This window comes from Gallinula chloropus, assembly GCF_964237585.1.
Source record: "Gallinula chloropus genome assembly, chromosome: 4".
Taxonomy (NCBI): domain Eukaryota; kingdom Metazoa; phylum Chordata; class Aves; order Gruiformes; family Rallidae; genus Gallinula; species Gallinula chloropus.
In genome coordinates, this window is record NC_140088.1 from 5,548,759 (window position 1) to 5,689,052 (window position 140,294).

The 140,294-nt window shown below is 53.1% G+C and overlaps 5 protein-coding genes across 5 annotated transcripts; 2 read left to right on the forward strand and 3 right to left on the reverse strand.

The window, feature by feature from the left end:
* Window positions 1-28,048: 28,048 nt before the first annotated feature.
* SYNDIG1L (synapse differentiation inducing 1 like) lies at window positions 28,049-31,624 on the forward strand (the record flags this gene model as incomplete). The annotated part of the gene is made up of 3 exons (XM_084263833.1): window positions 28,049-28,477; window positions 29,688-29,825; window positions 31,466-31,624. The coding sequence occupies 3 exons, from the start codon at window positions 28,049-28,051 to the stop codon at window positions 31,622-31,624; spliced, it is 726 nt and encodes a 241-aa protein (XP_084119959.1).
* Window positions 31,625-41,812: 10,188 nt separating this feature from the next.
* Window positions 41,813-43,846, reverse strand: VRTN (vertebrae development associated; the record flags this gene model as incomplete). Its single annotated transcript, XM_084262873.1, has 1 exon — window positions 41,813-43,846. The coding sequence occupies one exon, from the start codon at window positions 43,844-43,846 to the stop codon at window positions 41,813-41,815; it is 2,034 nt and encodes a 677-aa protein (XP_084118999.1).
* Window positions 43,847-56,654: 12,808 nt separating this feature from the next.
* Window positions 56,655-71,712, forward strand: ABCD4 (ATP binding cassette subfamily D member 4). Its single transcript, XM_084263773.1, has 19 exons — window positions 56,655-56,689; window positions 56,910-57,034; window positions 57,153-57,280; window positions 57,478-57,617; window positions 60,562-60,678; window positions 60,972-61,097; window positions 61,935-61,985; window positions 64,962-65,056; window positions 65,985-66,106; window positions 66,916-67,007; window positions 67,164-67,253; window positions 67,523-67,728; window positions 68,020-68,111; window positions 68,322-68,358; window positions 69,395-69,444; window positions 69,711-69,763; window positions 70,080-70,156; window positions 71,314-71,429; window positions 71,583-71,712. The coding sequence occupies exons 1-19, from the start codon at window positions 56,673-56,675 to the stop codon at window positions 71,676-71,678; spliced, it is 1,830 nt and encodes a 609-aa protein (XP_084119899.1). The 5' UTR covers window positions 56,655-56,672; the 3' UTR covers window positions 71,679-71,712.
* Window positions 71,713-72,719: 1,007 nt separating this feature from the next.
* On the reverse strand, window positions 72,720-84,075 carry LOC311191558 (acetyl-coenzyme A synthetase 2-like, mitochondrial). Its single transcript, XM_084263772.1, has 14 exons — window positions 83,748-84,075; window positions 82,470-82,566; window positions 81,041-81,240; window positions 80,421-80,596; window positions 79,389-79,541; window positions 77,238-77,385; window positions 76,155-76,292; window positions 75,891-75,983; window positions 75,386-75,498; window positions 74,801-74,927; window positions 74,008-74,135; window positions 73,420-73,483; window positions 72,984-73,105; window positions 72,720-72,897 (listed from the first exon to the last, which is right to left on the reverse strand). The coding sequence occupies exons 1-14, from the start codon at window positions 84,058-84,060 to the stop codon at window positions 72,721-72,723; spliced, it is 2,049 nt and encodes a 682-aa protein (XP_084119898.1). The 5' UTR covers window positions 84,061-84,075; the 3' UTR covers window position 72,720.
* Window positions 84,076-87,140: 3,065 nt separating this feature from the next.
* On the reverse strand, window positions 87,141-109,602 carry VSX2 (visual system homeobox 2; the record flags this gene model as incomplete). The annotated part of the gene is made up of 5 exons (XM_084264010.1): window positions 87,141-87,472; window positions 88,504-88,684; window positions 104,752-104,875; window positions 107,796-107,880; window positions 109,155-109,602. 5 exons carry the CDS (start codon window positions 109,600-109,602, stop codon window positions 87,141-87,143), a joined length of 1,170 nt encoding a protein of 389 aa, XP_084120136.1.
* Window positions 109,603-140,294: the final 30,692 nt, after the last annotated feature.

Here is a 140,294-nt window from a genome sequence, read left to right on the forward strand (position 1 = left end):
TGGTGGGCCTCACAAATGTATCGTGTCATCCATGAGTTTCTGGGCTGGGGAAGTGAGGTGGCAAAAAGCAGAGAGGAAATAACAAACATCAATGTCTGCTGATGGGAGCTTAGAGGAGGGAACTGCTGCTTCAGTCGCCATGATGGTTGGTGAAGAAGCACTGAGTTTGGTGCAAACCATGTGTTGGAAAGCAGGTCCAGGCAGTGCTTCTGCATGCCCCAAGGAACTGGTCTCAGGAGTGGATGGCTCCTGCACTGGGGGTAGAGGCAGAAGCAGAAAAGCTGGTGAAGAAAGCAGGTGAAGGAGCAGTGCAGTGAAGAGCGGCCTGGTCATACATTTCACAGCACAGGGGCCTTCCCAAGAACTCGAGGTAATTCCGCTTTTGAAAAGGCCATGGCTTTGATCAGAAACGGCTTTCAGAGCAGACTGTGTCCTCCTCGATGAACCCCTTTCTCTATCAAGGCTGTTTCACTGGTGCACAAGGGAAATCAGTGAGTGAGAAGATGCCTGTGGACACAGAACTTCAGTTTGTGAAAATGGCTGAGGGTCCATTTTCAGGCCTGAGAGATGATTAGTCCACCCAGCTCTGGAGCTCCACCACCAATCCCAATCGGGTCATCTGTTGCCACTGCAGAGTCCAAATACTAAAAAAAACCCCTCTCTGGGCTAACGTGCCCTGCTTTAACCTGTCCCCAGCTTCAGACACCCTTCTTTCTACCACCTTGGTCCACCTCAGGCTGGCAAGAGTTAAATAAATTGCTTTATATGACAGATGTGTCCTTTTCTACTTGCCAAGGCATGTTTCAGAGGCAGTCCAGAGATCTCACAGCCTCTGATGGTCTATACAGACTTTGAATCTTATGGGCTCTGATCTATAATAAGGGCTCCGAGTCGGAGAGCTGTTCCTGCTGTGTATGTAGGCTATTTCTGCTCTTTATAATTGTTTCCTGTGCCCCATGATGTCCACCACTGAGTTCACATCCGAATTCGTTTTGATAGGCAGGAGACAACCAGGAAGAAATCCAGCATCCAGGAAGAGAAGCGGGGCTGAATAAGTAAAGCTTTGGGTGTGCAGCCTCGGAGGAGAAGAATGGGTTGTGTTACAGCTTCACACAGTGAAGGAGCAGTGTGCACTCTGTGTGCTTGCACAAAGAAGAAGAAAAAAAGAGAGAAGGTGTAAGAGCTGTAGAGATTTCGGAGAGGCTGTATAATCCAGGAGAATAACCTATTTCTTATATATTGGTGCTCTCTACTTCTCTGCAAGTGGCCAGGATTTCAGCAGCACAGAGCTGTGCTAAGCCCAGGAACCAGAGCCCAGGGAGCCAGCATGGGTCCATGTTCTGGTGGTGCCATTCTTGATGTATAAAGCTTTGAACAAGAGGCTGGACAAGAGCAAATGTGTTAATAAGCTGCTAGAGGCTGCCAGATACAAAATAAGGGTCCTGAGAGCCTGGGAGCAGCCAGACCCCATGCGAAGAGCTGTAGCTTTTGAAATCACAAGCACAAGTATCTATTTATCAACATTTTATAGAGAATTTTATTGGTATGAACGAAGTCACTGAGCCTCAAAATTCCAATGTTTGCCTCCCATTCCAGAAATGCAAGTAATTTTGGAATACACTCTTCCCCCCCCCACCCCCCTTCCCCCAGGAACTCCTGAAAAACAAACAAACAAACAAAAAAGTCTTGGAAATTTTCAACTATTTCATTCCTCCCTGTGAAGATCAGGACAAGGTTAACAAACTATACCCCATGGTAGAGCCAGCACTGACCTGCTTTTTTGAGTTGTCCCTCTTAAGACACTGAATTGCTCATTTCATTACTGGAGGTGGCCGAAGATGTTCCAAGTGTCCGTCCTTGATAGGGTCTCCACACCCTTGAGCCACTGCCATGAAGATGACCCACCGTATGCATGTCATGCCACATCCTTGCAGACAGCTCCATGTGCTTTCCAGAGAGGAAAGAAAACCGACCTACATGCTCCTCAGAGCCAGTAAGACAGCGACCACTGGCTTTGTGGGTCTCACACATAGTGGCTGGACGCCCAGAGGCATCACAGGAGGGGTGGTGGGGAGGCATTGAAATGAGGAGTGTGTGGTAGCTTCCTGGGCTGGCTCAAGAAGTTTTCTTTCCTTCCACTGAAGGCACTTTCTGGGACGTGCATCTGACTCTGCCACAACAGCCCGTGGGTGACAGAGGATCTCAGTTCACAGCACCCAACTCGGAAACTGTTATGAAGACAAATGGTGTGTGTCACATCAAATCAGCACCTTAGCAGCTAGCTTAGCAGAAAGATTTGTTCAAACGCTGAAGCGAGCCCTGTGTTCTTCAGAAGGTAGAGCATCTGTTTCTGAACACTTGACTAATTTCTCATTATCTTCCTGAAACAGCTTATACCACTGGAAAAGCATCTCCAGCACGGCTAATGTTCACCCAACAGTTGGCTACCTGTTTTGATTTACTGAGATCATCAAGAATGACACGTGTGAGGTAGGAACGGGCACGAGGATTTCAAGAGGAGAGACAGGTAAAAACCATCTCAAGAAGAGACACAAGTACAGCTCGCTCCTTGCAAATGAGGCCAAACAGAATGAGCAGAAGAGCTGGTGGCTCTGTGGGGGTCTGACCTGTAGCTATGGTCAGGGTGAGTTGCTGGGCTGGGTTTGCCCAGGGGCTGCTTGGATTGACTTCCAATAAACATACCTGCTCCCTGGGGGCTGGGTGAGGTGAAGGTGGGAAGTGATGTCTGGGGCTGTCTGGGCTATGTCTGTCTCTCATGGCCTTTGCCATGCCACAATCGTATCTGTCTCTGTCTCCATCTGTGGGCATTTGCAGCTACATGCCTTTGGCTTTCCTGTTGAAGGGCTGTTCCCCTTGCCCACCCCCCAGCATGCTATGTGCTGTGGCCGAGCTCCAGCCTCTGCATACAGTGAGAGTCGGTCCCCTGCCACCTCCACAGCAGGCTGGAGGCAGAGGAGTGTCAAACTTTGGGCTGAATTTTACCTCATAGGCTCCGGATCGGCGGCGAAAAGGTTTGTTACTGCTCCCACCAGGAGAGTCAAGCGTGAGTGTGGCTGGTCCCTGGGGCCAGTCCCCTTCCACGATCTTTTCCTTCAAAGCACAAAGCAGGGGGAGACTCTGCTTGTGTCCCTCTCACTCATTACAGAGCCCAGCGATTTGTTTCAGCTTCTCCATCTGTGTCACAGAGATAAAGCGATTTGCCTATCACTGCAGAGCACTTGGCGATGGCTGGGCAGGAAGCGCTCCGAGAGCCAGCCCTCACCTTGCTCCAGCTGTACCATCACAGCTCCCCGAAGGAGCTTAGCTGGGTGAGTCGGCCCTTTCTGCCATCCTTCATCACTTTTGCATCTGCTGGCACGTCGTGGGTGCTCCCTGGGCACGCTGGAGCTCGGCTGCTCTGGCTTGCAGGAGAGCAGGAGAAATGAAACATGCCTGGGGTGTGAGGGGAGGAGGGAAGGGGCAGGGAGGGAACCGGCGCCTGCTAGTTCCACATCTCAGATCTTTCATCATCATTAGGGTTGTAAATGACAGCGTGCAATTTACTGGGAGATAGAAATGAGGAGGAAGCAGAGGGAAGAGGCTGGAGGAAGAAGGTGAGAAGAGGTAGAGAGAAAGAAGTAAGACAAATATGGGGCCAGTTTAGGCAAATAAAACAACAAGCACAAGGAACAACAGCGCCAGACTTTGGAAACAACAGGGGAGGGGATGGAGACAAACAGGATCTGGCAGGGCAACAGGGGAGATGGTTCTTGGGGAATTAGCTGGAAGAGGCGGAAGCTGGCTGCTTCCCTGGTGCTCAGGAGTAATGATGGATTATTGATTGAGGGAACCTAACGTATTTCATCCAGCGATATTTCACAGCTGGGAAAGGCAGCTGATGTCTGGGAGAAGAGGGAAGAGGGGGCTGTTGGCAGCCTGCCTTCTGGCTGCAGGCGACAGCAGCACTCAGAGGGTTAAATCTGGATTGCAGAATGCAGAGAGAGAGAGAGAGAGAGAGAGGACAGGGGTTTAGGAGCCATTCAGCCCAATGGGATGTCTTTTAGAAATAAAAATAAAGGAATTAACAGATGCAGAGAAACACAAGGGACAGACAAAAATCGTTTGTCTAACAGATCTGGCAGAGCAGGGCTTCTTGCAAAGGTTGAGCAACCACCTAAAGCTCCAGCCTGTGAAAAATGCACTGATACTTATTTGATAAAGAACTGGTTTTTATTTGTATAAGCCTCATGAAAATGGGTACAAAGTCTCAGCATCCACAAATGCAGGTGCAGAATCTCAAGGTGCTCATGCTGAAATTGAAGTGACCTAGAGGACAGACCCAAGGCGCTTTGCTTTACATTTGGGGATCAGAAAGCACTGTGGTAACTGGGGTACAGCTCCCTGATTGGGGCGATTTGTTAGCTTTTTGGCCAAAAAGCTCCAATCCCATGAATCGACCCCAGCCCTCAGCCTGTCTTTCCTGCTGTGATGTGACATGGTCCTCGCAGAGTTCACCTGGCCAGCTGCTTCATTTCATTTCTGTCTCTTCCAGCCTGAGCCATCATCCACTTTCAGCAACCTGCAGGTTTTTTTTACCCCAGCTGCTAACATCTGGGCTGTGAGCACTGACTCTCCCTGCCAGCTGCCAGCTCAGTGCCTGAAGGGGCTGCATCTCTGGGCAGGAGATGCCTGGGCAACACTTGGGCAACTTCTCAGGGTGTTCTCTCAATGGCTCACTGAGTGTGGGTTTTGAAGCCCAAAGTACCATCAGATGCCAACAATAAGTCACAAGCAGCTGCCTTGGTTGCCCTCCTGCCACATGAACAGAGGCCAACGTGCCACAAAGGGAATGTAATTGTACATGGCTGCTTAGTACACTGGTCTAAAGCCAGGCAATGTGCTGGAGGAGAGGGGGCAGCAGCTATCCAGCATGGCTCCCACATTCACCTGCTGCCCTTATCCTCCTTTCAGGCAGCAAGGTTTGGAGGCAGCCTGTGAGCTGGGTCCAGGGACCGAGATGCCTCCAGCCTGCACAAGTCTTAGGAAAACCCAAGCACCAGCCCCACTCCCCAGGCAGATGACCAAGGACCATGACGTGGCTGTGGGCTGAGCTGCTTGGGCTGGCAAGTGGGGGAAGATGCAGAAGTGAAGCCATGGGGAGCTGGAGGGGACCGTGCACCCAAAAGGCTCCTCTGCCAGGTTGTCCCACTCCTCAGACCTGGCCTTAAATTCGTGGCATACCTCAGCCTCTGTGATGAGCCACTTTTTCTACAACAGCTAATGAATTTCAGGGTTTGCCCCTTGTAGACCCTGGATTAAACAGAATTTTAATGAGTATTAAAAGTAATACCTTTAATTGAAAGATAGTCCTCATCTGAGGTGAAATCTTGTCTCTGCAGGAGTCAGTGAGAAGCTTGCCAATAACTCTCTTGAGCCAGGATTGTACCCATTAGTGTTCAGGGCAATTCTGGGGCTCTAGTTTTTTCACGGGTTTAAAGACAATACGCCGCAATTTGTTGTAATAACCCAGCTCCCTTTAATGAGCAAATTAAAGAAAGTTGGTGCAGAGCAGGGGGGAAAAATGGGATGGTGAGGAGAATGCTAAAATCCTACTGAACCTACTGTGCGAGCTGGGTGATGTTCCTCTTCCTGTGACCAAAGCTTGAAGCTGGTGTGGGCACCTTCACACAGCCCCCATCCCTCACCCTGAACACCCAGCACATGTCCAAGACTTACCAGTCCGTTGTGCCTGGCTTCCCTAGGGTCTGACTTGTTCCACTGCATGGACAACCCTAGCTCTAGCCTGGGTGCTGGTCAAAGCCATGTCTGGACAGTCCCTGCTCTGCAGCCCCCAGATATATTCCTTTGTCTCTGCCTCCTTCAACCCACACACCTGATTCTGTCACCATGAGGTGGCATCAATGGCTTTCTCTCCATTGGCTGCTTCTTGAATTGGGCTTCAACCTCTCATCTTCACATCCCCAAATTCATCCTTCCTCTCTTGCCTGTCTCTAGCTTCTGATTGCCCTTCCTGATCTCCTGACCACTTTAGCTCTGAGCTCTCCTGCAGGACTTCTCCCATGGCTGGCTTTGTGTCATTATGTCATCCCAGATGTGAACCCACCTGTCCCTCTGTTGCATCCATGCGATCTGGCTGCCACCAGATTGCCTGCCACTGGCATCAATATGTGTTTGAAAATGGTATTTACTAAGTCCACATTGCAGCCAGGTGAGAAACAAGACTGGAAAACAGGACTTTAGGACTTCACCAATAGCCATTAGAGAAACCTTTAGGGACTGGTGAGGCCAAGTCTGTCAATCTGCTGCTTTAAAGGCAGCAGAAGTGAAGATGCTACGATCAATGTGGCTGCAGCCAGCATGCTGCTGCTTCCAGAACAACCTGTGAGGCAGGATGGAGAAGCCCTGTGGAGAGGGAATTACAATAATTGAACCCAACGTTTACTGCTCTCAGAAGGTCATCAGGGGGTGCAGTAAAGCCTGGGCAAATTGTGCAGCTACAGGGAAAAAACAACAGAATACCCTTTGGTACCCTGACTCCACAGTTTTTGGGCTGGCAGAACTGCTGCAGCACCCCCTGGTTCAAAAGCATGTGGTGTGGCATGCAATGCCCAGCTGTGAAGGCCCTGGTCAGAGCAACTTCACATTGTTGGCACATAGGTCTGGTGCAGGGTGTTGCTTTTGAAAATACAGGACATCCGGACAGCTGTGTGATGCTGAGGTTGGGAATGATGTCTGGCTGCATGTTCTAGACGTGCTGCTGTGAGGTGACCCTGGCTGAGACAGCTCGATCCAGAAGCTACGTGGTCATTTTGGTCTTCAGACCTTGCCTGCTCGGTCCCAGAGCTGAGTTTCTGTGGTCTAACAGGTTGCAGATGAGGGTAACACGCTCAGTGTTGGCACACCATGGACCAGGTGGTGCCTCCTGCACCCCAAACTGTGCAGAGACCCAGGCACTTCCCTCCGCAGTCCTTCTCTGCCCTGCTCCAGAAGTCTCCACAGGCACCACATAAAGCCTGCCTCCTCCACATCCCGAAATCTCCCTGCTGCCCTGCAGACAGGGCTGTGTGAGCAGGTCCCTCCCAGCTGGCAGAGGAGAAGGGCAGGCAGGCAGGTCCCTTCAGGACAGCCGTGATGCTGCCTGTGCTGCTGGCTTTGGCGTGCTGCATTAGAAACGCATCGACGGCTTTCGCAGAGCTAAACTGTCTGGCAAAGCATCTTCCTTTTGCATCCTCACCTGTTAGAATTGGGCTTTGGAGTTTGCACCTTTAAATGTCTCACAGACAACAGTATCCTCAGTCAACTGCTCGTGGCACAGTCCCTCCAAACTATTATCATTTATGCCATGGCCTCGCACGCTCAGCATCTGAAACGCTTCCCCCTTTATAAACAACCTCAGGTCTGAGGTTGAGGCAGTTATTGGTTCAGCTAAATCTATAACCCTGAGAAGGCACCCAAATAAAAGCCAAGCAGCTGCACAGACTTCGTGCACAGTTGGCTGTTACAGCTGAGCATCCACAAACAAACCCCACAGATCCCTCGGCTACTTCTTAGATGAAAGCTCCCCACTGCTGCCTGCCTGCCCATGAAAGTACCTCGGAGCTAGTCTGAGTCAGCATGGTGCCCAAATGGTTGCAGATGCTGTCCTTGTCACAGGTCCAGCTCAGGGGTTTGTCCTGGGGTTGAAGAGGCAAAGCTGAATGGGCAATTTATACAACTGCTGCTTCCCTCTGAACCCCACTGCTATTGTATTTTTGTCTCTATCTCCAGGCAATCTCCCCTCCCAAGGTTTGCAAGGCTCTTCCTCCTGTTAATCTAGCCCCTGCAAGGTGTTTCAGCAGCTGATGTCAGTGATTATTGGCCTGCCATGGATTTCAGATGGTGTGCATCAGTGCCACCCATGATACCGCTCGCTCTTCAGCAGGGAGAGCGCTGTCCTTGTCCTCCTGCAATGATCAAGAAGGAGCTTCAATTATACACTCTTATTTTTGGTCTTGTGTCATTTTCTGCACAAACATTACCCTTTGAGATGCATTTTCTCTTGCTTCCTTCAGCCCATAGGTGGTATATTTTGTAAAGTTTGATAAAAATCTGTTTGGCTGGTTGTTATCATTCGGACAGGAGGGGGGTAAAGTGGTTTTAGCATCACAGATCTCTTCCAGATTGGGTTTTTTTTCTCTTCCTGCAGTTTGATATGGTAACTCCAGCACATCTCTCAGCTTCTCTGCTTGCACCCAGGTCCAATGCTGTCATTATGCTAGAGGACAATTTTGTTGTGAAGAGCTGTTTTAAGCTGATGGCACAAGATTTATCAGGTCCCAAACCCTGGAGGAGCCGTTGCCCTGAGAACATGAGATTCCACGGATGCTCATAGGAAGTCACTCTTGCTACAAGCCTATTTGCTGGTGCTCTGCAGCAGGGCTTCCCACCCATCTCATGGACTGAGCTCTCCAGAGCCTTGTCACAATGCTGGTCTGAGCCAGAGGGGTTGTTGCCCAGCCATGCAGGGGTGTTTGCACAACCTCTTGTGGTACCCAGCCTGTGACCTTCTGCAGGCTCCAGCACTTTCTGTAGCAAGCCAGCTCACCTACCACCCACTTTAGGGACAGCTCATTGCAATCCCCCAGGGAGAGCTCCAGGCCTGAATGGGTGCAGTAGCTCCACCAGTACTGAAACAAGGCAACTGTGGCCAATAAGTGACATTGGTTGGACCTCAAAGCCTTTCTGAGAAGTGGAGTTATGCTACCACAAACCATAGGTGTGGCATAGAAGCTTGAAACCATCCCCCTAGTAGATCAGAGCGTCCTCTGCTCATATCCCCTCATATCTCTCCCATTTTTCCCTGTGACAGGTTGTTCCCAGGCATCTCCTCACCTTCATCTCCCATTTCCTGGTGATTTCCTCCCGTTTCTCATCGATTTTCCATATAATCTGAACATGTTGTCATTAGAGAAGAGGCAATAGTCCATGAGCACTGCCTTGGGTGGGCTTGTGGCACTTCAGCCCCCACCCAGCAGACTGAATCCAACCCCCAAAATAGCCTGACCAAGCTCACAGGGCAGAAGCAAAGTTTAGATGCTGGAGAAGATTCTGCCCCAGCCACAGAAGATGGCAAAGCTCTGGGATGAGGCACAGTGCAATGGTCTGAACCCACAAGAGCTGCAACTGCTGCCCTCAAGAAATTGAGGTTGTCCTCAATTAATTGCCATTAATTTGTTTCCCAGCTCCTCCTGCCTTTCTCCCATCCATCCTTTTGTTGCATCTCTTGCCCCCTACTTCCCCTCCACCTCCTGTTACACCAGACTCCTCTGGGCTCCTGTTTTGCAGGGCAAAGGGTCAGTGCTAGCTTTGGTCCCTGGTAAGTACAAGCACACTGAGAGGGTTGGTGGGACATGAGCTGGTCTGGGTGATGCTCACCAAGCAGCGTGGGCTGCAGGAGCTGATGTCCGCGGCTCACTAGCAGGGATTTACAGAGATCAGAAGATTTGTTGGGAGGATGCTGAGGGGGGCATAAGGTTATTGAAAAGGAATTAGAGGTCTTTCTGTGGAGAGACAAAAATGGAAATTTTGACCTTGTCTGAAGATCAGAAATGGGCTGCAGAGCTGGGTTTGACATTAATGAGCTGAGAGCAGAAGAAGGGCTTCTCTGGAGGTGCCTGCCCTCAATTTATCCATTTTCTCCCTATTAAAACCATGGCAATCCCTGGGGATGGCAGCTCCAAAGCCCGTCTCATTCTGTCATTTGAATGAAGTGTTTGATCTGAGAATTATTATTATTATTATTTAATATCTGACAGCTGATAATGCCTTTGGCACTCAGCCAGAGCGTATGGGCGAGACAAGTCCCCGGCCCAAGGCTTTAGGACCATGATTCCACCTTCCACTTAGTCACAGGACACCAGAATGCTGCTCTTAATGAAAAATGATGTGACGCATATGTGGTATGAGTCATTATAATGTTAACTACTGTTACTTCAAGCCCAGACATCACCAGGATCGCTTTCCTCCCTGAAGATGATTCATGTGCCTCATGCGTGACAGTTCAGCCATTTTTTTTTTTGCTTATTCAAGTGAATTTCAATATTTTTCAAGTGATTGGGGGGCAAAGCCCTTCTGTTCCTGTTTGCAGAGCTGCATTTCCTTAAAATGTTCACAACCGGCTTCCCTGGAGGCTTGATACCAACAGGGAGGGGTGGGGAAAGAAGCCCAAGGTCTGCTGGTCCACATGAACAGGGGGTTGGAGTAGGAGACTCTCCTGGTGCAAGGTCGACTCCTCACTCCAGCCAGGAAGTGGAGGTTGCCCCATGCGCCCAGCTGCCCACAAGCCAAGCACAACCCCTCAGGAGAGGGCAGGGAGATGCTGGAGGGTCTGCAGGATCCCCCAGACAGGAACTCAGCCCACTGCTGCCCCTCCCCTGAGCCAGCAAGGGGGATAAATGGGGAAGGTACCTGTGGTGCTCATGGAGCCGCTCCTTGATATCTTCCACCTAGCCCTGCTGCCTGCCTTTCATCTTGGTCTTTGGCAGCGTTGTACAGCTTCGTGCCTTTTGCCAATAGCTGAGTGAGGAGCTCCCCAGGGCTCAGTCTGCCAGCTTCTAACAACGCTTTCTTCAGCAATTAGTGGGGAACCTGCTTTCAAGCAGATGACTGCCGCCGCGTGTAGTCGCTGTCTTTGCTGGGGTTGGACTTATACCCTCTGCAGCCACAGCGTGGCAGGGAGGAAGCCTGAGAGCCCCCAGCCACTGTAGCTGCCCATATCCCCACGTGCACAGGCTGGGACATTTCCTTGCTCAGCAGTCCTTTAGGGTAGAGCAGGACAACTCTGACAAACGAGAGGGAACAGAAAAAAAGAAGCAGATGAACCTTTGAGGAAGTGAAGCGCTGCGCATCAGGCCCTTGTGGGATTGCAGGGTTGAACCCTGTTGGCTCAAAGCCATCTCTGGGACATGGGGAGGTGGTGGGGGAGTGATCTCTTGTCATATCTTCTCAAAACACATCTCAATCCTGCTACTTTTTTCTCCTTTGCCCTCCAAGCCCCCTGGGACCAGTGGCTGCAGTCAGTCCCAGCGGCAGCAGAACCAGCCCTGGCAACAGGAAGGCTGAATCATGTCCGTCAGCCATTGACCTCACTTCCCTCCTGATCTGAGCTGGGCAAGGTTTGCCAGGCAAGCACATGTCATGGACTTCTATTCTTGGGAAGAATTATGTCAGAGTGAAGTTTTCAGTTTATGCCCTAAATTCAACATGATGTGATGCAGACAGGTCTCAAACACCCTTAACGCTACCCTGGCCCAAACACGCCTACATTTTTTACAGCTGAAGCTCACTGAGCTTTTTTGGTACAGGCTGCATGGGAGTACAGGTCTGCAGTCGTGTTTACTTAAGGTTCAGTGGCTTTTTCCCCTTGAACTGTCTTCATAACTCAGAATTTCGCCTTCAACAGCAATCTCAGCTCTGCCATTCAGTGACACCATCCAAACACTACACGGTCACAGAATCACAGCGTATCTGGCTGGAAGGACTGTGCCGAGGTCATCCATGGCAGACAGATAGTCTCACCAGCTCAGCTTTGTTTTTTTAAGAAACTATTATCTTTCATGGCCAGATTTACCACAAGGCTCTGGCTGCAGGCGAAAGCAGCCAGAGCATATGGACCAGCTATTCTGGGTTTAGAGCTGCTTTGCTTTGCCAGAGCGATGCAAAGCAGCTAGACAGCACACAGGGTTCCCTTCCCCATCCTGCTCATCCTCCAGATGTCTGCTATTTGCCTGAACACATCCCCTACACGACGTGCATGCACCCATACACACCACCTCCTTCTCCCTCCTTGCCCCTCTTCGCATGCTGGTACATCCCGCGCTGCTCTCCCGCTCTCCCAGCCTACACACCGGCTGGCTGCCATCCAGGAGCATCATCTCTGAAGGGGACATTTGGAATTCACAGGGGTGTCGTGCCCTCATCAGGACCTGCCTTTTTCCATAGTGACCTCTACATCCTGTTGTCCTGAGTGGGATGGGCATCCAAGCAACTGTCCAGGAGGATGGGTGTTTCCTTCCCCCCCCCCTCCCCGTGAGGAGCTGGAGATGCTGTGACACATCACAGGCATCCATCCAGGAAGGCTCCCCAGCTGAACTGAGGGGGAAGCCCCACTGAACAGCAAATCACCGCAGCGTGTTGACTGAGAGTTTAATTCCCACTAAATTCAGGTGCTCCAAACAGCTTTCTGAAGGCCCCTGTCTTCCCCCAGCCATCGTCTGCCAAAGAAAAGACCCTGACACCGGGCAGCCTGAATATGGCTCCAGCAACCCTGACAAGGGCCAAGAAGAGAGCCCTGCTTTGACAAGGCCACATGAGACACCGTTGGGGCAAGGCTGGGGTGGTTAACAAGGGACTTCCCCATGGATTTTTTTCCTGTGCTGAAGTGTTTTAGTCTTCAGCCTCCTCAGGAGCCGCCGTTTACTGAGAGGGAGGAAAAATGACACTAATCCCAGAAGGATGCTATTCAAATATATCTCAGACACAGCTTCTCAGGAGCTTTAACTGCATGGGAAGTTGGAGGCATCTGTGTTATCAGGTGCTAATCATATCAGAGGCGTGACAAAATCTGCTGCTGGGTGTTGTGTTTCGTAAGGGACCTCCAGCTTGTGCCTTCCTCACTGTTGCCTCCTAAACTGCCAGATTTCCCTGTAAATGCTTAAAAACTTCATTCTGCACTCCAGAGCTTGGTGCTTCACTTTTGAAGGAGGCTTTAATTATTTATATTTTTTTTAAAAAAACTGTATTTTTTCATGAGAAATGATCTGAATCTGTTTTCTAATTGAAAAACCCTCAACTTATCCATAACAACTGAGTCATTAGCAGCACGGTACTGTAATATTTTTGTTATTCTCTGTACCCCCTCTATGAAAGCAAGCTGACAGCATGTTGGGGTTTTTTTTTTTTCTTTGCCACTGTACACTAACCAGATGGTTTCCACTCTATTGTCCACAGATACACCCACATCTTTTTTTCCCTTCATGCTCCCAGTTAATTTAGAAATTACTAGTGATTATGAAGAGTCGAAATCGTTCCTTCCAATATGCTTTACCTTCTCCTTGACCACGCTTAATTTCTTCTCCCGTCATGCTGCCCAATTAATTAGCTTTGGCTGATCCCTCTGAAGCTCCTCTCTCGTCTCCAGATCTCACTAATCTGATCATTTTTTAATAGTTGCAAATATAACTTTAATCTGTTCAGTGCTCCCCCCAGTCATCACAAATAGGTACTTCAAATCCCCCTACTTATTTTGCCGGCACAAGGGGCAGTGAGTGCCCTCATTGAGCTGGTCCTGCCTCATGTCCTCTGGGTCCCCCGATGCAGCAACCCAAGGGACACCATCCAGTCACCCCCAATGTGATTTGTTCCCATTCCGCCGCCTCTTCGCTCTCTGCTTCTCCCTCTTAGAGGATGCTCTGCAGCTGAGCCCTCACCTTCACGGAGGCCTCCCAATTATTGAGGGGGTTTCGTAGTTCCTGTCCCTTTTCTGGCATGAAATCTTTCATCTCAAGCTCTCTGCTTGCAACTGTTTGGCAGGAGTTCAGCCTTTCAGCCTCGAGTGATCTGGGGATTTTGGGGTTTTTTGGCCGTCAATAAAGTAATGTTACCAAATTTGCTGTCGCATATTTATCTGTTGCTATGTCTGTGTAGTTAGATGAAGCATGTGAAGCTCAGGACATGTTGGCAGGGAGGTTTGCAATGTTTGAGGGAGCATAATAAAAAACAAAACCCCACCTTCCCGCACGAGGCAGCCCTGAAACACAAGCACAGCTTTCTCCTTGCGTATTTTATGTCTGTGGCAACATTTTTTCTAATTATTTTTTGAAGAGGGGCATCGTTTAACTGGTATAACAAGTCCAGCATGATGGCACATCAGCTAATATTTAGTGTAATGAGATCTCGTTTCCTTCTGCTAGATGGGCTCTTGCCAGAGATCTCCCTTGCAGCTGAGAGCAAAGGGCTGTTTGATACCCGCTTTCCTTTCATTGATCCCAGTGGATGCATAAATAATAGGACAAGAAGTTTCAGTGGAGCAGGAGGCTCTGTCCATTTTGCTGTATTCCTTTGGGAGTCTGTCCCTTTTCCTTCTCTGGGCAGGAAAGTTTCCAACCCACAGATCATCCTCAGTGCCCGGGAGGTGGTTGATCTCTGATCAACTCTTCTAGGTCACAAAGTCCTTTTGCCTTATGTCACCCTCCAGGGACACTGCCCTTCTCGAGTAGCTGTGGTTACACCACCTAGGCTGGTTTTCACCCTATCCATGTATATATCTCTGCATGCCTGCATTTCTGTCAGAGCTGCCCGAGGTCGGAAAGACTTTGGTTTGGGATGCTAATGTATCCTTATCATTGTCAAAGCAGGAGAAATAACAGGGCTGCAGCTCTGCTGCTAAGCAGGGTGTCTGTAAAAGTTGGTGAGGGCTAATCCTCTGCCCCACGGTGCCTGTGTGTTAATCCAGCACTGTGCGTGGCCCTGGTGAAGGACGGAGCAGCTGCCCTGGGCTGAGGAAAGCAGCTGCTGGGGGCTGTGCAGGGGCTGCTGTGCTGGAGGTGACCATGCAGACTGGTGTGGCAGCACTGCCTCTGTCAGCCATCCTCCCTGCTTGCCTGCTGCTGGCTGCCTTGGCATGGCATCAAGCCAACCTTGGCACATCATGGGTGGAGATGCTTCATCCAGCAAGCCAGCTTTTTTTTTCATGCTCCTCCATGGCATGAAGAGATGAGGTCTGGAGACCATGTCTCACTTCTCAACTCCACAGGTTCTCCAGCCTTGCCAAAAGGCTGTCCGTGTGTGAAGAGACCCTCTTTGTCTGCCTTTGACTGGCTGGATGGGGCTGTGTGGGCTCTGATAATTGAGTCAAACAAGAGGACCAGGAAAGCGGGCAGCCAGCAGCAGGCTGCACCCCAGAAGACTCCATCCCCATGGGCTTCCAGGGATACAGGCAGGACCCTTATGGGAACTCTCATCCAAGGAAGATGATTGCCACCAAACCTCCTTGTTTCCAGCCGTGCAATGGCAAGTCTCACTGCCTCCCCTGCTTTCTTATAGGGCTGCAGCTCACACCACACCAATGCAGGGCTGGGGACCTAGCATCTGCTTGCAAACACACCAGCATCCTGGGGCATGCACAGCTGGGGCTTTGTTTCACACTCACCAGGAGTTTGGCTGAGTTGGAGTCACTGGAGCTGGAGGGCCCACTACAAGTTGTCTGCTCCATCCTTTTTCCTCAAGGCAGAGTGCTATGTGTCAAGGCCATTTCCAAAGGAATGCTTCTGACCTGGTCTGACAGACCACAGATGATGCAGATGCCAACCTCCTTTGCTGCCCACAGCAGGACATTCGGATCACCCCCAAGGAGGGAAAGCTGGCCTCCTGCCACTGGTCCTTCAGTGAGTGCAGGCACTTTGTTCCTGCTTTAGCCCACAGAACCCAGCTAGCCCCTTTGGTTTTGCTAAAGGATCTCTCTGCTGCTACTGGAAAGGCGTGCACCTCTGGGAGCTGGGGCACAGGGGAGGTTGCCCTGCCATCTCCTTCCCAACCCAGAGCCACAGACCTGCTGGGAATGGGACCCACCTGTCACAGCATCCAACAGATCAGCACCTGGAAGGAGCTGAGATGTGTTAGAGACAGGCCAGCACCCCAAGAAATGCACATTGTGCTGAGAGGCCACAGTGTGGTTCTGAGGGGGCCCCAGTGTGGGCTGCAAGGGGTGACAGCTGTGTGGTGTGGGTGGTGGGCATGCCTGGGTCTGTCTGGCACGGTCGGCTCCTGGCAGAGCAGCACCAGGAATGGGTGAGGGCAGACAGGTCTCTGCTCACGCTCAAGCAGGTCCACCTGGCTGGACCAAGCTTCAGCTGCATGTGCATCATCTACTAGCAGTTGTCCCGATGCTGGGTGCTCCAGAGCTTGGGGAACTGCTGGAGGGGGATACATGGGGAGGTCAGGAGCAAGCAGGGAGACAGTGCAGGGTTTGGGGAGCACCCCAAGCATGGGGGAGTAGCACAGGCTCCCTGGGGTGCAGGTAGGACAGGCTGCAGGGCTTGTGGTGCCAACTCCCACTGTGCTGGTGCAAATCTGGATTAACTCCACTAACCAGAGCGCTGCCAGGGAGCGTGTGAGGCAAATCAACATCCCACCCAGAGCAGGAGAGAAAAATGCCTGGCTACGCCAGCAAACGAGCTGCCTGCCCTTGGGATGCAGCCCCCAGGCTGGGCTGCCTGCCCCCCCCCCCCCCCTCAGCGAGAAATCTCATTGATCCTTTCCATCTAAACTCTGCTTGCTGGCACCGGGTCCTTCCCTTGCCGGGGTGGGGGGGGGAGCGGGAAGGGCTGTGCCCTGCAAAACGCAGCCAGCAGCAGAGAGAGTTTCTGCCTTGTTACCTAAACGAGCAGCAGGAGAAACCGCGTCGGGAGAAGGGGAGCGCTGGCGATGCAAAAGCTCTCTCATTCGCGAGTTGGTGATACCACAGCCAGCCAGCGAGCCTGGGGTCTCCGGACCCGAACCTGAAGTACGGTGCTGCTGCAGCTAGAGGGCTTTCGGAGCTGCTGCTGCTGCTGCTGTTGCTGCTGCTGTTGCTGCTGCTGTTGCTGCCGCCGCCGCTGCTGCACAGCCCCGCGCGGTGTCTGCCGCACACCCCGGCCCCCGGCTGGGGCTCCGCCGCGCCGCTCCCCGCCGGCCCACGGCCGGGCCCGCCCGCAGGGCCGCCTGGACCTCCCCACCCGGGGAGACGGGCCGCGGCGTCCACGCCAGCCCAGGCGCTGCCGGCCGCCGTCATGCCCGGTGCCGCCGCCGCTCCACTTCTGCCGCCGCCGCTCCAACTTAGCCGCTGAGCCCTTCCTCGGCAAGCAGGTACGGACCCGGCGCTCCGCTCTCGGGTGGGGAGGGGGGTGGCATCCCCGCCGGCAGAAGGGCGGGCGGCTTTCCTGGAGGGTCCCCGGAGCTCGTCCCCCGGGGCGCCCCCGGGTTGCTGCCGGGCGGTGGCAGCGGGTCCCCGGGGAAAGCCAGCCCGGCGCCGAGGTCTCTTGGCCCCAGAGGGTTCAGAAAAGGTGGCGGGGGCTGTAAAGGTGCAAGGCTGCGAGCTTGGAGAAACAAGGACGAAATTGCCTGCTCAGAGGCTCCGGGGTGGGCGAAATGCGAGGGTTTCGGCAAAAGTTTTGGAGGCCGAATTATGTCAGAGCAACTGCAATGGCCCCTTGGAGCCAGCCAGCTCTCGGGGCTCCCTCCCCAAGGAGGCAGCTCGGCTGCTGGCTGAAGTTTAGGGGTTTGTTTTCCTTCTGCCGAGCAGGAGTCACTCTACCGCCAACCAGCCCGGCTGCGCATCCCGGGGATGCACCCGGGCAGGGGAACGGTCCAGGGACCTCAGTCGAGAGGGCTATTGCCCGTGCCAAGGAAGCCTGAACAGCACCGGCTCCCTTCAGCCCTGCGGACGCCCTCCCAAGCTTGTGCCTGAGGGCAGAGCTGTAGGTTTAGGAGTTTCGAAGGGAAGTGCTTTCCATCTCTGCCCAGCACCTGTTTATAATTCCTTCTCCGAAGCTGCTGCGGGTGTCACAACAGCCGTGCCGCTCTCCCCAAACCCACTTCCCCGGGGCTGCCTGCTTTGCTTCTGAAAAAGATAAGATTCATTTCTCATGAGCTCGGGATCTGCCACCAGTGGAAACCTCTTTCCCTGGAGGAAGGTAGAGCTATGTAAATACCAGGGATAACCTGGGGTCTGAGCCTGCCTGCGACGCAGAAGGGGAAACAAAAAACCCACCCAGCCTGGGTCTCTGGGGGATAATAGCTGGTTACTTTGTAGGCTGTCAGGAGAAGGAATTACCCAAGCCAAAATGTAGTGACTGCATTTCTCTGGCAAAAGTTTTTTTGTGTCATGAAAATGGCTGGCAGAGCTAAAGCTTTGGGGAGCTGAATCTGCTTCACTTCGGCTCCCTGAACCACCATCAGAGGCAGGTAATAAACACCATTATTAAAGAATGAGTAATTTGCTGGAGCTCCAGCACAGCGAATTTGTACAGCAGATCCCTGCTTTTCCATGGTACCCAGTCCCTCCCCGCTCTCAGCCCAGCCTGCAGACGTCACCGTCGCTTGCGGAGTGGTGACCAAGCCCTCGCCAAAAACTTGCCCATTAAAATCCCCTTCTGCCACCTGCAAGCTTGGTGGAGCAAGGCCCAAAGGGGCCAGCCCAGCCCGACCTGCAGGCTGCTGGGGATGCTCCCCCTGCGCAGCCATGGGCACTTCAGGCCCTTGTGATTGGGCTGCTCTCTTCACAGATGCTCTGTGCAGCTTCCCAGGAGCATCCTCAGCCTCGACGGACAGCCTGAAGTTCTGCCCTTCCTGCACCCCCTCTCCTCACTGGGTGCCTCTGGTACCAGCCTGTTCCCATCAGTGTTGGACCCTAGACACTGATACCCTGTGCCCCTTCTCCAAGTCTCTCTTACCCCTTCATCGCCCTCCCTCCCATTCAATAGCCATGCTCAGACTTGTTTTCCAGCTGCCTCGCAAGCACAGTCTTCTCAATCAGCCAGATTTTGGCTCTTTTCTGCCTATTTTCTAAAGCTGTGCCCAGGACTGCCACAGGACATGACTCTACTGCTGCTTCCAGGGGGTAATTCCAGGCAAGGTCCTCAGCCAGTATTTATCTGTAGAGTTAGAAATGGGCAAATGATTGACTCTTCTGGCTGAAGGGCCAAGCCACAGCATTTGAGAGGGGGGAAAAATGTCCTTTATAGATTTCCTGGAAATTGTCTTTCTGTTGCTGCTTCTCTCCCAAGTGAAAAAGGCAGCAAACCAGCCCAAGTGCTTTGCTCAGGCCTGGAAGGGAAGACACCCCAGCACTTTTTGAGGGCATCACTTAAACCAGCTTACTTTTTGGAGTGAAACACTTCAGGTATCTTTTGAAAACCAGAGTCAGTCCCAGGATTTGTCCCCAAGCTTTATGTCTGGAAACTGAACTTGTTGGCATGACAAAGTGCCCCAGGGCACGTGTGTGATGGCTCAGAGCTGCGATGCTTCGTGCAGTGGCCACACTGGTGCTGCTCCTGAGCTGGGTGGAGATTTCTCTGCAAATCCACCTGTCTCCCTGGGCCCTCCACGGTGGCAGGGCAGGGAGAGATGGAGGGTTCTGGGGCTCATCCCCACACAGCAGGGACACCATGGGAGGGAAGCACCACGCGTGGGATGTCCTGCCTCAGCCTGCGTGGGACCACCAGTGCTGCTCACCACCTCTGGTGACACACTACAACTCTGGATGGGTGCAAGCAGCACCCTGAGCCCTGTTCTGGGGAGGGCTAACTGAAAAGCCCAGCAGTGATGTGAGCAGGGAAGAGGAATGGGCCAGGAAGAGAGGGAAAGCATCCATACAACAGAGACAGGGGCAGCCCCTCAGCAAGGCATGTTTGGGACTTGACAGGATCATGGAAAGGAAACCATGACACTGTTTTGTAGCAAGTCATTCCATACCATCTGGCAGGTAATTTAGCATCATCTTCTGCACAGTCCTGGCCCATAGGACCAGACAGACGAGAACCATGGGATGGCTGGGGGTGGCTGCTGCCATTCCTCTCTCCATATTCCTGAACACAAGTTAAATCCCTCCTATAGCCCTCACCAGCATGAACTGTCCCTCCTTGAACACAAAGAGCACCTCTGCACCCGAGGATTCCATTTCTTTGGCAGTAACAACTATGAAAGAAAGGTTCAACATTTGCTTTGTGTTGTACCTATTGACCTGGGGAGTAACTTAACACCTTGAAGTTTGTCCGAGTCCACAGAGGTTGGCCAGATGGGGGAAGGGGTGATCCACTTGTTTGCTGGACCAGGAGGAGATCAGCTTACTCCTGATAAATACGGGCTGTGTTTGGAAACTGGATGTTTGCAAGAGTAAGCTGGAAAGGTGTCATTTCCACAGCATAAGATCATTTTTTAAAAGACAGACGATCATCGGCAAATTAATTAAACATCTGAACTCCAGTGGAGCCCTGTGAAGCCACAGGAGAATCGGGCCACAGTAAGCAAAGTGGAAATGGCCCTGAGCTGGAGGCAGGCAGGCAGTGGATAAAATCAACAGGACAGTGGGGAAAGGAGGGTGCTGGTATGTGCTAGCCTTCAGGGTGCTTATGAATCATTTGAGTACGGCTATGTTTTAAACAGAGACAAATGAGCAGTCCTTAACAGTCGCTTTGCATTGCCAGCTTCGATTGATAGGAGAGGGATTTGCAGAGAGCTGCAAGGATGGAGTTCAGTGCTGCAGCTAAGCTGCTCTATCTGCAAGCTGCAGCTGCCACAGGGGGCAGCTCCGTGCCCCCCGTGCTGCCAACTTGCCCATCCCCATCTTCATCCCATCTTGTGTGGGTCTCTCATGTGGAAGAAAGCCAGGTCCTGTCCCCCAGATCACTTCCGTGCTGGGTGACAGGCTGTGGCAGGGAGAGCATCCCTGGGGTGTTGAGCCCATGCACAGCGCTGGGGCAGGCTGGGCTGGAGGGCTGAGGGGTGCAGGGCTGGTCCTGGAGGGGAGCATGAGGCACAGGGCTGCTCCAGCACAGGGGGTCACAGCTCCCTGAGGGCGATGCTCACCCAGTGCCACAGGGACAGACAGCCCAGAGCGGTCTGTAGGGAGGGAGCAGCGGGGAGGATGGGATGCAGGGTCCTGGGGCAGCAGCAGCAATGACCTGTGGGACAGGAGAAAAGCCTTCAAGTGGAGATGATGGGACTGGAGCAAAGGGTATGGGTGAAATAGGGCAAGCTGGGAGAAGAGCACAGAGCCATCTAGGATACCCACCATGTTCCCTTCAATACTGGGTATAAATAGGAATGGAGAAAACCTGCTGTGAAACTGAGGACCATTAGCATAGGAGAATCGGCCATGAGCAAAATTACAATACACAAGCACAAGCACAGCCTCTGTGCATCTTCCAACAGCAGCCAGAACGTCCTGGTAATAAACACATCTTGGGCAACCTGTGTGAGGTCTCCTGTGGGATGCTTGGTATTCCTCTGGACACCCTGGGCAAGGAGCCTGGTCCCAGTGAGGGACAGGTCTGCTTCTATGCTGGAAGCATTTGTGCTTCCCTGAGCCCAAGGATCAGTGAATTTAGGTCCTGGTAGCTCCACAGGCATTGACATTTCTAAGCAGGCTTTCTACCTTGAGGGTGCCAATGCCCCACTCTCCAGACATCAGCCTTAGGGTATTTCCTTAGGGTGCTCCTGTGCTGAGGAAGTTGAAGCCTGGACCCAGTCTGAGCTCACATTTCTCCAGGCCAGTGATTTGGATGCTGCAGCAGGCAAGGGAATTCATTCTCCACTGACCCTGGGCTGGTATTTTGTGGCTGAGATGAGCAGTCAGAGCCTGACAGCCTCCAAAGCTGTCCTTGCTGGGAGGACAAAGGGCTGGAGATGCTGAGCGACAGCCCCAGCAGCCTCCCCACGTGGGAGTCCTCACCCTGACCTCCACTGCCTCTGAGTAACCCTGCTGGGTCCCAGACAGCAGTGTGAAGAAACCTCCAGTGAGAGCTGTGAGAGCTACCATTCAGCTTTGGTTGGCATCATGTGCCCCTTTAAAGCCCCTTGTTGAGGGCACCACAGGGCTGAAGGTTGTTTGGATGCAAATCCAGCAAGAGCACTCTGAGACTGAGGGGATTGCCCGAGTGGGGCTGTTGGCACCTCCAGAACTTGTCCATCCCTGTTCCAATCCTGCCTGACTTCCCTGACACCCACCCTCTCCTCCCCAGCTGGCCATCCCATGGCCACCCCACAGCCCTCCAGCACCCCCCCCAGGAGCAGCCCCCCTGTCTTGCTCCCTCTCCTCCCTGATCCCACTCTCCCAGTAGATCCACAGCCTGCGGAAACTCCTGACAGCCACCTTATTTACTTGTTTGTGTCTCGGGCTAAAAAAAGGATGCGGAGAGAGTCCAAACCTGCTAATTATACACCTAGCCACCCACACAACCATGTGTTTTATTACCATCACTCCCCATGCTTCCTCCTTCCCCTCTTGCCAGCTCGGTGAGCCCTCATGCATGAAGGGCAAGGAGGGAGATGGGGAGGTTGCGGGGGGGGGGGGGGGTGTTGTTAGGGGGGCACGTCCCGTGGCTGGTGAGGTCCGGCTGCGGGCGGGCACTGTGCTGGCACCAGCGAGGCCAACATCAGCCACGGGATGTTCAGGCAGCGGAGCTGTGCCCAACGGTTCGGACGTTGAGCCCCGAATTTGCATGCAGGCACCGTCCGGCCCCGCGGTGCTGCGGGATGCTCGGCGGGGAGTGGCGGGCGGGGGCCGGGGGGGAGCGGCCGGCTCGTCCCGCGGCCCCGGGGCGGTGCGGCGGTGGCTGCGTGGAGTGCCTGGGACATCTAGCGGCCACCCGGGGGGTGGGCACCGGGCTTGGGGGTACCCGGGGCCGGAGAAGGCGGTGGCAGCGGGGTGACCCTCGCAGCCCCAGCGGGCGGGGCGCAGCCCGTTTGCGGGCGCTCCCGGGTTGAGGTTGAGTGTTACGGCCACGTCTTCCCGGTGTTTGGAAGCGATGGAGCTCGTACTGCTCCCCTGCTGATGCTCGTGGGAGGTGTGTCCGGCTTGCTGGCACCGGGGATGGGGCAGGGGTGGACCCCACCGCCCTGCAGAGCCCCCGGCACGGCTCCTCCAGAAGCCACCCGGCTCTTCCCTGGCAGCCCCGGGGATGGTTTTGCTATTTCTTACCATTAGGAGCGATGCCTTAGCTCTGAGCACAGCTGGGTGGAAACACTGCTGCAGAGAAACATTTTTATCAGGGAGAATAAAGACTCGATTTCCACCTGGAAATTGCCCAATTTGACTTGCGAACCTTGAAAAGCAGCCCATCGCATCCCAATTCTCAGAGCAATTTAGTCTCTGTTGGAGCCAGGAGCCCATTGCTGAGGCACTAGCTCTCTACCTGTCAGGAGAACAGAACAAGCCCTTTATTCTCTCCTTTCCAGCTCTATCAAACCAGCTGCATCGAAGTTGTGAATTAGATGCTCTACATCATGAACACCTCGGCTATCCTCCTTCTAATCCACATCCACAGGCTCTGCATCACCTTCCCCCTTCCCTCCTGGTCCTCACCAGCCATTTCCCCTCCAGCAGCACCGCAGTTCCTTCTTCTCCACCCTGGTGGCCAGGGCCCAGCTCTCTGCCTGGCTCAGACACTTTGCCCTAGGCATCTTGCCCACCATTTCCTTTCCCACTGCTGCCCCTACCCTGCTCCTTTCCTTCTCTGGCTACCACCTTTGCCATTGCCTGCTCTCAGTCCTCACTACCCATCCCCTCCTGCCCCAGGCCGAGAGCTGCCTTCCCCACTCCCCTGCCCCTTCCACCTCCCAGCCACAGCAACCTTTCCCAGGACCATCAAAGGCTTCGTTGCACCCCGAGGATTAACATCCCCCAACTCTGCATGCTGCACCCGAGGTAGAAGCAGCAGTGTGGAGACTCACAGGAAGGCTTGTGTGTTGGCTGGAGCACAATCACATTCCATAGCCATGTCTGTGGGTCTGATGGAAGTGCTTCCTTCTCTCTTTGAGTTGTACTTCACCCTGCAGGGCTCAGGGCTGGGACATGGCAGGTATCCACCCTGCTGTGCAGGTTCCTAGGGCTCAGAGAGGGCTTGGTCCATCCCTGCCAAACACATTGTCCACAAGCCCTCACAGCCTTTCCTTCATCCCTATATTCCTTCTCCAAAATACCAACATCCCTTGCTGCGATGCTCTGCCTTTGCTTCCCAGCACCTTTTTTGAGCTGGTTTCCTCTTGAGCAAAATTGCAAGCTTGGATGTTCAGAGGCAGAGGACTGGGGCTGCCTCTGCCTAGAAACCCTAAAGCACCACCTGAGAGCTTCCAGGAGAGCCTGGGCTATGGGAACGGTGCTAGCCACATCTCCTGGGCTTTCCTGCTCCATCAGGAGTGTGCCCACCTCTGTCCTGAGACTATGGCAGCTATACCTGGTCGTGATGCTGCTTTCCATCAGCTGGGTCTGTAATAGGCATTCACACTGTCCCCTGCTGTCAGACTGGCCCAGGCACAGCAGCACCGTGGGGCATCACTCCCCAAGGGCACTGGCCCTCCCTAGGTGCTGTCCTCAAGGAGAAAACCTTCTGCTGGGGTGGGTTAACCTTCTCACTCAGGAGTCTGGGGACTGCAATACCGTTGCAACCTGCTAATGAGCCTGGGAAGCAAGGCAGAGTGTTTGCTTGACAGGGCAATTAAATGATGATTGATTCCTGGAACAGCTACTTAATTCATCATTAAATGGGCTTATCAGAGCCGACATCTGCACCGAGGGTCCCTCTGAAGGCTGCGCTGCTGATGGCCAGGCAGCCAGCCACCTGAGGACCTCTTGTGTGGGGGGCAAACACCCAGGATGGTCCTGAGGGGACCTGGACTGCCCTGGGGGACATGGTGCTGAGGTGAGATCCATGAAGCACAAAGCCTCTTTATTTTCATGCCTTTTTTGGGGTCCTTTTATCCAGTCCTTGCCTTGAGAAGCTGAGAGCACGCAATGCAGCTGTGCATTTCCCTCTCCACTGGGGAACATTGCAACCCCTGGAGCATGGGGGACTCTGTCCTGCTGAATGGCTATGGAGGCAGCTGTGCAGGGGGCAGGAGGTAGTTCTTTAGGGACCCAGGAGTTTTTCTTCTCAGAGGCAGGGCTGCAGCCATAGTCTTGCTCAACCAGGGCCTTGGAGTCTGCCTCCTCCCAGCTGTGCCCTCCCTGGGCTGTGCTGATCACATGTGTGCATCCTCCCTGTGCACCTAACAGCGTCTCACCGCCCTCACCTGCTGCCAGCATTGCCCAGGCTAGCCCCATGGGGCTGGTGGCTGTGCACACTATCCAGTTGTAGTGAGGTAATGAGGACAGAGAATGGCCATTCTTCGACAAGTCCATCTGCAGGTTTCATTCCTCTTCCCCCAAGCCTGCTTATTACCAGGCTTGCTTTATTACCAGGCTCACTTTGGTAAGTCCCTGTGTGGATAAATGGGGTTTGGGGATAAGGGCAGGGCTGGCTGGGCTCTGTCCTTCCCTGCACATGTGCAAGCAGGGCTGCTCCTCACCCTCCCTGCCATTCCCACCCTCACATCATCACTCACAGTTGGGTGGCCCTTGTCTCCCCCTGCAAACCCAAACCAGCCAGCCAACACAAGCATGTGTGCTTGCACACACAGGTGCAGTCTCCATGCCATGCAGAGATCTTGGTGACTATGGAGAGGGAAGCATCTCTAACCCCTCCAGCACTGGGACTCTTCACATCAGCTATTAGGGCGGGAGGTTTCAGCCTGGCTGCTTTCTGGTGGGGCTGAGCATGCTGCCCTAGGCATGCTGTGATGCTGGTCCTTGGCATCACCTCCCCACTGACAATAAATGCTGGGACTGGGTGCTGGGGGCTTTACTTACTTGGTGGGCCCTCCACGTGTTTACAAGAAGCACAGCAAAATCTCCTTCTGCGTTTTCCCCCTTGTCCCTGCAGCCCTGTTATCACCCCATCCTGCTGTCAGGGAGAGCACTGTCCCCAGCTCCCCAGAGTGGCAAGCAAGCAACAAGGGAAAGAGAGTTTAGGACAGGTAAGTCTTTTATAGTCTCAGGGTGTACAAGAGCCACAGACTTGAGCACGGACTGAAATTGCCTGCCCTGTCCTCAAAGCAGACCCTGCTCTGGGCCTGTGGGGAATGCAGCAGCCTCTGAGATGCTGGCCCTGCCCCAGGGCTGTCTCCCGAGCAGTCTGAGGGACCAGAGAGCCTTGGGTTGTCTCTGGTGCTGGGGGAAGCCTTTAGCCCTGCCCAGCTCACATTCAGGGAGCAGTATTTTCCTCCTGTTTCTTTTGCCACTTGTGCTGTTACTCTCCCTCTCCTCTAACCTGCCGCTGAAGACCCAACGTGAGCAGAGCAGCAGCCTCCACACAGGCAGCATCCACTGCCCGGTGGCCGGCAGCCTGCCTGCAGCCTGTCTGCTGGCATTTCTCAGCTCGTTTGGAGCCAGTTCCCTCCAGCAGCTCCCAGCCCTCCCTACCCTAGCTCCATGCCAGAAACATTTCTTGAGATGAGGCATGGATGCCCTACCACAACCTGTCAACTTTCTCTTGGCAAGGCTGGGCTTCTGCTCCTGCTTGGGCTGCTGCTCTCAATGATACTCAGTCTCTCCTCACTGCTGTGTTAAAAAGGGAGATGTTTTATTGGGAAGCTAATCTGCATGTTGAGGTAAGCAAAGAACAGGTTCATGCTTTCCTTGCCTGAAAGCAGGATGAAGCTTTGTGCTTCTCTGGGTCTGTGCAGGAAATCAAACCGTCTGTGCTACAAATACGCATCTCCCTTAAATATTTTGAAAATACTTAGAGGCCATCTGCCATACAAAGCATTACAGGCTTTATTAGTAAGGTGGGAAACTGCAGAGAGCAGAGGGTGGCTTTTGGGGAGGCAGAAGTGGAGGGGATTCACCAAAATGTGCAGAATTTCAGGAGTGGGGTTGAACCGCTCCCTTTTCCCCAGCAGTTTTCCCACTGCCAGAACACAGCCCACTGACAGGGCCATTTAAAACCCCATGGCAGGATGGCAGAGCTCAGCCAAGAGGACGGGATAACTTGGGCTTTTCGTTCTCTGAAGCCTTCAGCTTCTCCATTTCCCTTTTCTTCTTTAGGACAGATTGAAAACCAAGGTGCTGTGCCTTCTATCAGAAAGCCTAGTGCACCTCGGGGAACCCTGTAGCAGGTGGGAGCGTGTCTCTGCCACACAGCATCCTGCAGAGGAGGCAGCCAGGGAGGTCTCTAAGGGGGACAGGAACATTTGGGGTTGCAAGGCAATAAGGTGGCACGGTCCAGGAGCTGAGAATGTGCTAGAGAGCGGCTGTAAAACACAGGGCTGGGGTTCTGAAGAGCGCAAAGTAATTGTCTCTCTCTCTCTCCTGGGGAATGCTGATATTTCACTACACATTCTCTTTGTGCCAAGGTGGGTTGGGAAGCCAAAATAGCAAACGCTCCTCTGAAGAAAAGGGGTTGAAATATTTCAGCTCAGAAATATTCATGAAAAGAGAGAGAGAGAGAGGGGAAAAAAAAAGCAGCTCAAGGTTTCAGCGTTCTGAAATGGAGGAAAGGAGAGGGGGGAGAAATTTCCTGAGGAAAAAAAAAAATCCCATGTTGACATTTGTAGCTGAGGATCCCGTTTGGGCTCAGCATTTTCTGAAGCTGGTGGCCCAGAGCCAGGGCTGTGCGACTGCCAGCTGTGCCCAGAGGTGGAGCTGGTTTAAAAACCGGGCTGATGGGATGAATCATTTACTTAAATTGCCCCGAGGGGTCTCCCCTTTCACCTCTGCATCCCTCCATTCCTCCACACCGCCAGCTGAGCATCCAACACCCCCCCACCCCAGCCTAATCACCACGTCCATGTCCTCACAGCAGCCTCCTGGCCTCTCTCCATGGCTAGCTACTCTCACTCCAGTCCCAGCTCAGCCTTGGGAGGGCCATAGAAAACCTCCCTGGCACCTGAAAGCTGTTTGGTGCATGTGTAATGCCCAAAAAGCTGGAATTTGCTGTGTGAGCCTCTGCTCTGGGAAGTCAGAGAGGCCCCTCAAGTGGCTCTCAGCATCTTATACCTACTTCTGTGCTGTCTGTTATGTTTTGTCGCAGCTCACATTATGGCCCAGTAGAAAAGATGCAATAGGTCCTTTCCTGTCAGGCTGCACGTGGCCATCTCAAGATGTGTTACAGATATGGCAAATCCTCATCTTAATCCAGGCTGAATCAGATCATCTTGTTGCATCTTTATCTTACTACCAGATGGGGAGAGATGAAGAGATGCTCAGTTCGCCGAGGTAGCGTTCTAGCTGCAGAGAGGTGGGGAGGGCTCTTGTTTTCTCCAGCATTGCCAAATCTTTCTGTTCCCAGTAGCCTCATCTTGACATCAACTCCACATGAGGGAGAGGTTTTTCTGCTCCCTTGCCTTGCTGAAATAACAGCCTCCTCCCTCCCACTCTCTCTTCTTCTGCAGGATCGCTCCCCCCATCGCCGGCAGCATGGAGAGCGTGCGTGAGCTCCAAAACCCACTCTTGGCCAAGGCCAACGGGCACCTTCACAGCAGCTATTCTTACCACCAGCATCACACCCAGGACTACCCCAGTCATCGCTGCCAAGGGAAACTGTATTCCTACATCTTCCAAAACACGGGTGGTGCCAGGACTCACCAGCTGCTGGATGCCAGTTCCCTGCAGCTGGCTGTTGAAGCCTTGTATGGCCCCAATTTCATCCTTGTGAAGGATGAGACCACTCTCAAGGCCAAGGACAGCAAGACAGAAAGCTGTGAGACCACTTTTATGGAAAGCAAAGAGGCTCCATCCGAAGGGCCTGATGGGCATGAGGCACAAGGGTCCTGTCTGGTAGAGAGCGACATCCGCATCCAAACTGTGTCCTATGAGGTGGAGGAAGAGGAGCTCCAGGAGTACGAGGTGAGCTTTGCCAGCTGGGATGACACCAGACTCCTCCTCTGGTAACTCTGGCCATGGGCTCAAATTCTTGATCATTTAATCTCCCTTCTTTCCCTGGAGCTTCCCCCCCCAGACTCTACCATCTCCTGCCTCACCAGTGTCTCCCTGTGCACCCAGTATTTCTGCTTCTTTCTTATAACCCCCTTTTCCTCATGGCAGACCACAGAAGGAGGTCAGCTTCCCTGAAGGCAGCCTAGCTGCGTTCCTGCTGGGAAGGTGGGGCAGGTAGGGCCGTTTCCACAGGACCCTTGGGATATGGGGACCCTTTGGCGAGGGCACATACTTGAGTTAACAGCAAAATTCCCATGCCTGGTGGCAGCAGCCAAGAGAAAGCTTTGTATCTAAAGGCAGGATGAATAATCTTGCAAAGGAAGCATGAGAGCTGACAAAGCAGCCTCATGCTGCACTCTATGCCTCACCACAGCTCAGGCAGCAGTACAGAGGCTGGAAACATCATCCGGGACCTGGAGAGGTAGGATTGAGTCTCCAGAGCCTCCTAGAGCTGACGTCTGATGACCCAGCACAGCTCTGCTGCTTTCAGTGCCAGTGCTGGGGGCAAAGGGGATGTCCCCCCTCCCTCTGTTTGCCTTCCCCACAGAGATACATTCAATTCCAGGCTGGTCCACAGCTGGTGGGCTGCAGCTGCTCCGAGGGATGCGCTCACTGAGGGGACAGGACACATCACCCCTGTGATGAAGGTGATGAAGGCTCCAATTCGAACGCTTTCCCTCACTGGCTAAATTAGTTGAGCAGCATATCGATCGCCTGGTCCCTAATGGGGAAAAGGCACTTTGTTTAAGTTTGTTTAAGCTGACAAACAGCCTGCTCTGCCAAAGCTTGAGATATTTCAGTTTAAGACTATCTATCTCCCAGGGAAATCCCAGACCCCCAGCAAGCGAGCTCAGCGTTTGCTCTGGCAGGGAGCCGAGAATCCACTCTGCTCCTGAATTTGCTGAGCTGCATTTCTTTGTTTTTTTTCCTCATCAAACTGGGCTGAGGAGGCTCAAAGATTTTTTTTTGAAACTCACTCCTTGAATCTGCAGGTGGGAAACGGGTGAGAATATGTGACGAGGCCATGAGAGAGCAGGAGCTGGGAGGAGAGGGGCTGAGATGCAGCCTGCGGGGCGGCGTGGGGAGGTGGGCGTGTGCTGAACCCCTTTTGGTTTTGCAGAGCGACTCCTCCAGTGACAGCGAAAGTGAGGACCATTTCCTGATGCTTCCTCCCCGGGACCACCTGGGCTTGGCCCTTTTCTCCATGCTGTGCTGCTTCTGGCCTCTGGGGATTGCTGCCTTCTACTTCTCCCAAGGGGTAAGGGATCCCTTTGCTTTGCCTGCATGCACAGAGTGACAGAGTAAGGTCCCTGCAAGCCACAGCTGCCCTCAGAGGGGACTGGGCACTTTTCTAGCTCTAAGGCTCATCTCTGCACCATTCCCAGAGCCCTGAGGGCCAAGGCAAAGGGTGATCCTGAATGTCTCCACATTCAGTGGAAGTTTACAAGCATTGTAGGGTTACAAGCTACAATGACCATTCTAGGGTCACACTGTAGGGTTATAAACCCTCCAGCACTTGTGTGGCTCACTGGAAGTCAGGCTTTTTCCTTGAGTCTTTCCAGTGCTGTTTAGGGAACTGAGCTCCCCTTGGCCCCTTGCCTACGTTCCCACCCTCCAGATGGGCTTAGGAATAAGCCATTTTCCCACCTGCCCTCCCAGAAGTGCAGAAGTGCTATACCATGAGCCAGTCCAAGGCAGCTCACTCCTCAGAGACTGGACGTGAACACTACAGTTCCTCCAGTGCACTTGTTTCTGACACACGTGTGAGCAAACACCAGGCTGGCAGAGCCTGGAGAGGGTGGTGGCCCTCTGTCTGCAGCAGCTCAAAGGAGCTGCTGTCTTCTTCAAGGCTTAGCCCACAGCCTGGGCTCTCCTGCATTAAAGTTGACCCAGAATAATTCGCACAGAGCCAGAGGATTTACTCTATGTTTGCACAGATGCTGCTGCACCAAGAATAGATGGGGGGGGAGGTGGGGGGGGGAGGTTAGGCATTAAGTTAAATCAAGAGGATAGAAACAGAAATGGGAAAGTATATAATGTGAGTACCTGGCACAGAGGTGGTGGGAGGCAGGGGGAGCTTTAGCTGATGAGGACCCTGACAAATGGCTGATCTCACATTTCCCCACGTGGTGCGGGGTAGCGCAGCGCACTCTCCACGTGATGATGTACTTCAGGCAATTTATATTTAGCTCCATTTGCTGTAACTACCACTCTCCTTCACTCGCTGAGGCAAGGACCATCTCCTCATTCGGTGTCTGTGCACAGTGGGTGCCCTGGTCTCCACCTGGCAACTCCACCACAAATAGTGGGCAGTGCTAAGAGTAAAGCTGAATGTGCCCTGAGCACCCAGCAAAGCTGCAAGTGGCCAGCCCAGGAAGCCAACACCTGTATTTGCCTCCATCACCAGCTCCATCAGCCCTTCTGTGGCAAATAGGCTTCAACAGAAAACCCCATGCAGGCAAAATTGAGTGGCAGCACAGCCAGCCCAGCGGGCAGTGCTGTCTGGAGTCAGCTCCCTGAGGCTAGGTGGCACCCACTGTATAGATGTATAGGGTATATATGCATCTAGTCAGTACCCCACGCAGCCATCACCCTGCATGCTGACTGTTTGTCTGGGTTTAGGAGGCTCTGGGCTCACAACTCTGGCTGGGGCTTGCAGACAGATGGGCAAGGGGCTCGCTTCCCTTGGAGGCAAAATCCACAGAGAAATGTGTGCAGGTGGCTTTGCCCTGCTGAGACCTCCAGGACTGACAGATGCCTCACTTTCTGTTCCCAGCCTTCGTGGGATGCAATGGCCAGGGATGGGGGGTGGGCTGACTCAGTAGTGATACTTTGCACACAGGCTTGAAAGGCCAGGTTGGTATGGCTGTGAGCAACGAGCGTTTCTTCTCCTTCCAGACCAGCAAGGCTGTCTCCAAAGGAGATTTCCACCTGGCCAGCTCAGCTTCCCGACGAGCTCTCTTCCTCGCTGCGCTCTCCATAACCATTGGCACGGGAGTGTACGTCGGGGTGGTGGTAGCCCTGATTGCTTATCTCTCCAAAGGGGGCCACGTATAGCTGCTGCCCTCATGTCAGCACTGTTCCCCAGCCACTGGCCCTCCTGGGATTGAGCTTCCCTGCGGAGCACAGGGCACCAGTGCCTGCAAAGGCTGCTCGTGAAGCAGGACCCTGGCGTGGATGCCCCGCGCTGGCTCTTTCCCCTTTGAGACAATCAGTAGACTCCTGTTATCCCCAAGGCTGTGGGGAGCCACCATCTGACATCAGGGAACTGGGCACCAGCCTGGCTGCTGGGACCAGGAGAAGGAGCATGTTTGCCTGGTGGAAGATGTGCAGGAGAGATACTGCGTGCTGCTGCTGGGTTGGTGCCACCTCTGCTTCTCGTCCCAGCCCTGCAGCTGGGAGGTCCACTACTGATGCCCAGCCTTGGCCCATGAAGGGGTGCTCAAGGAGAGAGAACACGGTGCCAGCAAATGACCCTGGGACACTGGGTCACAACAGGGTCTCAAGACTCACATGATGGGGACAACATTCCTATTTCAGTGCCACAGAGCACGCTTGGCCCCTCAGCTGTGCCAAAGTAGAACAACACAGCATGGACATGACCGAAGGGCATGCTCTCTGCCTCCCTCTGCAGACAGACTCCTGATCCACTGGAGAACATCCCACTGGCTGGCCCATCCCAGACCAGAAACAAGGAGGAAGCTGGCAAAGGCAGTGAGGCTTCCTCCACGTTAATAGTGACTGTCATGCTAACTGCAAGCAGGAGGCTCTGTAAGGTTGGTGCTCCACAGTGCTGGGCCCTGGAAAGACTTGTGAGGGCAATTGCTACCCAAGAAGCGACAAGGGGTGGGTGCCTGAGAGACTCCACTCTCAGCACCAGGTCAGGGCCCTGCTCACAAAGAGGGATGGAAAGGATAGGCTGACATGGCAGCCAGAGCCTGGGGTGGGAGTGATGTTTGAGAGGGGGAAGACTTGGGCAGACCCTGAGACACGGGGTAACCTTCTTCCCACGCCTTGGAGAGGGGGTATCTCCAAAAGCCTCTGCTAACAAGGAAATCCCACACAGCACTGCTTACATCTTACTTTTGCTAACTTGTATATTGTCAGTGACACGTTAAGTGCTTCAGAGGTGGGTGTGAAGGCAATGACTGCCCCAAAGGGCTGATCTTTAAAGGCCCTGCCTCACCTTCCTGCCCAGCATCCACCTTGACCCTCCCTCGCACTGGCCATGGCTCCCCTGCCACCTCCTTCCCCCATGTGCAGGGGGCTGCAGGCATAACTCTGGGCACCCATTGCCCCCTTCCCAGGGTTTCTGGGCAGGCTGCAGCTGGCTCCACAAGAGGTGCAGCATGTTCCTCCAGCTGGGTGCCACTCAAATGTACATTTCATCCCAAAGAAGCATGTTAATGTCTGCGATTGCTGTTGTATTTGAGCCGTAAAAGAGAGAGAGGCACATCAGGGACCTGTTCAGAAGCTGGTCTGAAAGTTCCCATTACGTTTTATAATATGGAAGAGCTAATAAAAAAAACCAAAAGCAGGATGAAAGACTCTGTTTATAAGGATGGGGAGCTGGCTAGCAAAGAGGTGAGCTTTGCAGGAGTGCTGAGCTCGCTTAAACCTGGAGGTGTTTATGCAGCTCCTGAAGGAAGTGATAATCCAGCTGGTGTCTGGGCAACTCAGAGGGAGACGTACTGCAATGTAGATCACAGCTTGTGCTGGGAGCAGGATGGTAATTGAGGCTTTTAGCCACGTGTGGATGGACAAGAATTAGGGAGAGTGAGAGCCTGGAGCATTGTGTGTGTTCAGGCTGCTCTGGGTACAATGAGCTGGGCTTGAAGAAGGGCAGAAGATGATACAAGTAGCAGGAGAGGATAAGCAGGTTTTGCTTCTGATGGTGGACACAGAGAGATGGAATTAGTAGAGGAGGACTGGGTGTCCAGAAGAGATGAGGTGGCTTAGAGGGGAAAGAAGAGGTTCATCCTCACCCAGCAGCCAAGGGATGGTTTTTCATTCCCCACTCCTCTGCATGCTCAGCCTTCCTGGGCATCTGCCCCTCCAAATAACTGAGCAATATTTCAGGAGAAGGGACATCAGTGGGTGCCTGTGCAGCAGGAGGGACTGGACCCACTGCCTTCCCAGCTCAAGCCTTCCCCACCTCTCCATCGAGCACCCCCTGATGGGGGGTGACTGGCTGTCAGCGTCAGGGGTGTGGGGAGTCCCTGGCAATTCTGGTCCAGGCAAAACTGCCAGGGCTGCTGGAGCAGAATCATCAATGAGAAACTGCATTTGCCATGAATTTGTAGTCCTGCCAGCTGGTTTCCTCCAGGGGTTTGCTGGGAAAGGGGGGGGGAAGCAGCCCTACTCTCCGTGGGCACCCTGCCCCCTTGCACCCCAACCCACATCTTCACCTTTTTTTAGCTGGAGACACCCAGGGAAGGACCAGGCTAAAGGGCCAACAGAATTAAAGTGTTTTCCACTAATAGCCTGAATCTCTGATGATCTTGTCAAGGAGCGGGGGGGGGAAGAAGGGGGGGAGGGAAGGGGAAAGAAGGGGCTGTGCCAGAGCATCCCTAAGGGGGGCATTATGCAAATGGGGAAATTAGTTGGAAACAGCCTGAAGGGAAACATGTGGAAATTGAAATCTGAGGACCAGCATGGAGACTGCTGCTGAATAACTTATTCTAGGCTCACAGCGTTTGCTGCTACCAGCCGAGCAGAAGGGAAGGAAGCAAAAAGGCAACGAGGCACAGCAGTTGGGCAAGACACAAGCTCTGGAAATCTGATTGAGCTAAAAAACCCAATATAAATGTTAAACTAAACCCTATCAGTGGGTGTGGGAAAGGTCACTCTTCACACCTTCCCTCCTGTCCATCCAGGGGAGGAGGAGTCCCTCTCCCTCTTGGAACCCCCTGCTCCATGGCAGAGCTCCATAACGGTCCTGATGGATTCCTGGTGGCTGGTGAAGGAGAATTTGGGGTTCTCTGAGCTGGGGGGCTGGTTAAATAGTGATGCCCTACGGGGGTGTACACTGCAACCTGCACTCCATATCCTTCTAAAAAATAATCACAAGAGATGCTGAAAACTCCTGTGATGTATCAGAACAAGCTCCCCCCCTCTCCATTCATGAGTAATTCATTATCCATAATTAGGACATCTATTTGCAACTGAGTTCCCCACCAGCCAGCTGCAGGTGCATGTGCCTCTGAATTCAGGTGCTGTTTGGCACCCCCAGGACAGGCACAGCCCTTCAACCCCTTGGCCCCAGCAACCTCATCTCATCACCCTCATGCCCATCTCAGCCCATCTCATCCCCCTGCTCTGGCCCCATTGCCCCACCAGCACCCCCAGCCCTCACCCTAAGCCCATGATGCCAAGAGACAAACACAGAAAGTCACCAGAAAGCCCATCCCCTGCCACTCTCCCCACACCCATGCCCAAATGCCCCTCTCTCATCTCACATGCTGGGTGGCTTCTGAGTTGTGAGAAGTGCCACCAGATGCCCTCCCTACTGTGAGAACAAGACCTTGGGGACCAAACCAGCACCCCTCCCTGTGGCTGGCTCAACATCCCCTCCACCTCTTCCCTGCCCTAGAGATGCTCCTTGCTGAGCCTGGAGCTCAGAGAAGTGCTCTGAGCCATGCTCAGCTTTGGTTTCTTTTCCCAGCAGTGGAAAACATGTTTTCTTCCAGCTTGGGCCCCTTTCATAACCTCTGCAATGTCAAGGTGAGTTCTTCCCAGTGGGCCTTTTTCTTCAGAAGCAGCAAAGGATGAGGTGGATGGAGCCTGTGCCAAGGGTGGGGGTGGCCTTTGAATCCTTCCTCCTTCTGGGATGCAGCCAGGAAGAAAGCTGCTGAAGAAAAAAAAAAAGCACCAGCACCTCAACACAGATCTGAACAACCAACACATCTGAGCCACCACCTGCTTCCCCCAGCTCACCCCTCAGCAAGCACTGTGGCGTGCTGGAATGGGGCTGCTGGCTATGGATGCGGGCTGGGAAGCAGTGACAAGGGATGGTGGGATGGGCCTGTAGTGGATCTCACTCCTCTTCCTGCAGGGATGAGGTGTGAGGATGTAGGAGAAGGGGGGAAAAAGAAGCTGGTGCAGTTTGGGTGGGGCACAAGACTTCTGTGGGACTGCAGATGAAGGGATCCACTGGGGTAACTGGTCCTCCTGCACCCTCCCAAACAACATGCCCCTCCTCAGGGTCAGCACTGAGGTGGGTGATGTAGAAACTGTGGGGGCAGGATGTGGGGTGTCCCTGCTACTCTCCTGGCACTTTCACCTACCTGGAAAGACAAAGACCCCTGCAGAGGTAAAGCCTCTGCAGGGGTCTTTGCCTTCCTGGGTAGATGAAATGTGGGGTGGGATTGCAACCAGTGCTGCCAGGGTAGAAATACCTGAATTCTTCCCCCATTTATCCTCTGGAGGCTGGTGAAAAAAAAAAGAGAGACAAGGAAATAAAAGCAGAGCAAACCCTTCGCCCCACTTAATGGCACAGTCAGTGTTTTCCCTTCACAGCAACCCAGTAAGGAAATAGCTAATTATCTGAGACAGGGCAAATTTCATATTCCTGTCAAAAAAAAAAAAAAAAAGAAAAAAATTAAAAAGCATTTAGCAGTGCAGCTCTTCACCTAGCTCATCCTTTCCCCTTTTCTCCCCCAAAACCAGCCTGCAGCAGCGAGAGCGCGGGGAGGCACAGCCTGTGGCAATGCCATCTCTCCTGGGGCTGGCGGGAGAGGATTTTTGCAGAGAGAAGCCAATTAAGAGCCATCACTCAGGCATCAGCTGCTGTGAAATCAGGAGGCTCATTACCTCTCCTCTCCCCGCAGACGAAGGCACCAGCTCCCTCTTCCACAGCCTCCGGTAGCCACACGTGCGGGAAGGCGCTGGTAGGGCTGACCCTACACACTGTCCCTATGGGGCAGGAGGACAAACGGTGCCAAGAGGGGCCAGAGCACTAGGTGGGGACACCTGGCTGTCCCCATGGCCCGCAGTGAGCCTTAGGCTTTGCTGGTTAGTGAAGGTGACACACCAGAGGGTGTTAGCATCACGCTGCACTGCTCCTCTGCCTCCCCTGCAGCCCCTTCCCCACTGTCCCCCTCCATAGCCCCCACGGTGCCCAGGCACAGGGATGGTTGGAGACCACGTCTGCAGGAGTGCTGCTCCTCTGAGCTGAGCTGTTTTGCTGTAGTTGGTGCCCAGGCTGTGTTGCAGAGGCCAGAGAACTGCAGCTGCAGTTCAGAAGGCATCTCTTAAGAATGCAATTGAAATGTCATTGCAAGACATACGTGAGGGGCTTTGGAGACTCCAGGCTAGCAAGTGCCAGAAGCACCTGACTTGGAGCTCCTAGGCAAGACTGGACCTGTGTACCCCCACCCCAGATGGGCCAGAGCTCACCTCAGGCCAAGCTGTCCTGAGAAGAGGAGCTGGTGCTGCCTCCCCAGCTGTACCAGAGGGTGGGACAGTATCAGGACATACACTCACTGGTGGAAAGGCTTCTCTTCTCCTCCCAGCCCACAGCATGGCCAGGATTTTTCCATCTCCTTTTCTCAGCAAGTAAAAGCATCACCCACCCAGGCCTGTGGGAACCAGTGCATGGTTCTGCATCTGCTGATGCTTAAAATGCACTGCTTGGGTCCCACGTGCACAGGGCTCCCTTCTGCTGCCAGCCCTTGGCCCTGGTGCCAGGGTCTGCCCAGCTCACTTTGCCTCACATCACTATTTCAGCTGCTGTGAAGGGGCTGAGCTGCTGGGCTCTCTCCCTGTAGGACACATCTTCCCCATCGCTCCTCCTCTGTCAACCTCCTGCCCCTACTTCTGCTCAGGAGCTTTCCTGGCTGCAGGGCAGTGCTCAGCTTGCTTCCAGCCTCTGGAGCCTTTCAGAGGCTTCCCAGGGAGAACCCCCCCTGCTCTGCAAGCACTCCCTCTTTCCTTTTGGAGACAGGGCACCTAAGTATCCCTTAGTAATCCCTTCAGTGTTTTCTAGCTTCGTTTTTAAATCAATCTTGTTCCTTAATCAAAATGTCAGGCAGGGACAAACCCAGCGACCTGCAGAAGTCAGAGTGCTGCCTTCTCCTGGCAGGGAGAGCTGAGGGAAAGCCCCATGGCAAGGGCTCCTTCCCACTCCCTGCCTGCCCCTGCCCAGACTCACACAGCTACACAAGTACTAGGAACATAAACTTTATTCTCCAGAGTCTGGGTTTGGTGGGAGGTGTCCATCCCACCACAGGTCTCCTACCTTCCCCCAGAGCTGCAATTTCTGAGGTGATGGAGGAGGGATGAGGAGAAGGGCAAAGGAAGAAGGCAGGGAAGGAGAAATGAAATGCAAATAAATACAGCACCTGCCAAAATGCCATCCTCAAAGTAATATATCAAAGTCTAGGCATAGGCAGTAAACTCTTGACAGTATTAGGCTAGAAAGATGGAAGGTTTTCTTTCCTGAAGTGCTTTCATTTGTGACTCTTCTCCAAAACTCCAGCCTTTTCCAGATGTTGACTGTCCTAAACTGGCATCACACATCAGCTCACTTGTTTTCTAGAAGAGGAAAGGCAAGGACTGCTGCATCTGGGCCTTGGCCAAACCATGGGAATGGTGCCACACTGACAGATGTCAGCTGTGCAATGAAGCCAAGATGGGTATTAATGGGCTCTCAGTATTTGAGATCTGTTGGGCTGGAGGGTGAAATCCAGGAGTACCCAGACAAGGACTGATCTTCCATGTTTTCACTAGCAAGCCAGTACAGGAAGGAGGGGTGCCTTGGGGCCATTTACTGATGAGAACATCAGGAGGGTTTGAAAATACAGAAGAGTAAAGGAACCTGGCAACCTTGAAGGCAGGAGGGATGGAGATAGGCTGGAATGCAGGGAAATCCCACCAGGAATCGCTGCAGTGGACAGGGAGCCAGCAGGACCAGGGACAAGCCCAAGCCATTGCTCCAGTGGGGAAAAAAAGGGGGATCTGATGTGAAGGGGAAAGTGTTTCAGCAAAAACATTCATGAAGGGCAGCAGCAGGGGGCCACAGCTGGACTCCAGGAGACACCTTCAGCCACAGCACATGAAATACAGGTTTAAAAGATTCAGGCTCCTTCTCTGGAGATAGTCAAGACCCATTTGGATGCCTACCTGTGCAACCTGCTCTGGGGAACCTGCTCTGGCAGGGGGGGCTGGACTGGATCTCTGGAGGTCCCTTCCAACCCCTAAAATTCTCTGAAAAGGGAAGGAGGCAAATGGCTGTAGGAGAATAGAGACCTGGGCATGGCTGCTGTAACCTGCCAGAGGCAGATGGTTCCTCACCAATGCCCTGGGACACCAGAAGGAAAAGGACTCTTATCTCAACAGATGGATTGTAGCCTGGAGCCATGGGCTGACTTATTCAGGGGACTGATCCTGAAGATAACAAGCACCCACTACATAAGCAGTCCCAACTGGCAGAGACCCATCATGATGCTGCCATCATCAAGGCTTGGACAGGGAGAAACAGAAAGGCACTTGCCAAAACCCTCAGAGGGATGAGTTATTTTCCCACCATGTTTCATCCAGGCATCCAGCTAAGGGCAAAAAAACCTCATCACACCTTCACCAGGGCTTCTCAAAAATTTCTTGCAAGGTGGTGGTGGAGGATGTGGGAAGAGAGCCCAAGACCAGCACCCAGGAGAGATTAAACCTGCATCCACACACCAGTGTGAGGCATGCAACACTCCAGTTTGGGGAGAGTCCAGTGATGAGGAGCAGAAGCCATCCCTCTGTCTCACAGAGCACCAGGGTATCCTGATGCCCACCTGCTGGTGACCACCCCCTGTGCTGTGCCAACAGATGTCCCATGCCTGTCTCTGCTACAGGCCCTAGTCTGCACCCATGGGCAGAAATCCCCACAACCCTGCTGCTCCTTTCCTCAGCTCAGCCAAAGGAGGGCATGCTCAGGCCCTGGGGGGACACCACAGGGACAGGGGGTGTCTCCCATCAGCTTTCACATCTGCTGCAGCCCCTGCAAGCAGCTATCTCCAGCCTCCAGCAGTTTTGAGACCTGGGTAATCATTCTGGAGTAATTACCAGCTTACTCCCTTGGAGTTCACTGGTGAGAAGTCACTGGCAGCTAATTACTCCAATTACTTCCTGACACACAGAGCTCTCTGCAGCAGCACCAAGCCCTGCAGCTCCTGGCTCCCCACACACATCCCTTCCCAGGAAACCCACTGCCCTAGATCCACCTCAGTGTCCCCTGCTCTATCCCAGAGGAGGGGATGGGTGGTGGTGAAATCCCACAGGCACCAAGGAGCTAAGTAGTTTAAGAGATGCCCATCTGGCTCAGCACTGTTCTTCCAGGGCTGCCCCACCACAGAGCTCAGGTCCAAGGATGCCACAGGACAACCCCGAGCATCCTTCCTTCTGCAGTAAAGCTCAGCAGGGCTGCCTAGCATCAGTCCCCCTCTGCCCAGGAAGATGGTGATGACCAAAGGCATCTGCAGTGGGACAGGGCTGCAGCTGGCAGCAAGAGTTCCCAGGCCTACTGAAGAAAGCCAAGTTATTTGGAGCAAGGTGTAAGGAAGGAATCACTACTGCATCTCAACTCCTAAGAAGATCACTGAAGTTCCTAATCTCCCTGCAAAGGCCTGAGGGTAAGACTGACAAGACTCACCTTTGCTGTTAGACCAAGGCTCAGGGGGCTGATCTTCTAGCTGTAGAGCTCCAGAGGCTCTCTCCCCAGTTGGAGAGTGCTCCAACTCCCAGCACCTTCATGGTAAATAAGAGTGGGTACTGCAGTTCTCACACCCCCTCCTCAGTGGTGGCTGCCAGCTCCAGATGCCCTACAACCCAGTCTCTTTTTATGAGCCCCAGCAGAGCTTGGGCCAGCAAGGACCCCACAGCCCTGCACCCCAGCGTGCTGGCAGGGCAGAGGTGCAAACAGCTGGTTTCAGCCTCCCAGGACAGCACTATGACTTCAGGAGGTCAGTACCACCAGCTGGTATCTCAGCCATTGCCACCATAGCCCTGCCACCACACAGAGCTATGCTCACACTGTCCCCAGCCTCACATCTGACCTGGGAGGCAAGTCCTGGCCTCTCACCAGGGTGAGCACAGCCCCTGCCAGGCTTCCAGAGCACAACCTAGCAGATGGTCCCCACCAGGTCCCAGGAAGCAGAAGAGAACTTCCACAGCAGCAAGGATAGAGGGGAGCACAGGCTCTTCCCACCCACACATCAGTTTTAGACAGCAGATAGGGATGGGGAAGCCTTGCCCAGATACCACACAAGCAAGAGTGAGAAAACCACACAGGACTAGGAGTGGAAAAGTCTTTATTGCTTTGGTTTCTTACAAGTGAGATCTATGCATCTAGGCTTGCTGCAAGGAGACACCCACGTTGCGTTCAGCTTGCAGCACAGCACAGGGGATGCAGGGCCACTGGGCACACAGGTTTGGTCTCCCTGCCTTCTCCCAGGCACCAGGGGAGACCTTAGGAAAGTGAGGCAGCTGCCAGCAGTGAGAGAGTAAAGGATTGTACAAAAGTTTATTGCTACAAGACCAGAAAGGTCAGGGACCACTTGACTGGGACCTGCAAAGGACCCCAGCTCCTAGCTTAGCGTTCCCAGCAGACAGACTACAGTAGAGACACCAACAAGTCCCCTCCTCTACCAACCCCTGCTCCCTCTAGGTATGCTCAGAGGAGTCAGAGGCAGGTATTAAGAGCCAGAAAGCCAAGGTGGTATTGGCACTGGCCCCAATTGAAGCTTTTATTCTCCTTTGTTGGGAAAAGCCCAGATCAAAGCTCCCATAAAGCTGAGCACTCCCCAAGCTCCTGCTCCCCCACAGCTGAACCAACACTGCTCTGCTCTCTGAGGGGATGCTGGGCACCTCCATGCTCGTCCTGCACATCCACACTACTCATTCAAGCAAGTGCCCGAGAGACCTTCACATCCACTGTCTCAAGAAACCCATCAGCATCCAATGACACCGTCTCCCTTGCTCACCCTCCAGGCACACAGAGAGGACAAATGCCTTGGCCTCTCTCCTTTGGGGCAGCTCAGACAGAGCAATGCCTTCTCCTTCCACTCCTCCCGTCTCTGGGAATGGGCACTGCACACAGACGCTCCTATACCTGATTGAGCCACACAGAAAAGAAAGCCAGAGACTAGGAACAAAACAAAACCAAACAAAAGTTAGATGGGGGGCCCAGCCCGGGCATCCCGCTGGAGAGCCAAAGGGCACGTCAGCAGAGGAGCTGCGGCCTAGCCAGCTGGCAACCGACGCTCAGGCATCCACGAGCGTCAGCCCGTCGTGCAAGGCACGTTTCCACATGTAATAGGTGGAACGGGCCGTGAGCGGGAAGCGGGCACTGAACTCCTTGTAGGTGGGGAAGGTCTTCGCCTCAAAGCGTTGCTGCAGGAACAGCTTGGCCTGGGCCTTGAACTGGGCAGTGGCAATCACATCCATCACAAACATCCGGTTGTTCGCTCTCTCCGACATGGCGTAGCCAGAAATGGTGGCATTGTACGGCGTGGTTGACACTGGCTTATCTAGGTGCTTGGTGGTGGCAGCCTCCGCGTGGCACTGGGGCTTGAGGCCTGGCTCTCCTCTCGGAGGTGCCAGGGAAGCCACCCGGTTCAATGGCCGGCCAGAGCTGGTCCAGGGCAGATGATGTTGCCCAAGGGCCCGACCACTGCCCTTCCAAAACCAGTAGGCTGTGGAGGAGAGAGATGGGTAACGCAGGCGGTACTTACAGAACGGCAGCCGCCATTGCTGGACCTGCCTCCTGGCCACATCTCGCAGCTGCTTCCTCCAACACAGAGAGGGCTTGAGCTGCAAGAGGCTCCTGGGTGCTGGCTGCTCTCCATTCAGCCTCTTCTTAACAGGCACACTGCTTGGCTTCAACGGCAGGAACGGCTTTCCTATTGCTAGAGGTTTCTGGTTATCCAAGGGAGACTGAAGGGGGTTGAAGTTGGGGTTTTCCTTGATTGCTTTTCTTCGCCAGTTGTAGTAAGTGGACCTGGAGATGCCAGGGAAGCTGTGCTTGAAGCACCTGTAAGGCACCAGAGTGTTCATGGAAATGCATTTCTCCAGGTAGGATTTGGCTCCTTGCATAAAGATTCCTGCTTGGATGGGGTCGAGGGAAGGACTCGGGGATCTTAAGCTTCGGCCTGAATTTGCTGGCTCATCTACATCAGCCTTTTTTGCAACAACATCCCTGTGAAGCTCCTGCACCCCGTGGGCCTCGGCGGGAGCAGAAGCATCCCCGTTGACCATGCTCTGCATCTCGTGCTTCCAGGCGTAGTACGTGGACCGGGAGATTTCTGGAAACATTTGTCGGAAGTGCTGGAGGGGGATTATGCTGCCCTCCTGAAAGCAGGACTGGAGGAAGTGTTTGGCTGCAAACCTGGCAGCCGCTTTCTGCCGGTACTCACGAGACTGGCGCTTCCAACGGTAGAAGGTGCTCTTGGTAATGCTGTACCGGTCACGCAGGTTGGAGTAGGTCAGCTGGGGGTCACTGTTCAGCAGCTCAAGGGTCTTCATGGGCTGGACAGGAGGCTCTGGCAAAGGCATTGTGGGTTCTAGCTCTTCCAGGCCAACCACAGCCACAAAGTACTGTGCTTTGAAGACCTGCTGGGAGAGCTGCTGCCCTGACCACATTATGTGGAGGGTGGAGGTTCGCAGGCCACACTTCCTGGGCCGGATGAGCCGATTGAAATAGGGACGGATCTTCAAGTTCCTCATGGGGTAGATGGAGTAGATGTTACACTGCAGAACTGAGGCAAGAGCATAGACATGCCACATGTTGGCAAAGGTGCCAGGAAAACAGGTAGCTTTGATGTCAGCGTCAAAGATAGCCTCCAGGATAGCCATGGGGAGGCTGGTCATCTCCGGGGTCTCCTCAGTGCAGAGGGAGTAGCGGGCAGCCTGCAGCATCACCTTGGAGTCGATCATGCCATTCAAGTAGTACTGCTTGTGCAGCAGCATCTCCACCACCGTACGCACCTGGAGCTCCAGGCTGAAGCTGGGGTTGCCCCAAAGCAGCACGCTGGCAGCCTCAAAGAGGCGGTTCCCTTCACCTTTGCAAACCAGAGGTAGCATGTTACTTGGGGCATCCTCAGGATAGAGGCTCCTGGCTACTCGGTCAACCTCCAGCTCCTCTTCAAACTGCCTCCCGCAATAGCCAGGTAGGGAGAACGATGACAGGGTCCTCTCTGCCTCCAGCGCAGCACTGGTGAGGCCCTCCAGACCAAAGCACTCAGTGGCTTCCTGCAGCTCCTGCAGCACAGACTGCACCAGCTGGTGTCGCTGGATCATCCTGAAGGATGGCAAAAAAGAAAGAAGTCACTGGATATGAAGGCAGCACCCGTTCCAGACTGCCAGAGACCTGGCCTCCAGGTCCAGCTCTTCCCCAAAGGGCCAAAGAGGGGAAGAGGCCACTGCTTTCCTCTCCACCCACACTCCCAAGGACAAAGGAAGAGGCATGGGTCCCCACAGGCAGGTCTGGAACAGGGACACGGGCTCAGCTTGCTCTCCAGTGACCTCCTGTGGGCAGCACACATGGCACACAGCCTCCAGACACTTGCCCCAATGAAATTAGAGTGACTGCACCCATTGGGGTGAGAAGCAAGGTCACCTCCTAGCCTTACATGCCTGGCTTTGCCCTCAGCTTCACACCTACACCCATCTCTCCTACCAGGAGCTCCATCCCTCTCATTTTACCACCCCATTACCAGTGCCCAGAGAGAAGACAATATCAAAGAGGAAATATTTGTCACCTCTGCAGGTTCAAGGCCAACAGAAGGGGCAAGGAACTTGCCCCCTTCCCTCAGAGTGGGGCACTACAGCTGTATTCATTGCGAGCACCAAACAACAGTGCCAGAGAACCCGGGATAGGAAGAAGAGCTCAAGCCACAGCTACTGCTGCCTGAGCTGACACTAGATGTCACTTGCTGCTCAGCAGACACATACCATCAGCCAAGGAGAAGCCACAAAGGCAGGGCTTCTCCCCGAGGAGCTAGTAGGCTAGGGGCAACCCAGAAGTACAGAGAGGGAGCACTAGGTGGATAGTTCAGAGGCTGTGCAGAGCATTCCTCCCTGCCTCAGCCCATCCTTATCCTGTCCTTCTTCCCTCCACATGCCAGTTCCCACTCAAGACAATCCAAAAGGTGAAACCTGCATCCCCCTCCCATCAGCTTTGACACCTATGTGCCTCTGCCACCCCAGGAGCTTTCATGACAACTGTGCAGTCCTTACTTGGTAATGCAGCTCCATCAGTGCAACTCTATTCAGCACCTTTTCACCACCACCCAGCTCAGACCCCTCACCACAGCCAGCCCAGCCTTTCCCTCTCAAGAGGATTTTCTCCCAGGGATCACAACACTTCACACCACTAAGAAACCCCATCTCCTCCTAAGGCTCAGCCACAATGTCACCCCCCAACACATAGGGCATCACTCCACAGTCTACTCAACTCACATTCCAGCCAGAGCCCACCTTCTCACAAGACTTCACAGGCACCACTACACACTGCTGCAGTTTTGCCAGGCTGTGCTGCTGAGATGGTTTCTGTAAGCAGCAGTTACAGTTTTCCCTGTCCCCCTGTACTGCGAGCAGGGGGAAGAAGGGAGCAAAATTCTGACTAAAGTCTGCTAAGAAGGGAGTGGTGGGGGGAAAGTGTTTTAAGCTCTGGTCACGCTCCTGACTCTGGTTTCACTGTGCTTTGTAGTGTAGTGTAATAAATTAGATCGTTTTCTCTTCTTCACTCTGTGTTGAGTCTGTTTTGCCCATGTCATTGCTGACAGAATGATCTCTCCCTGTCCTTATGTTGACTCCTGAGCCTCTTAATATATATTTTCTCCCCTGTCCAACTAATAAGGGGAGTGATAGATTGACTTTGGTGGGAATCTGGCCTCCAGCCAGGGCTAAACCACCACACACACTCACAGCTCCGTGGGGAGATGGGGAAAGAGCCAGGCAGGACTCAGCAGTAGCCCGGCAGTAAAGCAGATGTCCTGCCTGACCACTCCCAGTTCTCAGCCCTGCTCCCTCCTGCAGATAAGGTTACTACTGCCGCAGCACCTACAGCCCCTGGCCATGACCAAGCAGCAAAGGAAAGGAGGTGCCACAGAATCACACAGCACACAGACCACATCCCAGCTACTTCACCACAGGGAGCCTCCATGCTGCTGCTGCTGCCCCTCACCTTTAGTCAGGCCACAGCTAGGCACCAAATCAACACCCTTCCCCTGCTTCAAGCACCTCTACAGCCTCCTGTGTGTCCGGGGCCAGGGCCCTCTTACAGCTGCTCCCACAGCTGTGGGGCATCAAGTATCAGAGCCGATGCAGGGGAACACACACAGCTGTGATGCAAAGGACAGAAACTCCTTCTAAAACTCTGGTCTGAGCAAACAGGGGGCTGTCCCTTTGGGTCAGGTCTGTATTGCTGTTCTCCTGGAAGTTTGTAGAAATTCATTGAAGTTCAGAGAAGTTTTGACTGAGCCCGTAGTGAACACGTGCTCAAGGAGCTGAGGCAAAGGCAACCCTCAGAGCCCAAGTCCTCCATTATCATGGCCTGCTAAACCCTTTCGGGGCCAGCTCCTTGCCTCTGCAGCAGCCTCCCTTTTCAGCCCCATCACCCCGCTGAGCCCTCCCATGCCGGCAGAGCCCGGGAAAGGCCCAACAAGCTTTTTCCCCGGAGGGGGTGAGGAGCTGACACATCATCAACATGATGATGAGGAGCATCAGCAACAACCCTGGTCTTTATGGGCTAGTGGGTGCCTCCCCGCCCCCTTACAGCTTGGGGGGAAGAGGGAGGGCTGGAGGCACAGGGACTTAATCCTTTTCCTAAACGCTAACCCCACAACCTCAAAGTCACTGCCAGCTCCTGCTGCCTGCAGCAAGAGGACCTTGAAAGCAATCCGAAGGCAAAACCCACAGCTGAACCAGCATAGATGAGCTCCTGGGGCAGGGCAGAAAGGGGCCCAGGTAAACCAGAAGCCAGCTAAACTAGGGGCTTGGGTTCCTCACCAGCAGCTCTCAGCACAGAGAACTTGCTGCAAAGGAAGTGTTTTTCCACCACCACCACCCCCCAAGCAAAGCCAGCTGAACACGACAGACAAGTGCTCCTGAAACTGCCTCAGCACCAAGAGGTAACCAAGAGCTTTTCTGTGCTGATAAAGGAGGTTTTAACTAACCTGGCCACTTTTGCATTGTAATAGATAAGCAAACACTTGCAGATCGCATTCCCTCACCTAAACTGATGAGCTGGTGGCATCCAGTAGTGCAAGTTCCCCCAGCCAGCCCCAAAAAACACTCAAGCCAGCAGGAATCCGGGACACTCCAGCCCCTGCTGCCCCGGCTGCCTGCAGGAACAGGGGTGTCCACGCACCCCAGCTGGGTTAGGTGGCTTGCTTCCCAGCCCCAGCTGCAGACTCAGGCCACCCCAATGTTAAAGGCTCTCACTTACGAGAGCCCCCTCCTCACCAAGAGGAGGAGGAGGTGGTTTGAGCCACCACAACCACACACCAGGAGCACAGAGGCAGCAGTCTCCAGGAGCGGTCTAGGCTAGAAATACCCCCAGGCTAGAAGCCACAGGGGGGGGTTCTGGTGTGCGAGCAGCCCAAGACAGCGAGGCAAGCCTGCTCCATCTCCCAACACCCCCCACCCAAGCCCAGAGACAGGGCAGCGCTCGCCTTGCGAGAGAGAAAAGAGCCACGGAGCCGCCTCCACCTAGGCCAAAGCACCGCAGCCAAGCCCGGCTCCAGCCGCCCCTCGGGCAGGGCACTGACCGCTCGAGTGCGAGCGGCGCCTGACAGCAGCCTCCGGCCCCGGCCACCCGCGAAGCGCGCACACCCGCCGCGGCCGCTCACGCCTCTCCCGAACGCGGCGGAGGCGGCCCCGTGCGCCGCCCCGGTACGGGGCCAGCCCTGCGCCCCGGGTGGGAGTACGGGCGGCCGCTCCCCCTCGCCCCGCAGACAAAGGGACGCACAGCCCCGGGGCGGAGGGAGCGGCCGCCGAGCAAGGACCGAGGGCAAGGGAGGGACGGGGCGCCCGCCCGGAGAAGGTGCCCTCCGCAGCGGGGTAGCTCCCGGGGTCAGGATCAGAGAGAGCCGGCGGAGAGCCGCAGCCCCGACGGCGCCCAGCCCCGACTCCGCACTCACCTGACTCCACAGGTCGCACCCCACCCGCGCCCTGGGCCGCCCCCGCACCTTTAAGGGCGGCGGCAGGAAACGGCGCGGACCCGCCGCCGCCGCCCCGGTGCCAGCCCCGCAGTGACCCTCGGGAGCTGGAGGCAGCGTGCTGCGCCGGGCCGGGCCGAGCCGGGCCGGGCCGCCCCTCCCCGCCTGCCCCCTCCCTCCCCGCCCCCGCCAGGAAGCGGGCCATCCCCGCGGCCCCGGCCCAGATGAAAGCGGAGCGGGCCGGGGGTCACTTCCAAAGCTAAAGTGATAATGGCCATTGTCCCGCCGCCGCCGCGCTTAAAGGGCCCGCCGCCTGCCGCCTCCCTGCCCCGCTGCTCCCCGGTACTCTGCCTCCCTCCCCACAGCATCCTCCCGCCCCGTACCCCACCCGGGTGTGTAGCTCCGTGGGAGGCGGCGAAGCCCACTGGGGCTGTGGGATGGGAGGTGGGTGCCTGCGTGGGGCATCCATCGTGTCCCACTGGGAGCAGGCAGGTCCCGAGTGGGTGTCACTACAGCCCCTGTGTGAGTGTCTTGCCCTCTCTCCCTGCACACTCCTTCCCAGTCCACAGCCTTTCCTCTGAGATGTTGGCTGGAAGATGGTTACTCTTTCTGCCCCCCTCCCTGAGTAGCGCTTGCCCTTCCCAAAGCAATGCAAGGCTGGCAGGACCCCCAAGCTCAGGGCTGACAAAGCTCAGCTGTGCTGCCCTTCAAAACCTTCTCGTTTGTCTGTGGAAGGCACCAAATGACAGCAAGCCTTTCTCCTGCCCTCAAGCTCAGGCAGTCTCCTGCACAAGCTCGTGTCCGCCTGGGCCCTCCATGGAGCAGCCTTCCTCCCCACTATCTCTGCCCTGCTGCCTCCCCAGCCTAATCTCAGGGCTGAGGTCCCCCTCCTTAATTCCCGCTCTCACAATGGGTTCATCCCGTCCCTCGGGCATCACGTGAGGCTGTGCAAACAGTGTGCACACCAAGCACCTCGCTCCAGCATCGCTAAGCTGCCAGCACCAGCTCCACCCCGCATCCCCTTCACAATTCCAGAACCCCTACAAGCTATCACCAGGCCCTGCCTCACCCCAAGCTATGCCACTCCAAAACGGACCTCCGAGGAGCCCATGTGCTCTTGGGCATGAAGGCTGGGTGTGTTTTAATGACATGGGACTCAGGTTAGTTAACAGGGAAGAGTTGGGCTCTTGTCCCCTGCATCGTACAGCTCCAGCTGTAGGCAGCATCTCTGCAGCCTGCCCTTGGGGACCAGCCTGAGACCTGCCACACACACCCCTACTGCCAATGGCAGAGATGGCAGGGGCTTCCTTCCCACCCACTCATCCCTGCTGCAGTGTTTGGCAATGAGTGGACGTCTTGTGGAGACATCACATATGGTATTTCTGTGCAATTTGGGAAGAAAACAAAACAGGGACCTTTCAAACAGAGAAAATGTGCCCAGCTCCCTTTTTATCTGCCCTCCCACATCAGTTTGAGAGTGAGCATCACAAGGCACACACCTTCCCTGCCCTGTCTCCTACCTTCCCCAGAAGCACACACCCCAGAGCATTTCTTCCCCACTTCTCCTGTCTCACATCTGATCCCAGGAGCATGGGGGAGAGACCGGTGAGGAGGGTTTGGCAGGAGGAATGGGGTCCCTGGAAGCTGTGGACTGTTTGTTTTTGCAAGTCCTCCCAGCCTCAGCTAGGAGCCACCACCCCAGCTGATGCTGAACCCCAGCTTTCAGTGCTCAGAGGGGTCACTCTCACAGGACACAGAAAAGCTACAGTGTGAGTAAGAGACATAAACTATCCCCAAGTGAGGTTTATTCCCATATCTCCAAAGACATCTCCACTCTTGCTATCAACCTGGCCAGTCCTGGATCTTTTTTCCCCCAGCAGGCTGGTGTTCATGCCCACAGCTGCTGCGCTCCCCTTCTCATCCTTCATCCTTTTAACTTCTTTGGTTGCAAATGCAAAGTGGTGCTCACAGGGCAGTGAGACACTGGTAAATGCCGGAGTCAGCAGGGTCAGTGATTAACATAGGAGCTGGAAAACACACAAAGAGACAGCCTGGGCAGTTCTGTTATGCAGATGACTGCACACACCGGCTTCCAGCATATAAACAAGTAGTTAGCATTTTTCTGTTCCTTGGAGGAGTTCAGTGGGGGATCAGAGTTGTCTCTGATTTGGTGCAGGATGCTTCAACATGACAGTAGGCTGTGGACACCTTTGCAGTTTAGCTCTGGGAGTCAGAAGCTTTTCTGTCTGTTGTGTTGTCTTTTCTGTGCCTGCAGCAGCCTGTCCTCTCTCAGACAAGGCACAGTGCAAAGCTGCAGAGATGTCCAGCTGTGTGCGTGGATCTCAGGGCACCATGTTTCCAGCCACGCTGGAAAGGAGGTTTTACTCCTCCAAGTTTGGTCAGAGTCTTCTCTCAGGTCAAGAGCAACCTCCATGTTCAGCAGATAAAATTCTCATTGGTTTGAACCTCATAGTGAAGGATGTCCCAAGGACTTGGTGTATAAGCCTACTTGTAGAAGAGGTTTTCCTCCAGCCGTCACTGGAATGTGACAATCCCAATGGTGCCACGTGTAGGGACAACATTCAAACATTCAGTTGTCATCTCCAGGAGAAAAGGTCCCTCAACCCATCCGTTGCAGTTTTGCCAGGTTGTGCTGCTGAGACGGTTTCTGTGAGCAGCAGTTACAGCTTTCTGCCAGCCTCAAAGTGCAAACTTCAGGCAATTCAAGGCTGAGAGACGGTCACAGCACCTCTGGGAATCACATATAGGAGAAAACAACCCAGAAGCAGCTGCATTTTGCCACCGGAGAAGGGAGAAGATGTAAGGAGCTGTGCAGACACCAAGGCTGGGAAAGGGCAGGGGGGGAGGCGGCCCAGGTGCCGGAGAGAAAGATGCCCCTGCAGCCCCTGGAGAAACCCATGGAAAAGGCCCAGACCCCACCTGCAGCCTGTGGAGGGGCTCCATGCTGGATGGAGCACGTGGAGACATAGAGGAGATGCTGTGACCCTACGTTGGAACAAGCCCCTGCCAGCACTTGCAGCCATGAGGAGAAACAGAGACACAGGGATGAGGGAGAAATATTTGCGTCGGAACAGGTTTGCTGGGGGGAGGCTTGGAACCCTGTGGACTGGGACTGAGAGACACTGTGATGGAGAGATTAAAGCCCTGTGGGAAAGGACTCACGTTGGAGAAGTTGGTGGAGGACTGTCTGCTGTGGGTGAGACCCCATGGGGCAGCAGGGAGAGGGTGTGGAATGAATGTCACCTCCCCCCAGCCGAGAAGGAAACCACCTTGGAAGGGACTGACCAAAGCCCCATCTCCCAGTCCCTGCCCCCCTGTGCTGCGAGCAGGGGGAAGAAGGGAGTGAAATCATGACTAGAGTGAAGTCTGCTAAGAAGGGAGCTGGGGGGGGGGGGGAGGTTAGGGGTGTTTTAAGATCTGGAAAAGGAAAACAGCTCATGAAGAAGTAACTGAGAACCCCATTTTTCCCAGTCCCTGCCCCCCTGTACTGTGAGCAGGGGGAAGAAGGGAGCAAAATCTTGACTAAAGTCTGCTGAGAAGGGGGAGGGAGTGTTTTAAGATCTGGATGCATTTGTTTTAAGCTCTGGTCACGCTCCTGACTCTGGTTTCACTGGTCTTTGTAGTGTAGTGCAATAGATTAGGTAGTTTCTCTCCTCTTCACTCTGTGTTGAGTCTGTTTTGCCCATGTCATTGCTGACAGAATGATCTCTCTCTGTCCTTATGTTGACTCCTGAGCCTCTTAATATATATTTTCTCCCCTGTCCAATTAAGAAGGGGAGTAATAGACTGACTTTGGTGGGCATCTGGCCTCCAGCCAGGGCTAAACCACCACACCATCTCCACTCCCACCTAGAGGACCTCCAAGATAGGAGGGAACCCTATCCACTGTAGTGCTGTCTGTCCATGGGTGGACCTGAGGAAACCATTCAGATAGGATTGGATATTGGCTGAAACACCTGGGACAACCAAATGCCATTTGGGGCACGTCAGACTGTGAACCAAAACCACCTCTGGGATGGTGGTTGACCCAAACAATTCTGTGATCTATAAATGGGCTAAACTGACATGTTCATCCCCTTAAAGCCATTGGTAGTGCCCTGGCTTCTGTTTTCCCATCTTTCTCCCTCCAGAGCACTGCAAAATCCCCCTCTGGGGAGTCAGGGGAGCTGGAACTGCTGAGGGGATGGAAGGACTGGAGAGAATGGGGACTTCTAGGAGGATCCTAAGTGTCTGTTGTCTTGGTTGGGTGCTTCTCCTGCACCCAGCATTGCTCCACAGGGAAAGAGCCATGAGCAGAGCTTGCAGCCTTAGTTGGCATTAGAAAGAGGGCTGCCACAGCTGCATCTGCCCAACTGTCTTAGGGAGAAGGAAGGCCAAGGGGTTCTGGTATTACTATGCTCAACAGAGACCTGGGAAATACAGAGTCCACCCTCATTTTTGTAGTAACTTGTTCAAGCTGAATGACAGAAGTCCTGTACTGGGGGTCACATTGTTTGGTACTTCTCATTCCCAACCTTGAAACTGTCTCTGAAACCACTGCTTCATGCCTGCATGGGAGCCCATAAAGGGATGCTCAGATGGACAGACTGCTGGGCTCTGCAGAGAGGTCCTGGGAGGTGCTCTCCTGGCTGTGGACAGATGCTCGGCACCAGCAGACAGATAATGTTGTTCAGTTCTGCTCACATCACACTGAGGAGAGTGACAAACTACAGGGAGTTTACAGCCAGGAGCATCAGAGCTGAGGTGATTGAATTATAGGAGATGATGCAAGGAGCAAAATCTATTTAGTGGTGCTGAAGAGAGAACCAGCAGACGGGGACACTCAAGTGCATCAACCTCAGCAAATGAGAGCAGTTAACGGGTGACTTCAGCTGCATAACTGAGGACAGAGAGCAGAAGAATGTGACCTGAACTTTAGGACAGCTTGGCAGCAAGGCCCAGCCAGAAGTTTCATCTCCCAAGGGAAGTGGGGAGCTAGCCTGGGCATGAGGTCCCACCTTAGACGAGAGATGGGGTGTCCCTAAGGCTCTCGCACACCCTGTCACCCTCTTCCTCTGCAGTAATTCAGGGCTTGAGGTTGTTCTGCTTCCTCCAGCACTCCTCAGTGCCACATCCTTCCTTTCCATCACTCAGAGAACACTGTGACCCCCATTGCTACTCTCTCTGACTTAAGATCCCTCTGTGTGGCACCAGGGGACCTCAGTGTTGTCCCCTGAGGGTCACCCAGAGCACCCTGTCACTCTCCTAATGGTGACTGCCTCCCAGTTAACCTTCTGGGGGATGTTCAGGACTGACCAGTCTAACACACTGTGAGTGTACAGGAGGGTTAAGGTCTGCCTGTCCCCTGCCCTGGGGTAGCAGAGCCCAGACAGCAATTCCCACCTCTAAATCTCTGCTCCGCTCAGGGCTCTTTTCCCTTCTGGCTTCTGTCCAGATGGGCTCACCCTTTCTACCTGCTCTCTGAGATGGGAGGGAAGGTTTGAACTTGGTGCCAGCCCTGTAACCTTGCTTCCCAAGGCTACCTGAAGCTCCCAGCCACACAGGAGGGAATTAAACGTGAAACATCACCACAGTACCATGGTGCTGGGTGAGGACTGGGAGTCTTGGCCACATCCTGGGGACCTGTCCGTAGGTGGGAGGGGTGGGGGGAGAGCTGGGAACTGCAGGAGATTCAAAGTCAAGATCAAAGCGTTTCTCTCTGAAGCCCTAACACTCTCCTTCCCTCCCACTTGCACATAAAAGCACTCTGCCCTCAGCAGGCTCTCTGTTGGGGAGGGTGGGTGGAGGAGGGGGCTGCTTTCCCCCTTGCTTTTCCTGTGTTACTAATAACTCTTCCCAGAGGTGAAATGGTGAAAATCCTTTCACCCCTCCTCCCTCATGCCTGCTTCTTGCCCAGATCCAAAGGGCCCAGAGCCATTTCAATGCCTGTGAGTTGATGGCAGACCTGGCCTGCTTTGGGGTGTTACTGGCTGATGCCAGCACAGGGGCAAGATGCAGGGAGCAAAGCCTTTGAAGTGTACAGTGGAAAGACACTGTTAGAGGCAAAGCACAAGGAAGGGGGATTGAAAAGCAGTTTGGCCCACAGGAGGGGAAAGGCTAATTAAGGCACAGTGCAGAGGCAGAATCGTTAAGGTATCCCAGCAGGAGCTGGTGGTGCAGCCCTGTGGAGACTTAAGCTGCCTGGGTTGCTTGCTCCCCCTGGGTTCTCCATTCCCACTCTCTGTTTTGGGGTGGCCTAGGAGTGTGTGAGAGTCAGGCAGTTCAGGTCACTGATCCAGCTGCAAAGGAGGTGGTTTAGTTCACGTCCTAATACAGACAGAGCTCAAACTCAGGGTGGGGGTTCCCATTACTCCTTCCTTACTAACAACCAGAGAAAGGGCTAAAGCTTGCAGGTGACCCCAAACTGAAGGAGAAGCTGAAGGCTCCAGTGAGGATGGGCACGTATGAAGAGGCTGGAGCCTGAGAGCATGGGGGGAAAACAGCAGATTCGATGCTGGAAAGCTTGGGAAGGCAAGACTCTTTCAGCAGTGCTTCATTATGCAGCATCGCTCAAACCCAGCAGCACTCACAAAGCCCGGGGACAGGGAACCGAGGGCAAGAGAGCTGAAGAGTCAAGGCTGTGTCGCTTTCGGTAGTGGCAGCAGCAAACGGCCCGTTTCAGAGAGCACCCAGGGCCACTTACCCACCCCCAAAGGCACTGAAAGGTGGCTCTGTCGGGCTGCTCCCTACCTACATCCCAGCAGCGGGCAGAGGGACCGGAGGGAAGAGACAGCACACGGCAGACGGGGGCCGGGGCTGCAGGAGGGATGGGCACAGGGGGCTTCTTCCCCCACCGGTCCCGGGCAGGGGGAAAATGCATGCGACCGCAGGCAAGGGGAGGACGGGGGATGGGGCGTTTCACACCTAGCAAGCAGGACCAGATGGAGCTCGAGTTAAACACCGCAAGGAATTCACTTGCCCTGCCACAAGGATCCCGGGATTTAGCAAGCGGTGCCCGGCTCTCCCTTCCCTGGATCCACGGCAGAGCGTTTAGTGACGGGGTTAGCGATGCGGAGGGGGCTTCTCTTGGGTCTGTAGCTACTCAGGGAGCCAAGATATGGCCCTGCAGTGTAAACAGAGCCATACAACCCGGTCCACGTTGTGATTCCCCAATCCTTTCCCGAGCCCTGCCCCCAGGCAGGCTGAAACAGCCGTGCTGTTTGCTGGGGGAGAAACGTGAGAAGTAGAGCCGGAGTGCTGTAAAAGATGTAAATGTTTCGGTCCTGAGAGCAGCTCTGAGTGTCTAGGGCACAGCCTCAGCGGGGGGATGGAGCGACACCGAGAAAGCACTTCTCTATTGTTCGTGATCTTGGCTGCCTTAGGAGGGGTCCCAGGAAAAATCCTGGAGCTGATTCACTAAAGGGAGCTCACAGCATGGTCTTTATCAGGTGGTGGTCATGGGGTGACAGGGACAGGACAAAGGGCAGGGAGGAGGAGGTAGGAGGAAGGATATGGGATGGGCAGTTGTGGGCATCTCATCTCTGTGTCAGATCCCCTGGCTCGGTGCTGTTTCATCAGCAGGGGAAAGGAAGGGGAGGGATATCCCCTTCGCCATAAGGTGTGCGAGGGAGCAAAGGAGTCGGTTCAGTCCCGGTAACCGCTGACAAGGTGACACACGCAATTGCAGTTGCACCCTGAGAGGATGTGACTGCTTAGGAGCGACCATCACCCAGGTCTGATGCAACGGCCGAGGAAAAAACACCGATCCTGTTAACATAAAAATTAGTCATCGCTGAGGTCAGGTTTTCAGAGGGCTGATCTCTGCCCTCTGGAGCTTAACCTTTAGGTAGGACTGATAGCACTGTGAATTCCAGCAGGAAAAGAGCTGAGAGGTGAGGGCAAGGAGAAAGGGAGACCTCTTAGGGACAGGGCCATTTGCTGAGGAAACAGGCTGATGATGTGCCTTCCTTCATCCCTGAGCGCCCACACTTAGTTTTGTGGTTGGAAGTGCCCGGAACTGTGAGCAGGTAGCAGCAGAGCAAAGACGAGGGAGAAGAAAGAGGGGGCTGGGTGGCGGGGAACTAGGAGGAGAGTGAAACTGCTCTGTGTATGGGAAGAGGGGCCGATGGGGTGTGCAGGGGAGCCCAAAGACTCTGCGGAAGCAGCAGCACGAACACGATGGTAGGTGTGAGAAGTGCTTGAGCAAGGAAGGGGCTTGTGGGATCCCCCCCACCTCTTATCGTCAGGCTTGTCTGGGAATTTACTTGTGAAATAGCTCATAAGTTGGTTTCTGTATGAAAGCTGAGATCGCTGAGAAGCCAAAGAGGGTCAGCTCACCGGCACAGCCCACCCCGGCTCTTTGAGTCCCTCTGTGCCCCCTGCCCGGGGTTCTGCCCTGCCCCACTCCCCCCCGTGCCATCCACCATCGCGCTGGGCATCGCTGCCTTGTCCCGCGGCCCTGGCCTGACACATCGCCCGCCGACAGCTGCCAGCGCAAACCGCGTGTCCTTTCAAAGCAACACGAAACTTCGCTGCCCCCCCCCCCCCCCCCAAAATATCCCAGAAGGGCAGGAACCAGCCCTGCTCCTCCCGTCCCGCGGCCCCTGTGACAAGCGGCCAACGCCGGCTGCCCGCCGTGACCGCGCCTCAGCCCCGGCTGCCCCCAGGGGCAGCTCCTCGTCCTGCTGCAGCTCCTTTCCCGGGGCAGGAGGCAGCGCCCGCTCTCTCCCGCCTGGCGGGGGCCGGGACGCAGCCCGACCGGAGCGGCCGCGGCCGCGGGTGCGGGAGGAAGCGGCGGGGCCGCCAGGGGGCGCGGTGTCCCGCGGGGTGCTCCCGCTCGGTGTGGGGGGCGGGGAGAGGAGGAGGCGGCGGCAGCGGGCGGGGTCTCCACGCTGACGCTGCACCCGGAAGCGCCGGGCAGCGCGGTGGCGGCCGCCCCTGCCCGGGAGGGCGGCGCGGGGCTGATGCCGGCCGAGGAGAGGTGATGGTTCTCTATGCGGTAGCGCTCGGCAGGGCGGGGCTTCGTCCGGGCGGGGCTGGCTGCGCGTTGATGGCGAGAGGCAGCGCTGGGGTGGGGGGCGGCGGCCGGTGAGGAGGGGTCGGGCTGGGTACCGGTGGGGAGGGAGGGAGGGAGGGAGGAAGGCGGGCGGGCAGCCCCGAGAGCTCACCGCCGGCCCCCGTGTCTTCTTCCCCTGTTGCAGGCCTGGCCCCCGGCTGGACGGGCTGTTCCTGCGGCGCTTCCTGCGGCTGCAGGCTGTCCTCTTCCCCGGGTGGCCCTCCCCGAGCGCCCTGATGTTCCTCACGCTGCTCTGCGTCGCCTTGCTGGGTGAGCCGGGGATGGCGGGCTGGGGGGCTGCACCCCGGGCTCCCCCGGGCTCCCCCCTCCTTGCCGTGCCAGCGTCTCTCTCCTTCATTTCCTTCCCGTGCTTGCTTCTTTCCTCCAGAGCAGCTGGTTATTTACCAGGTCGGCGTCATCCCCAGCCAGTACTACGCGGTCCTTGGGAACAAGGACTTCTCCGGGTTCAAAAGGCTGACTGCCGTTGCCCTGACTCTGATCGTAGTGAACTCCACGGTAAGACAGGCCAGAGCCTCCCGTGTCTCAAAGAAAAGGGATGGGGAGGCGGCTCCCGAGGCGATCCTGGGGACAACAGATCTGGGGCTGCCCCTGCCCGGTGAGGTCTCTGTGGGGCAGGTCACTGCTGTGAACTGTTCCTTGTCATTTCGCTTTGGGAAGTGCTGGTTTCTTCTTACCTGTCCGTCTGTTTCCAGCTCAAAAGCTTCGACCAGTTTATTTGCAACCTGATGTACGTGAGCTGGAGGAAGTCCCTCACCGAATACCTCCACAGCTGCTACTTCCAGGGGCAGGTCTACTACAGCCTCCACGTGCTGCGTGAGGACATCGATAACCCGTAGGCTGCCTGTGACTTCTCTCAGCCTCTTGCTTGGCTTCTTGTGGGCTGCTCCGCGCCTTTTTCTGACTTCTCTGTGTCTCTGGGTAGGGGCTTGAGGCTTAGAAGCTTTTGCTAGGCACAAATACCCTCATCTGCCCTGGGTGGGAGGTGGTACCTGTTGGCAGGAGCTCCTGTGACTGCTGGTCATGATGGGTTTAGGGGTAGGAATGAGAGGGATGCAGAGCTGCTGTAAAACACGCTGTCTGCAAACTCAACCCTTGGCACTCAGCGTGACAGTGCAAAGGGCCTGGCTGGAGTCAGAGTGCTGCCTCTCCTTGCCTTCACACAGCCAGTGTGCTACAGCCAGGAAAGGCTTTGTTTTGCCCTGTATGAGGGTGACATTTCTGCTTTCATGTTCCTAGGAAGGAAATGACGGGGGTGACTCGAAACAGGAGAGAAGAAGCATTCAGTCCCTCCTTGCTTATCCCAGAGATCCCCTTCCAGTTTGCTTCATGCACTTGTCCTGCTTACAGCAGAGCTGCTCATTTACCTGCACAGCAAAGGTTGAATGCCTCCCTTCCTCACAACTGCCTTCCAGCCTGTCCTTGCACACAGGACTCTGCTGTCGTAGTTATGCACTTTGAAGCTAAAGATCTCACATGAGACATCATGTGAGAAGTAGAGGCTTTTTTTTTTTTCCTTTCTCCAGAGTTTAAAGAAGTTGTTATTTTAATATGCTTGCTGAAAAACTAGAAACCAGGGGATAGCTATTCCAAATCGTGTGGCATTATACAGCTTTTTTGAGGCACCAGGGTTTCCTTCCCTGGAGGGGGCACCCCTGGTCTGGTCGCTGCACTGGTGCCATTTTCCACATTGATGGCACCAGAGGAGACCAAGCCTGAGTTGTGTGTGAGAAATTCCTGTCCTGCAGGGACCCCTAACTGAAGCAGGCTATCTGCTTCTGCTGCCCAGTACTCCTGGCTGCCTGTCCTGCACAGCCTGGTGCTCTGTGGGCTTGCACAGTGAAATCGTGCTGGGTGCCTCTGGTGATTTGGTCTTTTCCTGTATCATTTTTCATCCAGGCCTATTCCCTGGCTGCTTCTGCTGGCCTGGTGCTAGGAGAGAGCCTCAGTAAGAGCAACCAGCTGCTCACAGGGGGAGCAGCAAGCAAGGAGAGGGCTTAGCTTGGGTCAAGCAGCCCTGCTGCCAGACATGAAATCCCAGCTTTATGATGCTGATGCACTTTCCAGCCACTGTCAAGGTTACTCCCACCTTCAATAAATGTTCATTTTTGGTAGTGTTTTGTGCTGGTATGCAGTTGCAAGGAGAGGTCACAAAGCCATGCCTGTCGCCCAGGCACGCAGCGCTTCCCAGGCAGGGCAGTATATTGCCCATAGCCAGAAGCTCCTGCACGCCTGGGGTGTTTTTTTTCCATTGCAGGGTGGGAAGGGGAGGACAGAGGCCCCTCTCCACATGGCTGTCCCACTCAGGTTTATTTTTAACCAGGGAATGTGTTCACATTGTGCAGTGAAATGCATGAGATAACTGGGTCGCTCTGCTCTGCAGCATGAAGCCAGCTCTCCCTGACCTTAGCAGACTGAGTGTGTGGGATTTTCATTACCACCTTGCCTCTGCTCAAACACCTGATGCTATTGTTTACTGTCTGTTTTTTTTTTTCTTGGTACCACAACCAAAAATAGCCTCTTTATCCTTAAATTCCTTGATGAGAATTTGTTTCCCTGCACTGGGTACTTAGAGAATCAGCTGAAGTGACCAAGTGGCCACCTGTTATGCAGTGCAAACCAAACTGAGTGCTAGATGCATGGTGTCATCCATCTGGAACGAATGAAGAGTGGGTTCTGAGTGGCATGCAAACACTTGCAGCTCCTAGTAGGGCATTTGAGTTGATGTTTATGTGTTATCATTGCATGTTGCTTAATAGCTCGTAAAAAGCAATATCCAGCCAGGAGTCTATAGCATGACTTACATGATAATTTTATGGGAAGAGTTACAGTCTGGGGAAAAGGAAAAATGATGGCTGTAAGGTCAGTCAGGGTGAGAGCTGCCCCAAAATGAAATCCCTTGCTGTCCCAGGACTGCAAAAGCATTGAGATGAATGACCTTGTGGTTGTATCTGCACTGGTGGGCAAGCAGGAGTCCAGCCTTGCTCTTCACTCTGGACTCCAGCATCCACAAGTCATGGCCCTTCCACCTCCACTTAGTGCATCAGACTGAAAGCCCTCATCCACGTGGTCTGGTCAGATGAGGAGCCAAGGGAGAAATCCTTCCCAGTTACCCCAACTGCAACTCCTGCTCAGCAGTGGGATGGTTGGGACTTGAGGGTCTATCACCCACATGCCTGCTGCTGATGAGGGGAAGAGGTTTGGTACACTGCTGCCTCCTCTTCTAGGATGGGGGTGGATGGCAGCACTTTTTTCTTTGCAGCAGAGGGGTCAAAAGCCACAACATGCAGAGCGAAAGGACCAGCTGGTGTGGAAGGGTGGCTTTGATGGAAGTGTTTGTGGATATCCAAAAGCTGGAGAAGGCTTGTCCTGTGCTCTAGCCAGTCCTAGTAGCTCTGGTGCCTGAGATGCAGCACCAGTACTGAAGGTTTGGAGGAGTTTTTGGTAGCCCAGGAGAGTAACAAAGCACAAGGATGCAGAGACCTTGGCACAAAGTTGGACAATGTTCTTGGAAGTGGAACAAGAGGTTAAAACAGGGTGAAAGTCATGGCAGAAGCTGTTCTTCCTGAGTGCCAGGAAGGCCCTTGGGTGGGTCTTGCTGAGCCATGGAAATTGCCTCCTGTGGGGATTGGGAGTCACAGTTGCAGGTCTCCCCCAGGCAGGGTTGTCCACCTGCTCCCTGTCCTAAGTTCAGGCAGTGCCTCGTGCCCTGTTACAGGGTTGGTGCTGGCTCTTGTTCCTGGGCTTTAACAGCATTAATGGCTCTTTGTGTTGAGTAGGGACCAGCGCATCAGCCAGGATGTGGAGAGGTTCTGCAGGCAGCTCAGCTCCATGGCCAGCAAGCTCATCATATCACCCTTCACACTGGCCTACTACACATACCAGTGCTTCCACAGGTAAGGACCCACCCAAGCCCTGCTTTCACACCTCTCCCCTATGCTCTCATCTTTGGAGTGTGGCACCCATGTTACAGTTCCCCAGACAGGCACTTGTACATGTGGGTGAGTGGTCTCTGTGCTCCAAAGGGAATTCTGCCTTGGGAATGCTGGGGTGTACAGAGCTGGCTCCCAAACCTCTGCGAAAGCCAAGAGGAGTGATGGTTGGGGGCTCTGACTGCTTGAGCCCAAGGGTGCTGGGATGTCTTTTTGCTTGGATTAGTAGCCAACCTCTCTTTCTGCTCCTTTTTCAGCACAGGCTGGCTGGGCCCAGTGAGCATCTTTGGGTATTTCATCATTGGGACGATCGTCAACAAAGTCTTGATGAGCCCGATCGTGTCTAAACTTGTGCAGCAGGAAAAGCTGGAGGGGGATTTCAGGTGAGTCCCAGCAGAGCAGCTCCTGTGAAAGGTGTGGTTTAGTCCCTGTTCAGTGCTCTGTACGCAGGTACTTCTCCTGTCCATGACTTTCCCCATGCTCAGGGAATCCAGCCTGCACAACGCTGCCCTGAAGCCCGTGTGCTGAGCTCTCACCATGCCTGGCACTGCCCTGTGTCCTGGCAGGCAGTGTCCTTGCTTCAGTGTCCTCACTCAGTCTCCAGGCTGCTTGCCTGGTCATTGCTGTTGCTGGTGCCTCTGCTGGGACGTTGGATGTGTCAAAGGAAACTGCATGTGGAGCTTCCTTGGGTGCAGATGCAAGTTCAGTGAACTGCATCTACTGACAGAAATCAGGTTTCTGCTTCACCACTGGCTTCGTGAAGTGCCCAAAATAGAACAGTCTTCCCATATGCTCTGTAATTCATCTCTTCCTCTGCAGAATTGGCTGGCTGTGTGGGTGTGTGGCAGGGGGTTTGCAGCTTTCCCTGGGGCTCAGGGCATCCAGGGACAGCAGCAGAAGCTGGTGCAGTGCAGGGGGTCCAGATCAGGGCAGTTGGTTCTGGTGATTCTCTAAGGTGGAGATGCTGGGCTAGCAAATGGGAGACCCAAGGGCTGTGAGAAGATGTGCTCAGAGAGTGGTACCCAGCTGGTGCAGAATGATGTCACCTTGTGCTAAGCCTTGCACTGCTGTGCCTCTTTGAGACTAGTGAGTACTTCTGTCAAGAGATGCCTCAGATCAGTGCTCTGACAGATGTCAGACAGGTTTCTTCTAACAAGGCTACATAATTCACTGGGCTTTTGTGCACAATCCTGATGATGGGTTTTTTTGGGGTTGTCCAGGTTCAAGCACATGCAGATTCGGGTCAACGCAGAACCAGCTGCTTTCTACAGGTCAGTACCTACCTTTCATTCCTTTATGTCCTCAGAAGGATCCTCCCAGCATATGGCATCCTCCTTCTATTCATATAGAATCAGAATCATGTAGCTTAGAGGCGTCCAGGTCTTCTTGTTGCAGCTGAACCTTTCTGTCCTCTCTGTCCTGCTGCAACATCCTACTGCCCTGACACTGTCCTCCTTTGCATTCTGCCCATCATCCACAGAAATGCTCCACAGCAGCAGCAGACAGCTATTTTTTCCCTGCCTCCGTTCTGACATCCCCAGAGGCCCCTTAGAGATTCAGTGCTGGCTTTAGAGACCGTTGCTGATGTTTTGCCAGGTCCTTACCTGGAAGACCGCTCCAGGTCTCATTGCATCTTGTCAGGATGTTCCCTTGGGGGGCTTGTTGCAGGTTGCTTCTGGCCCCATCCTGCTGCCACTAACCTGTGTGCCTTCTGTGGGCGTGCTAGCTGTTGCCTGGCTTTCCTTATCTCTGCTTGTTCCTCTGGGTCAGCCTGTGCCCTGACCCTCCCAGCACTGTACTGCTGCTCTCTAAATTTGCTCAGTGCCTTTTACCCCAGAGCTGAGTATGCAGCTGGGAGCCTGGTGGCATCTCCCAGCTTGGCGACACCCTGAAGTCTGTTGAGCTGCTGTTGGAGCATTTAAGATGTTTCACAGAAATGGCTAGCACCCAGGAAAAGGGCCATGATTTTACTGTAGCTTGTGCTGGGGTGCCTGGTTGGTGGCAGGAGGTCATTGCTCATCTCTTGTCACATGTCTGCCTTTGCCCTGTGCCTTGTAAAATCACACTTCTTCCAGGAATTTAGGCAAGCAGCAGCTATCCTGTCTCTGCCCTTCCCTGCCTGTGATCTGTGTTTGGCTCCTTTGTGCTGTAAGGACTGAGAATTTCAAGTGGTGTGGTGCTGTCCCCAAAGTGGTTTGATTAAAAGCACCGATTCCATAAAGATTTATATTGACAGGCATGAAACTTTGATTTAAAATAACTGAAATCAATCTTGGTTTCCATTGGCAAGTTTGAGTGGTTTCTTTGGGGACTGGTTGTCTGCTGTTGGTTGATGATGATTTCTCTTAATGGAGAAGATGCTCTAATTACATGCCCTTATTTAAGCTGCAGTATTTTCCCTCACAATTTGGAAGTTTTTCATTCTATTTCTAAGTAGAAAATGGAAAGTGGTTTCTTATGCTGGAAAACGGACTGTCTGTCTTCAATACAGCTCATCAGTAGGAAAGTTTCACTTGGTGGGAAACTGGAATTTGATTGCATTGCACAAAGCCAGGCATCTTCATAGTGGGAATCTTAATTAAAAACAAAGGATTTTTTTTAAAAGGGGGAGTGGTGGGGTGGTCCTGCAGAAGGAGGCATATGAGGCAAGTGGCTGTGTTTGATTGCCAGACTTCTCTAGCTTGTAGGAGCTGTCAGATCTTGTCCTCTTGCACTCACCTAACCACTGTTTTGGTAAAGGAAGAAACAAAACCTGAGCACTGTTGTTTTTTACCATTTTTTTTGTTTTCTAAGCCTTTGGCAAACTTGTTTTAAAAGTGAACTGAAAAGGAGGGGAAGCCAAAACCAATACGGCAATCTCTCCTCATCTGCAAAAGAAATAATAGCTCTGGTCCCCAGAACCTTCCTCACTCCAACTCCTTGTGTCCCAAGGCTTTGTCCTTTCTGAATGCTCAGCAAGCAAACACTGCAGCTCCCTACTCACCCGAGATGGGCTGTAGGGCAGCGATGCCAAACTGAGCTCTCACCAGATCTGTTTCTAGAGAGAGAGAAACATATTTTTCTAAGGAAGAGATTCTTTAGAACTGAGACTCTCCAGGAATCTCAAGCTGTGTTTATTCGTGCAGCCCCTGGCCCAGTCTGCTCGGGCCCTGGGGACTCCCCCGTTGTGTGCAGCGGGGTGGGAGTGCGGGTGTGTGCTGGGCACGGGGGGTGTGTTGGGTGGCAGGGGCAATGTCAGCCGCGGCAGGTTGGGAGCCTGGAGCGAGGCGTGCGGCTCTCTCTGCGTTTTGCCACCTGAGGGCAGCCCTGCCCTTGCAAAGGAGCAGAAGGAGCTGCCATGCTTGCTGAAAGTGGTGTGTGGGAGCTAAGATGTGCCTCCTTGCTGCTGGCTCAGCCTGTTTGTGGGAGCATCACTGCCGGCTTTGGGGAGTGGGAGCATCACTGCTAGCTTGGGGAGTGGGAGCATCACTGCTAGCTTGGGGAGTGGGAGCATCACTGCCGGCTTTGGGCAGTGGGAGCATCACTGCCAGCTTTGGGGAGTGGGAGCATCACTGCCGGCTTTGGGCAGTGGGAGCATCACTGCCGGCTTTGGGCAGTGGGAGCATCACTGCCGGCTTTGGGGAGTGGGAGCATCACTACCGGCTTTGGGGAGTGGGAGCATCACTGCCGGCTTTGGGGAGTGGGAGCATCACTGCCAGCTTTGGGCAGTGGGAGCATCACTGCCGGCTTTGGGCAGTGGGAGCATCACTGCCGGCTTTGGGCAGGGGGAGCACCACTGCCGACTTTGGGCAGGGGGAGCATCACTGCCGGCTTTGGGCAGGGGGAGCATCACTGCCGGCTTTGGGGAGTGGGAGCATCACTGCCAGCTTTGGGCAGTGGGAGCATCACTGCCGGCTTTGGGCAGTGGGAGCATCACTGCCGGCTTTGGGCAGGGGGAGCACCACTGCCGACTTTGGGCAGGGGGAGCACTACTGCCGGCTTTGGGCAGGGGGAGCACCACTGCCGGCTTTGGGCAGTGGGCAACCCTCTGGTGCCCTCAGAGATACCCCTGGGAAAGGGGGGCTCTGGGTTTGGGCTCACCTGCGCTGTTGGCAGCAAAGCTTTCCTGGCGAAGCTCTTCAGGAAGGCACCCTTGGCTGTTTGGCTCCTGCTTGGAGGCGAAGGTGCCAGGCCCTTTCCAAGCCTCAATCCAGAGGCTGGTGCTTGCTCCTGGCATGCCTGTGGCACGTTGCAATTCTCTGTTGCAGGGCTGGGCGAGTGGAGCACATGCGCACGGACCGGAGGCTCCAAAGCCTGCTGCAGACCCAGAGGGAGCTGATAGGCAAGGAGCTGTGGCTATACAGTGAGTGGGGAGTTTTTTGTGGGGTGGAGGGGGGTGAAGTGGGGTGTGTGGTAGCCCCAGTGGGGTTGCCCACAGGCTTGGGAACCCTACTGCTAGAATAGTGGTGCTGGGCTTTTGTACTGGCACCCTTAAGGTGAGCAGAGGGTGCCTCCTGCAGCCCTCAGTGGGAATCCTGCTGTGCAAAAGCCTCACTGTGAGAAAAGCTGTGAAGCACCCAGCTAGGTCACAGAATGCAAGCCCCAAAATGGGAATCTGCAGGATTCTGTGCTTTTTGTGGGGCAGGTGTTCAGTGGCCAGGGAGAGAGGAAAGGGCTTAAGCTTTGTAGAAGAAGACTGTGTATTGCTGGGAGCTGTGGAAACATCTTTCCCATAGAGGAGTCTGTCCCTTGAGCATAGTTGTTCCCTGAAAACCTCCCTTCTGCCATTGTCACTGGGTTTGGGCACTGAATGACCACTATGAAGACAACCCTTTCTTACCTCACCAGCACAGCAAACTTCTGAGAAATGTAAGGGAGGGAGAGCCCTGGCTGCAGATGTCTCTGTGAGAGTTAGGAGACAGGTCTTTTTGCCTGTGCTGTGGTCCAAGACAGACTGTACAGCCAACCATCTCAGCCCAGAGCTTTGTTTTTGCCTTCCCTCCTGTTGTGGGTCAGCCAGGCCCCTGAAGAGTAGAAACAACCTGGCAAAGTGGCTTTGGCTCTGTGATGGTTTCTGAGCTGTGTGCCTGGATGATGTTTCATTGCTAAGGGACCTGCCCAAAAGTCCTCTTTGCACTCTGGTACTTGTTCAAAATGGGTGTTTCTGCTCCAGTGTATCATGAAGGACCAGGGGTCTTCCTCTGACTGGGTTCATGGGCTGCACTTGAGCCTGGCTGGAAGAGAGGTTCCCACCCTAACTCACTGTCTTCTCTCCCTGTGCTTCTGCCCAGTTGGGATCAACACCTTTGACTACCTGGGCAGCATCCTGAGCTACGTGGTCATTGCCATTCCCATCTTTTCTGGGGTCTACGGTGACCTGAGTCCAACAGAGCTCAGTGCCCTTGTCAGCAAGGTGAGCTAAGGGTGATCTCCCAGACCCCACTGTGGAGGGTAAGTGGGCACTGAGGATGGAGGTTTTGTATAGGCTGGTGGCATTGGGCTGCAGCAACTGACCTTCAGGTTAGACTGCCCCTGCATGTGGTGGCATGGAAATAGGAGTTTGGAGCCAGCTGGTATATGATTAACCTGGGGGTGAGAGCTGTCAAGGACACATCTGTGTGTGTGTTTCCTAGCTCAGATCTCTGCATCTAATAAAAAAATAAAAAGGGAGGTCAGAAAGCCTCTGGCTTTCAGCAGTGTGGGTGGGGATTGGGTCTGCACAGTGCTGTGGGTCTGGGTAATGCCCTGGGCTGCTGCTTGCAGTGATCCTGGCCACCTGCAAGGTGAGCTGGCTTGCATTTGCCTTCCTGACCTGACTTGTTCCCAGACACTCAAAACTGGCTTGTGGTAGAGAATGCAGCTAAGTGGGCACTGCAAGCTGAGACACCCTGCTCTGAGCCATGTACAGTGCCAGGGCAGGGCTGGTGGTGTAGATCTGCATGACTGAGATGGGGCCACTCTGCAAACACCATCCCTGGGTGGCAGGAGATGTGTCCACGTGGGAAAAACTGCTGTACTGAGCAGGGAAGCCCTGCTCCACTCAAATACAGGCAACTTCTCCTTCACTCCCACCACCCTGGGTGACTTCTCCACCCCTTTTTTCATCTTGCTGGGACTACAGAAGTGGCCAAGTGTCCTTGGTTGCCTCCTTGCAGCCATGGAGGGAGGGGCAGCATCCCAGCTCAGTGCTGACCCTTGCTCTGGCGTGTCATTTCTCCCTAGAATGCTTTTGTTTCCATCTACCTCATCGGCTGCTTCAGCCAGCTCATAGATCTCTCCAGCACTGTGACTGATGTAGCTGGCTACACACACAGGTGAGCTTCTCTGCAGGTGGGCAGTACAGGACAAGGCTCTGCCCAGGTCTGTACTAAATAAATGAGTTGCTTGTGAGCAAGCACAGACAGGTTTGAGTATTGTAAGGTGGCAGCTGGAGTTGTCCCTGGCGTTCATGCAAGCTCTTGTTTGTCTAGGATTGGTGAACTGCAGGAGACCTTGCTAAGCCTTGGCAGAAAAAAGCCTGATAACTACTTGGAAACCAAAGCCAGCTGGGATTTGGATGGGTGAGTCTCCCCTCAGCAACTGGCTGGCTTGCAGCTCCTGTGTCAGTGAGAGGGTTGTTGTGGGATGGACGTGAGCTTTGGTGTCACAGCGTGTTGAATGCAGGTGGTTGGAAAAGGCAGGTTTTGCTGGGATTTGCCATTCCTGGGATGCATGGGGCTGGGCTGCTGTCAAAGAGACACAGGAGGTCTGAGGTGCTGATCCTTGCCAGTCTGGGTGTGATTGCTTACCCCCAGGTCTCTCCCCCTTTGTCTCACTGGTGGCCCAGCAGCCATTCTGGGGATGACCCAGTGCCAAGGGACACAGCTTTCCTCCTGGAGCGAGTAACACTTTCAGTACCATCCTCTGGCAAGCTGCTCATCAAGGACCTGAGTCTCAGGATCTCACAAGGAAATAGTGTGGTGATTGTGGGGAACACTGGCACAGGGAAGACATCTCTCCTGAGGCTCCTGGCAGGACTCTGGGAGAGCACACGGGGTAAGGACGGCTGCTCACCACAGCCTTCTCTTTCTCTACTAGGCCCTCCCTGAGCCTGGAAGGTGGCAGTGTGGTGTTGTGAGGCCAGTGCCATGTTGTGATGGTGTACATCACTGATGCACTGGTGCCACCTCTCTCCATCTCATACTCTGCCTCTCATTGCTTTGCCCTGTGTCGCAAACATACCTTCTCTGGGATTTGTTGGCTACTTTGTGGGGGAGGACTGAAAAAGGGGTGGTGGGGAGTGGCTGGCTGGCACTGCAGGCTTGGCAGGAGTGTGTCTCTGTGCAGGGAGCATCAAGATGTTGACCTGCTTCGGCCCCCGGGGAGTGGTGTTCCTGCCGCAGCGGCCCTTCTTCACCGATGGAAGCCTGCGGGAGCAGGTGAGCCCAGGGGCTGCCTCTGCTCTGGCCCCAGCTGTGCTCCCAGATGTGGCTGTGCCCTGCGAAGCTGAGTGCTGCAGAAAGACCTGCAAGAGGGGGGATGCCTGTGTCTGCCCTTCCCTTGTGCTTGAGTTCATGCCACGGCTGTTGTGTCTCTGATGGACTGTGTGCTGGTCCCTCTGACCTGGCTTCCTTTGCTCTGTTAAACAGGTGATCTATCCCCTGAAGGAGATCTATCCAGCTTCAGGTATGTGGCAATTCATTAGAGCAATTAGCCAACCCTGGTGTCAGCTCCCTGCCTTGTACCCCTACCATGCCCCATCAGGAATCCATTTTGCTTTTGTTGCTCTCTGCTTTTCCCTGGGAAGATTTGCCTTGGTGTGGGTTAAGGTCAGCTCTGTGTTCCCTCACTTTTGGGAGGGGGCATGTCCTCTTGATAAGAGCATATTCTCTTGATGTGATGAGAACAAGCTGGCTCTGCTCTGGATGTTGTGCTGGACAGGTGATTTCTGTTGAGGCCCCTTGCTGTTGGCACACAGCTGATCCATCAGGTGCAGCCTGCCATGTTTGCCTTGATCTCATTTTCCATCCACCCCCATCTTACACTGTTCCTCTCTTTCATACAGTGTCCCAGGGCATTGTGTGCTGTTGAGGTCAGACTAGATGGATCCCTTCCCCTGTCCTCTTCCCAAGCCAGACCAGATGTGGTCTGCTGCAGCTACTGCTATCCAAGCTTAAGTTTCTGAGTGACTGCAGCCATCAGCTACTGTTGTGGCTCTTCAGCAGCTTCAGAGAGGTCCATGGCAGATACACAGCCCTTCTGATCAGATTCTGGCTACTGACTGTACCAACTCCAGTGTGTGCTGGTTCCCCCTGAGGTTTTTCCCATCCCACAGAGGAACCTTTTGCTTGCTGCTACCTGAGCTCCCATGACTCCACCACCTGCAGCGTTCAGAGGGCAGTAAGCCATAAGAGAGCAGCTGTGAGCAGGCCCTTGGCAACTGAAACCTGGATCCCTGTGTGCTGGCTGTGTCCATCTGTGACTGTGGCCTGAGCCAGGTCTCACCCACGGTGCCAGGCATGCTTAGCCTTTTCAAGGAAGGTCTGTCTTTGGGAGCTCTCTGTGCCAAAGCTCAGAACCTGAGACGGTTAAGTGTTCAAGCTGGCTACACTAGACCTCAGAACATCCTCCAGTGCTCTCCTCCTGCCCCACAAGCTTGTCCTTGCAGCTGTGGCCTCAGCACAGGTTGTCTCTGCTTATGCTTCACTGCTTTCTGCCCTAGGGTCTACAGATGATGAGAGAATTGTGCGATTCCTTGAGCTGGCTGGCCTGGTGAGTCCCCAGTAGTGCTGCTGCCTGCTTTCCTGGTGCTCTGCCAGCAAGGGAAGAGGGGACGTGGTGTTGTGGCAGCACAGTGTGACCGTGTGCTGGACACGTGGGGACACTGTCTGCAGCTGGGACAGGCAGAGGAGGAGGGATATGGAGCGACTGTGGCTCAGGCAGGAAAAGAGGGAGCAGCAGGAAGGGGGTGGGTAAGCTGCAGTGGGTAAGCCCCCAAGTTGGGGGCTGTGTTCACAAGCCTGTTGTGCTCTCTGCAGACTGACTTGCTGGCCAGGGCTGGAGGACTGGACGAGCAGGTGGACTGGAACTGGTAAGGGAGCTTGCCATCTGTGGGACTTGGGGTGATCCCTCTGGGTGGTGAGCGCTTCTCAGTGGATGCACATTGCTGCTGGGCTTGGAAACATCAGTGTCCTGCAAGCCTCCACACCCCAAGCATCAATGCCAGCAGTCCCCAGCCATGCTGCCAGCTGACTGTGCACAGGGGCACAGAGACAATCCCAGTGTGGAGGGGAGCACGGGGGCACACAGGGGCAGTGGCTGCTGGAGTGTCCTGTATCAGCAAGCATAAGCTCTTCAGCACATGAGCTCTTTGTTGAGGGAGATTTTGATCCTCAACCCTGCTGCAGGTATGACATCCTGTCCCCAGGGGAGATGCAGAGGCTCTCGTTTGCACGGCTCTTCTACCTCCAGCCAAAATATGCAGGTGAGTGAGTGACTGGGAAAGAAAGGCAGGGGGGTGGGAGGGGAAGCAAAAAGCACAACCTTTGGTATAAAGAAAAACTGGTACAGAGACAACTCATGGAATGCTTTGTCTTGGCCATTGTTTTAGCAGCGTGGCACACAGAGGATTCAGGTGTGAAAACATTTCATTATGGAAGTGGAGGGTGGTAAATCAAGGAGCTGTGTGTGTATAAGGCATTCTCTTAGAGAACTAAGGATTGGTGTTCATGGTCCAGTTCCAGTGGCACCTGAAGAAGCCCCCTCTCAGCACATTCATCAGGTGCCATGTAAGAGGGCGTGCATGGCAACAGCTTCTGTATCTGAAGCTTGTGAACATCTGTAGGGTTGTGGAAGCATTGTGGGAAACTTAATTGTAACTCAGCAAAAGAAGACTGGGAGCAGTGGGAGAAACTGTCCAAATACATCACAGGAGCAGCTCCCATTAGCAGATGGGGCTAATTCCTTTGCACACCTAGATTGCTAGTGGCTGAGGAGGGGGCTGTTGGAGGACTTGTCACAAGGTCCAGGCTGGGTGGGGGTGACCAGAGCCAGGGTTGGTAGCAAGTAGCCACATGTAAGCACTTCTCTTTCCCTGAACCCTGCTGCACAGCTTGGTGCTGTCTGGGCAGAAGGAGCCTGTGGTTTGCAAACTGAAACCTGTAGCGATCACGTAAAGTAAATTGAATTTATCTGTCCTAGAACTGTACTATTTCCCCTTAACTGACAGGAAGGTGCCTCTGGATGCTCCAGGTGGGGGTCTGGACCAGAGGGGTGTACTGGCTGCTGCTCAGCCTGGTGCCCTGACACACAACCTGCCTTGAGAAGGTTGTCTCTTGGCTTTAACAGCAGTGGGGACAAGGCAGTGGCTAGCAACTATTGAGTGAAAGGAAAGAGATGGATGGTGCAGTTTGGGTGGATTTGAGGGCTTTTTGGGGAAGGGCAGCAATCCCAGTTGACTGAAGCCAGCTGTGCCAGAGGGAAATCAGAGTCTTTGAGCTTCTCCTCACTTGCTTTTTGCAGATGCTCTTGGTGAACTCTGGTTAATAAGTGAAATGTACTCAGCAGATGCTGCTCTTTTGCCTGGGTGGGGGGATGACTGGTTGGGAGAGGATTTGTGGGGCTTACAACTTTTCTCTTTAGTGCTAGATGAAGCCACCAGTGCCCTGACTGAAGAGGTGGAGCAAGAGCTGTACCGTGTTTGCCTTCAGCTGGGTATGACACTGATCAGCGTAGGACACAGGGCCAGCCTGGAAAAGGTGAGATGGGGAGACAGTGCTCCAGGGCTCCTGGGTGGTGGCAAGACAGGGTCCCTGGCAAGCAGAGGGTGGTGACTGAGGCTGGAGACCCTCACTGTGGGAAGACATGCCCTCGCAGAGGCATCCCTCAGTGGCTGTGTTATTGAATTGCAGTTCCACAGCTGGATTTTGAAACTTCATGGAGAGGGAAGATGGGAGCTCACGCGATGCGAGAAGACGAAGCGGCCCCCAGCTGGGGAAGGATGCTGAAAAACGTGCCTGCCCTTGTCTGGCCAGCTGCAGAACCTGTGCACACGTGGGAGAGTTCTGAATAGCAGCCATGGAGCTGCCAAGACAGCAGCTGCCAAGAAAGGGATTCATCCAGTGAAAGACCAGATCTGGGTTTCACTGGTGCACACAAAGCCAAGCCTGAACTCACGGTGTAGGGTTCTACCAGGAGCCACGTCTGTGCCATCCTTCTCCCAGCCCCCTTTCTCCTCCCTCTCATGGGGAAGGAGCCTGAGCTGTTAGGCTCCCCAAAGGGAAGATGCTGCTCCATGAGGCCTGTAGAATCAACAGTCCAGGATGCAATGGTGTGAGGCTAGGATGCTGTGTCCTGTTCTGCCCTCTGTGCTTGCTGGGACCTCTGTCTCCTTGATGCACAGCTCTGCAGAACAGACCTCTCTACCTGTGGCTCTGTTGAGGGTTGTGCTCCTCAGCAGGAATCCAGGGATGCACTGTAAGGGGAGGGGAATGCTGGCACAGAGGATGGGTATGTCTCTGCTTTCCTGGTGACGCGGGGTTACAGATCAAAGAAACATTTTTGTATTAAAATCTGGGGCCTGTTTTCCAATAACATTTACACAGAAGAGTCAGAGTTTGTTAACCAAAAATAGTGCATTTTTTGCTTCTGGGGTTTCCTTTGGAGGAGATGTGTGTATATTGGTAATGGTTCTGGGCTAAGCTGTTGCTGAAGAGAGGAGCAGGGAGAGGAATAACATACTTATCCTGCCTTGCTGCTACCTCCACAGCTACTGCAAGGCACAAGGGCTTTTGGCCCTCTGCTTTTAGAAGGGGGGAAATAGAGCTCATCTTCCCTTGCTGTCCTGCCCATAGTCAGTCATGTTCTACCTCCTGCCACCCACAGGCATACGCAGACAGGCTTTTGAGGGTCTCTGTGTTGCAGAGAGGTCACTCTGAGACTGCAGTGGAGACATGGTGTCTTGAGCACTTCCTGGGCACCAGCTGCTTGGTGAGAACTCTTAGAGGTTCTGCAGTGGAGGAGAGGGAGGTGGCTGCTGGCAGAGCCAAGCTAGCAGCTCCTCTGCCCCTCCAGCAGGCGCTTGCGTCCCTCTATGATCTGCTGCACGGCTTCGTGGTCGTCCAGGGTTGTCAGGTCCCCAAGCTCACTGGCCTTGTCCTCGACAATCTTCCTCAGCACCCGACGCATAATCTTCCCCGAGCGCGTCTTGGGCAGCCGGTGTGTGACCTGTGGCAGGGAGAACACCTTGAGACTGAGAGAAAAGGGCCGGCCAGGCTGCTGGGGTGGGTGTCAGACCAGCCTGCACCCGTTACCTGCACGTGCTCTGGAGCTGCATACTTAGCAATCTTCCTTGAGATCAGCTCCCGTAGCTCAGCAGCCAGATGCTCCTGGGTGAAGCCACTGTCCTTCTTCAGTACAACAAAGGCGTAGACTCCTGGCAGAAGGACCCCCAGGTTACTCAGCACCATCCTGAGGGTCTGCCTGGACCTAGTGCCAGGAGAGGTCCCTCTCTGCTGGTAGCCTCAGGAGCCTGAGCTGTGAGTGTTTTTTGGATGTGGTGCTACCGCTGCTGCCTTACGCAAAGCCCAGCTGGGTGCAGGTGTAGGTTGTGATGGTTGTGCTGAGATCCCCACTACCACGCTGCGTGGCATTGGCACAGTTGCTACCAGGGGTTGGTGTGACAGTGCCACTTCCCACTGCAGTGCATAGACCCAGGAGAGCCATTTCAGGGGCAGGAAAGCATCTTACCTTCCCCTTTTATCTCATGCGGGTAGCCGATGACAGCAGACTCCGCCACTGCCATGTGGTGATTCTGGAAGAGAACAGGGCTGGGGGTTGGCTCAGTGCTTTTGGCAGGCTGGCTGCCACTTGGGAGCTGCCCTGACCCTGCCTGGCTGCTGCAGCCTGTGGTAATACAGAGAGATAAGGAAGGGCTGTTGATGGCCTCTGCCCTCTTTGCTTCTTGCCTCAGCAGGTCAGTCTGCAAACACAAGTCTTCGCCCCCGCCCCTGGCTGCTTGAAGCTTGTACTTCCTAGACCCTCTTCTGTGCCTCCAGGTTGCTCCTCCAGGTCCCACGGTCTTTCCTGGCTCCCTAATGTGCCTGGCTGCTGCTTTGGGATTCACCCACTTACAGCACCATCCTTAACAGTCTTTGTCCCTCCCTTGAGGCAGAGCCTGAATGGGAGAGGGTGGGAAGCTGTTCCCACAGACAGGCTGTGGGTCCAACACTCCTCCCTGCTGCTACAGCAGCAGCATGTTTCTGTTTGGATATTTCAGAGACCAGTGTGTCTTTGCTGTCCCCTTGGATGGCTTCACCTCCCACCCACACCTCTTACCACAACGTCCTCCACCTCCGCAGTGCCCAGCCGGTGCCCGCTGATGTTAATGACGTCATCCAGCCGTCCTGTCAGCTGGTAGTAGCCCTCACTGGTACGGTACACACCATCCCCGGTGAAGAAGAACCCTGCAGTGGCCAGAGCCATGCCATGGTTACTTGCTGCAGTGAGCATGTGAGCTGCTTGCCAGCTGTGCTCTCCTCTCACCCCCTTCTCTCTGTTGGCATCAGAGCTCGTGTACTCTGCTCCTTCCTCAACTATTCAGGGGGAAGGTCCCTGTTTCCCTTGTTTGCCTTCTGCCTCTGGTGGTACCTGCTCTCTCAGCATCTGCAGTGTGCTGGCTGATGCCCAGCCTGCCTCATCACCACAAGCTGGGAGAACTTTGCTCCAGTGCAGGGGCCTGTGGTCCTGCTGCTTCTCCCCTTTGCTGTATGTGGAGACACACACGCTCTTGGGCTTGCTCAGTGCCTCTGGATGAGTGACAGAATCCAACAGGCTTTGCAAGAGATGCACCAGGAGGTGCACCTGTGGTGGAGGGGACTGAGGGCAGGAGGACAAATCCACTGCCCTAAAACTGCATGTAATCCCCAGGGAAAAGCAGGTGAGAGAGATCCATTCCCAGGGCAGTGCTGAGGTATTGGGCATGGGGACGTGAAGGGCTTCAGCACTCTGAAGGGTCTGTGGAAGAATGAAGCAGCGGTGCCAGCTCTCCTGAGTCCTGCCCCCATGCAGAAAGCCAGCAGGCAGACCCAACCAAACACCTCTGCAGTGACCTGCCACACGTTTCCCTTACCTGGATAGGGAGTCAGATAGGTTTCCAGAAATCTCTTGTGGTCATTGTAAATGGTTCGTGCCATACCTGGCCAGGCTTGTGAGATGCAGAGGGCTCCAGAGATGTTGTTTTCCAGAAGGACCTTTCCCTGTAACATAGTACCTGTGAGTAACCATGGCTGAGGGTACTTGGGATGTTTAACAGCCCTGTGATGGAAATGCCAGGGAAGGCAGTGAGGAGAGTCCTCTGCCCCCAGCTCCAACGAGACAGGCTCAGTCTCTCCCAGCAGCTGTCTGCGACCAGCTGCCTATCGTGGTGGGAGCCAGGGCCCCTCCAGGGAGGCTGGCCTGGCTGTCCCTGACCAAGGGACACTTTGGAAGGACGTGTGCCAGGGACCCTGAGCACAGCCTGTCTTGTCCACTCAACCTCTGTGCTAACTGGAAGATCAGCTTTGCTGTTGGTTCCTTCCCAGTGAAGCTGTGCCTAGCAGAGGCGAGCAGGAAAGACATGCTTACAGCTCTCCAGTCCCACCAGCAAGTACACACTTGCAGGCACCTGGAGGAAAACAGGCCAAGCCAGTACTTGGGGTGCAGTCTATGAATGTACCTTGTCATCCAGGAGGGAGGGGCTGATCCCAAAAAAGGGTCTCATAGCCATGCCTGGAAGGATTTCAGCTCCGGGATTAGAAGGACGGGGTGAAATACAGATGCCTCCTGTTTCTGAAGCAAAAGAAACTGTAATGCTCATCAAAGTCAGGGACAGGACAGCCAGGTAGCACTGCTTGGCCAACAGCCTTTCTCTTCGCCCTCACTGCACCCTGCTGGGGCTGGGCTGGGTTTGCCAGAGAGCTGGGGAAGGCTCTTTGCAGAAGGATGATCCCACTCATTTAGTTCAGCAGAGATCTGTGCCCTGCCACCCCCTCTCTCGTGTTCCTCTGGATTAGCTTTAAAGGCCATTTCTCTCTTGTCCTGTTTTGGTGCCTGTGGCCACTTATGGCGATGGTCATACAAGAATATCAGTATCACCTGTTCCCACTGGGCTGGCAAAGCAGCAGGTCACTCCCAAAGCCTAGGAAAGCAGAAGCTGGGGCAAGGGGTTGTACACATCTCACCAGTTTGCCACCACGTGTCCACCACTGGGCACCGTGTCTCTCCGACCACATGGAAGTACCACTCCCACGCCTCCTTGTTGATGGGTTCCCCCACTGCAAGGGGAAAGACAAGGGGAAGAGCTGAAAGGTCGGGTCAAAGACATGACCTGCTGGCAGAGCCACTCTCAAACACCAGGGTCTCACCACAATACTGGTTATTTGTGGGAAGAGGCACAACCTGATGCCCAGGGATTTGTTGCTCCAGCCCCTGCCCTTAGCAGCTACCTGAGCCGAGGACTTTGAGGGAAGAGCGGTCATACTTCTTCACCCATTCGTCACCGTATCTCAGGAGCAGGCGGATGGCAGTGGGTGCCCCATAGAACTGGTTAATTTTTAACCTCTCCACTGTTTCCCAGTAGCGGCCTGGAATGGAAAGAAGGGCCAGTAACCAACACAGCTCCTCCCAGCCTGGGACCAAGGCAGAGGGAGAAGAGCTGAGAGCAAGGGCTCCCTAGCAGTGCCTGGACTCTCAGCCAAGCTAATCCTGCGCTAAAGCAGGTCAGGAGCAGTAGTGGCCCCTTTTCCTCTACATCACATAGGTCTACTTCTCCCCCCTGTACTCGGTGTTGGTGAGGCCACACCTCGAGTGCTGGGTCCAGTTCTGGGCTCCTCACCATAAAAAGGACATTGAGGTCCTGGAGCGAGTGCAGAGAAGGGCAGCCAGGCTGGGGAAGGGGCTGGAGGGCAAATCCTATGAGGAGCAGCTGAGGGAGCTGGGGGTGTTCAGCCTGGAGAAGAGGAGGCTGAGGGGAGACCTTATCACCACCTACAACTACCTGAAGGGAGGTTGTAGAGAGGTGGGCGATGGTCTCTTCAGCCAGGTGACAGGACATAGGACAAGGGGCAATGGCATGAAGCTGCCCCAGGGCAGGGACAGATTGGATATTAGAAAAACTTTTTTCACTGAAAGAGTTGTCAGGGCCTGGAACAGGCTGCCCAGGGAGGGGCGGAGTCACCTTCCCTGGATGTGTTCAGGAAAAGGGTTGATGAGGTACTTAGGGATATGGTTTAGCTTGGGATGGGAGTGGTTGGACTTGATGATCTTCAAAGGTCTCTTCCAACCTTGTGATTCTGTGAGGCACATTGCGAAACAGCTTCACCTCAGGAGAAGGAGCAGCAGCTTCCTAACCAGAGGACAAGACTCTTCCCTTCACAGCTCTGCACTGGGCACAGCCCAGGCTCTGCTCCTGCAGCAGCAGAACCATCGCTGCCTGCGTCCTGCCCCAGGCTGCCAGCTCACTGCCTGCTCAGGGTCTCGCAGGGTGGCTGTGGCATGTCCCAGCTCCCCTGAGAAACCTTCTCACTCACCGGGGTTAGGATGAACGGGAGTGCTCTCAAAGAGAACTGTGGTGCCACCATTGCAGAGGGGGCCGTAGACCGCATAGGTGTGCCCCGTGATCCAGCCGATGTCGGCCACACAGCCAAAGATGTCCCTGTCCTGGTAGTCGAACACGTACTGTGCAAGAGAGGAGAGGCAGTGAGGGGTACAGCCTGGGCCTGCCCTCCTGACAAGGGGGACGACCAGGAGCCCAGTACCCTCTCTCTTAACGTTACTGCATCCTTCTGTCTTCTACCACCCTTGGAGGGACAGCTTCTTCCTGAGGGAAGTTTTTAAAACATCATCAGGAAAATAGTTTTTAAGATGTCAGGTGCTTTATGAAGGTGCAGGAGGAGACAGGCACAAACCACCCCAAACCAAACCAAACCCACAGCCAAATTTACTCTTCCAGAGGAGAGAGACCTACAGCCTGCCTTCCTTCTGCTGATGCCTAGGCAAGGCTGATCCAAGTATCTTGTAACATCAAACCAGCAGAACTTTCAGGGTGACGACGGTCCCCCTGCACCTACCTTACCGTGCAGGAGGAGAGGAGTTGTAGGCAAGGTGACAGAGAGCACTGCTGGGCTCTTAAACACCCAGTAAACACCAGGGAAAACTGTCAGGTCAGCAAGGAGCCCGGTGTGGGAGCACAGAGGCAGCAAGCAGAAGGACTGTGAGATGCCTTGGCCCAGAGCCACCCCAGCTCACCCACAGGACTTAGCACCTCTCTGCTTCAGCTGGGTGTGTGCAGCCCTCTGCCCCCTGCGAAAGCACAAGCAGTCCTCCGCCTGCTGCCCTGTTTATTCCTCAGGAGAGCCTTGCCTGGAAGGAGTATGAGGGAACGATGCCCACTCTGGAAAGAACTGAGTGCTATCAGCCTGGCAGCAACACTTCCAGCTTCCTCAACCCTTCTTCATTTCCTTTACTCAGGAAAGCTCCCCAGGGCCTGGGCGCCCACTTAGCCCTTCACTTGCCTTCTGCTCTGGCAACTGCTGTTCTGGATCTTTCCATCTCTTCCTGCAGCTCCCTGCTGGGGACTCTGGGGCCTCAAGTGCTCCAGGGTGCTTGTAATGGAAACTTTTCCCTGCCCATTCCATCTCCCTTTAACCGAGTGATGAGTTATGGTAGCGTCAGCCTGCCCCACGCGCCTGAGATCCGAGCCTGCCAGCCCCATGTCGCGGTTTCCAGCGGTCCCGAGCGCTAATGCGGGCACACGCCGCTCGCTCCCCGTGTTGCCATTCTGGGATGGCAGCCCTGGCTCCCACAAAGCAGCGCTCATGGTCTCAGGAGGGTCATGTATCATGCTGGGCACAGCCTTACAGGCAGCCCCCTGCACACACCCCAGGAGGTCCGGCCTCCAGCAGTGACGGCTGATGGAGAAGACCCAGCCTGCCCTGAGCCTGCTGTCTCAGGTGCGTGGTCTCAGGTGCTACCAGAACTTCAGTCAGACAAAGGGAGAGGCAGATCCAAACCTGAGGGGCTGTTCAGAGCCAAACTCTGTCTTCCAGAGGTCTCCATACAACATCTTAGCAGACATCCTTCACAACTCAAACATCCTGCAGCTCCATGCTGTGCTCGGTGCCCTTTTATCCAGCTCTGTTAGTTTTCTCTGGGCATGCTGGGGATTAAAGGCTTTCCTCTTCCCAAAGGTGACCCACACTCTTCAGGTGTAGGCCCTCTGTCTTGAGTGCACTCAACAGCTAACAGATACCCTCAAATGTGCCCCTCCCAGAGGCTCAATCTCCCACCTGAGCTAAGGTAGTTACATTTGGAGAAAGCAAGGCAGAGGTTTTATGTACAAATTGGCTTCTTCCTGCTCACCCAATAATAGGAAATTGCCCTTATGAGGCTGAGCATCCCACCCAATGATTCAATACAGGACAGGGCAGCTAAAGAAAGAAGAAACCAAGATGGTGGCTCATAGGAGCATGTGTTTGGGAGGCCCTGCTCTGAGGTGCATGTTACTCCTCCTCACTGTCTGTAGGCAGACGTGCTCTGCTGGACTGAATGCCATAGGACGGCTTCTCAGAGATTTGACTCTGGATAAAGATGAGCTTATGGTGCAACAAGGCAGCACACCCCTTCCCTGGGCTGCCTGGGAACTGCCAGCTCCCGAGTGCTCTGTGGCTGGGATCCATTACCTTGTGTGTGAGAGCAGCAAACAGCAAGTAACCAGCTTGGGAATGAACCAAACCCTTGGGTTTGCCCGTACTGCCTGATGTGTAGAGAAGGAACAACATATCCTCACTGTCCATGGCAGCAGGCTCACAGCATGCATCCTCCTTCATCATTTCCTGCAGCAGAGAGCACAGCAGTTCTCTGTTGGGGTCTCACAGGCTTCTCTGTGTCATCCCTACACCTGCTCGTGTGCCTCTTCCCCAAGCCTCTTCCCTCCACACACCTGTGCCCCCCTGCTCCCCCCACTGCACCTCCGCTCCCCTTGCTCGCCAGCCTGAGCTCTCTTCTGCCTTGCTGGGCTGGTAAACACTCTCCTCAGCCAGAGCAGACCTGCTGAGTAAGAGGCAGCTATTTTTACACTGTTACTGCTCTGGCTGGCACAGAAGTCTTCCAGGAAGCCTTTCTAGCACTGTTTGCTTGCAGATGGGATGAGCAGAAGTGGGGAGACCCCTGTGCAGCTTCAGGGAGCTAACAGAGATGCACCTCAGGGGCTCCCCTCTTCAGAAACTGCTCCAGGCTGGCAGCCTGACTGTCCTGCATGCTGTGAGCAACAGGCACACAAGCAACATCACTGCCTGCTTCCTCAGACACCAGCTGCCAGCAGCACTCGCAGAGGGTGCCAGGTCCAACAGCAGAGTGGTGTGTGGCAGTGCAGTGGCAACCCAAGGCTGTGGTCACTTTGTGTCAGCCCATGGATGGGATGTGTCTGGTCCCTGGTCCATCCTGCCACCAGCCCTGGTTTGCACTGCCTGCCCCTGACAGCGCAGGGCTGGTGCTGTGGGAAGACCCACCAGTTAGTTACCTCTCTGATGGTTTCTGGGAGTCTCCTAAACTTGTGTGCAGCTCCAGCTGCTATTGCTGCTGCAGAACAATGTCTTCACAATGACAGAAAAACTGTCCTGGCCAGCCTGTACCCTCTCTCCACCCTCCATCCCTGCTCCCAGCATGGACACATTACCCAGAGAAAGCAGCAGTAGGACCAGACGGCCTCTCACCTCCTCCAGTGGCACGTCCAGGGCTGTCATGGGAACCTTGCTGTCAGTCCTCATGGAAACTAGGACCCTTTTCACTCCAGGGCACTGCTTCACAGCCTGTTCCACCGTCTTTTTCAGCTCAATAACCTTGCCACCTCTCAGCCCTTGGTTCACTGTGATCACTGTCTCCGACTGGGCTGCAGAAGGCAAAAGCAGTGCATGAGCAGCTCTGTCCATCTCTATCAGTCTCACCACAGTCTGGATCTGTCATGGCCCTGGACCTGTCATGGCCCTGGACCTCTCCCTCTGCATCTTTTTCCCCCCCATTCATTCCTGCTTGTGTTAGATCCCCTCAAAGGAGACTCTAGCCCAGCCCTTCATCTCCTTCATCTTGGATGAAGGAGAGAACCAATCCATCCCACGGGCTGAAGGATCATCCCACGCCGCTTCCTGAGATGCTAATCCCTGCTTTGTGCCCACACATCATGACAAGAACTGCTCCCCCTGCCCCAACCCCGGGTTAGCTCAGGGTGCCTGACTCAGAAAAGCTTTGCCTTGCACCCCCAAGCTGCTGAACAAACAAGCTCAGCCCTGTCCCCAAAGGGAAAGTCCTGCCCCGGTGACCCCCCCCTGGTCCTTACCATCCCGTATCCTGTCTGCCAGGGACTCTGCACTGAAGCCAGCGAACACCACAGCGTGCACAGCCCCGATGCGGGCACAGGCCAGCATGCTGGCCACTGCCAGCGGGCAGGGGGGCATGTAGATTGTCACCCTGTCACCCCGCTTCACCCCTTGCCGTTTCAAGGTGTTTCCCAGGCGGCAGGTCAGCTCCAGCAGTTCCCTGCTCAAAGAAAGAAGGGCAGAGTTAAGAGACTGTCTCCCAGGTCTTACCTGCACGCGTGGAGATGGGGGAACCTCGGTGTCACAGGTGTGCAGCTTACAGGCAAACCCACCTGCCTCCCCTCCCTCCCCCCCTTCTGCTGGGAGGCCATGGGGGATCTGTAAAATCTCAGTGGGAAGGAAAGGAGAAGACAGTTGCTAATGTGGGACAATATTTATGGCAAAGAAAGAAATCAGAATGGTGCTCTGAGTAGAACCTGATACCTCTCACCAGCCAGCATGAGGAGCACAACACTCATGGGGCTAGCAATAGCCACTGGCTATTCCTGTGGCCCAGCAAGCCCACACCACCTCAGCTCACTTTCCAATGACATCCTGCACATTTCTCATGAGCAAGTGACTTCACCCTGCAATGCTGGAGGCTATATGTGAGAAGGAAGGTATGTTCCTCCATGAAAACAGGGCTTCATGCTCTACTAAATCTAGGAAGGTCAAGTCTTTCAGAGCTTGTGCCCACCAGCAAGAACAGCTCTAGGAAAGCAGTGAGCAAAATGAGGTGTCTCCTGAGAAGCATCCTTCCCCAAAGGATGGCTTGGCTGCCAGTGACTCATTGCATGGAAGGGCTCTCTATGCAGGAAGATTGTCAGGGAGAGGATGGTCATGTTTGTCATATGGAACCAGAGAAGACAGAGGGACTGTCTCTTTGTGCAGAGGGATTTAAGTGGATTCTCCAGCAGAGACCCAACGAGCAGGTAAATTGGGCTGGGAAGTGAGGGTCCCCAGATCAACCAAGTGGGTCTGGATAGGCAGTGCCCCCAGCAGTGTTGGTGACAAGCAGATGAGCATGGGACTTCTGAAGCCAGCTTCCCACACGGCTGTGAATCTGGCCTCTCTTGCAGAGCATTTACCTGCAAGTTTAGACCCTAGGAACCCTGCTGGGAAGGCACACATGTGACATTCCCATGGGATCTTACCTACAAACTTTGCAGCACTGTCATTAGGAGCTTACATCTGCCTTCTCATCTGGATAGGGACCCTGTGGAGCCTAGAGGGTTCATCAGGAGGTAGGCTGAAGTCACAGGTTACCACAGGCAAGCCAGGAGCCACCATACTGTTGAACCATCTGTCCAAAGGGATGCTACATCCCCTCACATGATGCACATCAGCCATGTGCAGTGTGCATGCATGCTGCAGTACAGCTCCCACATATGCTCAGAGGTAATTACTGACCTGTATGTGACCCGCACCTCCTTCCCTGGTTCATCCTTCTCCCAGATCAAAGCCACTTTGTCTGGGGCTACATGGACATGTCGGTCCAGACAATTCACTGGAAAAGACAACCCAGTCTCATTGCCAGAACAACTCTTAGAACCTCTTTACTCCCAGAAAGACAGCACTGGGAGGGCTGTGTGTGAGCCTCAGAGCTAGCCTGGTGCTGGAACAGCCTTTGTGGATACAGATGGCAGACCAATGCCACCATCCCAAGCCCATTACACTCCTCATGACTCCAATATCTACTGATCCCCACTATCAGCTTCCCCCTTAATTGCAATCTAACACAGTCCAGAGCAGAACTGCCCCAAGTCCCTTTGAAGGTCACATCCCCAGTGCTCTCTGTGGGTCTGGCAAACATTAACTCAGCCATCACTCCAACCAGCACTGCTGTGCTGCTGCTGCTGCCTCTGGGGTGTACAGGGAGGGAGGCTGCAGGGTATGTTTGTCCAAGATGGAAGCGAGCCAGGGCCTGGAGTGCACAGCCCCTGGCTTTCCAGGGACGTAGCAGGCTGAGGCTTGGGCTGTAATTCTTCCAAGGAAAGCTTTCTGCATGGCTGGCAGCTGCAACTTCCTCAGAAACCTTGTTCCACTCTGCGTTCTCCTTAAACCTACAACTGAGGTCATGGGATGCTGCAGCAGCCCCAGTTAACATACCAAAATGCCTTTTTTCTTCTGCCCATTTGTACTTTTCCTGGACAAAAACGAGACAAAGGCAAGTAGCTCCTCAACTCCTGCCCAAATGGACTACATAAGACCTGATTTCTGAGACATCTGTTTTGTATTCTGAGCTCAACTGGGACCACCAGTGCTGCAAGCAGGACACAGCCTCACTAGCCCCTCTGCCTTCCCCTGGAAGTAGGCACAGCCTGCAAAAGAAGAGCCTCTCAAAGGGGGACTTCCAGTACCACTCATTCCTCCCGGACTTTGCTTTCCTCAGATACAAACCCCCTTCCCCAGGCAGGGATAACTGAGTGCCACGCTGCCTGCTGAACACAGGCAGAGGCTGAGGGAGGGCAGCCCAGCTCCCAACACACCCTGATCCAGCTGCAGCCCCTCCAGTTGCTCCCTTAGGACCAACCGTGTCCTTACAGTACAGCCAGCTGGACCTTTCAGGGACCCCTCACTCCAACCCTTTAACTCTCTTCTCCTCCAATCTGCTCCCAAGACCCCAGCCCTTCACAGACAGGCCCCCACAGGCACTTGGAGGACTCCCATGCCAGTCTCCCTCCTTACCTGCCACATTCAGCTGCCCACCCAGGAACCAGGAAATCCTGCCCTGGCGCAGGTCACAGTCCTGGACAGAGTGGAAGGGGGTGATCCAGGTGAGCCGGCTCCTTCCTAGTGCTCCCCAGAAGGTGTCCCCCTGCTCCACCGACACCTTGTACAAGCCCTGGTGGTCCTTGGGTCCGGGGAAGGCGATGGCTTCAGGCATGTAGGCACTGAAGGGTCCATGGCTCCAGGCTCGAGCAGCGACTGACTCCGGGAGACATCTGGGAGCCTGAGGAAGAGCTTTTGGGCAGCAAGCCCTGGCCAGCAACCTGGCCATCCCTACAGGGTGCCTGCCTCTCACTGAGGATGTGTGCCTGGAGCCCGTGCAGCTGCTCAGGACACTCAGTCTGGGCAAGACTGGCCCCTGTGGGAGCTGGGACTACATTGCCCTGGGCTGACTGGACACAAAGCAGCTCTGTCCGCATAGGGAGCCCAGGAGCTCCCTCTCCCTCCCTCCCTTGTTCTGCTCCTCCTCTCTTCCAGAGCACTACATGGAGAAAGAAATTCAATCCCTCTAAGGGAGGGGAAAGGGGTGGGCTGTAGAAATAGTTGACTGAAAATAACCTTCACACTAATCTGAGTCCTGACGCTGCTCTTGAATGGCAGCCAGGTTCAGTGGGTGCCTGGGCTCTCCACAGGGGCAAAGGTGTCTGGGACAGGCTCTGCCAGCCCACTCCGACTAACCCAGAGCTGTCTGGTGTCCCTCACCCCCTCTGCTTCATCCCCACTTGCTTCCCTCCCACCTCCCTCTACTGATGCCCATCCCCTCGCTCCCCACAGCCCCCACCCACTGCAGCTCTGGCAAGCTGGACTGGGCTGCAGCCTGTCTGTACCCAGGGGCTGGGAGCACTCAACAAGGAGCAAGGTGTGATGGTTTAGCATGAAACACTGGAGCCCACATCCTCATTCCAAGATCTCCCACCACCCACTGTAGCAGAGCTAAGCTGCCTCCCAGCCTCCAAACAGCTGTGTTTTTTGTTTGGGGTTGTTTTTCTGTCTTGCTTTCCTTCAGGCCATAGATGGGTAGTGGTTTTTAAGGCAGAACTTGGATGTTTCCTTAATTTCATTGACCAGGTTCCACTCTCTTCCTAGGGGGCACAAGAGAAGAGCAGGAAGAGGCTCTCCCTGCAAGCAGGGCTGTTCTCAGCCAAGGCCCACCCATGGGGTCAACAGCAGAGATGAAAGGATTAGTAAAGCTCTTTACTCTTCATAGTGTGACACTGCTCACACTGCTCACGGTCTGCAGGGCTGATAGGTTTGGTGAACAGACTAGACACCAGTATGGGAGACAGGCACTATTGGACTGCAGGTGCACTCATCCAAGACCACACTCCTGGTTTGTCTCAGAGCTGCCCCTAGAGCTAGGTGAGGACTAGAAATGCAGTCCTGTGGGCTTACAGCCCCTCCACAAAGCCAAGCCCAAGGAGCCTTGCTGTTCCACAAGCAAAGCTTCTCATTTCCTATGCCTGTGTGCTCTGTGTCAGCCTTTTTCCCCTGTAAGACATCAGGTTTTTCCATCAGGCCATCTCCAGGTGCCTCAGCATGGTGGGCAAACCTCAGCTCCTTCTCTGATAGCTCAGCACACTCTCCAACTGGAGCTTGCCTTGCTGGAAATCCCTGCCAGTGCCCTTCCCTCTCAACTGCTGCCACCTTGGCACCTCAGGCTGTCTGGGCCCTACAACCTGCTCCTGGCAGAGGGGGTGAGCCCATCCAAAGGTCTGCCTGGCTCTCTAATGCCAGGGTGTGTGTGATGATGCGTAACTTCTGCCCCAGGTACAACTGGATCCCCTGCAGCTTTCTCTGTGAAGGGAGCTCAGCACCTGAGCCCTGTCTTCTCCATGCCTATGAGGGGAGGAAGGTGCAGACCTCTCTCTGTGTTGCTTTGGAGCTCCCACCTCTCTCTGGCTACGGTCTGACACTTAACCTCCTCACAGCTTGGGCTGAATTCACCTTCCTTGACCATCGTTGACCGGACTCGTACACAGTATTCCCATTTAGTTTTATTCTTGTTCGTATCTTTACAGAAAATGGCACATAAATCACAGATGCTGGATGACTAGAAGTTGTTACAGCTCCATTATCTCAAACACCTCAATACTGAATTCTTTTTGTCACTGTATATACATTATTTACACACCATGGGCTATCATCTAACACGTCAAACGACCGGGGGACAAAGAAGACAAACAGGGGCTGAATGGAGGGACTTAACCTTTGATGGAAGAACAGTAGCTCTGGGGACAGGGTGCTCACAGCTGAAAGCAGGACAGAAAGGGTTGTCTGGAAGTCACTGTCCTACATCTTTCGGGGGGGTGGGGCGGATAGTGCCTTACTGGGATGGGAAGGTGATGGCACCACAGAGTGGATTTGGCTGTGTGGGTCTGCATGTGCTTGTGTGGGGCTGGCTGGGAGACATATGTACATGTTATGGGGTGGATCTGCATGGCTGTTGTTCCCTTTAACACTCAGAGGGCGAGCTGGAAAAAATTAATTCAATAAATACACTGGATGGACGTTGTCTCGCCTGGAATAACGTACTCAGTAAATTCACCATTCAGCCCCTCTGCAGGGGTGCAGGAGGCTCTGTGGGCTTTGGCATTTGGGGCTGTGGTGGTCAGCCCTGTGGGAGCCAGCGGCATAAGCTGGGGTCACCTCGCGGTGCCAGGTGGGATCAGGGTGTTCCACCCACAGGCTAAACCTGTCTCTTCTTGCCGAACGGAGGCAAAGCAAAGCTGCAGCAGCCCCTTCCTCACAGACCCCAGCACCAGGTGGGGAGAGATGGGTGGAAGGTGCAAATCACCCTGAATGGAGAGTCGCCACTTCTCGCAAACACTGCCCTGGGTTTGTTCTGCTGCAGTCAGGGCCAGAGGCAGAAATGATGGCTGGGGAGAGGTGGCAGGTCTGCCTGGGCCACAGCAGGACAGGGCGCCAGGGGAAGGGGCATGGGCAGCACTGGGCAGAGACGTGCACCAAGGAGGGACATGGAGGCAGGGGACAGGCTCACTCCAAGGTGATAGATGGGATCTGGGGCTGGAGCAGGACGAGAGAGCCCCAGAGCTGGTTGTGAGGCCAGAAGGACCCAGAGCCTCCGTGTCCTCTCAGGTGGCAATGATGATGGGCTGCTTCCCAGTCCCACAAAAGGAAGTGGTGGGGGATGAAGGAAGGCCCAGCAGGGCAGAGGAGTGAGGGGCCAGGGGTATGCTCAAGGGGTGCAGGTGGGGGTCACCCATGCCAGGCAGCCCCAAACGCAGGGACTGGAGGGCCCCTCCCAAACGGGAGCTCCATGGTCCGAGGGGGGCTGTCGCCCCCAGAGGACACACTGTCTGTCAGGGCTGGCTTCTGCCGCCTCTTCCCTCCCTAGATCAGCTTCTCCTCCTTCTGCGACAAGTTCGACTTCTCTGTCTGTCTCTCATCCTCTGCCGCCGCCGCCTCCTCCCCTGTCTCCGTCTTCCTGCCTGGGGCCGGGGTCTCCCCAGCGATGGTCCCCAGGACTTTGGTGCTGTGCTCCTGAGCTTTGGCCCTGAGGGCAGCAATGCTGTTTTCTCTCAGTTCCTCCTGGGAAATGGTGGTTTTGGGATCCGGGCCTCTCTCTTCCTTGTCACCCTTGTCAAGCTTGGGCAGGGCCTGGCGCTCCACCTCCGTCTTCCTCCCCGCCTCAGCCGCTGCCTCCAGAGACTTTTTGTGCATCCCTAAAAAGAATTGTTGGTATTCGGGTTTAGAAAAGCGCCTGGGCATGGGAAAGCCATCTTGAACTGAAAACAGCAAAGATAAAGAGAGGCCAGAATTAAGGAAAAGCAGAAACCCTCGCTTCACACAGCAGTCACGGCGAGGCTCGCTCTGGCCCCCGCGCAAGGCCAGCCCAGGCAGGGGCAGCTGCCTGCTGAGGCAGCCTGGCCCTAGCATCTGTGGCCTCAGGGCTGCCCCAAAAGGTCTGTAATTATTCTCCCCTTCGTTTCTCTCTGTGAACCTAAAGCTAACTTGTCCCTGCGTGGGGACGAGAGGCTCAGGCAGCGGCACAATTGCCTGAGCTTCACTGAGGCTGGGGAGGGAGCTCCCCCATTGCCTGTTCCTGTATTACAAACCCCCTCCTCACACAACCCACCCCTCTGCCTCTCTCAGTTCCGCATAGACAGAAGGACAGGACAGACTGTTGCCAAGATGCCAGATGTTAGTTTTGGGGTAGAATCAGCCTGAAAGGTCAGAAAGTGGGAAGGAAAGAGCAGGAGCATGGTAGGGTAGCTACTACCTCTGTGTCTACACAGAAACCCAAGTGAAACCAGGCAGAAACACAACCCCCCCAGGTACTGAGAGGAGGAGTGTTCCCCCCTAGGACTTGGGGCGAGGGAATTTGTGGGGTCTGGTAATTGGATGGGTAGTTGGACTGGGGATAGAGTGGTTGAATCGGGATGACCTGCCGGCTTGGGCAAGGATTGGAGCCCTGGGCTGGGCACAAGGGTGACTTGTGCCACAGGTGCTGAAGGCTAACACCAGCCTGAGTGCAGGGGACAAAATCCTGCCCTGGCCAGATCCTGCAGGTCAGGATCCAGGGACTTGCAGGGATTTGGGATGAACAGCCACACCCTAGTGTGGCTGCTGGGGAACGGAGGGTGAAGGGCGGAGATCCCTCCGTGTTTTCAGCACAGCTCTGGTTTCTTCCTTGCATCCCACACTTTGTCTCAACCCACTTGCCAACCCCCACGAAGGCTGGATGCTTTCTTACCCAAAAGCCAAGGGGCGCAGGACTCCATGATGCCATCCTTGGCAGACTTGAGGATAGACTCAGGCAGTGGGATGGAGTGACGCACCATGGCGCCGTAGAGCCCATACTCGGCCATCACGCTGCTCCTGCCCCAGCACTTCTCCCTCTTCCGCCACTTGGCCCGGCGGTTCTGGAACCAAACCTGGGGCGGATGACAAGGGCAGACATGGGGCTTTGGAGTCACAAGGTGCATGGGACCCATTCCCACATGGGAACGTACATGGACTTGTGCAGCAGGATCAAAGTGGATGTGGGGATGCTCATCCCGAAAGCCCTGTGACCTCTTCCCCCCTGCAGCAACCACTGGGTATCTCTTCCTCCCTCCCTTGCAGTAGTGGGGGCCAAGCGTGAGAGGAGGTCCCACGTCTCTCTGCAGGATGTAATTAATTTGCCATGGTGGCATCATTTTCCAGCAGCTTTTGGCTCTCGTGCCTGGGATTTTCTTCCATTATTTACTGGGTGTTGGAGCTGCAGCGCGGGGCTGCAGGCAGCAGCGCCTGCAGGGAGGGCTGGGATGGGGGCGGATGCTCGGGAGAGGCGGGAGAAGGGGGAAGCTGATCTTTGCGCTTCGCCCTGAATTCCCAGTTTGAAAAGCCCCTCATCTTCTCAGAAAATTGGCAGAATAATCTCTGAGCTGTGACCTGGGGGGCAGTGAGCAGAGAGGCGGGCGGCGATGGCGAGGGGGGTGTGGGGGGGAAGGATGCTCACAGAAATCTATTAGCGCTCTCTCTCTCCGATTTCCATTCCTCTTGTCTCCCTCACCCTCCTCCCTCCCCGGCTCCCCTCCCTTCCCACCGAGCAGAGGCATCAGCTTTAGATGAAAAATTGCTTGAGGTCTATTCAGAAGGAGGCAAAGGAAGAGTCAGCCCCAGGGGCAGCCCAGGCCTGATTGAAAAATAAGTTAATTTCAGTTTGAATCGATGGGCCTCAGGCACTGAAATATCACGGGAAATTAAAGCAGCTGGTCCCCAGGGAACCACGCCATTGACCTGCGCTAATTAATGCCACGGAGTTACCAGGCCCCTCTCCGAGAGGCAGCCCCTCCTTCCCTACGGACACCCCAAACACCTCCTCATTTAACTAATTAGACTCACAGAAAATTGGGTGTTAATTTGTTTAGGATTTTGTGCTGGGGTTTTTTTTTTTTTTTCTCCTCTTCCTATTTTTTTTTTTCCCCCCCTTCCCTTTCCCCAGCAAGTAGAGGCAGAATGGAAATGAATGGCGGGGTCTCGCTGGCAGATGGATGCTCGGGGTCACTCCGCAATCTTCTCCGACTTGATTGCTTGATTAGGTCGTTAGCACATTAAAAAAAAAAATTGCTTGCCGTCTGGCGCTGGCCTGATGAGTGGGATGAGGCGGGAATCGCCTGGGTAATTTATCTTTTTATACTGCAAAGAATTTGATTTCAATCTGCAGATATATGGAGGTGCCTTTGACACCTGTTTAACATTACAGAGCTGACAGCTTAACCCTCTCTTGTCCCCACCACCCGTAGTCATAGGGGAGTTCAGGCTGTGGTGGGGAGTGTTGGGGGACGGGGCAGACCCCCCCTTCCCTCCCCCCAGTTTGGCTGTGGGGACCAAGAGTCTGGTGCTGCAGAGGCAATCCTGGCAAGGCAAGCTCACCTCTTCTACCTGTGCAGAGGGGGAACTGCCCAAGCTGCAGGGTGGGTGCTGGTGACAGCCAGCCCAGCCCATTACTGGGAGCCTGGGCCCACAGGAAGCAGGGGTGGGTGGGGTGGTGGTCCCAGCAGCTGCGATCCCAGCTTCTCCCAGAAGAAGACACTCTGTGCATGTCAGAGGGGATTTTACAGCCAGGCTGCTTCACCACATGTCACCTCCTCTGCATGATAAACAGCCTGATTTACACTTTCATACTGCTGATATGTAACCCCTGGGCTGGGGATGGCTGCAAATCCACCAGAGCCTGAGCAGGAACCCTCGGGAGAGCACAGCTTCACCTCTCTGCCTGCTCCTCCACACCTGTGTAACACAAGGGTTTGCTCTGGTCTGCAGTCTTCAGGATGATGGCATGGTCCCTCACTCCAGGCCACACGCTCCTTCCACTCCCAGAGTCCCAAGAGCAGAGCTGGAGGGGTCTGGCTCCCAAACCTCTGTGGTTCCTTCTCACCCACTAGAGCAGAGCAGTGGGGCAGGCACCCTGCTGTCTCCATGCTGCAAGGGGCTGGCTCGACCCACTGGGTCCAGGAGAGGGATCCTGCCCTGGATAAACCAGTACAGTTGCATCCCTCACCACAGAGCTCCTGGGTCTTTCCCATGGCTTCAGGAAGACATTCCCACACGAGGCCCAGCACCTGCAAACCTGCCTTGGTTTGGGGCCGCAGCGACACCTTTCCACGTGCCCAGAGCAGCTTGCAGGGCCAGCTCTGCACAGACACTTCTGTCATCAGTTGCCACACTTGGGATCTCACCCAGGAGCAGCTTTTTCCATCAAGTACCAAGTGGGAAACTTTTTAAACTCTCCTCAACCCTCTGTTATCCAAATGTCTCTTCACTGATGCTTTTACCACCTCTCCCTTTCCCCACCCTCCTGCCTCCATGCCCCAGACATTTCCCCCCATGCCTCATGCCCCTCTGCCCTTCTCCCTGGCCAGGTTCTCAGCCCACCCCAGTGCTGCCCGCTGCCACTAAACCTGCTGTCCTGGAGCATCCCCTTTCCCATGGAAGGGCCATGCAGATGCAGGAGCCAGCAGAAAGCTTTGCCAGCTGGCAGCCCAGTTTTGACTAGAGCTGGTGGAAAATTTTCAATCAAAAAAAAAAATGCTGATTCAATCACACAGGAAAAACTGTGTCCAGCCAGTGGAAGAGTAATCAGAATTATCTATGGCTTTCTTCTGAATGCTGTGTTTTAATCTTGGCTGCCTAAGATATGAACAAAAAAAAATCATCTATGCTTTAAAGCCAAATGGGAAAAGCAAAGTGACATCAACACCTCAGGAACATCATTCTGAGATTTCCCAAACCCGTTTTTGTCATTTGATGGGAATTTCCTCTTTGTCCCTTCGTCCTGTTTTGATGAGGAAAAAGGGAAGTTTGACACCCCAGGATTTCTAGCAGAACAAAAATTGGGAGGACTGACCATCTTGCATTAATACCAGGAGCCATATCTTCATCTCAGGCATAAATGCAGCTCAGGTATGATGCTCAATACTGAATAGTGCTGGGATGAGACCCCAGTCAAGACCCTCTGCCACAAGCCCATCCCCAGGGAGGGAAGACTTCCACAGTCCTCACGCTGTTTCTGACCAGCAAAATCATTCCCCATAGTCTGCTTTTGGGATTTCTCCCTCATTCAGATGGCTCTATCAGTGAGACTTTTTTCTGGGAGCAGATCTCACTGCTTTCTTCAAATTTCTTGATGTGTTACTAAGTTTTTTTCCTGTGCCTTTATTCTGAGCTGAATCACACACCAGTTTTAGTAAACCTGTGGTATTTTTGGCTGTGCTCGTACACCAGCCACAACTTGCAAGTTTTTATTATTGGCACCTCACTTTTCCTGGGGGAAGTTTCATCCTTACACTTCCATTTATCTGTGGTTTTGGTATTCTCTGTCTTCTTTGGCTGCTTGCTGTCTTTGCTTGGAGATGTCTACTCTACACCTTCTGTAAAACCCTGTAGAATCCAGTCTGCCTCAAGCAGTGTTTAGCTTTGTCTGTGTTTCCTCTTGTCCCTTCCCATCACCTGGCTCTGCTCAACTTTGCAAAATGCTTTATTGATGTGGCTGTGTGCCACACACCTTCCCTCTCACTTTCTTTCATCAGGTTGTGCGTTGTGCTGCCCAAGGCACAGTGAAAATACTGTGTTTGTGCTTCCACACTTCACAAAGTGGTGAAAACTCCTGATGAGTTTCACACTGAAGCACATCAGATGTTTGTACCAACCTATCACAATCTGATAGGCCAATGTCCTACATCTTAAGATGACTTATGGCCTTTTATCATCACATGAACACCCTCTCTGAAACATGGGTAGCTTGTCCCAGGAAGCTGACCCTTCAAAACTGAGGGTAGGTTTATCTTCCTATCCACCAGGCACATCACTATCTAGGTTCAGCTCATGCATGCAGCCCAAAGCCTTCTCCTGGGATGCTCCTGAGATTCCACATTGCTGCCCTTGGCACACTAGACCTGGAGCACTCAGTGCCATGGCCAAGCTGGGGGCAGAAGCCCAGCATGCCCCTGACAAGGTTGCCAGGCACCAGGAGACAGCAATGCTCACTGTGCATTGCACGCTGCAAGTTGGGCACGCCAGCACACCCTGCAGAGAACGCAGGTTCTTCCACATCCATGGGGTTTGGTCCTCTAGGCATGGCAGCCAGACCAAAACCCATCCCCTTGCAAAACCTGCTCTTGATAGGAAGCAGGCAGTAAGGCAACACCTCTCCCAGAGAGGATGTGCCCATTGACTCAATCACTCTGATTTGGTCCGAGCTGAGCCTCAGACAGTCTCTAACCCCACTGGGCATATCATACTGACACTGCCTCCTCCAGGAACAGCCACAGCCTATGAACCAAGAGAGCAGAAAACATCAGCACCTTCAGCATCACTTCCTGGATCCTTGCTCCACGTGCCTGTCCACCTGAGGCCCCCTTACCCTTAAAGCTTTATCAGTGGGGATGTTTCTAACTGTAATTGGCACCTAACCCTCCCCCTTGGTGCCCCCAAACCAGTAGAAGCTGAGACACTCTGTGTGCTCAACCCCAGGGTTGAGGTGTTTCAGAGTGCAGACTGGCAAGGTTGTTCTTACCAGTTTCCTCCTCTGAATCCCAAATGATGACCAATACGTCTGGGGATTATTGATGATGCAGAAGAGCAAATTGTAATCGGAGGAATCTCTCATTTTGCAAAGGGACCTGAGACTCAATGTGTCCTTGTTATCCACATTCATCATATTAGTTAGTTTGTTTACCTAATCAGCTCCTGAAACCTTGTCTGCTAAAGAGAAATCTCCCTGAGGTTGGCCATGAGCCAGGAATCTGAATTAGCAAAGGGATATTTTAAGGCATCAAGGGTGTTACTGTTTATCGTTCCTGGATTGTTTCGACCTGAAATTTTCACTGGTTCCCCTCATTTTCTTGACTGCTGCTTCCCACCTGGGGCACACAGGGGAACTGGTAGCGGCCTTTTTTGTTTTTCTAATGAAAAATAAAAAGAAAAGGCAATTTCCCCTGCTTAAGCATCCCTCCTCTCTTAAAGGAAAACAGGGATAGATAATGGGGTAATTCTCCTGCACCCAGTCTCATGTACTGCCTTTGAAAGAGCATTTCAGGAGGGGCCCCCGAAGTAGCAGGCTTTAAGGATGACAAGGTGGTCCCAGCCCGAAGCAGTGCAGGCTGTGATGTCCGCTAGATGGCCACAGGCAAACACACGTCCACACACACAGACCCACGGACACGCAGACACACCGGCACTCACCCCACCCGCACACACCCTTGCCAGGCTGCAGGGAGCCAGCCACACACGTTTGTTGGCAAAGCAGCAACTAAGGGAAGGGACAAAATCCCTGGTCCCCCCCACCAGCTGCAACACCAGGACCATCTCCCCCCACCCAGGGACTGACAGGCACGTCTCCTTTGCTCTCTGACAGTTCCCTGATGCAAACCTTCAGCTTGGGGGCTGGACTGTCACTCTGCACAATCCCCACAAAGAAGCTGTTTCTGATTCTGAGTCTTCAAGTGGGGACACAGAAGAGAAACCCTGTCCTGCCCAGGCAGGCAGCCTAGGAGCTCTCTGGACTTCTCCTGTGACCTTGCTGTGGGTTGTTACCTGCTCTCATGGTCCCACCTGACATGATGGTGCTGATGGCTTTCTGACTCAACACACTCATGACCATACAACACCAAGCTCTTCCCCAAGGACCCAGCCATCTCAGGCTGAACCGTGCAGAAGCTGGACTTCTCGTGGTCATTCACCAGATCTCTTCCCCCTCCCCATGGCATTTACTGCCATGGGGAACATCCAGACACCTACACCAACACCCTGCAGTTGCTCATGTCCCTTTCCCCACCAAGCTGCTCTGGGCTGATCCTGCCACCTCACTGTATGCACAGCAAACCCCTGGCACAGAGAAGCTCTGTTTCTTAGGGAGAGATTTTCAGACCTCAGCCAGCATACCAGTTTCCCCTCTCCTGGACTAGGGAAACCTGGTCAGGCCTGCTATCCCCCTCAACACAGAACACTGCTCCTAAAACCATGCCCAATGCCATACCAGTCACTTCACCACTTTTCAGGCCAGGGAACACCTTCAGCTCACCTCCATGCCTGGGCTCCACTGCCATCTCAGCACTCAGTTCCTCCTGACAACCACACATCTCCCTTTCTCCCTTTTCCTTTCCCACACAAGACTCTGCAATGAGAGTAGTCAGAATGAAAACCTCCTCAGTGGTGTCCTTACCCTTATACAGGGCAGGGCTGGTGGTGCTGGGTGGGTTCAATCTGAGGATGTGAGCCCTGCAAAGAATGGCCTCATATATTCCTTAGAGCGTGTGCCCACCCCTACTCATGGGTCCTGGGCTTTTATAATGAATTGCTACAGGAGTGTAAGGTCTGACCAAGTCGCAGGGCTTCCCCAAATCCCTTGCCTGCAGTGACCACCCCAGAAAAGCTTCCTGTTCCCAGGCTGCTGGTGGAGACTCCACCACTTGTGTAAGCCTGGAAATGGTTTATTTCTGTCTTTTCAGAGGTAATGTCAAAATTATTGGCACTGTTTATGGTGACATCACTTTCTATGGCTGGTGTAAAGTGGGTATGAAGTTAAATGAGAGCAGTAAAGGTTGCACATGGGCTGCATGGCTGATCGTAGGACTCATCATACCTCCTCTTAGTAAACACAGGGAAAGAGCTTTCTGACATCACATTAGAAGGAGCAATTCTCATACACAGCATAGCAAGAGCCCTTCCTGGTAATGGCTGGAGTTGTGTCCAACCTGTGCAGCTAATGCATCCACCCAGGCACACTGAGATGCGCTGTGAGTCATGCCTGGGGAGTAAAGACATCCAAGCTTGGGTCTCCTCTAAGCTAAACTAGCACAGGGCTAAGGCAGCGATTGACAGTATGACAGCCAGCCAAAATGTAGGTGCTATTACAGCAGTCTGTCCCCTGGCCACCACCACCCAAGAGGTCAGGACTGGCAGTTATGTTGGCTGCACTGGAGCCAACTCCTTCAACACTCTACTCCTACCACATGTCTACTCCTGGCTCTACGTGCTCCTCAGCTCTGTGTACCCTTAACCTTCTTTGGGTAACTCATGGCTCCAGGAGTTTTCACATCACACCTCACAGCAGCAAAACACTCATGCTGCAGGCACTGGCTGCTGCTGTGCCACTGGTGCCTGCAGGCAGTGCCATCAGGTCAGGCACAGCTAGTGGTGTGACCTGCAGAGGCTGGCAACACGCCCCCTGCTCACCATGTCCAAGCTCACCAGGGCATTCCCAGGTATTCCCCACATGTAGTCCACCCAAGTTAAGATCTCCCAGGCAAGGACCTGCCCTCAGTGGTCACTTAGCCACCGAAGCCTTGATCATGGTCATCGTATAAGCTCAGCAAGTTACCTGATCAACTAAGAGATGGCAGGGTGCTGTAATGACAGTCACCAGGGACTCTGAGTTGGAAGGATGGTGGTGAAGCTAAAGACACAAAGGGATGTAGAGATATCAGAAACACCTGATGGACATAAAACAAGTGATCTTGGAGCAGACATCACTGGCACATCTGGGGAAAGAGCAGCAAGTGGCACAGCTAATTGTCACAGACATCTACATGGATGGGCTGGCTCCATCCTTCTAAGGAGTCCTTTCCCAACAACACTCACAACTCAGCCTTCCTCCTGATGAGCCTAGTGCCTTTAGAGAGGAAAGCATAGCACAGATGAGAAGGTGGTTCCCACAGTGGCACACCCTGTGGACCCAGCAGCTCCAGGTGAGCCAGAGCTTCCCAGAAGTGTGGATGGGCATCCCTGGGGGGCACCAGGCTGGCTGATCAACAGGCGTAGGGGCTGAGCCAGCCTGGCAACCCGCTGCTGCTTACCCACAGTGTAGCAGGGCAGCTCCAGCAGCCAGGCAGGAATCAGCCAACAGGTTACTTGTGGACCAGGGAGGGGACCTCATCCCTGTGTTTATGAATGTGCAACATGCATGCCATGGGCCTTCATGTAAGTCACAGGATGGTTACCAGGTCCAAGCAATGCTTCACTTGCATTCCTTGGCTACGAATCTGAAGAGAAGCCTTAATGACTAGAGCCAGAAGATCAGCTCTGCCTTAGGCCCCAGACTGCCTGAGCAAACAGAAACCCACTGAAACAGAAGGCAGGGAGCAAACTGTGCTCTCACATCAGGCAGGTCCTAAACTGAGCGGCTTCTGCTGCTCCCAGGGCAATGCCTCTCAGAACAGTAGGTCAAGAGAGGTTCTTCTCCCCCTCTACTCTGCCCTGGTGAGACCACACCTGGAATATTGTGTCCAGTTGTGGGCCCCACAGTTCAAGAAGGACATGAAACTCCTTGAAAGAGTTCGGTGCAGGACCACCAAGATGAGTAAAGGAGTGGGACACCTTCCTTATGAGGAGAGGCTGAGGGAGCTGGGCCCGTTTAGCTTGGAGAAGAGGAAACTGAGAGATGACCTTATTAATGTTTATAAATATCTAAAAGGCAAGATTCAGGAGGATGGAGCCAGGCTCTTCTCAGTGATGGCCAGCAATAGGACAAGGGGCAGTGGGTACAAGCTGGAGCAGAGGAAGTTCCATGTGAATATAAGGAGGAAGTTTTTCACAGTGAGTGTTACGGAGCACTGGGACAGGCTGCCCAGGGAGGTTGTGGAGTCTCCTTCTCTGGAGACATTCAAAACCCACCTGGATGCATTCCTGTGTGATTTAGTCCAGGTGATCCTGCTCTGGCAGGGAGGTGGACTAGCTGAGCTTTTGAGGTACCTTCTAACTCCTAACATTCTGTGATTCTGTGGTCAGACAGAAGAGCACCTAAGGATTTCTCAGTGTCTCTGATGAAGTTGGTCTCTGAAAGCCACCTTTACTGCAGGGTGTTGTCCCAACAATTTGTTCTCCAACTCAGTTCCTCTTTTCTGCTCCACAGGAGGACCTGCCAGCCTCACATGTGCAGAGATCAAGGTCACCTGCATGTTTCTTAAGAACTAGACTGCTCAATGCTGCAAAAAGCCTGCCCAAAACCTGGCTGGCACAAAGAACACCCACAAAGAACAGCACTGAAGAGGCAGAGGAAGTTCATGCTGCCAGAGGACAATCAGAAGTAGTTGTTGAGATCTATCAGGGTAAAAGATAAAGGCTATAGAGAAAAATAGATCCATTAAGAAATAAAGGGAAGAGTAAATTAACTGTGTCTCTGAAACGCCTGTGTTATTGAACTGTTAAAAAAATCTCTATTCAAAGTCAGGAAAGGAGGAAAACTTTATAATAAAGGGTCATTAAAGGCAAAGCTGAGTGCACAACTATCAGCTGGCCCCTCTGCCAGGCAGCCTAAGGCTGGATGGGAATTAACTATTGAGCTCACTGGGCTGCCCAATTTCTAAGATTCCTTTTTAAATAGTTGTGAAACACTGCAGTGGTGTCAGAGGAGAGAAAAGCAAGTTCATCATTAACAGGAGGCATGAATGCACGTGTTCCCAGCACAGAGATTTAGGGTGGCATTTCCAGAGGGGCTTACACGAACAAGGGACCGTAGTGCCCCAGCTGACTCTGAGAAGCGGCACCCTTAACCTACCATCGTTAAGGAAACAGAAGGATAAACACAGGGAAGAGCTGTCACAGCCTGGTGTTAGGCCTGCAGAGCCATTCCTCATTCTCCTGGCTCTGATGGAGAAAGGTTTTGCCAAGGCAGCCCACAGAAATGGGCTATGGCATATTTTGTTGCCTGCCTGTATTTCCTCTTGCAGGGAGCCCTCCTGCACTTGGAGGCATCTGAGCCTTGGTGATGGTGTTTCTAAAATACAGAGAGAACAAGGAAGGAGATGCCACTGCAAAGCCCCACTGGCCTCCTGATACTGTGGAAGAGCACATCAAAAAAATCACACTGTTCCTTATGCTGTGACAGCCATAAACACCTTGCAAGGAACAGAGCAGAAGACAAGGACAGGCAAGTTTGGTTTTATTTCTTGGTGAGTGGCTGAAGCAACTCAGGGACTGAACATTGAGGGATCAAGCAGGACCTGGGTATACAAAATACTTGTAACTCTTTTAGTGTAGAGATGGGGGGGTATAAACACCTGTAAACTGCACCTACATCCCCAGGTGTAGCAGGGTAAATCCCACAAGATGGACAGGTAACCTGCGTGGTCTGGCAACAAGCAGGAGAGTCCCCACTTCATGGGAAGCTGAATGTTCCCAGCCCTTCATTTCCCTGCCTGGCTCCTGCCACGTTTCCTTCCTCCATGCAAAGGCCTGGGGTGCAAGCTTTTTCAGACAGTAATCCTTCCAGGAAGGCTTGCCTGGGCCCCTGCTCTTGCCATCACCCAGCCCCTCTGTTTGCAGCTATGGTAATTAACTTGTAAACGAAGTTCTAGCACATGGGCTGAAAACAGGCCATAGATAAAGGGTAATGAAAACACTCCATTACAGAAAGGGCCAAATTAAACAACTCTTAATTGAAAAATGGAAATTAATATGAATTTAGATCGACTAAACAAGCATGTTATTGAAGAGGCAGCAAAGTGGATGAACTCCTCACATACCAATTAAAGACATGGAGGCAGAGATGCACCATACGCCACGAGAAACACTCATAATGATATTCTCACCAAGCCAGTAAGTTTGATTAGTTTTATTACTCTCACTTGTACACTTCCTACGTTTCCAAAAGCATAGGGGAAGTTAATGACACTTATCTGGTATGGCACTGCCGTGGCTTGCCCCAGCACTCAGGAATTACTGGCAGAGGTAGCCAGCACTAGCTGTTCAGCTCTGTCTCATGATTAACTTCTTGCAGGGTTCTTAGATATTGAAATGGCTGCCTGTTTCAGGCAACAGCAATGCTTTCAGCTCCTCCATCACCTTGGTAATCTTCCTCCAACCACCCTACTAGCTCTGGTAGTTTTCCTCCAGCTTGGTGATCTGTGAATGTGCCGTGTGGAGATGCGGGTGGGAACCCACGGGCACTGCGCCTTTCTCTCCTCTAAGTGTGAGTCTCACCCCAAGTTTTAGCAAGGACAAGCCCTCCCTTACAGAGACAGACAAGCAGAAGCTTAGAAAAACCAATGCAAACACCACTACTTTGTGCAGCTCTTCAAAAAAGATCCCTCGGCAACCATTCCAGGCACTGGGAGGGTCAGCACGGAGCCATCACCCCCATCTCTCTCTTACACCGTGGGCTGCAATTCAACCCTCTGCCACAAGCAGGACAAGTTGTCGGGAGGGTGTGAAGCCAGGGCTGCTCAAGCTGCACACAGCCCACCTTTCCTTCGCCCTTCCTATCAGGTTTCTTGAGGGGACTCCGCAGGTTCACTCCTGAGCTCCTGCCCAGCACAGCACAGGTTCCTCAGGCCTTTCCAAGTTCCCTTCACCTCTCAATGCAGAACGTTTTTGCAAGACTGAAGCAAGGTAAGCTATTTATTTATGGAAAAGTACTCTTGGTATGAATGTGTCCCTCCAAATGACTGTCCCTCCCAATTCCTCCATCCCCATTCAGCTCCCAAAGGGCTACAGTGGGACTGAAAGGTGTTAATCCAATAGCAGTTAAACCAATACATTTTCAACTAGATTCAGTTGGCTTTCTTCTGCTTTTAGCCAGAATTGACCTCGTAGCTGCCTGACAAATCTTGCTAGACACACAGACAATTCCCACTCCTCACACATGGCACCAGCAGCTCCTCAGGGCTCCTTTTGCCTACATGAGCAATTGTCCCCAAATCCTTCATCTATGTAATTACCACACAACCATTTAACAAGAAAAACTGACCAAAATTTAGCACTTTTATTTTTTAATTGCTTATTTCCCTTAAAAGGTGAGCCTAGTGTCCCCACAGTGACAGTCAGGATCTTCTTTTATTGTTTCTTTTAATTAGTGAACTGACTAATCGATTTGTTTGATCAGCAGGAGACTGATGGCAAACATACACAGTCATCTCAATAATCCCAAATCAAACCATTACTGAACTTTAATACTGTAGACACTGGTGCTTAAAGTTTGGAACTGTCCCATATCAATAAATTCAAGAGGGATAACTTATCTAAAACCTGCACATTACACCTAAGAGCATCTGCTATGAGAAACACACTGATTTAAGTCAGGTGTCAGAACACTTGTCAGCTGGAGGTCATTTTTGAATGCTTGAAGTTGCCTATTAATGACATACTTCCCTGCAGGGATCTATTTCCCTCACCTGGGTTGTACAGAATGCTCTGGGCTTATTCTAATAGCAGCACTTCTGAATATCTTTCAAATACATTGATTAACCTTGTATTTTTCATGTATTTTAATAAATGGCCACAGTGACACCCAGCCTGACTTGCACAAAGTGTCTCACTAGGACAATTAAATGCTTCTCCCATGCTGCCCAATGGGAGGATGCTCGTGATCCTCCTAGGATACAGGAGGAAGATGCAGGCAGTGTGAGAGAGTGCTGCCTGGAAAAACACACACCTTCATCTTCTCTTTAAATGGAAGATTTGAATATTTTTTGTGTGTGTGAATTCAGCATTCTCTCAAACCAATAACTTTCTTGGCCTCTGATGGCTATTTGTACTGTTCTGCTGAAGGTTTTACATGCAAGCAGTTCCTGTGTATCACTCTCTCAATTGCACTCTTTGAATTTCACTTTCATATTGGATTTCATCGGTGATTTAGTTTCTCTTTGACTACTACCTCCTGAGAAATAATCCCATGAATGAAAATAAGGAGTAGCTATCACTCTTAGGGGTGGATCTAGTGGAAACCCACATGAAATGCTGTGAAAGTCCACAGCAGGCAATCGTCACAACAGGTTTAGAAAACACTTTCATTAAGGACCTACAAGAGGGAGAGAACAATGTTGAAAGATGGGAGGAACTGCAAGCTACAATGAAAATGCAAAAACACAGAGCTCCCTTGAGCAGTTAGAAACTCAGGCAAGGAAAAAGGAATAATACAGTAACATGAAATTATATAAATATTATGAGGGAGGGAATAAAGATTGATTGTCAGCTCTCTCTTCCAAGGGGTATTAAGTGATGCTAATGTATTCAAAGCAAGGTTTACTTCACTCCTGCAGTTCTGCTTCAGACCATCTTGCTGGGGGATATTAGGATATTTACAGGTGCTCAAATTCCTGGGGGACTGTCAAAGTGTAGAGTAAGTATCACTTGGTAGCTGCCCTGCTCTCATACTCTTCTCTAACAGCCACCTCTTGCCAGTGTCAGAGCTGGTAGGGCGGTTATTATGCTTGTCAGCAAAGTTAATTAAATGCCATGTGACACCCAGAACACTGAAGGGAAAATCCTGAGGACAGAAAAAAAGAGACTGTTTGGAAAAAATCTTGAAGTCACTGAACTAAATAAGCAAGTAGACCAACACTAATCCAAGGCTGTATCTGCACAGGCTCAGAAGCCCAGCTGAGCTGATGTGAACACACCTGGCACGCAGCTGTAGGTGTGTGTGGACCCCTATCCTCAGCAAGGCTGACTGGCAGGATGGGCTTCACAGAACAACCACCACACAATTAAGAGACTGGTGTGTGGTTTATGAAGAATGATTTAAAAGAAGAGATCTTCACACTGCTTAGGTGATGGTGAAAACCAGAAGTGACATCCAGGAGAAGAGACAGTTTAGATTAATTTAAAGAGTGTGAACATCGTAACAAGGGGGAAAGAATTAGGCTCATACAAAAGCGGCTAAGGTTGAAAAAGATCATGAGGTGGAAACATCAAGAAGCATGACCAAGGTTGGGAATCATCTTGTCATGGCTTGTGACACAGCAAAAAGTATGGACAAGGAAACTTGATGGAAACTGCAGAGTAAGGAACAACCAGGTGCTGACCCACTGGAAAGATCAGTGATGCTTGGGGCCCCTACACAGGCTCCCACCACAAGAGATGCCACAGAAATTTGGCTGTTTCTAATGATCTCCTCTTTCATGATGAGCAAAAGTGTTACTCACAAGCAGTGTCTCCTGGGATACATGTGCCATTATCAACACCTGATGTTCAGAACAGCCACGCTACAGGGTGTTTCTGCTGTCCAAGCCTAACTTGATCTACAGGGCAGAAGGGTCACAGTAAGGAGCACTCCTAGGTTTAAGAACTCTGCAATGCAGGAAAAAGTAAGCAGGTTTTCATTAGACAGCTGCAGAATGACATGCTGGCAGCAAGTCAGTGACAGATAAGACATGTTAGCCACTATTTCAATTCCAAATCAGATAAGATGCAGAGTCTCAGCATTAGAAGGATGCTCCCGTTGCTGAAGCAATACATGCAGTGTCCAGCTCTGTACTGCCTGCTACATCCCCCTCCATCTGACCCATAGAGAAAAGCCCTCAGCTCTGGCCAGAGAAATGGTGCCTCTGCAGTTCAACATACAATGTGCCACTAGATGAACCTCTTCCTTCAAAAGGCCCTTTATGGGAAATCAAAAGATCTTCTTCACAGCCCAGCATCAGATGGTGAGTACAGGCAACACTGAACTCCCAACAGGTCTCTCTCCTCTTGACTTGATGTCCTACAGGGTCACAAGTGAAGAAGCAACCCTGCATTCAATTCACTCTCTCTAGGGACAAAGCATCAGGACAAAATCCTAATGTGTCAGGCAGGATCTCAGATGATGGGACATTATTTCTGAGGACCGGTAGAAGTCCTGTCAGCGTGAGGGTTGTCTACAAGCTGTTAGGACAGCAGGAGTCCTGCCAGCACAACAGGATAAGAAGCAACACTTGCTTTAATAAAAATGTCACTCTTGATTGAGCACAAGAATGAGGGTGGCAAGGGGGGGGCTCATGACTGAGGGATAAATGGCTGCAGTTTTGTTTGGGAAGATCTCCCTGTTCCTGCACACGGTAATGCCTCAGCAGCTTCCAGCATCAGCATTATCTTGCTAAATTTCTGCTGAGCTACCTTCTAAAACCCATGAGGGAGCAGCCTTCTAGACCATCTCTTTAGCCAAGAAAGAGCAGAGGCTGAAGGAACAGGTCGGTCCACGCTGGGCGTGCAGGAGGGACGGAGCAGAAAGAGGAACCAGGGAAATCAGGACCCTCCCAACACCACGTAGCATTCAGGGCAATGCCTCTTGGAGAAACTGCTATGCACCAATCACAGAGGCAGGCACTGACACTGTGCAGGGAACCAGGCCAGTTTAATCCCCAGCCAGCCAAGAAACATCACCTGCACCAGCAAAAATGGGTTCAAGGCTTGGCCACTACAGCCTTGTGCAGGAGCAGGGCATGGGGAGGAGGGAGGAAGCAGAAGCTGCTGGAATCCACCCTTGTGCATGTCATGTTTGGTCTTTCCAAGCACATGGTGCCTCCCAGGCTGTACACAGCAGCTTTAAGCCTTATTGGCTCTTTGGGCTGTAACACTTGCTTGCACACTGGCTGTACTGCTGGCACAGCCTTGAGGCTCAGGCTGCTCCCTACTGCCACAGCACACAGTGGCAATGCTCTGCTCAGCTCCAGTCTCCTTCCTCACAGTGTCACATAATTAAGCCCCAAACATTAAAAAAAACATCCCCTGAAGCTTTTAGGGGAGCTTCACTCGAGGAGGCAAATGCAGTGAAAGTGCAGAGGTGGTGTGGACACCTCACAGGTCCTGCTACCCACAGGGGTACATGCTGCCCACAGCATCCCTGTGCATCCTCCTGTGCCCAAAGCACCAGAGATGAGCTCTTGCACTCTCTCCCAAACTGCCCACCCAGACCCAGTCTCTGGGAGGCTCTCTTCTTGCCTATACCACCAAGACCTCCAAACACCAGTCTTTCCTTCCAGAACCAGTTCCTCTTTCAATGATTTAGGATTCCCTCTGTTACACACACCCTGGATGACTGATACAGCTCACCACGTAGAGCACACGTTGACATACAGACACCAAACACAAATCTGCCCAGAACAGCTGATCTGGCTGCCTACCCACCAAGAGCAGGGGAGTGGAGACCCTCAGGAGGTTTGTTCAGAGCAATGTCAGCCTTCCCATGCCACTACCTGTTCTTCAGGAAGGGATGAACACGGCTGAGAGGGGCAGGATGAAGGGGCCCGAGAGATATGATTACCTGTATCCTGTCTTCTGGCAACTCTGTTTTCATGGCCAACATCTCTCTAGCATATACATCAGGATAGTGGGCCTCGTTGAAGGCCTTTTCCAGCTCCTCCAGTTGGTAGGATGTGAAGATTGTCCTGAGGGGAGTAAAACTCTTTGATCAAAAAACATAAGAAGCAAAGATGATGAAGAGTTAGAGAAATGGACACAGAAGCTATGGAAACCTGGGTAACCTGCTAACATGTAGCTTTCCTCCCCCCACCATCTCCTGTTTCTGTCCACAAAAGGTCAGGTGCCAGGGTGAAAGGAGACCCAGAAAATGCCAGAAGACGGCGCTTTAAACAGTTACAAATCACCTTCCCTTTTAGGGACTTGCCTCTGGAGACGGTCCCTTCCCAGCAAGGAGCACCCGCAGCCAGCAGTGATGGCAGCTGCTCTTACATCTCAGATTCTGCTGCCCCAGGTCCTTGGGGGTGTCACTAACCCTCCCCCGCCGCATACAGCACACCCACCCATGACCTGTCTTAACCCCCCCCCCACCTCCTTCTCTTGCATCCAGAGGTTTCTTAACCCTTTGATAGTCACACCAAGATAAAGCAGCATCCCGTCTGGAGAGGTGCTGAGCCCTTCCCCAGCTGCTGGTCCTCAGCCTCTTCAATCTCCACGGGTAAATAATCCTTCCCTGGAGCCCCAGTCCTCGGCCGAATCCTCCACAGGTTTTATCCACTCTGCTCCCCACGCTTTTCACCAGCTCTTCCCCACGAGAGCCGGTGCCAGCTCCCTTCCTCTGCCTTTACCCCGGTTGCTTCCACTCCGATATCCCATTAGCTTCTCCCTGCCAGTTTGCATTACCCCATTATCCTCTGGAAATCCTCCTGGACCGCCCTGGGCGGGCAGCAGCCCAACCCGCCTCCGCGCAGCCAGTTCTCAGCTCGGGACAACCAAATTGAAAAATCAGCAGCTGGAAAGCCGAGACAGATGGAAGCCCTTCTCCAGGGGAAGGATGAGGGGGTCTCGGACCACTTCCACTCACCCGAGGGTTAAACTCCCACTTTCCAACCCTCCCGGTACACAAAACGCAATTTTTGATTAAAAACTAGCAACAGTCCAAAGGCAAAACACCCACCAAACCACCCCAACCCAAACCCCTCCAACAACGAATTGCAGCCTTTGTTCCAAGTAGCCATAAAAAATATCTTAGCAAACTAAGAAATGTGCAGCTCCCAGAAGGGGAAAGAACAGAGTGGGGAGGAGAGAGGGGAAAAGAGGGGGGGGGGGAAGTCTTTTTCTAAAATGCATCTGAATTTCAGAAAAGCCCAACAATTCCTGAGAGCATAAACAGAAAAGCTCAGAAATATCCTCCCCTATTCTGAATCGAAAGGATTCCACCGGATCGATAACATTAGGAACAAAAGCAGCATGCAAATGCGAGGGACCTGCCCGCAGTCAGACCCTTCTTTAAATTCACTCCTAAACCCATCCTCTTTCCAAACAGTTTTCCTTTAGCTCCAACGAATCCGTGAACTCTGGGGACAGCAGAGGCACGTTGACTCGCGGGGTTTGTTTTTTGGGGGCTTTTTCCTCTCTCTCTGGGACCACAGGAAAAAATTATTCCGATTTCGATCCGGTTCAGATTCCGAGCGCTCCCCTGCACCCTCCGACGAGAGCGCCGGGACCCAGCAAGGCTCACCGGCGGCAGGGCTTTGCCTGACACCCAGCCGAAGTTTTCCCCTTGAGCTCTCCTCCCTGGGTAGCCCCTGTCCCTTCTGCCACCCGCAATCCGCGGTCCCTTTAGGCGCTTCTACCCTGCAGCTGTTGGCAGACCTTGGGTTTGCATCGCTCGGTCCTTTCTTGGTATAACGAGAGGTCTTGCCCCCTTAGTACGGGTTAGAGAGCTACAGCTGGTTGTTCCAGGTCTGTCTCTGTCTAGAACGGAAAATAAAACGAATCTGAATTTTCTTTACTTTCTCTCATCCAGACTGGGACCTGTACACCAGCCCCTGCTGTGTTTTCACACAGCCCTGCCCAGTCCACAAAGAAAACGTACCCATATTTACTCCAGAGCACCCAAACTGGGGGAGCATTTGCCTAGGGAGGGACCCTGGGTTTGGGATGAGCCCTCCAAACCAAGCCGCCTGTTGCACGCATAGCGGGACATCTCCCGGGATAGCCGGTCTCCTTCCATCTCGCATCCTGCTAAGCTTTCACTGGGGCATCTTTTAATCCACCCTTCCTGCATCGTGCAGGATTGATTTAATTATTCCTAAATCACCCTCGGTGGATGGTGTCTGGCCTTCCTTTGTCCTGAGCCTCCGACCACAGCAATGCCAGAGCCCAGCGCGGGATTTTTCGTTTCTGTTTTTAAGGTGCCGACAATCCAACTACATTTTAACTGTGGGTAGAAGTCAGGCAAAGTCAAATGCCTCTGACTGTTCCCGAGGTGAAACCAAAGCCCCTCCGCATCTCCTCAAGTGGATCTTCGTTTCCTTAACCAATTCTCCGGCTCCTCTGCGGGCTGTGTCTGATTCCCAACTATTTAATCTATCGGCAAAACATTTATTTATAAGTCATAAACCACTGAAATCGTTGTCAGAAATTCTCTCTTGCTGACAGCCCACACTAAGATCGCTATATTAAGGGGTTTGATTATTTCAGTCAGGTTTTTTCGCCTCGCCCCCCACCCCGGACACCGGTAACCTGCATCCCGCCCCGATGCGCAGGGGCTGCTCGGCTTTGCGGCTCGGGATACCTGGATCCGCCGCTGGAAGAAGGGAGTAAAATTCCACCTGCGGCCGGTCCCCGCTCTCTGAAGGCACGGCCCCGAAGCCCGTTTATTTTGGACGTGGAGAAAGGAAATAAAAAAGGAAAGGGCCCGGGTGGAGAAGCCGCAGAGGCTTCGGTGCTCTCGGGCGGCCGGAGCCGGGAGGAGAATTTCGCTCCGGAGCGGGGCGAGAGCTGGTCGGACCCGCCGGTGCCCGGTGCTGCCGGTGCCCGGTGCTGCCGGTGCCCTGGGGAGCAGGCTGACGGGAGCCGGAGGGGAGGCGGCCGCTTGCTTACCTGTGCCGCCTCTTCTTTCGTTTCTTGCTCTGGTTTAGGGAGGATTTGGACATTTTCCGGTCGCTGGAGGAGACATCCTCGGAATCTGCGGAGAGACAGGCAGCGGCCGTGGGCTGGGGCTCTCTCCCCGCCGGGCATCCCCGGGCAAGGCCGGGCCCGGCGGCTCCGCTCCCTCCGGCAGCTCCGGCCGAAGGTTTCGTTGCGATCGCGCCGCGGACGAGGCCCGCCGGCGGCCGCTCCCTCCAGTCCGGCGCGGCCCCGGCAGCAGCGCTGCTCCCGGTCTCGGTGCCCATGTCGGTCCAGGAGGCTCGGGGCGATCTGTCCCCGCCAGGGAAGGCTCCTGCCCCGGGCCGGGCTCTCGTTCACCTCTCTCTTCCCCGGAGTCGTTTGCTGGGGCTGCTGTTTGGCTGCTAAAATACGGAGCCCGGCAAGCTCAACAAAACCGTAGGAAAACGGGGAACTGCACCCCCTCCCCGCGGCCGAGCACCCGCGGCCGCCTTCCCTGGCCCGGGGATCCCGGACTTCCCCGCAGAAACACTGGAGCGGGGAGGGAAAAATTGAGGTTTATGGGGCTCTGAGCCGAAAAATAAAATCCCGAGAAGAGCCGGTGTATGCCTGTACCCCGCTGCTTTCCAGGGCTGCCCCGGGCGGGGGGTGTTAAGGGCAGTGCGGCACCGCCTTTGCCCCGAAGGAGCAGCCGGGGGACGGAACCGGGACCAGCATTTCGATGCGTGCCTCTGTACCCCGCGGCTGGCCCCGCGCTTCGGCCCCGTTCCTGCCCGCGGCGCCCCGCAGCCCGCCCAGCCCCGGCGCCGTGCTTGCTGCTCGGCGGGCCCTGCTCCGGGAGGGGACGGTGGGCAGCGCCCGGCCCGTCCGGGCACGGCGTCGGACGGCTTCGGCCGCTCCAGGGAGGAGGCTGGGGGATGCCCCCAGGACCGGGGCCAGGCGCTGCTGCCTGCCGCTCCGTGGGGACCCGAGGCGGCCTGGGAGCAGGGCCTGCGGACAAAGTTGCGGGAGGCTGATGCCGTCCAGGAAAGGGACACCGAGCAGCCCCTAATTCCCCGGCAACGACTTGAGGCCTCCGGGGCCGCGGAGGGTCCGCTCCGCCGGGGCTCCGCGCATCCCCGGGCCGGGAGCTCCCGGCCGCGCCATCAGACCGCGGCCGCAGCCCCGGGCGAGGGGTGAAATACGGTCCCGCCCGCCCGCTCTTCTCCTCCTCTTCGGGACCAAAACGAAATCGCCTTCCCGCCGCCGGGCACGGGGCCTCCCGCCGGAGCGCCGGGTGCCTGCGGCTGCCGGGGGCGAACGGCGGCGCTGGCGGGGCGCGGCGGGGTCTCCGGGGGCCGGGGACGTGCCTACCTGAGCTGGCCGTCTGGCTGCTGTCCAGCTGCCCGGGGGCCCGGGCCAGGGGCTGCAGGTGGACGCTCTGGGGGTCGGAGAGCACCTCCAGGAAGGTGGGCTGAGTGTAGAAGCCGGGGATGCCGCCGGCCCCCAGCAGCCCCATGCCCACGCCGCCCACCCCGGCGGGGCTGAGCACGGAGCGGGCCGCCAGCAGGTGCCCGGCGGGCAGGGAGTCCAGGGCGGCCCGAGGGTGCGACGGCGGCTCCTTGTTCAAGCCCAGGATCTCCTGGATGCCGAAACCGGTGCAGCGGGGAGGGGTGGGCCCGGAGCTGGGCTTGGCCCCCGCCGCGGGGGGCGGCGGAGGCGGCGGCGGCGGCGGTGGAGCGGCGGGGGCGGCGGCCGCGCCGTCGGGCTTGGGCTTACCGGGCAGGCTGGGGGCCAGCGCCGCGCCCGCTTTGCCCGTCATGCTGCGGCCGGCGGTCCCTGGTGCCCGCTCCCGGGAATGCCTGGGAGCCCCCGGCTCAGGCCCCTTTTATCCGCCCAGCCGGGAGCCCGAGCGGGGTCAGAGACGCGCAGCCAATCACAGGGGCCAGCCGCGATTAGGGATGCCAAAAAGCCGGTAACCGGCGGCGGCGGGGCCGCTGCTCGGCGGGCTGGGGCCGGTGCCCGCTGGCGGGCTGGGGCCGCCGCCCGCCCCCGCGCCGAGAAGGGCCGCCCCGGCGGGGCAGGCCCCGGCCCCTCTTCGCCTCCAGCCGTGCTGGGGGAGGTGGGGTTAGGGAGGGATGGAGGCGTCCGTGCTTTCGTGAGCACCGGCCCCGGGAGGAGAGGTGTGCAGGACGGTCGTGTAGGGAAAGGCCGGCATCCTCAGCTTTCCAGCTCATCCCCTATTCTGAGACAAATACGTGGTGAGCGGGGAAATAAAGGTGCGTGGAGGAAACATGAAGCTTAAAGCCAAGCAGTGCTCCTGGCAAGGGTAGAGCTGGAAGCCTTGGTGTGTTGGGGAAACTATGTGGGTGGTGAGAGAGCTGCTGGGATGCTCTAGACATCCTTGCCCATGGGCCACACAGTTTCTGGTTCTGCTAGTAACAGAGAGGGCCTTTCACCACAAGGTACCATGCACCTTGTCTCCATCAGCCCTACCCCAAGGAAAGACGTTAAATGAAGAGAAAGCCTAAGGTATCCCCTGTTTCACTGTAGCTGAGGTGACAGCTCCACCACAGCGTGTGCCTTGACAGCTGAAAACAGTCCATGGTGACTTCAGGTCTGTTCATGGTGGCCAGTTAACCAGCAGGATGCCAAGCTGGGGCTGGTACTGCAGCTCCAGATCAGCACAAAAAGCTCCTCTTCCATCTCAGCTTCAAGGGGAAGTTCCTCCTCAGCTTTGCAAGGCCTCTGGAGGGGTCCATCAGGCCCAATGGGTCCCGCCTTTCTCTGCAGCAGGTCTCTGGAGGAGGCTCTGTCATGCCTGGTGCACAATGGCATAATGAGAGCACAGAAATTGGAGGGTCATCCAGGGTGGCCACAGGTTTTTTGGATTACCCACAGGCTGCACCCTGCATATCTTTGGAATCCTGGTTTATATTCTTGCTCCACCAAAGGGTTGGGGCTGCTGCAGGTGCTGAGTAACACACCTTTCCTGAGCAAGCATCTCCACCCTGATGGCAGCGTTGCTGAGGATGTGCAAGCCAGGTGCCAACTTGGTGTTTCAGATATTCCCAATAGTGACTGTAAAGCAACTCAGGTCTTCACAGTGATGGCAATGGTTGGTATAAGGTGAATGAAGACTGATGGTGTGCTGTGGGGGCCAGCTGCTCCGTGAGGGACACAGAGCCAGGAGCCAAGTGTGATAACACAGCCACTGAGGCAGGAGCCCCCCAGCCAGGGCTCTAGCCCACCATACCTGAGCCAGACAAGCAGAGCAGTTTGTGGGCAGTAGCCAGGTTCAGGTCCAGGTCCAGACCACCAGACAAGCCAATGGGGATGAGGCAGACCCTGGTTCAAGCTGGAAAGTCAAGTCCCCAGGTTGGGGGGGTGTCTGTGTGAGTGGCTGCGTTGCCAGGTACAGGCATGGCTGCAGTGGAGCTCAGGCAGGGGCCAAGCCTCAGCTGAAAAGCAGCTGTCAAAGAGAGAAGGCGGCAACCCCTCCTGCCAGTCCCTCCAGGACTTTCTTAATAACAGCCTGCATCAGTGTGCTGACCTTGAGCAGCCAGCTTCACCCCTAGAAGGTGGGGAAGCTGCAGTACAGGCCATGACAGGGTCACCACAATCCACCCTACCAGCTCAAACCTCAGCTGTGTCTTGTTTGTATCAGCTAATGCATGGTTCACCCCCATCCCACGCTGCCAGAGCTCCTCAGGTGTGGCACACAATTTCCTTCTCCACTGTTCAGCCTGGAGTTACACAAACCCTGCCTCAGCAAGATTGGATCTGTTAGAATAAATATTCAAGACGTCAGGTTGCCAATAAATTATTCAGAACTTTATTCTGATTATTCCTTTAATTCTCAGGTTCTCCAGGAACAGATTCAGGTTTCTCCAGAAACAGCTCCTCCCCACACATCTCTGATTCTGCTCTGCATTGTGTAGGTTACATGGCCCCAAGCTGCAGGCTGCTGCAGAGCCAAGGCCACCAGGTCTGAAGCCCTCTGAAACACTACAAGTACCTCTGCTTGGTACCAGCATGGGGGTGAGGAGGTGCACCCTGTGACTCTGCCTCAGGAACAGCCCAGGCTTCACACAGGGTGTAGCACAGGGGCTGCTTCTCAACTTGAGCCCATGTTCTCGTCGCTCTTTGTGCACCACCACCTTTCCTCCCCTTTTTCCTTCAGCCCTGGCTCTGCATCCTACCCAAGGACAGGTACAGGGGTGTGGGTTACCTGAATGTGGCATCGTTTTGTGGCTCAAGCAGCACTGCCACACAGCCCACCTTGACAACCACACCAGCGCTTATCAGTCCACTCTGCAGCATGTGTCACCTCTATCACTTTGTGCCTCCTTCACCAGTGATTTGAAGCAATCACTGCAGTGGAGAGCCCCCAGTTCTCCTGACCAAAGCTGTGAGGAGACCTCCTTTCCCCTTCTGCCAAGTTCTTTGTGAGTTTCTGGATGCTGAGCTGCCAAGGTCAGTGTTTGGCTGGCTGCTTTCCAGCTTTCTCTCATTCCTCTTTGCCTCTCTGCAAGCTCTCATGATGATGAAACTGAACTTATATTCAATGCTTACTTACATTTCAATACCTCTGTGGATAATCTCTGTCAACGTTTTCAACCTGTCTTGACCAGAAGAAATTCTGGCTTTGTTTGAGCTCACCTCAGCTAAATGGCTCAGGTGGTCTCCTGTGGAGAGGAACCTCATCAAACTCAGGTCCTCTCATATTTTTCTGATCTGGCTCATCCTTTGCTTTCTGCTGTCATTCTGCTGCATTCTCCTTGGTGCTGAACTTCCCTACTTCTCCCATTTCTGTTTGCAAATCTGTCCTTCATCCAGGGCACACACATTGGAGTGACCTGGCTCTTCATCCAGCCTTGACTTTTTCCCAGCCTCCTTCTGTGTCCATGGACATCTCACATCCCAGTAGAAGCAAAGTTTGTCATCAGCCCCTCAGTCTGCAAAGACACATCACTTGTCCATTTCCATCACTGTGTTGTGTGTCACTTCTTTCAGCACCTGATTCAAAGTTGCTTTGTCCTTTGCCCAAACTTCAGTGGGTTCACACCGACCAAGTCCGTGACCTGATCTCCCTGTGCTCTTCCATCTCCTCCACAAGGGCTTTTGGCTCCTTCCAGCACAGCCTCACTTGTCTTGGACTCCTCTGCATGTTCTCCCAGCTGAAGTGGTCACACAGATCCGATGTCCATGTAGCTCCTGCTTACATCCATGCAGCTCTTTTCAAATCCTGCCTGGGAAAAATACTTGGAATACAGGTTTCTCCCAGTACATTATTATTTTAGCTGTATTTTTTAACTTTGGGAAGCTAAGTCACTACTAAGTCACAGACACTGGGCATTCTCATATTATCCTTCCACCATATGTTGCACTGTAGATGGATATAGGACATGATAAAGCTAATATGACCAGAACAAACACTTGTTGTATTAATAAAAGCTGCTGAGACACAAAGAGTGACTAGAGCGACCTACACAGAGACGTTGTAGATTCTCACTGTCACATAAAGTCTTCAGATCAAGGCTGAAAGTCTTTGTAGGAGGTGATCTATAACTCATCCAGAAGCCATTGGCCTGATGCAGAAATTATTTGGTGATGTTTTGCAGCCTGTTTTATGTTGGAATTCAGGCTAGGAGGTTGCAATGCTCCCTTAAAATCCTGGACTCCATGGAGCTCGCTCTGGCTGTCAGAGATGTTCTTTAAAAAAAGCCCCACAACAAACAACCCCAAATTCCTTCCCATGTAAGAAGCTTCTGATGTCTCTTCCAACGTCCTGTTGAACTGATCTTTTCCCTTGTATTGATTTCTAAATAATGAGTGGAGATACAAAGTGCCTGATGACAAGGAGATTACGGCACCTGTCATGCCCATGGCTAAACGCTCTCAGCTGGCAGCTGCTGGCTGAGTTACTGCAGCCCTGAGCAGACCTCTCCTTTTCTGCCTCCTCTGAATTATCCTGCTAGTTTTCAGCTGTGTCTCTTAACCTTTGGGCAAAGTCCTTGTCCTACTGAAGTCAAGGGGACCTTGGTTGGTCACTGATGCTGAACAGAGCTAGGGTTTCCCCTTTGTGTAGCATTTTCCTTTGGCATTTTGCTCCTTTCCCACTATACTTCATCTTCTCTCCTGACACAGGAGCATCCATATGTCTCCTGTTGTTTCTGTCTTGTGGTTGAACACCTCTGTTCATGCTGCATGGAGCATCTGACTGTGAGGGCTCAACCACACCACACCAGAGGCCATCCCTCCATCCTGCAGCTTTTCTGTGATGAGGACAGAGCACCTTATGACATGTTTCCTCTGGCATCTTTCAGCTTGAGACACTGGGCAGCCCTGCCCTGCTCAGAGCAAGGGATTAGATGACATCTTTTCTGCATGGGGCTGCTGAGGGTTAAGGGCTGGACGCCAAGGCTTTCTGTTACCTGAATATATCAGTTATTCCCAGTGACCTGGAAATCCAAGGGGAAAATTTTAACCCTTTGTGCCAGTCTGGAGTGGGTTCTGCATGTCGGTGCCTCACTCCACCTGATCCCACATCTGGATGGGGCAACACCAGAGGTTCCTTGCTGCTTTTTCCCATCCCATAAAATAGAAGACAAGGTACATAATGGATCAATGTTTCTATTGCCTTTTGAAAGTCAAAAAAAGAAAGGATTTTATCTCAAGCCAGATCCATTGCCTGAACAGACTTTTTACTGTTCCAGAGCAACTGAGCTTATTTTTGATCAACCAGTTTCAAGGAGTCCTGGTGCTGATTCCTTAGAAAGCACCGAAGTGACCAGATGTGAGCTGTACCAGGGTACAAGCAAGTGGACTAAGATCTGTTCAGCAGAGATGATTTTAAAGCCAGCTAAGACATGTCATAGGAAAGTAACGATCCTTGACCCAAACATCCTAAACAAAATTGCCATGAATGCATATAAAGATTTGCTTGATCCCCTGTGACCACTGGCCACCTCATCAGACATTTCATTCTAATACCAATTTTAGGGTGAAGATGTCCTGTTCAGCTCTAAATAATATTTTGGCATATAGGTACCACAGGTAAATTATACATGGTGCCAAAGGAGTCTCTCAGATCCATTGTGCTTTAGCTGTATTAAGCATTCTCTTTTCTTGGTTAGTGAGAAAGAGGAAAACTGGGAATCTCTTTGATGTCCTTTCCATCCACAGTCTGCCTTATTTAAAGAAAAGTGGGGGTGGAGTTGGGGGGAAATCCAGGGAGATCTAATTCTGTTCCAGGACATGGAGACTTTAAGGAAAATAAATATATGTAGGAAAATATTACCCTGCTTCTGCCCACAGGTGAGCGTCCCTGCTGGGACCAGTCGAGAAGATCAAGGCAAGTATCCAAAGCAGCTTCCTAGTCAGTCCATGGCCTGGGTTGCACCCTGCTCTACCAGCTCTGGGTCCTGAGCTTTGGGGCAGATGGGTGAGGGATCAAAGGGGGAAAAAATGAGATGGGCAGAAAGCATAGATTTTGTTAGTCTAGAGAGAAGGTGACCAACGTGAGAGACCATCGGCTCTCCACTTACATCACAAAAGAAAATGTGGCAGTTCCTACTGTTCTCAGGAGATACAGTGGACAGTTTTGGGAGGTCTGCATCAAGACAGTAGGAGAAACTCTCTAACAGTAAGGAGAGTGCTAGGATAGGCAGCCTGTCCTCTCTGGGACATGCATTAAGATAGGGTGAGAAACTGGAGAGATTTAATCGGGTTGGTTTAAGGCCAGGATACACAAGCATCCCAAAAGACTGGTTGGTGCAGAGGGGATCCCACTTGGAGCTGCAGAAGGACTGGGGGGCTCCAAAGCTGGGGCACACAATCCCAACATGATCTAACAAAGTGGTGGGACCAGCAGTGACTGTCCTCCCTGCATTCAGTACCTATGGGGAGCAGGGTGCTGCGGCAGCCCCCACCATAGCACCCACCACATCCTTGTCCACATCCATGCACCTGCTGTGGGGTCCTGCCCTCTCCTGCAGCACAAGAGATCTGGTTGTGTCTGGGAGCTGCTTTCCCATGTGCAGGGTTTGAAGCTGTGGGCAGGGGCACTGTGGCCACTGTCCCTGTGGCCAGGACATTGGGAAGGCAGCGTGTCCCAGCAGCGGGCACGTGTTTGCCTTGCCCCACTCCTTTTGAGCTTCTCAGGTAGCAGGAAAGGAAAACAAACTCACAGCAGAGGGTTCTGCACTCACCCTGAATCCATCTCCTCATTTTTGGGTGCAGCAAGATGGGTTTCCAGGTCTCAGAGATCACTTTGCCCAGGGAGGCTGGCACCATGAGCTCCATGGGGACCCTCCTCAACTGGGGGCTCCCATAGATGGACATCACCCCAGTCCCAAGCCATCACTCAACCTGCCATGCCTTGAACGAGTGCAGGGTTACACTGGGAGCTGCCACATCATGTTACAAGTCCCAGAGCACAGGGGAATCCCAAATCCAAGCTGAAGATTTGGGATCTTGGATTGGATTGCTCTATGTGTGGAACAGGGACACCCCAGGCCCACGGTATCAGCCAGGACAGGGATGCTGGGGCCAGAGGCAATGATGTGGAAGATGTGGGCTGGTATCATCTCAGATGAGCATGGGTTTGGAGTTGCAGTGCAGGGCCACGGGACGACGTGGGTAAAAAATATCTCTGGGAGATAGTTGGAGTCAGGAACAAAACTTCTTCCTCACAGCTACTCAGCCCCACATCCTGCCTCCCCCTGCGTCCAGAGAGGCTGTGTAAGCCCCTCTGTAACAAGAAGGACCAAGACTGTCCAGTGGCCTCCTTACTCAGAACCCTTTTAGAAAGGATTTTAATTCGTGTAAATGAGTGTTTTTAATTTGTTATACTGGCCTTTATCTCTATTACCATCTCATTTGCTTTTAAACCTAGTTTTGCTGTCCTGACTGAATTCCATTTGATGCATTAGGAGTAATTCTCTTCCCAAAGGGTTAGACATTTTCTCTCCACATAAAAGTCGCTTATTTTGGATAAAGAGACGATTAGATTTATCTTTAATATTTTAATGGCAGCCAGGATTATTGGGTGGGCAGCCCCGGGTTCGGTTGTTGTTGGGGGATTAGACTCTAATAAACTCTTCAGATTGGGATTTTTTTTTCCCCTGTTTTGCACAAAGTACTTGTATTTATTTAAAAAAAAATTCACTTCTTTTTGAGTCATAAATTCCATTTGCTGCTTCCTATTAGTATTAAATCAAGTTGATTAAATTCGTAGTGACTATTTGCACATATATCTTTTTAATTTTAACATCCACAACATAAAATCTTTAATGGTGCAATTTGAAATACCTGCAACATACATTCCCCTTGCTGTTTAAACAGATGGAGATGAGGATCTGGCAGGGGGATAGGGAGAGAGGAAGGGATGGAGAGACCGACAGACAAACGGATGGTGAAAAGGGAGTGGACTGGCTCTCCCTGTCACATGGAATGTTAAAGATTTGGGGTTTTATAAGGAGATAGAATTTGGAAAGAGATCAATTCTACTCCCCCTTTCCCTCCCCCCCAAGTCATGAATGTCTCTGGTAAGCAAAAGGAGCTCTCAGCCCTTCCAAGGCCATGAGCCCAGCTCGCCCTGCAGCCCTTCCAGCGCCAGTGGCTGGGCAGCCCCTTGGAATTGGCTTTACTCCTGTGGGGCTGGGCGGGTACAAACCCAAAGAGCGGGAGTCCCCTCGCCCCCTCGGTGCTCTGCACCCTGCTTTGGCTGCCATGGATCCTAGTTGAGGCTAATCGGAAACTTGGTAATAGAATAAAATGACAGCAAAGTAGAAATCAATAAGTGTTAATGCTCCAGGACTTTCACTGCTGGGCTCCCCTCTCGGGCTTCCCCCCTCCCACACCATCCTGTCCCTTTGATTTCAGTCCCTTCTCTAATCCCCACCTCATCAGCTCCGGGAAGGGCTGATCTGCAGCAGAAAATCCCTCATTCGGGGCAAAATCAGCTTAATTTGCAGCAATTTGTAGCAGGTCTTTGCTGGGATTTGAGTCTCAAAATTATCCCGTAGGGTGGGGGGCTGCAGCCCCTTGCAATATGGGCAGAGATTTCCCCGCTCCTCTGTTCGCAGAGATTTGTCTGGGGAGTAATTACAGCCGGGGGGGTGCAGCCCGGCTCCCCCCCCCAGCCCCCGGCCCCGGCGCTGCAACCCCTCCGCCTGCGGGGCCTGGCACCGGGCGAGCGGCCGAACACGCAGCCGCCCGGATTAGCAGCATTAGCAGCCAGCGCCGAGCAACAATTAATCATTTGCTGGTAAATACAAGCGGGAGCTTCCCCTGGCTGGCGGGGGCTGCGGAGGGAAGGGGAGAAGGGAGCGGCCACCCGGCGTGCAATAGAGCAGTGAGGAAAGGGAAGGGAGGGAGGGAAGGGGTGGGATGGGATGGGATGCGATGGGATGGGATGGGATGGGATGGATGGACGGATGGATGGATGGATGGATGGATGGATGGATGGATGGATGGATGGAGGCACCCAGGGATGGGAGATCAGAACAGGCAACTTTCCTTCTGCTAATGCTGCTAATTACAAGCAGCATCTCTGGCATTGGCTGAGGAGGGAACCCAGGCACTGGGACACCCAGATCCCCCCCAGGGCAAGGTGCCACCAGCAAGAGCACCCCTTCAAAGTCAGGTGCTTCTAGGTGAGCACAGGCGAAACCCAGTAGAGCTGGACCGGCTCCAGGCTGCTGTGGTGATGCTCCACATGAGGGGCATAAAGGTGCCCAAATCAATGATCCAAATAATCCTGGAGGATGGGTGTCCAAAGGGGAACGTTATTTTGAGTGCAACTTGTTTTCCAGGAGAGGAAGAAATGAAGCAGAGTGGAGGTAACTGGTGTCTCAACGTTTTTAAGTGTCAGGTTAGCACTTTGCTTGGCAACCCGTGACCTCCTTGGTAAAATATTAGCTTGAGGTGCAATCGGAATTACACATGTTAAATGAATTAAAAGCTGACTAATTAGTGGTTCTGAAAAATTCAGCAGGGAATCATCTGCTGGTGGAGAAGTTTTGAAGATGGGTTGCCAGGAGATCAGTCCTCGGTCCATACTGTGTAATGTCTTTGTAGTGACTCCGAAGAAAATACGAAATCAATGCTGGTAATGATTTCTACTTGACATAAAAATTGGTGGAGTGATAAATAATGATGGGAGCAGGTCAGTTATACCGAGCAATCTGGATCGCTTGGCAGGGTCTGCTCATTTGAACAATATGTGATTTTAATATAGCCAAATGCGAGATCATCTATCTCAGAACAGAAAATGAAGGTCAGAGGGTGGGGGGGATGCTGTTGTGGGAAGCAGTGGCTCTGAGGAGGATGCAGGAGATGTGACAGATAATAAAAACTGAATGTGGATTTTTGGTCTAATCTGCTCTGATGGATGCATTTTTGGATGTATCAGCAATAAAATGCTACCCAGCAGGGTGAGGATGGTCTAGGCATCCTGAGACCACAACAGATCCCTATCGGGTCCGCTTCTGCTGTCCCCGCTTCCAAAACAAACAGCAGAGAACTGGAAACCATTCAGATGAGAGCTCCAGGTACAACCTCTGAGCTGCAAAACCTGCCATGATAATTAAGAAGCTCAATCTACCCAGCTTTGTTAGGGAGCAAACCAGGAGTTGGCTCGGTCACCCTCTGTAAGCAGTTAGGAGAGGCGCTTTCGGAGGGTGGAAGTTGCTTTAATTTATTAGGCAAATTCATTACAGGATTCAGCACTGGGAAGGCCAAGCTAACTAATTCATAATGAAATTAATTAATTTAATTATATGTAAGGATTAATAGAAGGCCTGGATTTTTACACAGTGAGGATCATTAATGGAGTAGGTTAGACTTCTTTTTAAAGAAGAACTTGGTGGTAAAAAGCTGTTTTGATGGAAATGTTTGGAGTTTCTGACAGAAAAATCGATAGTTGCTTAAAGAAATTCCCACAGAAGTGAATTTGAAACGGTTTGCTTTATAAAATTGTTCTGAAATGTATTTTCTCATGTTAATTTGTGCGTTTTTCATTGGATATGATTGTACTGTTCTCACATTATATCATGAAAAATCACGGAAACCCATTTTCATTTTAATTTTCAAACTGTTAAGCATGTTTGCTACCTAGTGAATACTAAATTGATGGAGGATTCTTTTACTATAACGCAGTGGAGAACCTTCATGCTGCCAAAAGTGTGAAATATTTTGTGTGCCATGAAGTTTCTGATGACCTCAATGATTTTAAAATATAAAATAGGAATCACTGTCTCTGTTGTCAGTCACGATGTGTTGCCAGTTGTAGCTGTGTGTGTGTACTGCAGGCAGTGCTGGCTGTCAGTTGCTGCTGACCTGTAAAAACAGTAGGAGGGTCAGACTGGGTGACCAAGGAGTCTGTCTACATTGAACATGGCTTTTGGATCCAGGGTGTACCCTGGATGTGAAGATGCCCAACACCTCCATTGCCACGCTCTGCATTGTGCAAGGCTCTTGGGACATGCACCCTGGTGTCCTTGTGGGTGAAATGGGATGGGAAGATGATGTGGTGTGGAAGCTCCCCAGCACCCTCCAGCTGCAAATGAGTGCACAGTCCATGGCATTGGGGAAGAGCTTATCCAAAGAAATGGCCCCAAATGTCTACAGTGGGGGTGCCAGTCCTGTCAGTCCTCTGCTCTCCCCCCCGTGACCCAAAGGACTGAGAGGGCAAAATGAGCCCAGGGTGCCCTTTTGTTTCCCTGAACCCTGTATTAGCAGCTGGGCTATCTCATGTCTATCCCAACTTCGGGTTGCTTGGGATCCATGGTTTATGATGGTGTCTTTCTCATCTTATGTCCTTGTTTAGTATCTTACAGTGTGTATCCCATTCTGTTGGAAAACGTCCCATTCTGTTGGAGAACAGACTCTATTTAGCTACATATCTCAGCCTTTATCCCTGCATGGAGCCAAGCAGCACCACTGCAACAGCACTGCATGGCAGCTCACCTTCCAGCCAGCAAGGTTTTCTGCAGACCCCACAGACTCACTCCCCAGGCTCTCTATAACCCAACCTAGAAAATGATAAAGAGCATTTTGACAGTCTGGGATGGGAGAAGCCTCTGTCAGTGCTGCTGCCCTGGTGTGGAGGAGCATGGGCAAAGCTGGCTCACAGCCACCCGCCAGAGGTTTGGTTCACAAGGCAGAGGTGGAGCCCAGGGGAACAAGGCAGGATGTAGGCATGTTTGTTAGATGGGAAGGGGTTCAAGAGACAAGAAAGTGCTTTGAACTGAACTAGGCTGTGTGGAGGCCCTGGAAGGAAAGCAGTGCTTGCTCCTCAAGGCTGAAGCTGGGTGAAGCCAATGGTGCAGAATGGCACCGCTGCCTCTCCTGGGTGGTGCACAGGGTGATCAGCCAGAGGAGGTCCTGCACATGGGGACGCATGGAGAAGTCATTTGGCTTTGGCTACAGTCTTCTGATGAAGTTATGGTAGAACTGGACCACAGCACTCCTGGTCCCTCTGCTCAAGCCATGGCACTGCCCCTTGTTTTCAGACTCCAGAGGAAACCTACACTGAATAAGAGAAATGTGGCTCAGGGACGAAGGAAGAGAGGGAGGGAGGGAGGGAGGGAGGGAAAGAAAAGAAAAGAAAGAAGAGAAAGAATTGTCTAACATAAATCTAAACCTGGGAAAATAAACATTAGAGAAACATTTCAGTAATCCCTTTAAATGTGAATCTCTGCAACAGAAATACTAAGGTGCAGGATACTTTCATGTGGGCTTCAGAGATGGATTTATAAAACAGAACAAACCACTTTTTTTTTTTTCCCCAAACATGAAGCATTAAACACCTTCAGTAATTATGGTTTGTGTTGCATTAACCCAAGGGACAGATCTGCTACCTCCCCTCGTATTATCATATTGCATAATACTCACAGAAGCCAATGGAACTACTTGTGAGTAAAGTACCTCACAAAGGTAAGACTATCAAAGGCAAATCACGTGTAAATAACACCCTTCCATGTCTGCAGAACACATCTTCCAGCACAGAGCCCTCACACTTTAATTATCAAAACGTAAAAATCACAGAATCACAGAATCCCAGGGGTTGGAAGGGACCTGGAGAGCTCATGGGGTCCAACCCCCCTGCCAAAGCAGCTCCCCAGCTCATATTGCACAGGGCGGCGTCCAGACGGGGCTGGAATCTCTCCAGAGAAGGAGACTCCACACCCCCTGGGCAGCCTGTCCCAGGGCTCCCTCACCCTCACTGGGGAAAAGTTCTTCCCCATGTTGGTGTGGAACTCCCTGTGCTCCAACTTGCAGCCATTGCCCCTTGTCCTGTCCCCACAGACACTGAAAAGGGGCTGCCCATTCCCCCTGCATGCCACACTTCAGATATTGATAAACATTAATAAGATCCCTCCTTAGTCTTCTTTTCTCCAGGCTGAACAGTCCCAGCTCACTCAGCCCTTCCTCACAGGGGAGATGCTCCAGGCCCTTCATCGTCTCTGTAGCCTCCTCTGGACTCTCTCCAGGAGATCCCTGTCTTTTTTATCCCAGGGAGCCCAGAACTGGACACAACACTCCAGGTGGGGCCTGACCAGGGCAGAGCAGAGGGGGAAGATCCCCTCCTGTGACCTGCTGGCCACACTCCTCCTGATGCCCCCAGGATCCCATTGTCTCTCTCAGCCCCCAGGGCACACTGCTGGCTCATGGCCAACCTGTCATCAACCAGGACCCCCAGGTCCTTCTCCACAGAGCTCTTCTCCAGCAGGCCATCCCCCAGCCTGTACTGATTCCAGCAGTTATTCCTTCCCAGGTGCCAGACTCTCCACTTGCTTTTGTTGAACCTCATCTGGTCTCTCCCTGCCCAGCTCTCCAGCCTGTCCAGGTCTCTCTGGATGGCAGCGCAGTGTCCTGCATGTCAGCCCCTCCTCCCAGCTCTGTATCATCAGCACTTGCTGAGGGTGGGTGCTGTTCTCTCATCAAGGTCGTCAATGAAGATATTAAACAGGACTGGACCCAACACTGAGCCCTGGGGAACACCACTAGTCACAGGTCTCCAGTCAGACTCTGCTCACTGCAAAAGCTCCAGAGCCCAAAGTTTTTGAATTAGGTCCATAAGAAATAAATATGTGGGGCTGAAAATTCCAGAAGGCTTTCAAGTAACATATCAAGCTGCTTTTCTTTTTTTTGAGCATCAGCATGGCTCTGGTTGGTGCTGTCAAACACAGTGGTGGTGGGGACACTTCTTTAAAAAGCTGAAATTTTCTGGCAGTCTCCTGATTCTTGGAGGCCTTTGTGAAACCCACAAACACAGTAAGACGCAAGGGAACACTGTAAAATTTGTCAACAACGTAGAATTTACAGCTAATTAATTACTTTGCTTGCAGTGACCTGTAAAGGAGACAGATTAGCTTAACTAGATCTTGATTGGCTTCTTTTGGAACTGACAGCCCACCCTGGAGTTACCAGGTAAACCAGGGAATAAATACCAGCCCTGTGCTTCCAGCACTTGCAAGGGGTAGCTCACCAGAATAAACCTTTGTAAGTATTTTTGAAGGCCAGGGTGGGCTTCCACAGGTAAAAAAAACTCAAGATAATTGACCCAGACTGCAGGTTGCTTGAATGACACAGTAGATCTTCACATTTATGTTTGTGCTAAGGAAAGGGTAGGAAGGAATCAGAACTTAACACATTCTGTAGTGGTTTGTTTCTATTACTCTATTGGGTTTGCATGGCAAGGTTTTAGGAGCAGAGGGCTACAGGGGTGGCTTCTGTGAATAGTTGCCAGAAGCTTCCCCAGTGTCTGAAAGAGCCAGTGCCAGCCAGCTCCAAGACAGACTTGCTGCTGGCCAAGGTGGAGTCCGTCAGCCATGGGGACAGCATCTCTGGAATAACAGTTAAGGAGGGAAAAAACCCTGCACAACACCAGGAGAAGCCAGAGAGAGGAGTAAGATGTGAGAGGAACAACTTTGCAGACACCAAGGTAAGTGAAGAAGGAGGGGGAGGAGGTGCTCCCAATGCCAGAGCAGAGATTCCCCTGCAGTCCCTGGAGAAGCCCCTGATGAAGTAGGCTGTCCCCCTGCAGCCCAGTGAGGATGATGGGGAGCAGAATTCCACTTGCACCCCATGGAGGACCCCACTCCACAGCATGTGGATGCCCAAAGAGGCTGTGGCCTTGTGAAAGCCCACACTAGAGAAAGCTCCTGGCAGGACCCATGCCCTCACATTGGAGAAGTTCATGGAGGACTGTGTCCCATGAGAGGGGCCCCACACTGGAGCAGGGGAAGAGTGTGAGTCGTCCTCCCCCTGAGGAGGAAGGACTGTCAGAGACAATGTGTGATGAACCAACCACAACCCCCATTCCCCATTCCCATCCAGTGGGAGGAGGTGGAGAAATCAGAAGTGAAGCTGAGCCCAGGAAGATGGGAGGGGCAGGGGGAAGGTGTTTTTAAGATTTGGGTTTATTTCTCATGACCCTCCAGGGTGGTTTGGTGATTTGTACTGCATTACATTCATAGGATGTTTGGGTGCCATGGCAATGAACACAGCAGGGAAGTCTAGATTCAAATAGGTGCAAATAGTTCTGTGCACAACACTGCTGCACCTGAGTATTTTCGGAGCCTCAGCCATGCTTTGTCTTTCTCCTGTTAACTCATATCTCTCTGCAGCACAACCTAGATCTCAGCCTCAAGTGCTGAGCCTGATGTGATCTCACCAACTTCAATGATACAGGATAGATCTCAGTATGGTCTGGGAGTATGGATTCAGATTGATGCTGGAGGAACACAGGAGCCAGTTCAGTTGAGTTTCTGAATGCTGCAGCTGTCCCTGAGAGAGGAAGCTGCCATTTATGTTTGGTGGGTAGAGGTATGGAGTACCTGGGGCTTTGTGGTGGTTCAGCCCTGGACAGTGGGTGATCACCACACGCCGCTCGCTCACTCCTACAGGAGAGACAGACAGAACGTCCATAGGTTGGGATAAGGACAGTTTACTGGCAAAAATCACCATGAATGTAGAACAATAATGGCCAATTACACTCACACCCAGTGCTAACACAGACTGACCCACTCAATGCCCTGGCCACACTCAGACCATCCAGGAGGCAACAAGCCTCAACCCTTCCCCAGCCAGCAGCTTTTATGGGGAAGTGGTGTCAGGTGATGTGGAAAACAGCCCAGGATAACTCAGCTCACCTGGGCTAACTCAGCTCACCTAGGCTGGCTGCTTGGGAGGTTAACTCTGGCCTGGCCAGAACCAGGACAGGCTTTGTGGTTAGAAGAGGGAAAGGTGGACCTGCTTCTGTGAGCCGTCCTCTTAAGTGTGATGTCTGGAGGAGGAGCAGAGCTTTTTACTCAGAAACAGGGTGGTGGTGAAGACAGCAGTCAGAGGGTAAGCCAAGGCCTTGAAGATTTTAACTATCTGGTGCCTTAGTACAGGTAGATGAGTCTGACAGTGAATACATTTGGGTTTTCAGCTTAATTTTTCTCATAAAAGAGTATTTCTCTCAGCCATGAATAGCTCTGTCACTGTCCACATCTGAAAATCTCCATGTTGAACTAGGGGGTAAATTTGGCTTAGGTTGTTAACTGATCATTTCCAAGCAATATTATGAAATTACCTGAAATAAACAGTCTCCTCCAGCTCAGCAGGGAACAAATTTTGCCAATTATATATTATACAGAGGCACATCAGTAACATGGCTTGAAAGACTGGACGTTAATGCAGCTGAAAGCTGGTTGGACGTGGCAGAACATCCCCAGCTACTTGGGACTTTGACTCTGTTGATGTAGGGATGTATCATCAGGAGAAAGTGGAGGGAAGGCACAGGAGAGACAGGGACAGGGACAAGGGAAGTGGGGCAGGAAGGAAGGCAGGAGGGAGGGAAGGGAAGGAAGGGAAGGAAGGGGAGGAAGGAAGGAAGGAAGGAAGGAAGGAAGGAAGGAAGGAAGGAAGGAAGGAAGGAAGGAAGGAAGGAAGGAAGGAAGGAAGGAAGGAAGGAAGGAAGGAAGGAAGGAAGGAAGGAAGGAAGGAAGGAAGGAAGGAAGGAAGGAAGGAAGGAAGGAAGGAAGGAAGGAGGGAAGGAAGGAGGGAAGGAAGGAGGGAAGGAAGGAGGGAAGGAAGGAGGGAAGGAAGGAAGGAGGGAGGGAAGGAGGGAGGGAAGGAGGGAGGGAAGGAAGGAGGGAAGGAAGGAGGGAAGGAAGGAGGGAAGGAAGGAAGGAAGGAAGGAAGGAAGGAAGGAAGGAAGGAAGGAAGGAAGGAAGGAAGGAAGGAAGGAAGGAAGGAAGGAAGGAAGGAAGGAAGGAAGGAAGGAAGGAAGGAAGGAAGGAAGGAAGGAAGGAAGGAAGGAAGGAAGGAAGGAAGGAAGGAAGGAAGGAAGGAAGGAAGGAAGGAAGGAAAGGGGAGAGAAAGGAAAGAAAGGACAGAGAGAAAAGGGAAAAGGAGAAAGAGAAACATTGGAGGGAGGAGGAGAAGAGAAATGGGGAAGGCAGGCAAGCGAGACTGTATTTCTATAATTACTGTGGATTGGCTCGGATTAAGGGCAACTAGCTATCTCTTGGTTTTTCCTTTTTATATAACAACTAATCTCCTTCTAATCAGTTATTATTAAATTATATTCCATTTTTAATTCATTCACAGATCATTGGTGGCACAATTCGGACATCTGGACAGATAATTGAATAGAGATAATTTATGTAAATGAGGAACAGTTGTGTACAGAGGTGGGGGAGGGGAGAATTCGGCTCCCAAGGCCCGTCACCTAATGAGGACTCTCCAAAAGCTGCCCTCGGGCCCTGGGAGGACTCAGGTGCAGAGTGGGGTGCTGGGGATAGTTGGTTATTTTGTGCTGTACAAGAGAACATCAAGGCTGAGCCATCTCACTTGGCCTGAGCGACCAACCTGCATTGACCATGACTTCTCTGAAGGCTGAAGAAGACACTGGCCACATCACCAACTGAAGACACCCTTGGCCTCCCAGGAAGAAGCTGATTCCAACCCAGAACTTGGCACCACTCTGATTTACAGTGCAACGACCCAGTGCTTCACTGGCCCATCTGTGAGGCTGGGGCAGCAGCGTGGGAGCTACCTAATCTCAGTTATCCCAGGTGGAACCAAGCAGCCTGGGGAAAAGCCAAGGGCAATCATGGTCTCTCCTGGGGATTGAGTCCCCAGCTCAGAGGAGCTGGTTGCCCTGAGTGATAGAGCAGGCTTGGCTCAGCCATGGGCACGTCAGCCTTCCTAAGTGACTCCAGGTGGATGAATGCCAGTCAGCTGCCAAGTTTAGTACTTTGTGCAGGCCTGATCTTAGCCCCAGGGACTGTTCTTACTCCTCAAATTATGCCTCTCTGCTCTTTAATAGAAGTGGTCTAATGCCTCATTGCTTGTCCCAAACCCTGAATTTGTGAAGCTCAGGAAGGTATCCTTCAGAGAGAGCTTTCATGATGAAAGGCAATATCCAAGGACCACAGAGGATTGGGGGTAAAACATTGTGTTAGCAGCAGCTGCCCCAGAATTCCTGCTTCTTGTCTGTACAGGGACTATCAGGATGAGTGAATGGATGTCTGGAGCCAAATAAAATCCAGGAAGAGAACACAGTGTGGCAGTGGGACTCACCAGACCCAGCATGAACACCTCCAGCACAGGGAGTCTACATTGAGCACATTCCCATTCTAGCCAGAGGGCTCTGGCCAGTGGGTTCAATCTTGCTTAGGGTGGGGTGTATCTTACCTTGAAAGAGCTGTCCACACTGGATTAGAGGCATTGCATCTCCATTGACTTTATTGCCAAGACTGGTATCGACTACAAAACTAGTCCATGACTCATCCCAGTGTAGACACTGGTTCCCAGTCTGAGGGAGACAAGGTATTACTCTGCTTTGCAGTAGTGGAAGAGATTTTAGAAGTTCTTGTTCTGAGCTGTGGTGGTTGTAGTATTTTTTCTGCTCCATTTGGATGCCACAGAGCCAGGTGCTGAGGAAAGAAGCACCACAGACAAATTTATCTTCCAAAGGAGGAAAGAATGCTGGACTCAATTGCCATGGCAAAAAATCTAATTTCCATCACTCTGTCATAGCAGGGGGAATTTTGCTGTACATCCTGAATTGTCTTAGTGGTATGGAACTGTTACAGGGAGGGAACACCAGAGATACATTCAACGTGTGGGAAACCTGCTCACAAGATTTGTTTGCCAGAATAAATTCAGGTTGAATCGCCAAGGACACAATCCAAATTAAATGAAACTGGTTCAAAATGACCTTCTTGCCTGGTGTCAGAAATATACTGGCCTTTGTTCAGTTCTGTGGTTCATTTCGTTGATTAAATAAAAAATATGTATATTTTAAAAATCCCCTTTTTGGGTCTGTTCTTGAGGTTCTAATTAGCAAAATGCAAAAGTGCCACTGAGAAAATGATTGTGGCTTTCCAGGTAGAAAGTATCAATGAGAATGAGAATGCAGCCAGATGACTGTAAATAATAGGCTCCAAGTGTAATTGTCAGGCTGGGACAGAAGTTCTCCAGCAAGGAGAGTTTAAATCTGACCTTCTTCCAGTCTTCATAAACGATGGAGAAAGCAGACTGAGCTGCATATGAATGCCACTCACAGAGGATACCCAGTTGGAAGAGTTTGTGCCCATCACAGAGAGAGGAGCAGAATGCTGCCGTGAAGAGAACGTAGGCAGGAGTCAGCTTGGCAAACTGTCATAGGGGGAAACCCAAGAGCCAAAAATATGCCTGAGAGACAGACAGATGGCCAGTGAGAATGGCTGAAAATAAATCGGTGTAACAACAACAACAACAAGGTACATGTGCAATATGACAGAACTCTGGGAAGGCTTGAGGCAGCTCCACACTCAGAAGCATTGTGGAGCAGCCCATTGATGCTCTATGGCTGTAAGGCTGAGTTTTTTCTGGGCACTTTTGCACCTTTTCTTTTTAAGGAAATACCCACAAACTGAAGGGAGTCTGGAGAAGGGGAAAGAAAAATGACTTGCAGCTTGTGGTGTTGGTCTGTGAGCCACGCATAGATGTGCCTGTGGCTTTTTGTTTATTTTGATAGTATTTTATAACATTAAACCCTCTTCTCTGTTATAGTGGAAAAGCTTCTTGATAAAGACAGCACTGCTGTGAGTCCCAAATGCATCTAGTTTGGAGCAGTGCATTTCCTCCACAAACTTATTCAGTAGCCAAACCTCCTTGACATTTATCTCCATTTCATCTCCAGTTCCACTCACTTCATCATGGACTTAGTCAAGTGCGTTTTCCCAAAGGAACAGGTGGGCTGTGATGAAAATGCAGACTCAGACATAATTGACTCTGAGCGAGCATTGAAGACCAGAGCTAATATCCTGGCTTGGCAGGCAACACAGTGTGAGAATCAGTACTGGAATCAGCTGGAACACAATGGTCAGCTACTCACAGTCACCTGAAGAAAGATGGAGCCTGGGAATTTGTCCACTTTTAATCCCAGATCTATTGATCTGGCCAAGGGAGCATGATCCTTCCTGTGGTCTGTCTCATCCTGAAAGAAAACATGAAAGGCTTTATGCTCTTCAGGCAGGCAAGGATGTGTGGAACAGGAATGCAGAGAGTGAAAGGAGCTGGAATAGAGCAAAAGTGGCAAGGAAACAATTTCCAACCTTTACTTGAAGCTCCATTAGTTGAAGATGAGGATGTTCATTCCAGCCTGGTACATTTCCAACCTCCCAAGATTTACCCAAGGAAATGTTGCAGAAATAGATGCCTCTATTAAGGCATATAGACAGTTTATAGTAAGTCTTCAAGCCAACTCTTGAGTTATATTTCTTAGCAGGGAGGGGTAGTATCAACAGCCAGGTTGGTTACCTGGAGGTGACAGGGAGTCAGGTGCTCACACCACAGTCATGGGCTGGCATGACAGTGAGCTGGGTGGCATGTCCCTGCCTTTTCCTTTTAGTGAGATCCCAGAAGACAGTAGGGGTTAACACTTTGTTCATAGAATCACAGGATGGTTTGGGCTGAAAATGACCCAAGCATCATCCAGTTCCAATCAGCAGGGACACCCTATACCAGGTCAGATTGCCTGAAGCCCCATCCAACCTGGTCTTCATCCCAAGGGTTTGATCATCTCTCAGGTCTCCATCCTCTTGTCATTCTTGTATATACTGAGGAGGGAGGGAGTGAGGAGAGCAGTGATGTGTTCAATGAACCAGTAGCACTTTCTTGTGCCTCATCCCTCTCCATGTACTTCCATCTCCAATACTGCTGAAGGTTAGATGGTGGCTGTCAGAAAGGAGGAGAAAACCAGGACTGGAAGGGACCTTGAGAGGCTGTCTCTTCCTCTTCTCTGCTCCATGGTGTGACCAACTATACCTGTCGCATTTTTGGCAGATGGACAAGCACCTAAGTAATCACTTTCTGAGTCTCCCTTTCAGTCTGTCTCTCTTTCTCCACCCACCCTCCACCCCCTTTGTTAATTTTGCTCCTAATGTCTAACACAGATCTTTCTTGCTACAGTCTCCTATGGACCTATCTGCCTGCAATGGGCAATGAGGACACATTGTTCTGTCACCCTTTGCAGCTTCTGTGCTGGGGGATTGTGTCTTATCATCTCTCATCCTTCTCTCTTTCCTGTTTCCTTGCAGGATATGTCTGAGACCTGTGATCATTCTTGCTGCCCTCCTTTAGACACCCTCCGATGGGTCCACATAGAAAGGCAATGCCAATAACTGGGCTCAAAACACCATCAAAAGTCTCACCAATTCTGATTAGAAGGAAAGAAAATTCCTAGAGGTCTTGACAGGTGTAGTCTCCTTTATTCCTCACAGCAGGAGACTCACTGTTTTGCAACAGCATAGTATTTTTGATGGGGCTTGTCATCCTTTCTATCCCCTTGCACTTTTTTGGGGTGGGAAGAACTGCTGCCTAACAAGTTGTTTCCCAACCCCTGTTTCTGCATTTCATCTTTTCTGCAGCACCAACATTCTTTGCATGTTTCTTACCGACTTTCAACTATGTTTTTTCCACCACTTTCCCAATTTACCAAGATCATTTGGAATGCTAAACCTGTCCTCCAGTGTAAAGCGCCTTCCAGGTCTGTGTTTTCCTGACGTGCCCCCACTCTCTTCTGTCATCCACATTGTTAATTAAATCACTGAGCAGAACCAGATCCAGAATAGATCTTTATTTTGATAGTAAACCACTGAGGACTACTTGCTGAGCACGGGTTTTCGACTAATTTTGTATCCACGCAGCAGCAGTGTCTGCTAATTTATATTTCCCTGGTTTACTCATAAGGCTATCTTTTGAAATAGAGCCTAAACAAACTTACTGAACTAAAGATACACAACATCTTCTGTGCCTTCCTTATCTACAAGATCTGTTGCCTTGTGACAGCAAGAAATTAGATTGATTGGATGGGACCGATCCTTGACAAATCCACACTGGATGCAATTGATTGCCCTGTTTTGCCTTTGATCTTTGGAGATAACTCAGTGATTTGTGTCAGAATTTTAACAGGAAGGGGAATGAAGCTGATTTGTCCATAATTACCCATCACCCTTTTCCTTGGTTTTTTTAAAGAGCGATGCCTATGGCTTTCCTGTACTCCCCCACATCTCTACAGGTTCTGGAAGACAGCCACTCCTGACTCTGAGACAGCTGTAGCCAAATCTCCAAGTACCTACAATGAAGCTCATTACACCCAATAACACTCAATGCATCTAACTCATCCAATATTGCCTCTACCATATTCTTCATTTATGCTACACCAGGATTTTACCTCTTGATCACTGTCATTAGTTTCTCTAATATTATCCTCTGTCAATAATTTTCACTCCCTGTTGAGCAGCGATCCAATATTTTGCTTAGTCTTCCTCTTGCTACTAATGAATTTACAGAACGATTTCTTGTTCCCTTTGATTACCCTGCTACTTGCAAACTTATTTTATGCTTGGCCTTTTTGATTATGTTCCTGCATGCCTCTGCTGTTCTTCTATACTCACCTTTTGTGCTCTGGCTTACTCCTTATCTTCTGCATCATTCCTCCACAGGTGTGAGGTCAATGGGGGATGTGTGAACTAATGAGGTTGTTTTCAAAAATGTTTTTTTTTTTCCCTATTTTATGAGGAGGCTGCCTCTCCTGGAGCACAGGAGGGCCCAGATAAATAAGGCTGGTGCTGCACAACCTTGCTTGTTCTCCCACCTTGCTCCCGTGGGAGGGGAAGGTTAAGGGGCAGGTTGCAGGTTGAGATGCCAGAGGCAGGAAAATGCAGGAGAACTCTTTTTCCCCCAGTCATGTGTATTGTAAAAGCAACTGTTTTGAACATGAGTAAAGATCATAGCCATAGTGCTAATGATGTTTGTTTGAAGGCAGCGTAGGCTGTGTCCTAGAACTCCACAGCCTGAGGTGTTAGCCTGGTACTCCAGCCTGGGTGATCCTTGTTGGGATGATCCTCAGTCTGCTGACTGACAGTGCTGGGAGTGGATGGGCTGAGGAGGGGTGGGAGACCTCAGTGCTGTGCTGTAAGGAGGCCTTGTGGGCTCTGTGTGCCCCTGTCACCTCCTGCTATGCCACCATCGAGTCCTCCTGTACATCACCCAGCCTGCCTCCAGCATCCCGCCTGGAGGAAGCCAGGGGCTGGGTGCATGGGCAGAAGGCCTGGGGGGGATGCCAGGGTGAGGTCCCCCTCAGCACCCCATCACATTGCCTTGCCAGTGCTGCCCCACACCCACGTCTTCTCCAAAGTCCCAGACCAGTGTCCTTGTCCCTTTATACACCTCCTTTTGCCCTGGAAACAGGTCCTCCTCTTCCTCCTCCTCTTCCTGGTTTCCTGAGGGGGGGTCTATGCAGACAGCTCCCCTCCCCTTGCTCCTCATTAACACCCCTCCAAACCGGCAGGCGCAGACACCACCAGCATCTCCTTTTCCCTCCAATCCCCTCCCCTTCCCTTCCATAATCTATCTACATATTAAAATGAGTTTGTCCCTGATTTACATGCGTAAGAAGGGATGTAATAATGAGGACGTAGATTAGAAGATTTAGCACAATCGTTTGTGTAGATTGTGTCCCATCAAAGGGCAGCTCTGACGAGCCGAGATTAAGGAGCAAACAGCTGCCGCTGGAATTCAGTCCATTTGTTTGTTTGCTGTTTTCTCTCTTGACTCCAGCAAACAGTCTCATTAACATGCAAGTGATTTGCCCCTTAAGCCTTTTCCTGTTTATTATTGGGGGAGTTGCTGACGAGGGCTTTGTAGAGTCCCTGGCCCAGTTCTGAGAGATCGAAGTGCAAATCAAGATTAAAATGGGAAGTAATTAAAAACAAAGAAGGGGCCACGACACCTTGGTTCCCCTCTTCCCTTTGAGGGGCTCTTAGAGTTAGGGCACCAGGAGAAGGTGCAGGGTGTGGGGGGATAAGGGAGCGCTGCCCACCACGCCTGTGTGCCCCGGCGGGTCCCTCTCGGCTGCGGCGCTGGGCTCTCCCTTTCCCTTGCTCTCCTCCACTCCCCCTCTGCCCTTGCCCCCCCTCCTCAAAATGTCTGGCTGTCTACTAAACCCATTTGCAGCCTTTGCTTCAACGGCCTCGTTTGGCGGCACCTTCCATATGGTCCCTACTCGCTCCCTGCCACGGCCTCGGCACGCCGGGCAGCACACCCCGCACCGCCTGCTGCCTTCACCGTGCACAGCCCCTAGCACCGGGTTGTCCGTGTCCTCTGCCCCCTTGGCAGCAGTGTCCCCCTCCAGCACTACGTGTGTGTCCCCTCCTCACCAGCTGTTGTAGCCTCCAGCATCTGGAGTGAAGGTGCTGAGATGCGCGGAGAGCATGCGGCGGCCACGCTCGCAGGCACGAACGGTGCTCCTCATGCACCAGGTTTCCTGGAGCCACCCCAGTTGTGAAGGGTAGCTCGTGCCATTGGAGTGATGCTGGGAACAAACCAGCACCGTGTCTGTCTTTCAGCAGTACCCAGGCTCAGCTAGGTAATGCTGCTGTGGCCCCAGGAGAATGCCACCGGTGCCCTCAGCACATCCAAGGTGGCACAGCACCAACCACCACCGCTCTCTGCGCTGTTCTGCTTTGCTGGGTCTGCAGTTTCAGCTGCTGAGGGTCGGTCAGAACTCACTTGGAGGTGGCTTTGTGTTGACCTGCTGCTGGTCTGAGTGCAGGGACAGCGATGGTGCACCCACTCACTGAGTGCACCCTACCCACAGCTGGCTAGGGATACCAGCCACAAGGAATGGCAGGAAGGATTTCCTGGGCTGAGAGAGAGAGAGACTGTCACATAAATCCCTGGCAACGCAAGAACCCCTTTCTCTTCCTGAATCAGAGCACCTTCTGTGTCCCCTGCAAGACAAATAGAAATACACCAAAGCCTAGAAACTTGCTTGGGGAAGCAGTAACGGTTACCAAGTGTGTGTCTGTGCAGACAGGCAGGGACAGATGTGCTGCCTGCTGAGCTGGTTGGCTGGCAGCTGACTCCAGCCTGTCAGCGTGGAGCTGTGCTGGAGCATCTCCACACCCAGCTTCATGTCTTGGTCACCCTCAAGGCTCCTGGCTTGGGCTTGGTACCATGACAACACACTGCTCCTGAGCCTGGGGTGGGCATTGCACTGAAAGGAAGTGCACTAGCACCCTGCTAACCAGGCTTGCAGATGTGGGTTTGTCCATACCCTCTGTGCCAGGCTGGTCACCTGATGCTACCACACACCACTGAATGGCTGTGAGATTGTGACCTTCCTCCACGTCATTCTTAAGTGCCTAATGTTGACAGGCTGCTGTTTCTCCTCCCCATGGGGTCCAGGGCCAGCAGGAGCAGAGGACAGGAGGCTCTAGGCCAGTCCAAAACCCTTGGTCTGGGCTGGGGGAAACTGGCAGCTGTTTTTGGAGAGGTTACCCAGGTAGTGTTCAAGTTAGCTTCATGCATGACTGGGGGGGTGATTGCTGGTTGCATTGTAATGATCCGGTGTAGGAGAATCATGATGAATGTTCTAAGTACTTTCTAACCTGAGTGCATCATTTTTATAATCTTGGGGTAGAGCAGCACAAAGGGTTGGTCAGGAGGAGCTCACACTCCACCTTGCTCCAGCTAGCTGTCAAGCTCAGTGCACCGCATGGCTTTCAGAGGAGCAGCTGTTCAGAGCAGCAGTGTCCACCCCTCCAACCACTTCTGCTATCTGCCAGGGCAATGCAGCAAGGAACAACCCAACCAAAATGTGGCTGGCCCCATAAAGTAAAGGAGGTGATGCTCACGATCCTTACAGACACCCAGTATTGGGTACAAACAGAATGACAAGTGGGTTGTTGTTGACTGTTGTTTATAACTCATTGGCTAAAATAATTAATGAAATAGTTACAGTTTTTACTTTTCCACCCTCAGGAAATGTCACGACTTCGTTGCTTACCCAGCTGGTTTTTGTGTTTGTTATGACAGTGTTGAGAGCATTTTCCCAGCTGAGATGCTACCTGCAGGGTCTGGTAGAGCTGGAGCAGCCAGAAAGGTTCACACAATGTCAAGGGTAGGAATAAATATCTCTTCTCTTTCTGCCTTGTACTTGAACAGTGGCTTGCTCACCCTCTGTGCAGCCCCTTTGGCAGGGAGGTCTCCAGGCAGCAGCAGCAGCACCCCACCAGCAGTAACACTGCCTCTCTCAGCACCATTTTTCGACCTGTAACAACTTAACCCTGTTGCAATTGATTTCCAGTGGATCATTGAAAGCTGCTCCATCAGCCTAGCTAGCTTTAACACATTTCCACTGCCTGATTCCCTGGTGCTTGTTGGGTTTGTTTGGGGGGTTTTTTTTGGAGGGGATTGTTAATGGAATAAGGGTTCTGTGACCTGGGCACTTACCCTCATAAACACCCAAGCTGTTTTTTGCTCAAACATGGCACAGCCAAAGCAACCACCACTTCCTTGGGTGGAGATCAGAGCTGGAGAACTCCACACTCCCAGGCTGAAAGAGTTATGAGTGATTAAGAAGGGAGCTGATAAATAGAAATGCTTAGTCAACCTTGCAGTAAGTCATTGGAGTGCTCCAGCTCTAAATGGGAATGAGACGGTGAAATCAATGTGTGTCTGCAGCAAGCCCGTAAATAAACAGGGAGCTGCAGGGGACTGCTGCTTGCCCACAGCTCATGTCACCACCTGTGATGACACCATCCCACAGTGCATCCCTCCCAGGCTCAGGAATGTGCTGATGGACCCCAAATAGCAGGGCCAGTGATTTGGATGAAGGAAAACATGTGATGGAGGGTGGGTTCTGGAAGAAAAACACTCATAAATTGAGGGAGGTGAGGATACTGGGGTGGTTCCTGATTCCCAAAGACAGAGCTGTCATCCTGGGAGGATTCACCCTGAGTTGGCAGGTGCAGGTGAAGCTCTGGAAACTGGTGGCTTTGCCAATGGGACAGAGGGGACACTGAGCCCCCCACCATCTCATGGGCTACCACTGTATGTGTGCAGAGGGGTTCTCCATCCAAACCTCCTGCTGCTGTAATAAGCACTTAACTGAGAACAGAGCAGGCAGGAAAAACCCCTCAGGGGCCTTGTGAGCCCAGCCACAGCATGTGCCACCGCTTGAGCTGGGAAGGTGGGGGCATCCCAGGGCCAGGCCAGCTGCTAGAACCTGGCTCCACTCGTTACCTGGCTCCACTCAGTCCCCACCACCAAAACACTGCAGCCCCTCTCATGTCACCCAATGACACTCTATGCAGAGCAGGGGCTGCCTGCAGCCTCTCTTCTCAGGGCTTGTGCTCCAAATAGCTGCAGGCACAGAAATGCCAAGTTCAATTTGCACCTTCTCTTGGTTTGGGGAGCTTTTGGGACCTGCACACACACTTAGCAGGGTCAAGGGGACAGGCTGCATCCCCTAACTTGCCCCTTTACTTGCTGGTTGTTACATGCACCAACTTTGCCAGACCTGTGCTGGACTGTTGCTATTTTTTCCCATCAGGAATGAAGTATTAAAATCATCCTTCTGGGCACAACTGAGGGATTTTTAATCAAAGTCACTCCAATGCAGGCAGCTTTTCCCTTCACAGCTGAGACATCCAACTCACCCTCCACTGCAGCCTTCTTCTGTTGGCTATGATTATTGTTGCATTACTATTGCTATTATGTCATAACTTGACGTCCTGTGTTCCTGTTGGTTATCCAGGGATTCTGCTCTAATCTTGACGATCACTAATGCAGTGTAAATCCAGCACGCTGGGTGATAATCTGGCTACATTACAAAGAAAAAAAGGACTTTCTAGGCATAATCAAAACCTTTCACTCTAATATTGTGCACAATACTTCTCCTGTGGAACAGCATTTCCCTGGGCCCTTCTTCTCTGCGGCTCAGAAAGATACTGGGCTCTGTTTTTGTTTAAATAAAGCCAGGCCTTGCTGGGGTTTAGCACACAGGATCCAGCTCCTGGTGCAGCAGAGAGCAGCTCACGTCCTGCGCTCTGGTGATCTGAAAGTTGGCAGGAGCCCTGCTGCCTCCTCGGCCCCGGCAGGGAACATCTCCCTCCCGCCAAGCAGAGCTCTGGAGGATGTGTGTGTGTGTGTGGGGGGGGGGGTGGGCGGGGGTTAGGCCTGTTTATTCCACGTGAAAATTAATACAATATGACTCATTTTTCCACAGACATCTATCTTCACGCCATTCAGCAGGCGTGCTCATAACTGAGGTGGGCCTGGGTCAGTGAGCACGAGGTGTGTTTCAGCCCCCCCCCCTTCTCAGAGAGGCATTACCTGTATCCCAGGGCAGAAAGCCCGGCAAGCATGGGAGAGGAAACAGGGAGGGTGAGGTGATGTGTTAAGGCAACGGCAGCACAAAGATTAAGCAAGAAACCGCCCCATCCTAAACCCACGCCACAGCATTTTGCAGGTTGGGCCCTCCAAACAGCCCCCGGGGGTGTCAGGGGCAGGAAAGTCCCTAGGCCTCTCACCCTAGCGGGTCTCCCCCAGCTCATTTCATTCCATCCCAAACCTGCCTCCCCACCACTGCTCTGCCCCACAGCCACAAGCATTGTGGGGGGGGGTGGAGGGAGCTGGGGGGCTGCAGGGGCCCGGGGTGCCCACAAGCGGGGCGGGCGCCCGGGTGTCGGTGGCGCGGCGTCCGGGAATGCGCCGCTGATCCTAACCAAGTTTGCCAGCCATGCTTTTCTCATGGCTCCCGCACAATGGCCCGTTTTCTGCCCACCTGCCGATTATGCTTAATTAGGCGAGGAGTTGATTAATTTGAGGTAATTGACAGCTAATTACAGGCCTGAGGGCTCATTAACTTGACGTCCTGTCTGAGGGAATCGGCTGGAGGGGGTCAGGTGATGTGCAGCCCTCCTCAGGCGCTGGCTCACCTGGGCGGCCCTGGGGATGGGGACAAGTGAGGCTGCCCTGTGGGAGCTGGGATGCTGCCATGGCTGCAGGCACCTAGGGGGGACAAACACCCCCCGAGGAGATGCTGCCAGGCAGGAGGGCTCCCTGCAGTGATACACCAGGCTCTGGGTGGAGAGGGGTTTTGGAGGTCAGTGACAGGGTGGGGGGCTTCGGGAGAAAACAGCCAAGCACACAGGTAGGAAGGGAGGGTGACACGGGTTCCCCAGGCTGCAGCTCCCCATAGGCTTGGCCAGCGGTGCCCACTGTGCCTGAGGTCCTGGCAGGGGTCTGTGGCTGTGCAAGGGGTGTCACCAGGCCACCACTCCAACAGAAGCTCAAGAGTGGCTGCTGGCAGGTCCCATCCTCTCTGTAAGGCAGGTCCTGCTCCCAGGCAGGGGGTCATTGCAAGGCATCATTGGCTACTTCATGTTTATATCAAAGAATGTAACAATTCATTGAAAATAAAGTGGGATTTTTTTTAATAAGACTTTTCTCAATTGCTCTTTACTGCATGCAAACCATGAGACAGCAAGAGAGGGCTGTTTATCTAACAGCCTATGCAATCTCCCCACTGGAGAATCTGGGCATGTCCTCTGGATTTAAAATTTCTCCTTATCTCCCTGTGCTGGAACAGGCTGGGATCCCTGCACAGAGAGGCTGAACGATGTAACTGAGGTTGCACCAAAAATTTAAGAGCTGAATCCAGATTTTTGAGCCCTAAAGCCAGGGTCCTGACCATAAAACCAGCTTCACCATACTCCCCATGTGCAAGGCAGCTAACTACCCAGGGCCTGCAGCAGTAATTGGGTTTAATTACTTGGTGGTATGTGCTCTGAAATCATGGGGAAACACAACACCAAAGGGGCAAGTAGAAACCATGTAGAAAAGCAGAAACTACTATGTGGTGCTCACTGGCAGAGGTCCTTCTGTCTTCCAGAAGTGTTGAGGATCATGACTGACACCTGCCAGATGGCTGGACTTGTGGCCACTCTTCTTCTGGGGGGACAGGCAGCTGCAGTGGAGTGCTTACAGGTCTGGGATGTTCTTGGCAATACTGAGAAGAGGGGCAGAGGAGGCCTTTATAAACTATAAACCTTGCTCATCTCTAATTATGGCAGGCAGGATACAGCTGAAGAAATGTGCTTGGAAGGTCATGGGGGCATGGCCAAGGTTTGTGAGGCCTTCTTGTTGCTGTGGGAGTGCTCACCACCTGTGGACTCCAGCTCATCTTTTGGGAGCCTTGCCCCAGATGTGGTACATCCTGGATGTAACAGCTGATTATCAAGCTTGCTTCAGGATTCAGAGGTAAACCAGTATGGAAAGCAACAGAGAGGCTCAATTAAACGTTAGTCTGTGCAGAGTAGACTGCAATACCTGGCCTGTCCTAGCAGCCACAGGCTTCATACTGAGGTACTTTGCTACTGGCAACGAAAGTCTTCGATAACTGAAATGGAAGGAATGGCAAAACTGCAGACAGCTCTTCCTGGGTGCCCACATGGAAGCCCAGTGAAGAATCCCCGAAATCATCATAAATCACAGTCTGACCTGACCACTGGGCCTCTTCAGCCAAAGGAAGACACGTCCTAACCGCAGCCTTCTCAGGAACTTCCCTTCTTCACCCACCGACATCACCCCTCTGCCTTACTTTGGCTCTACTTCTGCCCATGGCTCCTATGCAAGCACTGTGCCCTCCTCACACTCTTGGTGTGATCAGAAGGGATGAAAAATAGTTAGAGGTGCCTCATATGCATATTGCTGACAGTGGATTTTAGAAACCTGACTGAATGACTTGCTTTGATATCCTGCTATTGCAGGATAACTTATGCACTGCCCTTCATACCTTTGAAATGTACTGGGGTTTCATTTTCTAAGTGCTCTTGCTTAAATTTCATGGATTTAGGTAAAGCCAACTGGTCCCTGCGGCAATCATTATTTAATACCCTCTTCCCATGTGTTGTTCCTTCTTTCTACCCCAAATACACCAGGACTTGGTGATGATTTGTGGTTTGGAGGCCAAATGGACCCATGTGGCAAATAAATTTTGCTCTCCTGCTCAGAACCTATGCCATGTCTGTCTCTTTCAGGAGAAGGTGATGATAATTCAAATTATATTTCAGAGGAGAGCACCCCAACAACTTTTATTCTGGCATTTATCACTTAGAACCTGAGAGAGGAGTTATTTGGAGGACCCCAAGCAGGTAGTTCCCTCTTTTTCCC

Excerpts from the sequence above, each read along its gene's own strand:
- ABCD4 (XM_084263773.1), top strand. Across the intron at positions 60,679-60,971 it reads ACATACCAGTGCTTCCACAG|CACAGGCTGGCTGGGCCCAG; the intron begins GTAAGGACCCAC and ends CTCCTTTTTCAG. Across the intron at positions 69,764-70,079 it reads GAGCAGGTGGACTGGAACTG|GTATGACATCCTGTCCCCAG; the intron begins GTAAGGGAGCTT and ends ACCCTGCTGCAG.
- LOC311191558 (XM_084263772.1), bottom strand. The coding sequence starts at position 84,060 with ATGGCCAGGTTGCTGGCCAGGGCTTGCTGCCCAAAAGCTCTTCCTCAG. Across the intron at positions 81,241-82,469 it reads GAGGTGCGGGTCACATACAG|GGAACTGCTGGAGCTGACCT; the intron begins GTCAGTAATTAC and ends TTCTTTGAGCAG. Across the intron at positions 76,293-77,237 it reads TCCCGTTCATCCTAACCCCG|GCCGCTACTGGGAAACAGTG; the intron begins GTGAGTGAGAAG and ends TTTCCATTCCAG.